Source organism: Coregonus lavaretus (assembly GCF_964263955.1).
Source record: "Coregonus lavaretus genome assembly, chromosome: 9".
NCBI classification, from domain to species: Eukaryota; Metazoa; Chordata; class Actinopteri; order Salmoniformes; family Salmonidae; genus Coregonus; species Coregonus lavaretus.
The window spans coordinates 38,914,783-39,030,627 of NC_139996.1; the positions used below are offsets into that span (position 1 = coordinate 38,914,783).

At 42.9% G+C, this 115,845-nt stretch overlaps 3 protein-coding genes and 1 long non-coding RNA gene across 16 annotated transcripts; 3 read left to right on the forward strand and 1 right to left on the reverse strand.

Moving 5' to 3' along the window:
• Window positions 1-22,272: 22,272 nt before the first annotated feature.
• On the reverse strand, window positions 22,273-23,671 carry LOC311134523. Its single transcript, XR_014613701.1, has 2 exons — window positions 23,531-23,671; window positions 22,273-23,280 (listed from the first exon to the last, which is right to left on the reverse strand). It is a non-coding gene; the product is annotated as an uncharacterized lncRNA (long non-coding RNA).
• A 2,695-nt stretch (window positions 23,672-26,366) lies between these two features.
• Window positions 26,367-33,836, forward strand: cUnh11orf24 (chromosome Un C11orf24 homolog). Of its 4 annotated transcripts, none has more exons than XM_084169160.1 (4): window positions 26,367-27,383; window positions 28,671-28,906; window positions 30,992-31,117; window positions 31,314-33,830. In XM_084169160.1, the coding sequence occupies exons 2-4, from the start codon at window positions 28,768-28,770 to the stop codon at window positions 32,306-32,308; spliced, it is 1,260 nt and encodes a 419-aa protein (XP_084025286.1). In that variant the 5' UTR covers window positions 26,367-27,383; window positions 28,671-28,767; the 3' UTR covers window positions 32,309-33,830. The 4 variants fall into 4 exon arrangements, with proteins under 4 accessions (XP_084025286.1, XP_084025285.1, XP_084025287.1 ...); XM_084169159.1 differs by having other exon boundaries at window positions 26,369-26,567; XM_084169161.1 differs by having other exon boundaries at window positions 26,369-26,540.
• A 2,176-nt stretch (window positions 33,837-36,012) lies between these two features.
• On the forward strand, window positions 36,013-88,145 carry LOC311135273 (low-density lipoprotein receptor-related protein 5-like). 2 transcript variants are annotated; one of them, XM_084169224.1, is made up of 24 exons: window positions 36,013-36,255; window positions 42,524-42,724; window positions 42,968-43,184; window positions 48,157-48,354; window positions 52,351-52,547; window positions 53,513-53,644; window positions 56,165-56,561; window positions 56,775-56,946; window positions 76,929-77,145; window positions 77,372-77,661; window positions 77,872-78,098; window positions 78,732-78,916; window positions 79,440-79,763; window positions 80,477-80,673; window positions 80,982-81,196; window positions 82,784-82,974; window positions 83,799-84,008; window positions 84,128-84,253; window positions 84,377-84,613; window positions 84,806-84,916; window positions 85,347-85,592; window positions 85,698-85,840; window positions 86,051-86,145; window positions 86,257-88,145. In XM_084169224.1, exons 1-24 carry the CDS (start codon window positions 36,171-36,173, stop codon window positions 86,516-86,518), a joined length of 4,875 nt encoding a protein of 1,624 aa, XP_084025350.1. In that variant the 5' UTR covers window positions 36,013-36,170; the 3' UTR covers window positions 86,519-88,145. The 2 variants fall into 2 exon arrangements, with proteins under 2 accessions (XP_084025350.1, XP_084025351.1); XM_084169225.1 differs by having other exon boundaries at window positions 85,347-85,586.
• Window positions 88,146-92,438: 4,293 nt separating this feature from the next.
• On the forward strand, window positions 92,439-112,986 carry LOC311134697 (serine/threonine-protein phosphatase 6 regulatory subunit 3-like). Of its 9 annotated transcripts, none has more exons than XM_084168456.1 (25): window positions 92,439-92,672; window positions 95,625-95,748; window positions 95,838-96,071; window positions 96,303-96,489; window positions 96,608-96,745; window positions 96,838-96,903; window positions 96,992-97,104; window positions 97,233-97,346; window positions 97,429-97,558; window positions 102,006-102,158; window positions 102,414-102,566; window positions 102,655-102,719; window positions 102,922-103,037; window positions 103,176-103,261; window positions 103,434-103,520; window positions 103,817-103,914; window positions 106,684-106,738; window positions 109,047-109,177; window positions 109,323-109,444; window positions 109,584-109,809; window positions 109,985-110,082; window positions 110,170-110,326; window positions 111,736-111,858; window positions 111,992-112,075; window positions 112,193-112,986. In XM_084168456.1, the coding sequence occupies exons 3-25, from the start codon at window positions 95,845-95,847 to the stop codon at window positions 112,242-112,244; spliced, it is 2,781 nt and encodes a 926-aa protein (XP_084024582.1). In that variant the 5' UTR covers window positions 92,439-92,672; window positions 95,625-95,748; window positions 95,838-95,844; the 3' UTR covers window positions 112,245-112,986. The 9 variants fall into 9 exon arrangements, with proteins under 9 accessions (XP_084024582.1, XP_084024580.1, XP_084024581.1 ...); XM_084168454.1 differs by having other exon boundaries at window positions 92,464-92,672; window positions 109,569-109,809; XM_084168455.1 differs by having other exon boundaries at window positions 92,464-92,672; window positions 109,569-109,809; window positions 110,176-110,326.
• Window positions 112,987-115,845: the final 2,859 nt, after the last annotated feature.

Sequence of the window (115,845 nt, forward strand, 5' to 3'; positions counted from 1 at the left end):
ATTTAGCAGACGCTCTTATCCAGAGCGACCTACAGGAGCAATTAGGGTTAAGTGCCTTGCTCAAGGGCACATTGACAGATTTTTCACCTAGTAGGCTTGGGGATTAGAACAAGCGACCTTTCGGTTACTGGCACAACGCTCTTAACCACTAAGCTACCTGCCGCCCGCTATATATATATATATATATAGTACCAGTCAAAAGTCATTCAAGGGTTTTTCTTTATTTTTACTATTTTCTACATTGTAGAATAATAGTGAAGACATCAACACGGTGAAATAACAGATATGGAATCATGTAGTTAACAAAATATACTTTATATTTGAGATTCTTCAAATAGCCACCCTTTGCCCTGATGACAGCTTTGCACACTCTTGGCATTCTCTCAACCAGCTTCACCTGGAATGCTTTTCCAACAGTCTTGAAGGAGTACCCACATATGCTGAGCACTTTCCTTCACTCTGCCGTCCGACTCATCCCAAACCATCTCAATTGGGTTGAGGTCGGGGGATTGTGGAGGCCAGGTCATCTGATGCAGCACTCCATCCCTCTCCTTCTTGGTAAAATAGCCCTTACACAGCCTGAAAAACAAATGATAGTCCCACTAAGCCCAAACTAGATGGGATGGTGTATGGCTGCAGAATGCTGTGGTAGCCATGCTGGTTAAGGGTGGGTACTTTGAATAATTATTTGTTTAACACTTTTTTGGTTACTACATGATTCCATATGTGTTATTTCATAGTTTTGATGTCTTCACTATTATACTACAATGTAGAAAATAGTAAAAATAAAGAAAAACCCTGGAATGAGTAGGTGTGTCCAAACCTTTAATTGGTACTGTATATTCAATTAAATAACACTCTTCCAACTAACCCTACACTTATTAAAAACCCACTACCCCATTCCACTACTTTGACCCTATCTGCTCCTGCACCATGCCATCGGACTGGGAGGACGGGACACCACCACTCAACACACCCTGTAACTCTTCTGAAGTTAAATCTTGTATACCCAAATACTTCTCTGCAGCTGCCACCACAACATCTATTTTCTGTGATTTACGTTTTCTGCGGTCCAGTTGATAGCCATTGCTATGAATGCTAAGAAGCCAACCTTACTGAAGCATATATCACATGTTGGCCTTTCCCTCTGTGCTGGCACAGATCTACTACTCACTGGATCCCTCACCCTTAACCCATCCTCCTCTACTTTCTTCACCATCTCAGCACATGACACCTTCTGCACTACTCTGACTCTAGCCACCTTATCCTGCCTCTCTTGCACCGGACACTTCCGATCCCCAGCAACATGGGCACCCCTACAGTTGACGAACACAACTTTATAGGCCCCGTGTAGCTCAGTTGGTAGAGCAAGGCACTTGCAACGCCAGGGTTGTGGGTTCATTTCCCACGGGGGGCCAGTATGAAAAAAAAATGTATGCACTCACTAACTGTAAGTCGCTCTGGATAAGAGTGTCTGCTAAAAATGACCAAAAAATATATATATATATCCACCGTAACTACACAGTCCTCTATCCCCTCCTGCACACTTCCCACATCTTGGAATCTTCCTCTTACAAACTGCTGCGACATGACCATAAACGTTGCACCTGAAACAACGCAGTGGATTCGGCACAAAAGCTCTAACAGGATAACTGATATATCCTAACATGACTTTGTCGGGTAAAGACTCTGACTCAAAACTCAATAGGACTGACAGTGACTCCTCTATTTCACCACGCTCACCACCGGATCTGCATCGGACCAAACGGCGGGCATCACAAACACCAGGAATCTTCAACTTCAATTGCTCCACCTCCACACTTAACTCTACCCCAGAAAGCACTCCTTTCAAAGGCGCCCTGTTACTAAGAGCAAAGCAAGAAACAGATCTTGACCCAAGTTGCGTGACACGGAGCGCCTGCTCCCTCTGGTCAGAAGAAACACAAACAAATATCACAAGTCCACTACAGGTTACCTTCCGTGATTCAACTGCACCCAACTCCTTTCCCACCGACCCTGAAACCACAAATGGATCCGCCAAAAAGCAAGGATCTACTTTCTCCAAAAATGTCACTCCTACAGGACCAGATTCTTCTTCATCATGTCCATTGATGCCATGCTCAGGTTCCGAGCTCTTCACCACACCTTCTTCCTCACTTAACTCGCCCTCATTCGCTTCCATTTCACATCCAGAACTCTGTCTGGCGCTCGGTTCACTCTGTTTGCACTTGACACCATTCTTCTCCGACACCCCATCTCCATTTTTATCGCCATCTTCCTCAAATTCAAATCCAACCTCTGCTTTCCTGATTCTCTTCGAACTCTTCTTCCTCTTTTTCCACCTCCATTCCTACTCAGTAATCCACATTTCTGTGTCCCTGTCCCATTATTCCTCTTCTCCCGACTTTGCTTGTGGCCCGGTGGCATCCCGAGGTAATTCCATCTCATAATCGTCTTGCTCACCTTGGAAACTTATCTTCTCCGGGCGCCAACATTTTGAGAGCATGAGCCTTCTGTCCACTTGCAACTTTCAACAACAAATGCCCTACTACAAATCATGAATCCATCCACACTAACTTTGTTCTCGACCCTATTCTTTGTGCATTGTCACATGAAATCAGTGTCAACACAAGGGGGCATGTTCGAGGTTGTCGTTATTTCAAGCGTGTTTGCGCATATGGGAAGACATGCCTTAATTTCTTGACATGATATCACGGCTCAGGCTAAGACCCTGCTCCCTCTGGTCAGAAGAAACACAAACAAATATCACAAGTCCACTACAGGTTACCTTCCGTGATTCAACTGCACCCAACTCCTTTCCCACCGACCCTGAAACCACAAATGGATCCGCCAAAAAGCAAGGATCTACTTTCTCCAAAAATGTCACTCCTACTGGACCAGATTCTTCTTCATCATGTCCATTGATGCCATGCTCAGGTTCCGAGCTCTTCACCACACCTTCTTCCTCACTTAACTCGCCCTCATTCGCTTCCATTTCACATCCAGAACTCTGTCTGGCGCTCGGTTCACTCTGTTTGCACTTGACACCATTCTTCTCCGACACCCCATCTCCATTTTTATCGCCATCTTCCTCAAATTCAAATCCAACCTCTGCTTTCCTGATTCTCTTCGAACTCTTCTTCCTCTTTTTCCCCCTCCATTCCTACTCAGTAATCCACATTTCTGTGTCCCTGTCCCATTATTCCTCTTCTCCCGACTTTGCTTGTGGCCCGGTGGCATCCCGAGGTAATTCCATCTCATAATCGTCTTGCTCACCTCGGAAACTTATCTTCTCCGGGCGCCAACATTTTGAGAGCATGAGCCTTCTGTCCACTTGCAACTTTCAACAACAAATGCCCTACTACAAATCATGAATCCATCCACACTAACTTTGTTCTCGACCCTATTCTTTGTGCATTGTCACATGAAATCAGTGTCAACACAAGGGGGCATGTTCGAGGTTGTCGTTATTTCAAGCGTGTTTGCGCATATGGGAAGACATGCCTTAATTTCTTGACATGATATCACGGCTCAGGCTAAGACCCAGATGCAAACACAGGAGGCGGATAGTACGAGTCTCAGAGTGTATTACAGTACAAGGGGCAGGCAATCGGGAGGTCAAGGCAGGCAAAGAGTCGTAATCCAAATCAGAGTCAGGCAGGTACGGGACGGCAGGCAGGATCGGGGTCAGGACAGGCAGAAAGGTCAGAACTGGGAAGACTAGAAAAAGCAAAAACTAGAGCACAGGAACTCGCTGGTAGGACTTGATGGAACAAGACGAACTGGCAACAGACAAACAGAAAACGCAGGTATAAATACACATGAGGTAATGGGAGACACCTGATGGGGGTTGGAGACAATCACAAGACAGGTGAAACAGATCAGGGTGTGACTAGGACGTAGCATACCATACGAAATGGATGACGTAGTACACAATTTGATGATGTAGTTCACAAAAAATGGGGAACACTTTTGGCTCATGAGCACCACTTTCAAAACTACTAGTTGAAATTATACAAAAGTTTGAGAGTGCATCTTCAAGTAATCTTTTTTGGGGTATGTGTACTTTACTTTCCTATTTATATTTATTACAACTTTTACTTTAACTCCACTACATTTCTAAAGAAAATAATGTACTTTTTACTCCATACATTTTCCCTGACACCCAAAAGTACTCATTACATTTCGAATGCGTAGCAGGAAAAGAAAATGGTCTAATTCACACACTTATCAAGAGAACATCCCTGGTCATCCCTACTGCCTCTGATCTGGTGTTTGTAAATTATGTCTGAGTGTTGGAGTGTGCCCCTGGCTATCCATAAATTAGAAAAACAAGAAAATTGTGCCGTCTGGTTTGGTTGAATGTGAAATTATTTATACTTTTACTTTAGATACTTAAGTATATTTAAAACCAAATACTTTTAGACTTTTACTGGGTGACTTTCACTTTTACTTCAGTCATTTTCTATTAAGGTATCTTTACTTTTACTCAAGTATGACAATTGGGTAATTTTTACACCACTGGCTATTGGTACACTATAATTACAAGTACCTCTCAAGATACACTTAATTTAACTAGCCAAATGCTTTGTAACACCTAGTAATTACATTGTACTTATGCAGATATTACATGTACTCTGGTGTACTAGTGTATTTATTCTCCCACTTGGATCGCACTTCCGAAGCTTGAAAATGAGGGCCAGGTTGTCAGGATGGGTAATGTACTGTATAAGTACACATTAGTTACAAGTAAGTACCCCTGAAGATACACTTCATTTTAACTAGCTACATTGTACTTAGGCAAACATTACATGTACTATGCTTTGAAATAGTGTCTTATTCCACATCTGGGATGACACTCGTATTAGATCTGTTTTCGTAAGCTCATCCAAGTTAACCCATATGGTACGCTTTATTTTGGGGGCAAGTGCTAACAACATTGCCTGGAGATATTTTTTGAACAGAGCACATTCATGGGTAAATCATTAGAGGCTACTTAGCATAGGCTATAATCTATCAGATACCAGGCAGATTCACAAGGGATCCCAACCTTTGTCACAGTTGTTAATGAATCGGATGCAGCTGAGAAGAAGCGAAACACCAAGTTGGTGAATTTAGTGGAAACCTGCCCATTTGTAACAAGCATGGTAACAAGCATTCGTTGTTACACTTCTGTAATACAGACCGGAATTACTACCAGGTACATCTTGGTATTACATTGTAACTATGAGTTGTCACGGTTAACTACAATTCTTGTTACTGTGTAAGTACACATGTAATAAATACCACTTAAATGGAAGTGTTACCATGTAGGTAAATCTGTGGCTGATCTCTGTCATAGCCACAGACCTTGCGCAAAGCAGGAAATTCAGGTTGCTCTCATCTAAGAGGTTGTGAGTTCAAATCCCAGGTGTGGTTTTGTCCCAAGTGTGCTAACCAATGTTGAGGTCAATTTAAGGTCCAGTTAATTTAGAAAGTAAACCTATTCCTAATTGTTTTTGGAACACTTCACATGTGACATTTCACATGTGAACGTGTGTTTTTGAAACACTTCACACGTGATCACGTTTTCAAATGTGCAATAAATGTGTTATCGTTGTTCAGCTAAAATATGATCACATGTGAAGTGTTCCAAAAACACATGGTTTCACATGATTTCACATGTGCAAATCATGTTGAAATGTCACATGAAAATGTGGTTCTTCCGTAAGGGGTGTGAACACAGCCAAGAATGTGGGAGTGTGGTACATTGGCTGACGCTTTCAAAAGGTATATTGTTTTATGAGAATTCTTTCCAGTGTGACTCTGCACATTTAATCTAACCACTCTCTCGACCTTTGATATCTTCAAAGATATCATATCTTTCTGTCACAGGAAGACCACGAAGATCATCAAGGACTTCAGCCACCCTAGCCACGGCCTCTTCACCCCGTTACCATCTAGAAGGTGGAGACTGTACAAGTGCATCAAAGCTGGAACCAAGAGACTGATAAACAACTTCTATCTCCAGGCCATCAGACTGTTAGACAGTCACCACTAGCCGGCCTCTGCTCAGTACCCTGCCCTGAAACTTAGTCAAAGGTACTAGCCGGCTATCACCCGGTACTCTACCCTGCACCTTAGAGACTGCTGCCCTATAGAGTCATTGAACACTGGTCATTTTAATAATGTTTACATATTGTTTTACCCACTTTATACAGTATGTATATACTGTATTCTAGTCAAGACTCATCCTATGTAACTACTGCTGTACACACCTTTTCTGTTCATATACTGTCCATACTGTCTATACACACCATTATTTGTATACATATTTATATAAAATATATGTACAGTGCCTTCAGAAAGTATTCACACCCCTTGACTTTTTCCGCATTTTGTTGTGTTACAGCCTGAATTTAAAATTTGATTAAATTTAGATTTTGTGTCACTGGCCTACACACAATATCCCATAATGTCAAAGTGGAATTATGTTTTTACACATTTTTACAAATTAATTAAAAATGAAAAGCTGTAATGTCTCGCGTTAATAAGTATTCAACCTCTTTGTTATGGCAGTCCTAAATAAGTTCAGGACTAAAAATTTGCTTAACAAGTAACATAAGTTGCATGGACTCACTCTGTGTGCGATAATAGTGTTTACATGATTTTTGAATGACTACCTCATCTCTGTACCCCACACATACAATTATCTGTAAGGTCCCTCAGTCGAGCAGTGAATTTCAAACACAGATTCAACCACAAAGACCAGGGAGGTTTTCCCATGCCTCACAAAGAATGGCACCTCTAGGTAGATGTGTAACAAAAAAGCAGACAATGAATATTCCTTTGAGCATGGTGAAGTTATTAATTATACTTTGTATGGTGTAACAATACACAGATACAGGCGTCCTTCCTAACTCAGTTGCCAGAGAGGAAGGAAACGTTCAGGGATTTCATCATGAGGCCAATGGTGACTTAAACAGTTACAGAGTTTAATGGCTGTGATAGGAGAAAACTGAGGATGGATCAACAACATTGTAGTTACTCCACAATACTAACCTAAATGACATAGTGAAAAGAAGGAAGCCTTTACAGAATAAAAATATTCCAAAACATGCATCCTGTTTGCAATAAGGCACTAAAGTAAAACTGCAAAAAAAATGTGGCAATTAAATAAACATTATGTCCTGATTAAAAAGTGTTATGTTTGCGGAAAGATTCAACACAACACATCACTGAGTACCACTCTTCATATTTTCAAGCATGGTAGTGGCTACATCATGTTATGGGTATGCTTGTCATCGGCACGGATTATTGAGCTTTTTAGGATACAAATAAATGGAATAGAGCTAAGCACAAGCAAAATCCTAGAGGAAAACCTGGTTCAGTCTGCTTTCCAACAGACACTGGGAGACAAATTCACCTTTTAGCAGGACAATATCTTAAAACACAAGGCCAAATATACATTGGAGTTGCTTACCAAGACGACATTGAATGTTCCTGAAGTGCCTAGTTACTGTGTTGACTTAAATCGACTTGAAAATCTATGGCAAGACTTGAAAATGGCTGTCTAGCAATAATCAACAACCAACTTGACAGAGCTTGAAGAATTTTATAAATAATCATGGGCAAATATTGTACAATCCAGGTGTGCAGAGCTCTTAGAGACTTACCCAGAAAGACTCACAGCTGTAATTGCTGGCAAAGGTGATTCTAACATGTATTGACTCAGGGGTGTGAATACTTATGTAAATTATATATTTCTGTATTTAATTTTCAATAAATTAGCAAAAGTTTCTAAAAACATGTTTTCACTTTGTCATTATTTGTCAGTATTGTGTGTAGATGAGTGAGAGATAACACATTTTTTAAATACATTTTGAATGCAGGCTGTAACACAAAAAAATGTGCAATAAGTCAAGGGGTATGAATACTTTCTGAAGGCACTGTATATACACTGCTCAAAAAAATTAAGGGAACACTAAAATAACACATCCTAGATCTGAATGAATGAAATAATCTTATTAAATACTTTTATCTTTACATAGTTGAATGTGCTGACAACAAAATCACACAAAAAGTATCAATGGAATCAAATTGATCAACCCATGGAGGTCTGGATTTGGAGTCACCCTCAAAATTAAAGTGGAAAACCACACTACAGGCTGATCCAACTTTGATGTAATGTCCTTAAAACAAGTCAAAATGAGGCTCAATAGTGTGTGTGGCCTCCACGTGCCTGTATGACCTCCGTACAACGCCTGGGCATGCTCCTGATGAGGTGGCGGATGGTCTCCTGAGGGATCTCCTCCCAGACCTGGACTAAAGCATCCGCCAACTCCTGGACAGTCTGTGGTGCAACGTGGCGTTGGTGGATAGAGCGAGACATGATGTCCCAGATGTGCTCAATTGGATTCAGGTCTGGGGAACGGGCGGGCCAGTCCATACCATCAATGCCTTCCTCTTGCAGGAACTGCTGACACACTCCAGCCACATGAGGTCTAGCATTGTCTTGCATTAGGAGGAACCCAGGGCCAACCGCACCAGCATATGGTCTCACAAGGGGTCTGAGGATCTCATCTCGGTACCTAATGGCAGTCAGGCTACCTCTGGCGAGCACATGGAGGGCTGTGCGGCCCCCCAAAGAAATGCCACCCACACCATGACTGACCCACTGCCAAACCGATCATGCTGGAGGATGTTGCAGGCAGAGGAACGTTCTCCACGGCGTCTCCAGACTCTGTCACGTCTGTCACATGTGCTCAGTGGGAACCTGCTTTCATCTGTGAAGAGCACAGGGCGCCAGTGGCGAATTTGCCAATCTTGGTGTTCTCTGGCAAATGCCAAAGGTCCTGCACGGGGTTGGGCTGTAAGCACAACCCCCACCTATGGACGTCGGGCCCTCATACCACCCTCATGGAGTCTGTTTCTGACCGTTTGAGCAGACACATGCACATTTGTGGCCTGCTGGAGGTAATTTTGCAGGGCTCTGGCAGTGCTCCTCCTGCTCCTCCTTGCACAAAGGCGGAGGTAGCAGTCCTGCTGCTGGGTTGTTGCCCTCCTACGGCCTCCTCCAAATCTCCTGATGTACTGGCCTGTCTCCTGGTAGCGCCTCCATGCTCTGGACACTACGCTGACAGACACAGCAAACCTTCTTGCCACAGCTCGCATTGATGTGCCATCCTGGATGAGCTGCACTACCTGAGCCACTTGTGTGGGTTGTAGACTCCGTCTCATGCTACCACTAGAGTGAAAGCACCGCCAGCATTCAAAAGTGACCAAAACATCAGCCAGGAAGCATAGGAACTGAGAAGTGGTCTGTGGTCACCACCTGCAAAACCAGTCCTTTTTTGGGGGTGTCTTGCTAATTGCCTATAATTTCCACCTGTTGTCTATTCCATTTGCACAACAGCATGTGAAATGTATTGTCAATCAGTGTTGCTTCCTAAGTGGACAGTTTGATTTCACAGAAGTGTGATTGACTTGGAGTTACATTGTGTTGTTTAAGTGTTCCCTTTATTTTTTTGAGCAGTGTACGTATATTTACAGTGGGGGAAAAAAGTATTTAGTCAGCCACCAATTGTGCAAGTTCTCCCACTTAAAAAGATGAGAGAGGCCTGTAATTTTCATCATAGGTACACGTCAACTATGACAGACAAATTGAGGAAAAAAAATCCAGAAAGTCACATTGTAGGATTTTTTATGAATTTATTTGCAAATTATGGTGGAAAATAAGTATTTGGTCACCTACAAACAAGCAAGATTTCTGGCTCTCACAGACCTGTAACTTCTTCTTTAAGAGGCTCCTCTGTCCTCCACTCGTTACCTGTATTAATGGCACCTGTTTGAACTTGTTATCAGTATAAAAGACACCTGTCCACAACCTCAAACAGTCACACTCCAAACTCCACTATGGCCAAGACCAAAGAGCTGTCAAAGGACACCAGAAACAAAATTGTAGACCTGCACCAGGCTGGGAAGACTGAATCTGCAATAGGTAAGCAGCTTGGTTTGTAGAAATAAACTGTGGAAGCAATTATTAGGAAATGGAAGACATACAAGACCACTGATAATCTCCCTCGATCTGGGGCTCCACGCAAGATCTCACCCCGTGGGGTCAAAATGATCACAAGAACGGTGAGCAAAAATCCCAGAACCACACGGGGGGACCTAGTGAATGACCTGCAGAGAGCTGGGACCAAAGTAACAAAGCCTACCATCAGTAACACACTACGCCGCCAGGGACTCAAATCCTGCAGTGCCAGACGTGTCCCCCTGCTTAAGCCAGTACATGTCCAGGCCCGTCTGAAGTTTGCTGGAGTGCATTTGGATGAGCCAGAAGAGGATTGGGAGAATGTCATATGGTCAGATGAAACCAAAATATAACTTTTTGTAAAAACTCAACTCGTCGTGTTTGGAGGACAAAGAATGCTGAGTTGCATCCAAAGAACACCATACCTACTGTGAAGCATGGGGTGGAAACATCATGCTTTGGGGCTGTTTTTCTGCAAAGGGACCAGGACGACTGATCCGTGTAAAGGAAAGAATGAATGGGCCATGTATCGTGAGATTTTGAGTGAAAACCTCCTTCCATCAGCAAGGGCATTGAAGATGAAACGTGGCTGGGTCTTTCAGCATGACAATGATCCCAAACACACCGCCCGGGCAACGAAGGAGTGGCTTCGTAAGAAACATTTCAAGGTCCTGGAGTGGCCTAGCCAGTCTCCAGATCTCAACCCCATAGAAAATCTTTGGAGGGAGTTGAAAGTCTGTGTTGCCCAGCGACAGCCCCAAAACATCACTGCTCTAGAGGAGATCTGCATGGAGGAAAGGGCCAAAATACCAGCAACAGTGTGTGAAAACCTTGTGAAGACTTACAGAAAACGTTTGACCTGTGTCATTGCCAACAAAGGGTATATAACAAAGTATTGAGAAACTTTTGTTATTGACCAAAAACTTATTTTCCACCATAATTTGCAAATAAATTCATTAAAAATCCTACAATGTGATTTTCTGGATTTCTTTTTCTCATTTTGTCTGTCATAGTTGACGTGTACCTATGATGAAAATTACAGGCCTCTCTCATCTTTTTAAGTGGGAGAACTTGCACAATTGGTGGCTGACTAAATACTTTTTTTCCCCACTGTATATTCCGGACTCTGACAATGCTCGTTCTGAAATTTCTGGGGGGGATTATGTGTGTATAGTTTTTTTATTGCTAGGTATTACTGCACTGTTAGAGCTAGAAACACAAGCATTTCTCCGCACCTGCGATAACAACTGCAAATCTGTGTACACGACCAATACATTTGGATTTGATACGATTTAAAAGATGGGAAGATATGTACAGTATCAGTGCTACATGAGATTAGGTGTTTACCTTACAAAATAATCCTTGGTGACCCGTTAACATATTTTCTTTTGGGAGGGGATTTGACCTGGTAATAAGGTATGGGCTTTCAGATTATGGAAACTGTTTCTGAAGTTACGTAAATGCCTATAATTCTGTGTAACCTTAGTCCAAATGAGGTCAAAGCTGGATAAAACATGAAAACTCTATCAGCCGTTTCCAGCTACAATAGCCATTTACAACATTAACAATGTCTACACTGTATTTCTGATCAATTTGATGTTATTTTAATGGACAAAAAAATTGCTTTTCTTTTGAAAACAAGGACATTTCTAAGTGACCCCAAACTTTTGAACGGTAGTGTATGTCAAAAGTATGTTCCATTCCCAGTAACAACTTTTCTGTCTCCATCTTTCATGGGCTGCTTTGTTCACATTTTGCATATCAAATCAATGTTAATATAAGATGAGATCAACTTAATTGTAAGCAAGGAGAAGCTTGGCAATTTGATATTGATGTCACCAGAGGATTTCAGAGGAAGGCCCAAAGAATTGTCTCTACTACCGCACAGCAAGTGGTACCAGTGCACCAAGTCTGGAACCAACAGGACCCTGAACAGCTTTTACCCCCAAGCCATGACTGCTAAACAAGACCGCTAAATAGCTAATCAAATGGCTACCCGGACTACCTGCATGGACCCTTTTTTTAACAAACTCTCTTGCACTGACTATGCACACACACTCACACATACTTACACTGACACACCAACACACACACACATACACGCACTACATACGCCCACACAAACATAACATGTGCACACATGCATACTGACGCCACACACACACTCACACACGTTCACACTCACCACATACGCTGCTGCTACAGCTCCACATACTGTATGCTGCTGCTGCAGCTCAGTTTATTATCTATCCCGTTGCTGAGTCACATTACCCCTACCTATATGTACATAGCTACCTCAATTACCTCGTACCCCAGCACATGGACTCAGTACTGGTACTCCCAATATAGCCATGTTATTTTACTCCTTATTGTTACTCCTTATTCACTGTGTATTTATTCCTCGTGTCATTATTTCGATTTTTTAACATATTTTTTATCTTTATATCTGCATTGTTGGAAAAGGACCCATAAGTAAGCATTTCACTGTTAGTCTACACCTGTTGTTTAAGAAGCATGTGACAAATAATATTTAATTTGATTTGATGATTTGACCAATGTTGCTATTGCACAGGAATTCTGAAAGCTTCATGTTCTTCACTGCAGTTACTGTTAAGGATGGGGCATCTGACCATCCCTTGAGAAACAGAAAACACTCTATAAAGTTAATTGGCAAAATTTTGGCAAAAGGGACATTTGCTTACGCACATCACCAGAAAACAATTAAGACAAAGGAAAGAGTAATTGTCATGATCATTTAACAAGAGGTTACTGTAAGGCATCGTGACCTTTGACGCACTAAAGGTTTTATGGCTTTCTGGAACATACATTTGTTGTCCAGTAATATGATACTGACTGTAAAATGCAGCAGCATCAAATGTCACGGGCCCACCTGGTCTTATCATCACATTGCTCTAGCAGTGCATGTACCAGACAGGCTAAAGAGGTGTGTCAAGGTCCACCTCTGTTCTTCACGATTTCAGCAATGAAAAGGCCTAGAGACACAACAGCACATATCTTAATAACCTGTTTTATTATCTCAACCTTGAGTTCAAATACAGGCAGCTATGTCACTCTTTCAGAAGTGTAAAAACAGTATTATCAGTGTACTTTATACTAATTGACTTCATCTAATTGGTATTCTGTTAACCCTCCTTATTATCTCTGGTTACTGTAAATTGTATAGTGATCACTGCACAGTAGATATGTACACTCAACTCCTGATAAACACAATGTCTTGGGACTGTACTGAATGTAAGCACTAAATTAGAGCATGCAGATATCCAAAGTAATTACAAAGAATGTACTAGAATTGACAGGACATACAGTGCCTTCAGAAAATATTCATACCCCTTGACTTATTCCACATGTTGTAGTGTTACAGACTGAATTCAAAATTGATATTTTTCTCACCCATCTACACACAATACCCCATAATGACAAAGTTAAAACATGTTTTTAGAAATGTTTGCAAATGTATTGAAAATTAAATACAGAAATATCTCATTTATGTAAGTATTCACACCCCTGCGTCAATACTTTGTAGAAACACCTTTCGCAGCGATTACAGCTGTGAGTCTATCTGGGTAAGTCTCTAAGAGCTTTCCAAACCTGGATTGTGCAACATTTGCCCACTATTCTTTTCAAAATTCTTCAAGCTCTGTCAAATTGGTTGTTGATCATTGCTAGACAACTATTTTCAGGTCTTGCCATAGATTGTCAAGTAGATTTAAGTCAATACTGTAAGTCGGCCAATCAGGAACATTCATTATCTTCTTGGTAAGCAACTCCAGTGTATATTTGGCCTTGTGTTTTAGGTTATTGTCCTGCTGAAAGGTGAATTCCTCTCCCAGTGACTGAACCTGTCATGGATCCCCCCAGTACTGCTGCCATTCCTTTCACCAGCTCTGGAGGTCTATGTCACCGGCCTTCTAGGCTTCACTTACCTGGTTCGTTACCATCAACCCCGGACTGTCTTGTCTCATTACGCACACCTGGTTCCCATTCCCCCTGATCACGATTTAGCTAAAATAAAATGTTTAGTTTACTCGATGGCTCTGATTGATTGATAATTGACAACACATTATTGGGTTCTGTGCAGAAAGCGTCAAGCCCCACCAGGTGGTGCAAAAGCCTCAGGAATTTGTCATGTCCAGCAGACTGAAATGTTACTCCTCTGGCTCTCTGTTTGATTGGAAAAGTGCAAATGAAATATATTGGAGAATTCTTTACACAAATACTAAATATTTATTCTGTAAAGGCTTCCTTCTTTTCACTGTCAATTAGGTTAGTATTATGGAATAACTACAATGTTGTTGATCCATCCTCAGTTTTATTCTATAACAGCCATTAAACTCTGTAACTGTTTTAAAGTCACCATTGGCCTCATGGTGAAATTCCTGAGCGGTTTCCTTCCTCTCCGGCAACTGAGATCTTTGTAGTGACTGGGTGTATTGATACACCATCCAAAGAGTGAGTCCATGTAACTTATTATGTGACTTGTTAAGCAAATGTTTACTCCTGAACTTATTTAGGCTTGCCATAAAGGGCTTGAATACTTATTGACTAAAAACATTTCAGCTTTTAATTTTGTATTAATTTGTAAACATTTCTAAAAACATAATTCCACTTTGACATTATGGGGTAATGTGTGTAGGCCAGTGAAAACAAATCTAAATTCAATCAATTTTAAGTTCAGGCTGTAACACAACAAAATGTGGAAAAAGGGGTGTGAATACTTTCTGAAGGCACTGTAGGTTATAGTCTTCATTGAGTTAATCATCATTTGAAGATTACCTTTCTACATTAACTAACTTTATCAATTTTCAAAGTCTTTATCAGCAGTCTCCGTAAAACCTGATGAGATAAGCAGGGACGTAAAGACAACTCCCCTTAAAAGTTCATCTCCTGGCACCTTGATAATGATTGTTGTTTTTAGTATTTTTTGAAAACTGTAGCTAACCTTTTTTTAAATCACACTTAGAAATGTTCCAGTATGCCAAAAACTTTCTTTATGAAACATTGGTTACACTTTATTATGTTTAATATGATAATAGACTACACCTGTGTAATATCACACTATAATGAAATATAAGTTCTCGAATAATAGGGCCTAGCTTTAGTATTTGTGTAAAGAATTCTCCAATGCATTTCATTTGGTGGTCCTCTGTAGCTCAGCTGGTAGAGCACGGCGCTTGTAACGCCAAGATAGTGGGTTCGATCCCCGGGACCACCCATACACAAAAATGTATGCACGCATGACTGTAAGTTGCTTTGGATAAAAGCGTCTGCAAAATGGCTTATTATTATTTGCACTTTTCCAAACAAACAGAGAGCCAGAGGAGTAACATTTCAGTCTGCTGGACATTACAAATTCCTGAGGCTTTTGCACCACCTGGTGGGGCTTGACGCCTTCTGCACAGAACCCAGTAATGTGTAATCAATAATCTGTCAATCAATCAGAGCCATCGAGTAAACTAAACATTTTATTTTAGCTAAATCGTGATCAGGGGGAATGGGAACCAGGTGTGCGTTCGTGACTGAGCTAAATCGTGACTGATACTAATGGTACTAAAATAAACATGTGAGTATTTTGATGCAAACAGACTAGGCTGGGTGAAGTCATTTCACTTCACAGTTTGTTTTCTGGTTTGGAAGCTCTCCCGGCAGAGCAAGGCACGAAATGCACGAAAACGCAATCAAGGAAAGTATTTACCCGACTGTGATTATTTTTTTATTTATGTGGATATTTTGCTCAGAGTTACATCCAGCATCCAGCTCAGCTCAGTTTACATCCACTATCCAGCATCCAGCTCAGAGTTACATCCAGCATCCAGCTTAGAGTTACATTCAGCATCCAGCTCAGAGTTACATCCAGCATCCAAGTTGAGTTTATATTTCTTTGATTCAACTTTTCAAAATGTACGAATATATACCGCAGTTAAATTATACATACAAAATGCAAAGTGTGTCCTAGCTAGCTAGTGTGTACTGGCTAGCTAGTGTACATGTAGTATTACCTGACCATCACTCCAGCTAGCTAGCCTTTGACAGGAGGTTAGTAATAAGGGACACCAACAAGTAACTTTAGTAAGTTAGCAAGCTAACTAGCTAGCTTCCTTCCTTCAATGCTTGGTGGCTTTACTGACAGACAAGACAGGGAGCTTATATTAAAAGCCACCAAGCATTGAGCTTAAGGCTATGAAAGAGGTGTGTGCGCATGTGCGTGTGTCTATCTGTCTGTCTGTGTGTACACTGTCCAAGTATCGATCAAGACTGTCCAGACCTAGCTAACACGGCTTGACATACCAAGTTTTGACCATCACTCTCTCTCTGCCTTCAGGTGAGTATGAAGTAATTTTCTGTAAGCAAGATGGCGTCGACAGACATGGTAGCTCTGCTTCTAGCTCCTAAGCAACTTTGCAGTATTTTGTTATTTTGTATGTTATTTCTTACATTATTAGCCCAGAAGGTTTTTTTGTGTTATTACATACAGCCGGAAATAACTTTGGGATGTCAGAGCAATGGTAACTCACCAACATTACGACCAGGAATACGACTTTCCCGAATTGGATCCTTTGTTCGTACCCCCCACGGCAATTGAACTTATCCCAGAGGCTGCTCCAAGACGCCGCCGTTGGAGAAGAGGTATTCGGAGTGGACATCTAGTCCGACTCAGGAGGCGTGCACACCATCCACCGCTTCCGAGTATATTACTCGCTAATGTTCAGTCTATGGACAATAAAGTAGATGAGCTCAGGGTGAGGATCTCCTTCCAGAAAGACATCAGGGACTGTAACATACTCTGTTTCACGGAATCATGGCTCTCTCCGGATATACTGTCCCCGTCCATACAGCCATCTGGGTTCTCAGTACATCGCGCAGACAGGAATAAAGAACTCTCCGGGAAGAAGAAAGACAGTGGTGTATGTTTCATGATTAACTACTCATGGTGTGATTGTGATAACGTACAGAAACTCAAGTCCTTTTGTTCACCCAACCTACAATACCTCACAATCAAATGCAGACTTTATTACGTCCCAAGATAATTCTCTTCGGTTATAGTCGCAACCGTGTATATTCCCCCTCAAGCCGATACCACAACAGCCTCAAGGAACTACACTGGACTTTGTGCAAACTGGAAACCACATATCCTGAGGCCGCAATTATTGTAGCTGGGGATTTTAACAAAGCAAATTTGAGGAAAACGCTACGGAAGTTCTATCAACACATTGACTGTAGTACTCACGCTGCTAAAACGCTCGACCACTGTTACTCCCCCTTCCGGGATGCCTACAAGGCCCTCCCCGCCCTCCCTTCGGCAAATCAGATCACGACTCCATTTTGCTCCTCCCTTCCTATAGGCAGAAACTCAAACAGGATGTACCTGTACTAAGATCTATTCAACACTGGTCTGACCAATCGAAATCCATTCTTCAAGATTGTTTTGATCACGTGGACTAGGATGTGTTCCGGGTACCCTCTGAGAATAACATTGACGTATACACGGACACAGTGACTGAGTTCATCAGGAAGTGTATAGGGACTGTTGTTCCCACTATGACTATAAAAACCTACCCAAACCAGAAACCGTGGATAGATGGCAGCATTCGCGCAAAATTGAAAGCGTAAACCACTGCATTTAACCATGGCAAGGTGACTGGGAATATGGTTGAATACAAACAGTGTAGTTATTCCCTCCATAAGGCAATCAAACAGGCAAAACATCAGTACAGAGACAAAGTGGAGTCGCAATTCAACGGCTCTACACGAGATGTATGTGGCAGGGTCTACAGATAATCACGGATTACAAAGGGAAAACCAGCCACGTCGCGGACACCGACGTCTTGCTCCCGGACAAGCTAAACACCTTCTTCACCCGCTTTGAGGATAACACAGTGCCACCGACAATCCCGCTCCCAAGGACTGTGGGCTCTCGTTCTCCGTGGCCGACATGAGTAAGACATTTAAGCGTGTTACGGCATCCCTAGCCGCGTCCTCAGAGCATGCGCAGACCAGCTGGCTGGAGTGTTTACGGACATATTCAATCTCTCCCTCTCCCCACTTGCTTCAAGATGTCCACCATTGTTCCTGTACCCAAGAAAGCAAAGGTAACCGAACTAAATGACTATCACCCCGTAGCACTCACTCCTGTCATCATGAAGTGCTTTGAGAGGCTAGTTAAGGATCATATCACCTCTACCTTACCTGACACCCTAGACCCACTTCAATTTGCATACTGCCCCAATAGATCCACAGACGATGCAAATGCCATCACACTGCACGCTGCCCTATCTCATCTGGACAAGAGGAATACCTATGTAAGAATGCTGTTCATTGACTATAGCTCAGCCTTCAACACCATAGTACCCTCCAAGCTCATCATTAAGCTCAGGGCCCTGGGTCTGAACCCCGCCCTGTGCAACTGGGTCCTGGACTTCCTGACGGGCCTCCCCAGGTGGTAAAGGTAGGAAACAACACCTCCACTTCGCTGATCCTCAACACAGGGGCCCCACAAGGGTGTGTGCTCAGCCCCCTCCTGTACTCCCTGTTCACTCATGACTGCGTGGCCACGCACGCCTCCAACTCAATCATCAAGTTTGCAGACAACACAACAGTAGTAGGCCTGATTACCAACAATGACGAGACAGCCTACAGGGAGGAGGTGAGGGCCCTGGCGGAGTGGTGCCAGGAAAATAACCTCTCCCTCAACGTCAACAAAACAAAGGAGCTGATCGTGGACTTCAGGAAACAGCAGAGGGAACACGCCCATATCCACATCGACGGGACCGCAGTAGAGAAGGTGAAAAGCTTCAAGTTCCTCTGCGTACACATTAACTGACAATCTGAAATGGTCCACCCACACAGACAGTGTGGTGAAGAAGGCGCAACAGCGCCTCTTCAACCTCATGAGGCTGAAGAAATGTGGCTTGGCCCCTAAGAACCTCACAAACCTTTACAGATGCACAATTGAGAGCATCCTGTCGGGCTGTATCACCGCCTGGTACGGCAACTGCACCACCCGCAACCGCAGGGCACTCCAGAGGGTGGTGCGGTCTGTCCAACGCATCACTGGGGGAACACTGCCTGCCCTTCAGGACACCTACAGCACCCGAAATCACAGGATGGCCAAAAAGATCATCAAGGACATCAACTACCCGAGCCACGGCCTATTCACCCCACTACCATCCAGAAGGCGAGGTCAGTACAGGTGCGTCAAAGCTGGGACCGAGAGACTGAAAAACATCTTCTATCTCAAGGCCATCAGACTATTAAATAGCCATCACTAGCCGGCTACCACCCGGTTACTCAACACTGCACCTTAAGAGGCTGCTGCCCTATAACATAGACATGGAATCACTGGTCACTTTAATAATGTTTACATACTGCTTTACTCATTTCATATGTATATACTGTATTCTGTTCTACTGTATTTTAGTCAATGCCACTCCGACATTGTTCATCCTAATATTTATATATTTCTTAATTCCATTCTTTAACTTTTAGATTTGTGTGTATTGTTGTGAATTGTTAGATACTACGGCACTGTTGGAGCTAGGAACACAAGAATTTTGCTACACCCGCAATAACATCTGCTAAATAAGTGTATGTGACCAATAAAATGTGATTGGATTTATAGCTGGTCCTTCCCTCCACCTAAGAATGTCAGAGATGAAATGAGAACGGCATTTGAGCAGATCAACATGAACTTCATGTAGTTACATCAGCCAATACAGTAAGTTTAAATTAGCATTTTTATGGGTATATGGGTATACTTCACAAATGTCACTTTGCATAGCTTTGCATAGCTAACTTAGCTATTGCTTACACATCCAATACAGCAATATCCAATTAAGCTACAGTCGGTGCTGGTGTGTGTGTGCTTATATACAGTTAAAATGATACTTTTTATTGGTATGGGTATACGTCACCAACATCATTTCCTGCTCACTGAAAGGTGGATGTAGGCTATACTCTTCAGTTGTGAACATGACTATTTATACGACAATTGGCCTACTTTTCTGAATGTATACATACCCCCTGTCTGGGGGGCTGATGAGCAATGATACGGAGCCAGTCTGATATTAGTTGATTACTGATCCCCCCAACCCTGCCACTCTCTCTCGCTCTTTCTCTCTCTATCTATTTCTATCTCTCTCTCACACACACACCCCCACAGGACCATTCACACAGTTCAATCATAACCGACACATTCCTCTCTGTGTGGCTCATGTTTTTCACCAATAGATCCATATTTTCTAGTGTTGTATATGGTAGTATAGTTTATTTTATATTTCAGAGATTATCTTTATAAAACATTTCAATGCAGCAGCAAACTCTTTGACAGAGGGGTTGAATCTGTGCCCACCTTTCCCCCTAAGAGTAGTCATGTAGTTGCCTGAAAGTTCAGTCACGTAATTACCTGTTTCCATTTGGATGTGACACTCCTGACCATAGCAACCATTGCCTGATTGGCAACACCTCACTAATAACTGAGAACAGATTCTAGAAAGAAGACCTACACTTTATCCTATTCAACTTTTTCAGTTTCCGCCCTCTTGAACCTCCTGATTGGTCTTTTGAAGCTATGCTCTAATTCTACACATAGTGTATGTCTTTTTCTTTTTTGTATAATTTTTCCGATTGAGCATGCTTAAGGTGCTCTTCCAGGTTGTGATCAAAGGCTCTTTTTTTTCATGGCTTTTATAGGTTCATGGTTTCTAAATGTTCAATATTTTTCACCTTTCTGGGCCTTTCTTCAATAAATGTTTGTTAAATATACAACCTTTTGAGTCTTGTCTATTTTCTGAAGATTCAGTAAAGTACATACACATATATATTTTCACTAAACACAGCATTCCAATTTTCACCGCTTAGGTACTTCATATTTTATGGTATTCTGACCTAATCTGATCATGGGGGAAAGAACATACATAGTTCCCTATATACAATGTTTCTCTTCTGAGAATTCAAGTTTTTGACAGACATCTACCATAATTTAGAGGTTAAAACTACTTAATGGTGTTCTTCAACTGGATCAATTGCTTTGCAATGACCCAGTGTTACAAATGATGTCTTCTATTGATTTTGCGGCATACTCTGGGATACCCTTGGATGTAATATAGCTAGACAATTGATTGAACATTGGTCAAATAATGTTGGATAGCCATGCTGCCTCATGCTAGTTGTGTTGGTTCTTGTGTTAAACCGATCTATATTTTGTTTGACTACTGGTAGCATGTTTTATCGATCTGTGATCTGTGATCACCAGTTGTCATTGCTCCTTGTTCTATCTGTGCCGGTACACTACAATTCAGCCATATTTGAGACTTGACCCAGGATTAATGATAGTAACTTCAACCCGGGGGAGGCACTTTGAGGCTGGTGAGCTGGTCTGGGTCTACAGCCTCCTGAGAAAGAAAGGGTGCTGTCCCAAGCTGGACAGTCACTGTGTGGGTCCCTGCAGGGTCTTGGAAAGGATGGGGGAGGTGGCGTACCGGATCCAGCTGCCTCCCAGTGGGAGAAAGGTGGCACTGCATCGGAACAGGTTAGCCCCATACAGAGAGGCAGCTTCTCCTCCACAAATCCCAGAGACCCCCACAACCTCTCCCTCTGGCAATGACATTCCCCACACAACCACAACCAGGCCCCGCAGACTGGGGGAGAATCTCAATTACATACTCCTTGCGTCCTCTCTCCTCGCCTCCTTCTCAAAAGCCATTGGATGAGAAAGCCAGTGGTTCCTCCCCTCTGAACTTCTCCTTTAAAGGGTTTTGGGAAATAGGCGAAGAGAGAGGAGAGAGGACGCGAGGAGTATGCAATTGAGATTCTCCCAGGGCTCCAGAAGGCCCACTCACCCAGTCTCCCCTGTGTCAGTGCATAATTCCTCAGACCCACGGACTGTCCCCCCTGTGTCACTGAATGGTTCCCTGGAACCACGGACTGTATCCCCTGTTCCCTCATCCTTTTCCCCCATGTCCCTGTCTTCATCCCCTATGCCCCAGATGGACAGCCCCCTACCACGGACTGAGCCCCCTGTGGCATGGGGTGACACTCTGCCCCGTCACGGCCACACAGACAAAGTGGGCTGGGCACCACATGTCTGTTTTATTGCCATGCTTGCATTGTTCTGCCTCTTTCACATCCAAACAGAGAGTTGGATACCTGTTGTTTGAATACAGATTTATTTGGCATAGGCTATGGCCAAATAGTAGCCTATGTGAGTTCTGATTAATAAACCATTCAATTCGAGATCTCAATCCTCTGTTGTGGGCATTATTTTATTTATGATCTATTGAGGTCATTGCACCATGTTAGATGTAATAATATTGGATACCTTTATACAGTACATACAGTACCAACACATAATTAGACATAATAATACAGCCTGTATTATTTTTTGACAATTCATCCAAAGTGCTTTACCTTAAAAATTGTAAACAGGCCCAAAAACAGGCAAAGCTGGTTGAAGTGGATGGTGACTGCACTTGGCCAGTAGTGACTAGATGTGTAAAGACAAAGCAATATCATGAAATCTGATTTTGTCTTAGCTTTTAATTTAAAATATTCAACTTTATTTGATTTTAGATCACAGGTAAAATGCAGCAATTACATTACTCGTCAAGAGAAGGAAAGGAGGTAGGGAGAGAGGGAGTTTCTTTAACCAAACCCACCTAGACCCATCCATCCTCTCTCTCTCCCACACCTACATCCCTCCATACAAGTGCCATCTATCAACTTTCAGTCAAAAACACACTTGAAGCAGATTTAAACATTGAATTAAACCGATTTAATCAAAGAGCACTTGAACAAGAGTGAGCCGTTTAGGATGAGGGGGATAAAGAAGTTGATCCTGTCTAAATTGGCAGCATGGGATTGGTGCCAACAGCACAACAATTTCCCCAAATGTATCCTGGAGAGAAAGAGAGTGAAAGCATGGGGCAGTTGAGGGATCATTCAAATTCTGTGAGAGGGACACAGTATTTCAACACACAGGCAACAAGTAAATAGCCTGATGTGGACAACCATTCACAGGCAAACAATTTTAAAGTGTCTACGGGTAATCTACAGGGATTACCACACCACATGTAAGAGATGGAGAGACACCTTGAGAGCATCATGCCTGACAGGAAGTGTAAAGAAGGGTCTTTCCTTGAAGGACGGGGAAGGAGAGGAGGGTCTCAGCTGAGGTCCGAGCATTCTGATATCTTCTGTCCAGTTGTCCCTCAAACAGGCCTGCAGGTGCCATCAACCAGCCTACATACCATCTGAGTGAGTAGAGAGAGAGAGAGAGAGAGAGAGAGAGAGAGAGAGAGAGAGAGAGAGAGAGAGAGAGAGAGAGAGAGAGAGAGAGAGAGAGAGAGAGAGAGAGAGAGAGAGAGAGAGAGAGAGAGAGAGAGAGAGAAAAAATGATAATCACTGTTGAGCGTTCAATTTAAAATAGTGTATAACTGTTCTAGAGTCATATTGTCTCAGCACAGTTGGGTACAGCAGGTTTAGAGAGATATGCAGACTTACAGTCATGGGGCCAGGATTATTGTTTCTCATCAGGGTGTTGTAGGAGGCGGCAGCGCAGGACCTTGAGAACATAATGTCCACACTGAATATGGGCTGAGTGACTGAACTGTGTGAATGGTTCTGCGTGTGTGTGAGTGAGTGAGAGAGAGAGAGAGAGATTGGGGGGGGGGGGGGGGGTTGTAATCAACTAATATCAGACTGGCTCCCTATCATTGATCATCAGCCCCCAGAGAGGGGGTATGTATACATTCAGAGAAGTAGGTCAATTGTCACAGCAATAATAGTGTTCACAACTGAAGAGTATAGCCTGTCTGCCTTTCAGTGAGCAGGAAAGGATGTCAGTGAAGTATACCCATACCAATAAAAGGGCTCATTTTATCTTACTGTACTGGATGATCATCATATGATGCTGCACATTTTTTTCGTATTACACATTCTCGAGTGTAGAATTGCTTTTCTACAATGGGTTACCAATTAAACAAAAAATGTTATTTTGATAAATATACTGAAGAAAAATATAAACGCCACATGCAACAATTTCATTGATTTTAATGAGTTACAGTTCACATGAGCAAATCTGTCAATTTAAATAAATGCATTAGTCCGTAGTTTATGCCTGCCTGCCTGCTCATACCATAACCCCACCGCAATCATGGTGCACTCTGTTCATAACGTTGACATCAGCAAACTGCTCGCCCACACAACGAAGTGATTGTGTTACCTGTTTAGTTGGCTAGCTATCTCTTCTGAACAGTGGCCTGGCGAGAGAACAAATGTTCTATGCCAGGCGAAATCGCACATCATTAGCTCATTGTTATGGATGTTGTATCCCCCAAAAATGCACTAGCTAGCAATCAAGGGATAAGAACATTGCCAGCCATCATGGCAACAGAACATTTAGAACGAACGACTGGGTCGCGTCCATAGATTTAGAACAAAAAGAGTTAACAACTGGGTCGCGTCTCTGGCAACCAAAGGGATAGAACGAATGACCAGCCAGCTTGGGTAGTGTAGTGTCTGAAGGTCTATTGATTTTGCTGATGTTTGCAAATGGTGTAATAGATGAACTTTACTCTGCTTTGCTGAAGCATTTGGAAAATCATTGCTACATAGGTTTCTTGGAATAGAGGACATTTGGAGATATGTGAAAGCCGGGGATTGGTTTATTAAAATCACGCCATATTATGTTACATAGGATTTAAATACCAGGTTCTGAACAAAGGGAGGGAGAGAGACAACATATTGGATCAACAGATTGGCCGTTTCTCTCCAGATATAACTGCAGATATCTGTAAATTAATACTGTGAACTTTGATACAATAAATCTTTATAATCAAAGAACAGTGTAAGCGGACTTCTTATCATCACAGCATAATTAGCAACGTTGACTTGGACACCACAGTAGCAACCCTAGATTTGTGTCAGGATTGTATCTCATGGAAGGATGAAATAGTATGAATAAATTCATAAAATTACGTTTTTAATGAAAATATGGAAATCATTATTTGAATATGTTGTAATCCGTTGTATAAAAGTGATAATGCCCTCGAAGCCGGTTTGCCTGCCCTCGACTTCCTCTTGGCCCTTAAAACACCCGTGCCAATATCCTCCAAAAACTGGCTTCACGGGCATTATCACCTAACTATTTCATCCCTCAACGAAAATATAGGCCTAGTCCCGACACATCTATGATTGCTAGCTTTTTGTTCTATATCTATGGACGCGACCCTGTCTTTCGTTCTAAATGTTCCATTACCATGCTGGCTGGCAACTCAATTATCCCTTGCTTGCTAGCCAACTACGGCTAACACAGTCAGGTCAAACAGTGCAGCTAGAATAACAGCAAAGTACCTGCATTTGTGTTTGTTTAAGCTGTTTTGGATACATCCATAACCATGAGCTAATAATGCGCGATTTCGCCTGGCATAGTACATGTGCTCTCTCATCAGGACACTGTTCAGAGGAGCTAGCCAACCACACAGCTAACGCAATCACTTCAAACTGAAGCTGGCAAGACAGCAAACTAGCTGCATTTCATGACATTTGACCTGTTTTTCTATTGACGTTCTTTGTATATATCCATAAAAATTATGCTGATTCGTGATTTCGACTGGCTGATAAAAGATGTCAGTCTCTTCCTGATGCTAATTCTCAATAGGACAGTCGAGATCGAATTTCAATATTAAACAATGTTGCAAATGTCGAGAGAGACATCAACGTTTGTACAAACCCCTGTTGTTGCAAACTAAATGTTAGGCTAGAAGCAAGAGGAAATAATGACTAGATGCTTTTTACAGTGGAGATCAAGTTCATGAATTGACTGATGGGACAGTGGATGTGCAGGGATTTCTCTGATGGAACAGAAAACTAGATGACCATTTTTTAATCATAGGCTTACCATGCTAAACTGTTTTTTTTATTAGTATGGCTTAGAACGCTTCTCAACCAATCACAATGCTTGTTTTGACCATCCCGTTGTAGAACATGTATTTGCATATTTCGTTAGGGAACGCCTACTCTGTGAAGTGCGCTTGTGCAATAACTCAATTCATCCTTGCACTCCTTCTAAACAACACAATTGTAGGAAACTTTGGCAAAGGGTATAGTCTACAAAACTTAGTCCACTCTGTTCGTAGTATATTTTAGTTTTGGGAACAGAAAACTGTATTGAAATCAAATATTTCATCGATGAGAGCATTTGCAGAATGTCGGTCAAAAGCCATCTCGTTCCATCTTCTCCCACTGCCGGCCACTGGGCTTCCTCTCACCACCATATTTGGTAGTGAGTGGAAACGCCAAGCGGATGCTTTATATTTGTACATCCGGTGAAATATCTGTCTCATTGTTCTCATCTATGACGTTAATGGCTAGCGAAATATGATGTGTTGGGAAGAAGGATGTGTTTCTGATATTGTTTGATTGCGTGACATGACATAGCTTTTTAGCCCATAGACTGTCAACTACTAAGGGCGTAAGCTAGCTAGCTACAAGAACAGAAGTTGACTAAAAGGTGTGCATTTAGCCTCCTCCTGCCTGGGTGAGTGAGTTGGTCTGGTGTTCAGCTAACGTTACGTAGCTAGCTAGTAGATGGCCGCTAGTTATTACGTTAACTAGCTACCAAATAGTGGGGGGTAGTGACTAGACTACCTGCGGTGGATTTGATGGTAGCTAGCGAAGTGAAAAACTATCCTGATTTGCAAACTGTTGCCGGTCTAGAAAAACTGGCTAGTTGGCCTGTTAGCTAGCTGTCCAGGTGGCTGATTGTGTAGCTAGCTATTTAACAAGTAAGCTAGTGTGATGAACCAGAATTGCAACACAACACAGTGGATCTGTCTCTTCATTTCAGTAACGTAGCTACAGCCAAAGGGTGAAGTTAATTGTAGCAAGAACAACGTTGTTAGCTAGCTGACTAGCTAATAACTAACTCCAAAGCTGTTGGCTTCTAGCTAAGTTAGCAGCTAGCCAAATGACTGAGGGGATGTGGTCTGAAGTGAAGACGGATGTTTGTTGAGTGTTCAGGAAACAAATGTAGCTAGCTAACTTAGCGAGGTTTGATAATGGAACATCAGGTGGTTAAACCATATTGCCAATGCTCAATGGTAATAAATACAAAAGCCAGAAGTCCCTGGTGTTTTCCATACACGTGTAACTAGTTAACTACTCTGTAAACTGTCCATTTGAGCAATTAAAGTTGGGTGGAGACTAGAGTAGAGTGAAGTCCATTGTTGATTACCACGTTGGCACGCATGCAGTGAACTGTGGCAATTTGTTCAGCTAAGTGGTGTTTACATTTAGGGCAGAGCCAACAAGAGGTCTGAAAAAGTGTAACCATTATATCGCGAGAACAGCAATGGTGAGGGGATTTTGTTTCTTGTAGAATGTATACATGTTCCTTTTCTGGGTGTTTTGGACAATTGGCTGATATTTGGGTTGGCTTCTTACTACTGTATAAAATGATACATAATAGTCTACTGTCATCTTGCGCTATAAACAGTGAGTGTCCCCGGGGATTGAACAATATTCTGGAATGATAAAACTACTGTCAGGGCCGCGGAGTTGTTGAACATCTGAATTTTATACAACGGGTGGGTTTAATCCTGAATGCTGATTGGTTAAAACCGCATTCCACAAATTACCACGGGCTAAATCTATGAAGTTAAAATGTCTCTTTACTCTGTTCCATCTGACTGCGCAATCCAGTGTCTCATCAGCCCAGCGGGGCACTTTATTAACTTGATCTCCACTATAAAAAGCATCAACACATTATCTCACATTTCATTTAGACTAACATTTAGTTTTCAACAGCAGAGATTTGTATAAACCTTGTCTTGCTGTAATGAACGAGACAGGTATGGAGCGTTTCTCATCAGCTGGCATCATTTTTATGGATATATACAAAGAAATGTCAATTGAGAAAAGGTAAAACGGAACGAAGTGCGGGTAGTTTGCATTCTTTCCAGCTTCAGTTTGAAGTGATTGTGTTAGCTGTGTTGTTGGCTAGCGCCTCTGAACAACAGTGCCCTGCGAGTGAGCACATTGTCTATGCAAGGCGAAATCGCGTCTCATTAGCGCATTGTTATGGATGCATCCCCATATACGTGTAGGATAGCCTATTTATCAGCATTAACTAAGCTGCCCAGTACACTAGCGAAATCTGTGTCCTGCTACAAGCATCTCTCCATCTGTCTGTTCTTCGTTAACTAGGCTAGATCTAAAAATCATTACATATATCCTCAGATGTTACATGAAACTTGAACTATATCATCAATTTGTAACAAGCGGTAGAATTATTAAACAGTTTTATCGTTTTGTAGTTTTACAGTAAATGCTGCTCATGAGTCGAACTTGCTCTCTAAACTGCACCTCACACGGACATTAGCTACCCTGAGCCAGAATCTAACCTTGTATTGTATTTTGCTCTGCAAATGTGAAACTTCACAATTCATGAGTTTAATGGTAATGTGTGTCTTGAATAAAATTGAGAAGGAAGTGATCCATCAACTATGGCTCTATGGAAGATAAAACTACAACATTAAAATGCAAGCACATCAGAAAAGTAAAGTATATGACATTCTATGTGCTGATGACGACTGCAAATGTCTTCAATAAGACCTTTTTCCATTTCTGTGTCCTCCTGTAGATGTTAGAGCTGTGATGGTGGTGTGTCCCCTGCCTTCATTGTGACTCGTGTCCACTACCTTCCTCTCCCTGCCCAGTGTGTGTGCCACCATTTCACCATGACCCTGCATCCTCTCCTCTTCCTGTCCCCCATCCTTGGGCTCCTGGTGCTGCCTTGTCTGTCATCCCATGTGGCCAGCCAGTTCAGCATTGTGGCCAGCCGGACAATGACTGAGCAAACCCAGTGCTCTGAAGCATGTAAGTTTGAATCAGAGAATCAACAAATCAGGTGTGTTGCCACACGTGAAAAGTGAAAACACACATAAATACTATATTTTTGCTCCGACTCTATTATTTGACTGAAAACGTATCAAATATGTTCTGGTTGTGGAATGTACACCAGTTCACTAAAGCTCACCAATGTTTGATACATTGTTGTCTTACTTCTTCTCATATAAATGTTAGTCACTTATAACCTGAAGAAGCTCTTATAGAAAAAGATCAGCTGCATGCATGCTACCTACATACTTCTCAAAGACTACCTCTTGGATAAAGCAGGAACACTGCTGATATGGGAGTAGCCATAATGTTACCCCCCCCCCCCCCCCCCCAAATCACATCTCTCTACTGAAGGACATATCATTTCAAAGCAACCATGTGTTTCAGATTTAAGATGAAAGGGATTCTTAGGCCTTGCTGTGTTGTGTATGAGCCTGGCGCTGCTTTGGAGAGCCTTGCCCCTTGAGTCTTCAGGCTGCATTTACACAGGCAGCCAAATTCTGATATTTTTTCCACAACTTTTTCTTTTGCCCAATCACATCGCGTCTTTTCAAATCAGATCTTTTTCAGATCTGATTGTTGAAAATACCAATTAGTGGGGGAAAATATCAGAATTGGGCTGCCTGTGTAAACGCAGCCTTTGTCATGACATTTTATTTTGTAAATTAAATCTTACAATACTTATTGCCCCACCACCTGAGTCTGGTCGGATTTATGCAGCAAATACATAGCTACATATAACCCAAAGGCAGTTGTTATCTCCATGGGAGGAGTTAGTTGTAAATGGCCCAGCCTTCTTCCAGTTCCACCACATGATCCACCCTAAACAAGCGACAGGGTTTCCTAGAGGCAATGTGGGTTGAAAGTAGTGGGGTATGAAAACAAGGTTGGTATTACCATCTGGAAGCATGTAATGTGTGGTATGACAGAGGGCTATAAATACATAATCATTTAGCATTCCAGCTTAGAGACCTCTGTGTTTGGGACACGTCGTGCCCCTAGCATAGGGTGACCCCCTAGTAACTTAAGAGGAAGGGGCGTGAGGGGCAGTCTGCAACTTTGATTTTCATATCCCCTCACTCTGCTTTCCCCAACTCACAACCCTCCACACTCTTTTCCCGTACCATTTGGAACAGCTGGGTAATCATTTAAAACACAAAGCATCTGGCCTTCCAGTTAGTTTACTATCACTGACCAGGAATGGCTCTCTAGGCCAGACTTTGTTTTTCTCTCTCTTCTTGCTCGATCATTATTTCACCTGAAGTTTTTAACCGCAAAGGAGTTTTGATGCCTCCGTGCCTAGCAGCAGCTTTAAAATAAGGCAGGAGAGGAGACAGACTTGAGGTCGCACAACTCGCTCTGCCTCCTCTCACATTGACTCCCCGGTGGGGCCAGCTCCTCTCTTCGGTGCAGGCCCAGGGCTGCTTCTGCTCTGCTGCTTTTCCCCGCCTGTTATCCTCATCAGTAGGTCTGCTCTGCAGTGGGAAGAGAGCCATCAGGCGTGCACGGCTGGATGTTGAGGCTGAGGTGTGCTGGAGCTATCTCCTCAGTCACACACGAGTTTGGAAGGGATCAAAGGAGGCGTAAACAGGCCTGTTTTTCTCCCATCTGTTTCTGTAATGGATCCCAGATCTCCTGAAAAACACGGACTGTGGTTGCTGAGACTGTCAGGGTGAAATTAAATAGGAGTAGTACTGAAAAATAGAGTAAAAACAACCGTAGTCCCCGGGGTGAACATTTTAAAAGGAATTCCCAGGGCTGATTGTGGCAAATTTTTGGAAGACATGTTTGGATAACTCCAGAAAAGTATTGTTAGTTGTTGACCAGCTATATTTATGTTGCCTGCATAACAAATGCTCTTGGTAGGTGCCATTCTTCGGTCTGAATTTATATATGTCTGAACATTTTACTGAATTAATTTGAGACATACAGAATGTGACCGTGCCAGGAATCTTGCTCACAATTAAGTGTAGAGGGGTACAATTTCTGGCTTAATATTGTATATGATTTTGACTGCATGCAAGATTTCCTTATCATTACATTTTTGTTGTGTTTATTCCACAGGCTCACTCAATACAGCATGTGATCATGCTTTCTTTTGGAAAGAAAAGTCCACCTGCTTTTTCTTGACGTGTCCAAATGGCACCAACTGCAACAGTATCTCCGTCGCTGACCTGATCAGGAAACAAGGTGTGAACACAATGCTGCAATATATAAACATTGTGGAATGTTTATTAGCCTCTTTTTACCATCAATATTAATATTATTAGTTGATAAATCTAGTTACTGAATCTTTTGGTTTCCAAGGGTTGTAAATGAACAATCTATTTTGTGATTGTAATGCCTTTACATTTGTCACAGTATTTTAAATACCTTTTCCCCCCAGATACAGACATCCGTGTTTTTAAGAGAGAAACTGGAACAGCCACTCAGTCTTCAGATTCCAGTTCCAGAACTCCATCAGAACTTAAGAACCCGACTGCTCATAAATTGAGCAATAACAGTGATGATGGTCAGGCGCCGACTGTTGGAGACTCTGCTGTTGTCTCAGCTGCATCTACCATGACTGAGGTACCCATGCCAGCTCCCAAGGATGACGCCGCAACTACAGTATCTGACACAAAGGGCCAAAGCCCAGTGACAACCACAGCCACTTCAGTAAAGCTGGAATCTACTACTGTTAGGACTCCCAAAGCCCAGACCACTTCACCAGCCATCCCACAGATAACGACAACAATGGAATCAGAAACAACAACCACTACAACTACTACCACCACAACAGCAATGCCATCTACTACCAACACCACCACAACACAACCAACTACCACCACCACAACAATCCCATCAACTACTACTACTACCACCACAACAGCAACGCCATCTACTACCAACACCACCACAACACAACCAACTACCACCACCACAACAATCCCATCAACTACTACCACCACCACCACAATAAAAACAACAGCATTACCGTCAACTACCACTCCAAAAACAACAACAACAACCACCACCACCGCAGACACGTCTACAGATGAGGAGAAGAAGCCATCACCAACCATTCTGGAGGCACCCAGCACTCGAGCTACCTCCAGAAACTCTATGGTTCCTTCAACCGCCACTGCTGAGGTCGGCACAAAAAGGCTAGACGGAGGCACCAACACCAACAGAGCCATTATAGACGTTGTTGCCGGCGAGATTCTGACTCGCCAGTTGGTGGACACAAGTGCTCTATTGGCTGTCCTGTTGTTTGGCCTCCTCTTCTTCCTAGTTACGGTTGTCCTCTTCCTCACACAGGCATATAAGAGCTACAGGAGGAAAGACTACACCCAGGTGGACTATCTCATCAATGGAATGTATTCTGATTCAGGGGTTTAAAAGTGACAGTTGAGTGTTTACATTTCAACATGGTTCAGTTATTTCTATTTTTCTATTTTCTTTATTGGAACAGGGTTAATAACATGCGTGAGTTAACAGATTGTCAATGTTGCACTAGCCTTTGCCATAGTATTGTATTACATTTCTGTCTTAAAGGTACACTAGCATACAGAGATTTTTTCAACTATGTATAAGTTGCCCCAGGCCTGCTGTGGTTTTATTCAGGCCTTAAGATCTTACGATGGGTCAAGAAATACACCTCTTGGTCATCAGGCCATGGGCCAAAGTATCACCACAGTGGTTTGTTAGTCCTATAAAACTATGTCTTCCATTTCTATGCAGATGACGCTTCCACCTCCAACCAATAGGATTAAGGCCATAGACTGTTAAGTCGTCCGTTTTTTAAATAGTGAATATAATTCGGAGTTCTGTGGAAAAGGGGCTGAAAAGGTTTATTCATGTAGCTTTGTTTAAACTCTTATTTAATTTACTGTACATTTTTCAGGTGTATGTATACATTGCTTTGGGTTGGTTTGTTTGTAATTTTTCATGCCTTTTCCCTCTGTTCATGACTTGCTTGTTTCCTTTGTTTACCATTCCTGTCCTTGGATTAAGATTGAATGCCAAAATGATCACTGTACCACTGAAGCACATTAACGTTAAAGCCAAGGGAATTGCCTAGCCATTATGAACTCCATTCCACGACGAAGAAGAAGGACCATGACCAAAAGAGACTTTCCAATGCGGAGGAACTTCTGTCAAGGGTGGAAACGGGTCTGAAGGCCTGTTATGTGCCAATTTAAATCTTACTAACGTGCAATTAGATATGTTATTTGCAGTAAAGAAAACAATTAAGAATTAAATTGATTGTTCTTTCATCCCCACAAATATTCAGTAATGTCAGTAAGGATTAATCATAACTCCTGTAAGACTTTTAAGATGTTTGCATGACTGTGTATATGCTGTGTTTCAGGGAGAGATTCGATGTTGTTTATTAGAAGGGCATATCAATGTCTGGGTGTAATTAAGGTGGTGCATGTAAACATCCCACAGCCATAGCCCAGTAATAGCTGCCTGGGAATATGATGCACATGTAATGTGTCTGTTTGTTGGGAAAGTTTGAAGGTCTGGGAATTAATTGGCAGAGAATAAAAAAAATGAGAGTGGGGAGGTGGTCCGACACCTTTACAATGCACACGCCAGGGCAGCATTTATTTCGAGGGAAAACAAAAGGAAAAACAACCTTTTTAGAGTAACATTTAGGAGAAAACCTTTTTAGAGTAACATTTAGGAGAAAACAACCTTTGGAATCTCAAGGCAGTTTTGATGTTATGTTTGTCTTTTGCTTCTCTGCTTGCTTATCTCTCTTCATTCCAGTGCTTTCTAAAAGTCCTTGTTCAGACAACCATTACTGTGGACTTTATCCCCGTTCCCCACAAAGTTTTCCAGTGAAAGTCCTGGTCCACACAGGCTCTAGTTTCTCAATCATATTTGGCAATAAAATGTTTGCCTCTTGCAACATCACTGCAAAAGAACATTGCTTTTAGTAGAAAAATAACTATCAATTGGTTACTACAGTATCTGCCATACCCCAATATATTGCTGCCAATATTCATATATTTGGTTTACTTCAGTGTTTGAGATTGTTCTATTTACTCTGGTTGTGGGTGTTTGTTCTCAGTATTGAGCTGTAACTGTCAAATCAGAGAGAGCAGGAAATCAGAGCCTCCAGTACGTGCGTCTGCAATATCTGCAATATGAATACCTGGTGAGAAGCTGGTAGCTAGGGGTTTAGTCATAAGCTCGCTGACATGATGCCTGTATAAGCCTTTTGTTTTGAGAGGACCTGTCCCACATGGACTTCATTACTGTGTGAGGGGTATTTGTTGCACTGAGGCGTGGGTATATTACTGCAAAACCCAATATTTATAAGCAACAAAGACCAATGGAAAGGCAGATTTTTTGATTTGTGGATAGGGCCCAGTGGATCAAAGGGAATGCCACAGGCTATATGGTGCAGGTGACTGTAAAGGCAGGTTTCATTACGGCATATTTTTCTGGGCTGGGAATGGTTTCCTGCCTCACTCACACGCACTGAGAGGGACATATGCTTCTACTTTCCCCCTTTCGAGTTCAGGCCAGTTGGAGAACCTTAGCATTCAACCCGAGGAGTGCTTTTTCTGCCAGGTCTATGGCCTAATCCTGTTTGCAGTGCCTGGAGTCTTGTGAAAGAGCGAAGAGCAAATTATTTCTCATAAAAGTACTTTTCTGTTATTGCATTTTATATATAATATAGAGAACATGGGTAGAAGTAACCTAGTAGTTACCAAGTGAGTGTGCCATTGTTCAAAATGCCTTTTTTACATTCTGTGGCCTCAGACACATTATGGGCTAAGTGCAGTGTCAGCTAAGCAAATCAAAGCCCAACACTTATTTGGAGACTGATACAGATAGATATAGATAACATAGGTTTATCTAATAGTAAAGGGTTATTCATGCCAATTATCCTCTGTGCGTGTGCAGTATAGCCAACTGGCCATTTGCTATAAGGAAGTGTATACCGTTCTATAGCCTACATTTCTTGAGGAGCGGATGTTATAGAAAAATCATCCTACACTGGACCAAGAAGGACTCACTTTGTCACTTTGATGTTTTGACATCCTCTGTAGCCTACACAATATATTTTACAGGTCAAAATTATTCTCACTGTCACATAAAAATTTACCACGTTATCTTTGATACTAAGCCTAAAAACGCCAATAATTTCAATATTGACTACTTTATATAAAGTCAATATTACATTTACATTTTAGTCATTTAGCAGACGCTCTTATCCAGAGCGACTTACAGTTAGTGAGTGCATACATTTTCATATTTGATGGACACTATATTAATGTAGCTTGTTACAGAAGTATATTTATTGGAGCCGTCAGATGATTTTATTTGCCCCCAAGTTTTTCCTTTTCGTTGTTTTACATTAAAGACTGTAAAATCACCAGGAAATCAGCTCAAAGTGGTTTTAATGTAGGAAATCTGTATCCAATGATTCCCATGCATACATGCAGAAGCATTATGTGATCATATCCCGATATAATCAAGAATTGAAATGATTATGTTTTTGTACTATGGATCTGTTTGGACTTCTTGCGGTCAATTTGCAGTGTACACATGTTCTGGACCGGTTCCAGACCCGCCGATCAAGAAAAAATCGTCCCCTGGCTGAATGTAATTGGGCACCCCTTGTGTAAAGCACAGATCATCCAATACATTGACCAGATATTCCAGTGTCCGCTGTAACAAGGAAAATAAATGTCTTCAGAAATGGATGGCAGTCGGGAGGCAAGATCAGGTGGGACCATTCTAGCCAATGAGAGGGCAGAAACGAGCGTGAACAACAGGCACAACTCCGTTATAAAGTGTTTTTTCTCAAAGTTGCCGGGATGTCAAGTGTCCTACTTATATCAGTACACTCGTAATAACCTACGTATTACGAAACTTCTATTGGATCAAATAAGCCACACGTAGCAAATAAGCCATTACATTTTTTGTAGACCAAATTCGACATTCATTGACCTCCATACTAAAACTCCTCGCTTGGTGAGCGGAAAATATGCCACCTGCTAGAGAAGATAGATTTTGGTCCCAGTTATCCCTCTCGCCTCGCCCCTTCCTCTCTGTATAAAGTAACCTTATGTCTAGTGACGTCATCTAATTTCCGTTGCCATTCTCGTCTGTGCCTCTACAATCAGCGCAGGCAGGCTGGAGTAGCGTTCCAACAAAAGTATAAAAAGTATCGACCAAGGCTCCCGCTCGGATTTTAACTTTATTTTGCACAAATAACCCGAAGAATGGAGTCGGGGTTATGGAATTAAAGCCACGAGCACTAGCGATGGACCTTCTTCTTGTGGAATTACTGTTTTATAGTAGCTTGCTCTCTCTAGTTCATGGTAAGTAGCATTTTTTTTGTTCGGACTCTGCTCGGAGGTGGCAAAGTTCTTAAACACTGGGAAGCAATGTGGCTATAGCTACGTGATACATGTATCTCGCTAGAGGTCGGTAGTTATGGTAGCCATAATTAAGTTATCCGTTTATGTTTTAGAGTTGAATAGACTCTAGCATGTCTTTTCGGGTATTTTCTTTTAAATATTATACGTTTGAGTCTTTTCTTTCTAAGTTGGATACTGACTGTGGCAAGACAATCGCAGGAGTTCACTCAAGCCGAAACTCTCGCGAATTTGTGATGCGTTCACAATGTATCAGAAATAGTGAAACGTTCAAAACACAAAATATGAAATGAGACACTTTATTTTGCGCAACTTTACTTAATTATTGCGGGGAACCGCAAAAGTTCATTTTAGAGTCTATACTCCGAGGCCTCAATGTACTGGGATTGATCGCCGGTGTCGGGTGTCATTTGGGAGCCCTTGATTTTCTGCTTGTAAGTTTGTGAGAAAGTGAAGGACAAGTTGTTTCTCTGATTCTTTCTTTCAACTACTTTTTGAAGTAGCAAAACATAAATACCCAATGAGATAGCTGAGACAGTTTGTCTAAATGTGCCCCAAAATTCCTTAAAAATATGTCCATGCCTATTCATTGGTTAAAGATGGATCATTACTATCACACCACTAACAAAATGCATAAACATTTTACTTTCCTGGTATTTACAAAAAATATGTATCACAAAAAACATATCTAATGCAAGTCTACAAGTGGGACTAGGTCTATATAGTTTATTTTGTGTGTGTGCATTATTAGACAGCTGTTTCCAATAGGTTGACTGGCTGAATGGACTATATATAGATTACATTATTAGTTCATCTTTTATCGAATATAGGCTACCTAGGCTTGCTATACCTAGAAATAAATCAATACAATCTTTCTGAATGCAGTTTAACATGATTGCACACAATTAGAATTTGAAAGAGTGAATCTTTTTAGGTTTTATGGCCATTATTCTTTTAAATTGAAAATGGCAGATTATTGGCCACTTAAATTGTTTGTTGATCATTTTTCCCAGCCTTGATTTGGACAAATTATCATATACAGTGCCTTCAGAATGTATTCACACCACTTGACTTTTTCCACATTTTGTTGTTTTACAGCCTGAATGTAACATTTATTATCTACATACGATACCCCACAATGTCAAAGTGGAATTTTGTTTTTTGAAATAATTAAAAGCTGAAATATCTTTAATGTAAGTATTCAACCCCTTTTCTTATGGCAAGCCTAAATGCATTCTGAAGTAAAAATGTGCTTAACAAGTCACATAAGGTGCATGGACTCACTCTGTGCAATAATGGTGTTTAACATGATTTTTTAATGACTACCTCATCTCTGTACCCCACACATACAATTATCTGTAAGGTCCCTCAGTCGAGCAGTGCATTTCAAACACAGATTCAACCACAAAGACCAGGGAGGGTTTCCAATGCCTCGCAAAGAAGGGCACCTATTGGTAGATGGGTAAAACATACAAAAAAAAAAAGCAGACACTGAATATCTGTTTGAGCATGGTGAAGTTATTAATTACGCTTTGGATGGTGTATCAATACACCAAGTCACTACAAAGATATAGGTGTCCTCCCAACTCAGTTCCTGGAGAGGAAGGAAGCTGCTCAGTGACTTCACGATGTGGCCAATGGTGACTTTAAAACATTTAGAGTTAAATGGCTGTGATAGGAGAACTGAGGATGGAATCAACAACATTGTAGTTTCTCCACAATACTAACCTAAATGACGGTGTGAAAAGAAGGAAGTCTGTACAGAATAAAAAATATTCCAAAACATACATCCTGTTTGCAATAAGGCACTAAAGTAATACTGCAAAAAATGTGGCCCAAAAAATATTTTTTTTGTCCTGCAAAGCATTATGTTTGGGGCAAATCAACACATCATTGAGTACCGCTCTTCATATATTGAAGCATGGTGGTGGCTGCATCATGTTATGGATATGCTCGTCATCGGCAAAGACTAGGGAGTTTATTTTTATAAAAAGAGACGGAAAATAGCAAAATCCTAGAGGGAAAATCTGGTTGTCTGCTTTCCAACAAATGAATGTTCCTGAGTGGCCTAGTTACAGTTTTGACTTAAATCGACTTGAAAATCTATGGCAAGACTTACATCTCTGTCTAGCAATGATCAACAACCAATATTAACAGAGCTTGAAGAGTTGGAAAGGAATAATGGGCAAATATTGTACAATCCTTAGACTCACCCTAAAAGACTCACAGCTGTAATTGCTGGCAAATGTGATTCTAACATGTATTGACTCGGGGTTGAATACTTATCTAATCAAGAAATATTGGTATTTTATTTAATCTTAAAAAATAAAAATTATTCTACTTTGACATTAGAGTATTTTGAATTGCAAAAAAAAAAGACAATTAAATCCATTTTAATCCCAATTTGTAACAACAAAATGTGGAAAAAGTCAAGAGGTGTGAATACTTTCTGAAGCCACTGTAGCCCTATATTGCCCTCTGAATATTATCAATCACTGTTCATTCAAAAATAAGCTCATATTATATATTTTATGTATGATTGCAGTTGTTTCAATTACACTCGCCTCCTAGGTAAGATTCAGCCCTTCGATCACTTCAGTGTTTAATACGTTTGACCATGTTCAATAACTGTGTTGCTAAATCAATCCCTTCAGATCTATTTTTCCAATAGATCTGGGTTTTGGCTAATTGTTAGACTGTGAAAATAAAGCCTTGCAGTGTATGGGAAAATTTGCACGACTTGAGGTGTGAATGTTATTCAATTCCATGGAGGAAGAATGTAGCCTATAGATTTAATCTTTTTCACACAAAATCACTTTTGAAATATGAGTAGGTTATTTGTTTCATTTCAGCCGGGGATGTAGAGAGGAAGTTTAGCTGAAGTCTGTACACTGTAACAGGCTGTCTAGATTCCCCATGGGTCTCCCACACCCTTTTCCCTAACACCTACTCTTCCTCACACCCCCAGACACCACACACTGCACAGCACTCTGATAAGGCTTTGGAACCAGGGTGCTGTTGTTCTTCCTCCCAACCAGAACAAGACAAGAAGAGGGAGGGAATCATTTCTGAAGCTGGGCACAATGCTGGAGCAATGGAGGCTTTCTGCCTTCCTGCCTTTCAGGACACTTCTGAAGCTTGTAGAGTAGACACCCCCTTCCCTTCACCCCCTATCTCTCCTCCCAGTGGAGGGCCAGTTAATCCTGGTGACAAGCTCAGACTCCTCAGCTGTTCCTTTGTGCTCCCTCTTCCACAAACGCCAAGTCCACTGGATCCAGGTGCTCCTAACTCACCCCCTTTTCAAATGACTGGAAAAGCTGGTATGAGGCAACATTGATAAGTCATTTGTTTGCCTGTAGCTCAGTTGGTAGAGCATGGCGCTTGCAACGCCAGGGTTGTGGGTTCGATTCCCACGGGGGGCCAGTATGAAAAATGTATGCACTCACTAACTGTAAGTCGCTCTGGATAAGAGCGTCTGCTAAATGACTAAAATGTAAATGTAATTTGAACTGGCAGAGAAAAATGTCAGGACAGCTTTTGACTTAGTTAGGCTTACTCAGAAATAGGCTTAGGTTTTTGGGACCCTGTGCAAAAGTAAAACAAAGCAGACTTTGGTATGCGTCTTATCCCAAGCTGTGTGCCCTTGAGCAGAATTTAGTTTCTTATTTAGGTAGTAGCTTATTTGATAGGCTGAACTGCTGTACCTTCCTCTCTATTTGATAGGCTGTACTGCTGTACCGTCCTCTCTATTTGATAGGCTGTACTGCTGTACCGTCCTCTCTATTTGATAGGCTGTACCTTCCTCTCTATTTGATAGGCTGTACCGTCCTCTCTATTTGATAGGCTGTACCGTCCTCTCTATTTGATAGGCTGTACCTTCCTCTCTATTTGATCCATTTTCTTTTTTTAAAATCTTTAAGTGCAAAATTCATGTGAGGCATAGTGCATTTATATCATAACTAAGGAAATGCCTGAAGTTTCTGAACCCTATATTTTTATATACCCAGTCTTAATTTCTCTCTTCATGGTGGGCCCATCTTTGGAGAGTGCATTTCTCCAGAGTGCCAGAGCTTTCATTGTGCTTTTTCAAAGGAAGTTTCCAGGTTCCTCCTGCTGTTTTATGCAGATGGAAAGTTTTCTTCATTGAGTGTTGCTGAGAAAGAAAATGAAATGCTGTCGAGAGGGGAACGAAAACATGAGCTTTGAAGATGGACCTGAACAGGGACTATCACTATAGTGTTTTTGTGTAGGGTTATCTATTTTGATATAAACTAGCTTTCTAGTGTATAGAGTTGATGACTGCCTCACTAGCTAGATGTTTTGCAGGGTTGAGTTTAGCTACATCCTTATAGCTACAGCACCAAATGAAAATGTGGCCCATAGGCTGTTCGTTTCCATGTCTGTATTAGCTGGCTTGATAATCCTACTGTTGGCGCCACTTGAACATGATGATGGGCAAATAAGGAACCACATTCTTCTAAGTGAATGATCGTGCCCAGGGGCCAGTCATGGATGTTTAGGAAAGAGCTGGCATTGTTTGTTTGGTAGTGAGACTGGCTCCTGGCCCTGCCTCTTGGGATTGTGCATTTGGGGCAGAGACCGAGAGGGACTGCTTTGCAGCATGTGGAGTGGACAGGCCTCTGCTCTGATCTCATAAAAAGTGCAGCTGTTGAGGAGAGATTGAGCTTTGTAATCCCCACTGTTATGTATCCACTGGGGGCTGAGGTGTCAAGAATCCTCCCTGATGGCTTTCGGTGGTCTCTGTCTGGGCCTCCACATTCTGCTGTCTTTTTAGGAATGCCTTTGGATTACCAGTGCGGCATATTTGTTTTCAACACTCCGATGTCCAATACACACCACCACTTACTTCCAAACTACATCCTTGAGATCTCATAATAAGTATGTTGTTTACTTGTTGTATGCCAAACGTTGACTAGACCTAGTATCTAGAGACAGCATTTCTGTGATTGTGGCATTTCTATAGCCTATTTCTCTGTACCTTTAGGCAGTGAGACTGTGTTCATTGTGTTCTTATGTTCCTCTGCAAGTCACAGCTCTCCTCTTTCAGTTTTGACCTATGAACCTTGTGATTTAGGGAAGAAAAGAAAGGGGGAGACACACATGGCCTTATGGTAGAATTAGGCTGTGACTTTAAATCTAAAGCTTCTTCTCCCTCTTTAGTTCTCCACTAGGACCTGTATGATAGCAATCTTCTGTGTCTTTCTCAATGTCTAACATGTGCACCACACTACAAAGACATGTATGTGTTTGTGAAATCCAGATTTCATCCACAAAAGCATGGTCTAAAAAAGGTTACGTTGGACATATAGGCCTAGATATGGGGGAGGGTAGAAACTAAAGTATGAGGTCTCCTATTCCATTTAAATGTGTAGCTCATCTCGGTTCATTGGCCTCGCAGCCCTTTTGTAGTCAAGAATGAGGAGTGGTGTTCTGAGGACGTGTAGACGGGCAGTAAATTGTGGTTAGTCTGGATTTTTATCCTGTTCAGGGGGAGGAAGTTCTCCTTAGCAGCAGCATGTAGACTGGCTGACTGGCTGGCTCCACCATGTTACAGTCTGATGTTCCTGCCAGCTTCACAACAACTCCAACATGGTCTATGATTAGAAGGTTAGGCCTACAAGTTTGGACTGAAGGTGAAACGAGTGATTATACCCCAGAGAAAGTTAGATAACATGTTTTGACAACTTTTTATGTAAAACATTGCTAACAGAAGCATCATGCCCATAGTGGGCACAGGGGCAGCCCCCCCCCCCCCCCCTTTGGAGGAACTGTCTCAGTGAAGTACTGTGGTGGAAACCAACGATGGCTCTTGTCTGTGCTTAGTAAACTTACATGCTACTAAACCACAGTGTGGCACCCAACCCACAGCCCTCTCTCCTCTCCGCAAGCATTGTGTCAGTGCTGTCTGTCTGTCTGTGATGACATCAGTCTGTGTGTATGCGTCCAATGCCCCCATCCCAATCAACAGTCACTGAGTCACCACTTGCTTACTGGGTGGCACATTATGCAATCCAGCTTTTGCTATTGGCTTTCACTCTCATTGTGGAATATCTAACTTGATTCTAAATGTAGCTAACATGAAAAGGTCATGGGCTTCTCTTCTTAGTCACATTTCAACCTAAATGAGAATAGGGTCTATGGCTGTGAACCTTTTTTTTCTTTCTAATGTATTTATTTTCATTTTCCTCAGGATCCCCCTTGCTGCTGTTTGCCAACCGGCGGGATGTAAGGCTGGTGGATGTGGAGGTGGTGGGGAGGCCAGAGTCTGCGGTGGTGGTCAGCGATCTGGAGGATGCTGCTGCCGTGGACTTCCTCTACTCTGAAGGACTCATCTTCTGGACCGACGTCAGCGAGGAGGCCATCAAGCAAACCTACTACAATCAGTCCAACTGTAAGCTTTACAGCGCCACATCCCAGTTAGGGCTGTTATTATGTTGTATTTACTTCCATTTGTAAGTGTGTTAAATAAGTGTTAAGTAAATAAAAACAATTTATTCTGCAAAGCATAAACTGGAAAAAAATTCCAACCTAAGCTAAATCTAGGAAATCACACAAGAATGTCACTATTAACGGAGGGATATTGATAAGTGTAGACCTAAGTGTTCCCACTCAAATGTTGGTGTTTTGTTTCCAGCTCTGAAAGAGGCCTTGGGGACAGGACAGACTGTCGTCGTGTCGGGCCTCGACTCCCCTGACGGACTGGCTTGTGATTGGTTGGGCCGTAAACTATACTGGACCGATTCGGAGACCAACCGCATTGAAGTAGCCAACCTGGATGGCACCTCTCGGAAAGTGCTGTTCTGGTTAGACCTGGACCAGCCCCGGGCCATCGCCCTGAACCCAGCCCACCGGTGAGTCTCTGTCCCTGGCCTGGCCTGGCCTCTCTCTCTTTCTCTCCCCTGACTGGGACATGGTTCAGGGTGTGTTCCTGGGTCATGTATCCGCGCTAACCTCTCCTTCCATCCATGTGTATTTCTGGTTCATACATGCATCCGTTGGTTGAAGAGAGGGTGGAAAACCTGCTGTTCAGCTGGGTCTGTTTCCTGTTGTGTTGCGTAGATCCTCTGGAGTTGACCCTTTTTCTCTCATAGGGCACGGTTTCTAATTCTATGTCAGGGACTAAGGTTGTGTATCCGTTGTTAGCATTGTTGCGTCAGTGTAATTCCCCCTCAGTCAGTGGAAAGTAGTGCAGGAATACCTTTTAGTTGATGGATTTAGTGTAATTGAGTGCTATTTTTGAATGTGTATGGTTCTTTTAAAACATTTGGACTTCGAACCTGGCTTTTTTAACTCATTAACATACGGATATAAAAACTAAAACTGGTTAAGGTGTCAAGAGTTTAACTTTCTGTACAAAGTCGGGACTTTCTCTGAAAGACGTTTGTTAATCTTGAAGAAAAACACAGTACACTAGCCCTTTTTAGGTTCTTGCAGTCTTCCGTTTTGAGATCTCTCCTTTTGAGTACAGCTCCTGCCTCCTTTAGTAGTCGTATTTTGGGTGGAGTAGTGGGGCCCGGGAGAGAGGGAAGGCGTTCAGGCCTTGGTAGGCCACAGTCCAGGATCCAGTTATAGCCTAGTTCAGCTAGTGCTGGTGGATGGTGTGTTTTTGAAGCTAACATATTTTGATTTGCACAATGTTTAGACTTACTGTGCTGAGCTGGTGGCAGGGCGGAAGGCCGTCCTCAACCACCTCCGGCATATGATCATAATTTAGAGGTGCCATTCATATCCCATGTTGATACTAATTTCATTATGTTGATTATTAGTTTTGAAGCAACTCTAGATTCAACTTTTTTATTTCACAAATACTATCAATTATGTGTATACCTAATAACCATTATTTATGCATAATAGGCTACCTCTTGAATGTCTCAAATGCAAGTTGACATGAGCGTTGCCTTTCCCTTCTGTCCTTGCCTTGCCCTCATGAGGCTGTTAAGAGTTTAATTCCTAGACAGCACAGCCATTGTTCTTCATGCTCTTTGTTCAAGGAGTAACTGAATTCTAATGGAGGCATAGGAGCAGGGAATCTCTTAATTGTGAAAAATGTGCCAGCTGAGGTTGGTGCCATTGGCAAACTAATATGTTAGGTCTCTCGGGGGGAGGGGGGGAAGGGGTGGTTGGTGTTCATGCTTGGTCTCCCTGCTGGCATTAGGTTTAAGAGTTTCCGTTGGTGGGTGACATGCTTGCTGTCGTACCACATGCTAAATGAATGAGTAATCGGGCTTCTCCAAACTCCCATTTCCTGACACCTTAATTGTATTTTCTACCCGGCTGGACAAAGGAATGCAAAACTGTTTTATGGCTGTAAACCGTGTCAGTTGGTGCACAGTGTTGCATTCTAATCAGCTACTGGGTCCCTGACACGGTGGTGATCCATTCTGGCACAAATCTACATGTCAGACTTTTCCCCTCAAAAGACTCGGAATTGAAAAAATATCTTTGCTTTTATTGGCTCTTGTCGGAACATGTGATGTCTGAGAGTTAGCTACTCTTACACTATATCCATTTTTGGATGTGTTTAGAATGCAATTGAAACCCACAAGGTACTCCGCTCTCTCACAGGGCCCAGAGTTAAGGAATTCACATCATTCTGACTAATGCACTTCAGGGGGGCTCTGGGAACATGGAGCTATCCCTAATGTTACAGAAATGTGTTGAAATACACTAAGTATACCTCGCACACGTACTACCATACCTCGTTCAAAGACACTTAAATATTCTGTCTGAATGGCACACATACGCAATCCATGTCTCAAGGCTTAAAAATCATTCTTTAACCTGTCTCCTCCCCTTCATCTACACTGATTTTTAAGTGGATTTAACAAGTGACATCAATAAGGGATCATAGCTTTCACCTGGATTCACCTGGTCAGTCTGTCATGGAAAGAGCAGGTGTTCTTAATGTTTTGTATACTCTATCTGCTTTCTAGCTGACCTTGTACAACACTGGAACAACACTGATGTTAGTGACCCAAAACTGATCTGAGTGTGTTGCTAGCACTTTATTGAAACTGGTGTGTCCTCTTTTTGTTATGAGTAGCAGTAAGACACTCTACCATAGCCAACACTTTCTCTAGCCAGTTTGTTAAATGGAAAAACAGTGTAAACCATAGACCAGGACAACCGGGAAACCAGGATGCAGCTCATACATTGTTCACAAATTCTGCATGTTTGTGGCAGGTTCTTTTCCAACAGCTTTTCAGTTCTAAGGCAATTTCGATTCTGTCTATTTAAACATGCACTACATGTCCTTCAAATTAGTGGATTCGGCTATTTCAGTCAAACCCGTTGCTGACAGTTGTATAAAATTGAGCACACCGACATCTTCATAGGCAGTAGAATGGCCTTACTGAAGAACTCAGTGACTTTCAACATGGCACTGTCATAGGATGCCACCTTTCCAACAAGTCAGTTTGTTAAATTTCTGCCCTGCTAGAGCTGCCCCGGTCAACTGTTAGTGCTGTTATTGTGAAGTGGAAACGTCTAGGAACAATGGCTCAGCCGTGAAGTGGTAGGCCACACAAGCTCACAGAAAGGGACTTCCGAGTGCTGAAGCGTGTAGAAATCATCTGTCCTCTGTTGTAACACTCACTATCGAGTTCCAAACTGCCTCTGGAAGCAACGTCAGCACAAGAACTGTCGTCGGGAGCTTCATGAAATTGGTTTCCATGGCCGAGCAGCCGCACACAAGCCTAAAATCACCATGCGCAATGCCAAGCGTTGGCTGGAGTGGTGTAAAGCTCGCCGCCATTGGACTCTGGAGCAGTGGAAACGCGTTCTCTGGAGTGATGAATCACGCTTCACCATCTGGCAGTCCGACGGACAAATCTGGTTTTGGCGGATGTCAGGAGAATACTAACTGCCCGAATGCATAGTGCCAACTGTAAAGTTTGGTGGAGGAGGAATAATGGTCTGGGTCTGTTTTTCATGATTCGGGCTAGGCCCCTTAGTTCCAGTGAAGGGAAATCTTAACACTACAGCATACAGTAACATTCTAGACAATTCTGTGCTTCCAACTTTGTGGCAAGTTTGGGGAAAGCCCTTTCCTGTTTTAGCATGACAATGCCCCTGTGCACAAAGTGAGGTCCATACAGAAATGGTTTGTTGAGAACTGTGTAAGAACTTGACTGGCCTGCACAGAGCCCTGACCTCAACCCCATCCAACACCTTTGGGATGAATTGGAACACTGACTGCGATCCAGGCCTAATCGCCCAACATCAGTGCCCGACCTCACTAATGCTCTTGTGGCAGAATGGAAGCAAGTCCCCGCGGCAATGTTTCAACATCTAGTGGAAAGTCTTCCCAGAAGAGTGGAGGCTGTTATAAGGGGGGACCAACTTCATATTAATTCCCATGATTTTGGATTGAGCTGTTCGACGAGCAGGTGTCCGCATACTTTTGGCAAGTGTACCTAGGGCCCACACCTAGATCGTTTCTATTGGTTGGTGGGCTTCCCTGCCCATCCACCGCCTTAGCAGTCTGTAAATAGAAATGTAGCCTCCATTCAATGCAGTGCACATTGAAGCCACTGCAGGTATTCTGGGCACAACATGCAGACTACGACTTGGAGATCTGCCAGGTGTAATCAGAAGACGTGGGCACGTGAGAATGCATGTGTGCGTGTTGGGGATGAAAATGTTTCAATGAAATTGGGATCCTTAACATTAAGAAAAAAATCCCTAACCAAATTTATTTTTCACAAAATTAAAATCACAGTGCAGTGATCATAAAACAACCACTAACAGGTCCCGTTCGTCATAAAGGGAAAACAATTTTTTTACATGCCTAACGCGATAATGCTGTAACGTTAGTAGGAGGAAAGAAATGCACTTATTTTGCTACTTTAGAGCGGGCGGCTCTACAATGACGAGGGGAGCAGAGATGGCAACCAAGTCGACTTGAACTGCTAGACTTATTGCTAGTTCTCATTGCATAGTACCTGTCTTGACTGCATCAAACCGAGAGAAGCTAGCTAATGTTAGCTAGGCTAATTGAGACTACAAAACTTGAACTGTGCGCTTTCTCCCTGTCCGAATCCTACAGTAAATAACTCCATTCAGATGAAGTAGTAGCCTACCTGTTGGCTCTTGGGGTTGTAGCCTGTCCTTCACATTGAACTTGCAGTTCTGTCATTTCAATCTTCCATTGATTGCCTAGATATCTCCTAATAACTTGCCACACGGAGGCTGTAGCTCTATGACTGTAGCCTAGTGCCGGTTTGATGACTTGGACAACGAGCTACATGCACCACTCTCTTGTGAAAAGCAAGAGCACCAGCAGCATAAATGATACTGTGGAAAGCGCGGTGTAGATGTGTCCTCAAGCACCCCCAACAGTACACATCTTTATTGTAACCCTGGACAAGCACACCTGATTCAACTGGTCAACTAATCATCAAGCCCTCAATGAGTTAAATGAGGTGTTTGTCCAGGGCTACAACAAACCTGTACTGTTGGGGGTGCTCGAGGACCAGGGTTGGGAAACACTGATGGAGACAATCTGTATTGTGAATTCATGTGGAATTTAATGAATGGAAAACTGCGAAAATAATGGCCTTTTAAACTGTAAGACTTTTTTTCCATTTATCACATCCCTAATGCGTGTGTGTGTGGTTTACATTTTAAGTAGAAAATGTTTCAAGCCTTCTGAGAGTGGGTCTTATCAGCGGTGCATTACAAAGTGTTTTGCTAGGTCTTTAGTCGTGTTCATGCTGCCTGCTTTGTTTTTTACTCCTGGTGAAAATGGAAACCTTCCATTTGGTAGGACCATCGGGTGTGTTCGGGTGCTGTTTACTTATTGACACTACTTTTCCTCCTCAGCTATATGTACTGGACAGACTGGGGGGAGGAGCCTCGCATCGAGAGGGCGGGGATGGATGGCAGCAACAGGAAGATCATCGTGGAGGTGGACATCTATTGGCCGAACGGCCTCACCATTGACCTGGACGAACAGAAATTGTACTGGGCCGACGCTAAGCTGAGCTTCATCCACAGAGCTAACCTGGATGGCTCCTCACGGTCAGTCTGTTCTCATTATTAGTTTTTACACTCTTTGTGCGAAAGCAGCCAGGGATCTGACTGAACCGTAGCACTGGACTCAACTTAATTTCAGAGGATGAGATGGCTGAAACCTCCAATCCAAACACATTTGACTCTGGAGGCCCCAATCCAAACATTGGCTTTGCACATAGGCCCAGTTGTGACCCCTCCCTCTATGCGGTTCTCTGAACTGGAGATGACCTCTCTGCCATACTGTTGAAACCCAATCTGACTTGGCATTATAGTCGTGATTGGGGCCCTCAGGACAAGGGTTGACTTTCCTTTTGTGTAACTGGGATGTAATGGCTGTGTTCATAAAGAGTTAGGGCTGGGCGGTATACCGTATTTTACTATATACCGGTATTGATGCACAGACCGGTTTGGGTTTTTACTTTACATTCTATAACCGTTTCAATGTTTGGTTTAAATGTGATGCGCAACTCCAGCGCGTGTAGTATCAGTTTTTATAGTTTGCTATTTGAGTCTTCTTTATCCCTCTCCTCCTGCTGCATGCCGCTTCCCACACCAAACCCTGCCCCCTGTCACTCAAGGAGAGAGCAACTACTCGACCAGTCGTAGCACTTTCTTGCCATTAACTCTGCACTGCAGTCTACATGGTCAGATGCAACAAGATGTTGGTGACATGCTTTTTTCAACAAGCTTTCTATAATTACACTATTAGTGTATCTTATTGTCTGCAAACTACTGTCTGCTGGTTAGTCTTAGCAAGTTGTGGCTAAAATAAATCTTGTTAGCCGCTAATGCTAATATAGCTACTTAGCTGGATAGCTAGCATGCTAATTTACATTTACGTCATTTAGCATACGCTCTTATCCAGAGCGACTTACAAATTGGATGTACTAAGAGTCAGAGCAAACGTAGCTATTTAATACAGCACGGTACCAGTGCTGGTGTAGGCCTAGATAAGCATGTTTGTGCAACTGTATCTTCTAAATCAAAGAGGAATAGGCAAAGCATGATTATGTTAGCTAGCTACATGAGGTAAGAAAACATGTAATGTAACATCTAATTAGGGTCACCTGGAAACACTGACCAACACTTTGGTACCCTGTCAATAATTCCTCCCTGGCTTATTCTTTCATCGTCATGTCAAACAAAAATATATTCAAGGTGCTGCCCGCTATATTCCAACTATAGAATTTGCATAATCATTAGTGCTGAGCGATTAGTGCTTTTTGAGGTCGGTTCGATTATTTAAAAAATAATGGTTTGGATTTTTTTTCTTTATTGAAACATAAAATGCGTTGTGAAATAATGGCATTCAAATTATTTGGAGCTTTTTAATGGAAATTCCAATGCCAAAAATTGTGAACATTCAATTGCCAAAACATTGAAAATATTCCATTGTCTCTGTCAGGTCCACATTGGGTAGACATCAATAAAAAAATTGCAAATTACTATGAAATAATCAAATATTTCCGTTGTGGATATTACTTTTGTTTTTATTTGATAACTTTATTTTTAATTCCTTGACGTCATCATCTCATCTCTGCTCAGGCAGTAGCAGTCAAATAGCCAGACAACGTTCTCTGAGCTCCCCATACTGAACTGTCTTTAGTCATCCTATTTAGCTAGGCTAGTCTGCCCTAAGCATGCTGCAGAGCTGTCTATCATTTTACTAGTTCTTCAAAGTAGATAAGGCATACTTTCACGGACTGTCTCTCTCCCTCTTGTTGTGTACATTCCTCTCATGCGGTCTATGCAGTCCTGTGTGTATCTAACATAGCAGGTGTAAAAGTGTGTCCATCTGGGTCTGAGACGGAAACCAACGGGCACAATAGATTGTCATTGTACTTAATTACCACGTTCTTACGCTTAACTGGGTTGAATATTTGCTTAATGAAAACTACAACTCTGTTCAGCCCAGCGTCCCACACAGTCCTTGACATGATTTATCTCGTGAATGATTTGATTTCTTTCTAGAGAAACGGTGCGTTGGGCTCACCAAAAAACCAAACTAAATGGAATTCATGTAATTGAACCGACTTCGGTCAATTAGTTGTTTAATAACAAAAAATAACAAATGTCGGTTAATCGCTCAGCGCTAATAATCATTCTATTTCCAAGATTCCAACATTTCACTAATGAACTAAGCGTAGCTTGTTTTTGCCCATATCATGCAGCCCTGCGTGGCACAGTGTGGAAATTATAACAAAAGTGCAGGAAATGCAGAAATTGATAAATGCAGAAAATTAATTTGTTTGAAGTTGAATTGAACAGTATAAAACATTAGAATGGCGAAAGCCCATTTGAAATCATGTATAATGTATGCGTTGCCACCCTAGGGTCAGCATATTTTGAACTTTTATTATTAAAAAAACTCAATACCGTCAAGGTATGTTTACTTTCTCTCGTTCAGACTATGGACTGCTTTCTTCAGGGTGTAGAGTGAGAGGCTGTTTTCTCAAGATCAAGGCAGTTGCATTACCCTCATAATTTGTTTATAACTCCCTCAGGACAAGATATCCCAGTGTTGTGTGTCAGTTTGAAATTAAGTTGTGATTTATAAACCATGGTGGAACTCTGCAGTTGGCAAGAAGCAATCTAATTGCATGCCACCAGTAATGGTACTCGGAATTATCGTACGCAATCTTACAGAGAAATGTAAACTTCACCCAGAAGTAGTTTCTGTTAGCGTTTACCTCTTCTCTGTGTTAAAGCGAGACGTTTTGCCTTTCATGTGCAACACATTCTTGACACGTCTGATTAATGGAGCGTTTTGTAGTATGTTTTCAATGGCTTCAGATATGCACACGTCCAACTTCCAAGTACGTCAAATGCGAAATAGCTGGGAAATCTGGTGTAATTATTATTTTTCCTCTACCAACCCCTCGTTCTTAACACGCTATTAAAGTTTTGGAGAAAACATGCTGTCGCCCTCCTCCCCCTACCCCTCTGAAAATGGATCCCTTACCAACCAACCCTCCACAGCCTGGTGATTGAGGGCCTCAACAGAATTCTGCTTTCTGTATCAGGATTGTTAACACTTGTGCAACGGCATGCCACGCTTTGATCCTGTATTTATTTATGTCCTCACAGGGCTGACTGGCTGTTGGCCTGACTGTGTGTCGTCTGGTGGCGCGAAGGGGAGCACTGCAGTACTGAATGGGGCTGTGCTGCGCTCGGTGCTCTGTGCTTCTCTGCTCTGACTTCTGCACTGAATCAGGACAGCTGTACCATTAGTACAGGGCCAGGGCAACCGTTCCCCTGTTAAATAGTGTACCAGATGCTGCATTAAAGTCTGATGACAGGCTGATTTGTTTAATTTTCCCCTGGAAAGGGCTTGGAGCGGCTCCTGAACTGTGGTTCCATGACGTCGCTACGTGTTCCAACAAATCCTCCTTTAGGGTCTGACTGAAATCCCCAACCAGGGGTCTCTAGCTTGTTGTTGTTGACTACTTTCCACTGCCACTTGTTTTATTTTTGGTATGAATTTATTGCTACTGTCAGACAGTCTGGGTTTTTGCTAGGGCCGGGACAATACCAGTATCGCAATACTCGTTAGTATCGTGACAAGGAAACAAAACACAAAGCAGATTTAACTTCTGCCCTAATATTGGAAACATACATTATGTTGTCATCCAGTTACATGTATTTATTTTCCAAGCTATAGCACACAATATTTTATGTACAGCAGTTTTCAGCATAGTGTTCATTTTTGCCATGGAAAAAATATTGCGATACTAGTATCGTCACAGCCCTAGTTTTTGCCATTTACTGCTGTGTTTGGTGTCATGACATTCACACTTGTAGAATGGCTGAGAAGCACAACTTGACCAATTTCTTTCATAAATACAATCGGTTTTGAAGTGAATCTATTAGTGTCAACATCTCAACTGATCCTCATCTTCATTGCTTTCCAATTTTACTCTCACAAATTTAGTGTCGAAGCATGGATTGGTATTGATTCTTAGAAAGGTTTGCTGATCTGTCAATAATTTTTTGAATTCACAGGGAGACTGTGGTGGAGGGCACCCTCACCCACCCGTTTGCCCTCACCCTGTCAGAGGAGACTCTGTACTGGACAGACTGGCAGACCCGCTCCATCCACGCCTGCAACAAACACACCGGAGACAAGAGGAGGGAGATCCTCAGTGGAATCTACTCCCCCATGGACATCCAAGTGCTGGGTCCAGATAGACAGCCAGACAGTAAGTAGTGCCACTTCAGTCTGCAAGTGTAACAGCCTGCAACGTGTTACTTGAATATCCCAACCGTACTCATAATGAATGTTCCTAAGCACAACATAACAGATTGTCTTTGTTTTGGGAGGGTATTTTTAGACTGATCTGCAGAGCTGTCAGTGTCCATACACAGGAATAAATTATTTTTCAAGTGTCTGGCAATCCTCGCTGGATAAATGTCTGTGCTGCGCAGACACAGGGAGACGTTCTCAGTGTGTGTGTTGGGAGGTAGTGAAAAACGGATTACTTTGGCAGTGGGTGATAAAGAACGCCACCATTATGGTGGGTTGCGTCTCCCAAGGAGGGCAGGGGATATAGAGAAAGATGGGAGGGTTAGATAAGAAACACTTTAGAGAGGACAACATGGACATTAGGAGGTAGGCCATTAGATGATAAACATTCACCAATAAATCCCCTAACCTGTATATCAAGCCGCCATAAATTCAATCCAAAAATGTGTTGGCTTAGACTTTGTGAGAGGAGGTTGAGTAGTTTGGCCTTTGACTGTGGCCTGGTTGTAATCCTCCTTTAGTGCTGTGAGAAAGGGGATGGGAGGGTTGGTGTTTGCTGGTTCGCTGTGCCAGCTGCTGGGCTTTGTAGCTCTGATGTGCCCTGCTGAGATTGGCAGAGCGTGACCCAGTAGACAGGGAAAATCACGCCACAGGACATCAAACCTTGTGGCACAGCTATTGTCCTAGCAGAGATTTTATTGTGGAGCAAAAATATCACTGTTGGTTTTGTTTGAAAATGTTTTTATTTTAGTTTTTTGAAAGTCATCAAGTTTTTCATCAATTGTTATGTTGTCAGAATGGTTCTCTCGAAGACACCAATGCATGTGAATAGAAGACGCTCGCAGTGTGGTTTTCAGTTTTAGTCAGTGAAACTGAAAGGTCCCTATCTCAGTGTTCTCTCTACTGACATTGCTTCCTCAGTCCAAACTCCCTGCAGTGTGGGCAACGGAGGCTGCTCCCACCTGTGCCTGCTGTCCCCCATGCAGCCTTTCTACAGCTGTGCCTGCCCCACTGGAGTCAAGCTCAAGGAGGATGGGAAGACCTGCCGCCCAGGTAAGAGACTAGCTGCTGTGGCCTGAGGGCATCTAGACCTATACCCTCAGTTGGTATGGGGTTCTCAGTAGAGAGAGCCCCCTTTAAAAGATTACACAACGGCTGTGTCTCAAATGGCACCCTATTCCCGGTACAGTGCACTGCTTTTGGGCTCTGGTCAAAAGTAGTGCACTTTATATAGAATAGGGTGCCATTTGAGACTCAGCCCACACAATGCCCCCTCAGTGATAACTCCCTCTCCTAATGCTACTGTGCATGTGTCGTGGTTTCACATTAGACATTCCTATCTGGTGTATGGGACATTATTGACATTCCTGAGGTTATTTTATTTGTGGACTGTCTTGAGTTAGGCCTATTCAACTGCAAGAGCTGCCCTTAATCACACAAACCAAAAAACTCCATATCAAAAGTAATATTGTCCCAATTTCTTGAAACCGATTAGGAAATATGCCAAACTCTACTTTTAATTTCATAACGACGTGCACAGTAATTAAGCATCAAATTAAATTTGATTTTCATCTTTTTTCTTTTTTATACAATCATTCAATTAAGATGTTTTTATTGGGTGTATTGGCATCCTGTTCCTCGACAAAACATCAGAATGCCTAACCAGAGAGCCATTAAGAGCCTAATCTCTGACAGATGGCTGCTACACACTGCAAACTCTTCAATGCACAATTTACCCTGCCGTTTGCTCTTAATTTCTATTGCCCCCACATACAGACAGATACATTTAGCCTAGAAGCCTACCGCTCCACCCCCTCCTCTCCCCACGTTCCCTACTTTCCAGAGTTGACCAAAGGCCACAGATGTGATTGACTGAGATTCAGGAAGGTTGGACCTCCCCTGTTATGCTTTGTTTTGCTGCTGCGGTCATTTCCCTTGCCACTCCAATCTCCTCGCCTTACTTCTGGGCAGAGAGAGCAATTACATAGGAAGCCAAGCCTAATCAGGTCACTGCTCCGTTTGTGTGTTTAGTGGACACAGCCCGGGCCCATCCTGCAAAATGAAACCTGTTTGTTTGACTTGCCCCAGGGTGTTTACATTCCCTCTCTTCTGGTCCCTCTCTGGAGGGCCTGATATATCTCTCTCAGCCTGCCCGTGACTAAGGAGAGACCCACCCCACCCACAAACCTCATAAAGGTGACATACTTGTCTAGAGGGGAAGAAAACAACTGTTGTGGGGGATTTCTTGGGATCAACCCTTGTTTGAGGAGTGACAGCCCTTTTGATTGTTTAGTAGCTGGAGGCTGTTTTTACTTGGGATACCTCCTTGTTGGAATGAACCAGTTCAACGTCAAGCCAAGGTCAGTGCTGATTCTGAAATCCGGGTTCAGTCCTGGCTGTCCTGGTTCTCATCCCTCTCTCTGGTGGACAGAAAACACTTGTCTCTGTGCACCAGTCTTGTTAATGACAGGCAGCCCATTCTTTGTCCCAAAAAGACTCCTCTCCCAGGCTAGGGATGGAGCAGAGCCTCTATTTGAAATTGAGGCGGTGTATTCCCAGGCCAGGAAACAATGAGTTGTATTCTTCTAGCCCTCATTCCAGAGGAGTAAGTAAAAGTTTTTTTTTGTTGGGGGGGCGGGGGCGGGCGGTTAGTTATCCAGGCCTGATAGAACATGGATGTATTCAGAGTGACTACAAGATTAAGCCAACCTCCAGCAGTGTTGACAACTAAACCGAATGTAAAACAATACCCCATTGTATCAGCTCCGATTAGGGGGAAAGCAGCAGGACGGGGGGGCGGGGGGTGCCTGTGTGAAGATTAAAAAGAGCAAGTGTCCACGCTCCTCATTTGTTTAGCTTGGGTGGCTAGATTGAGGGCTTTTGTTGTAGTTTTTGGGGAAGTCTTGTCACTTTGTCAAATGTGAAGCAGACCGAGGAGCGAATTTAAATCAAAGACGTGCCGTTGTTCTCTCCTTGATGGAAAACGAAGGGCTGTTTTTTCACTGTCATTACTGATTGGTGTCACCCTTGATGGATGCCTTCTTCTGATTGGGTGTCGGTAGTCTGCAGCTGGTCTTGGGGGCACTGGAGCGTAAATGGCTAAAACGTGAGATTAGGCGAGGAAAAAGTTGGACCTAATTGCCTCCAGAGTGTGGCTCTAGTGAGCAAATGCAGCTGCTATTTAAACCAGGCTCAGTGGCAGCTAGGAGTTCCCTCAGGAAAACATTTATACACAACTGTTTTTGTTAGGCTGAACATGAAAATATTTAAAAGGGATAATTTAGTATTTTGGATTTGTTTCAAAATCTAGTCTAAAGCCTTTTTGTTTGGGTAAAAAGTGATCAAATTACCTATTTTCATCAACTAAAAACCGAGTAAACAAATAGAATACAATAATTAAGTTACAACTATAAATTGTCCTCTGAAGGTTCATCTTTACTAAAACATATACATTTATGCTTGTCAGGTATGGCTATGTAGGACCTCTCAGATAAGTCCCCAATAAGATGTTATTTCCCATGCCAGTTGAGTGCCATACGCTCTTCCCACTCATGTCCACTTCTCTACCCCCAGGTGCGGAGCAGGTTCTGCTGCTGGCCCGGAGGACTGACCTGAGGAGGATCTCTCTGGACCTCCCAGACTTCACCGACATCGTCCTTCAGGTAGATGACATCCGCCATGCCATTGCCATCGACTACGACCCCGTGGATGGATACGTGTACTGGACGGATGACGATGTCAAAGCCATCCGCCGCTCCCGCATCGACGGCACCGAGGCCCAGACCCTGGTCACCACGGAGATCAACCACCCAGATGGCATCGCGGTGGACTGGGTGGCCCGGAACCTGTACTGGACGGATACTGGCACTGACCGTATTGAGGTTACCAGGTTGAACGGAACCTCCCGGCGTATTCTGATCTCAGAGAACTTGGATGAACCAAGGGCCATTGTGCTGGACCCTGTCAATGGGTACGTGCTTCTGTTTATAGACGATGTAGGTATTTTTTCTTACTTGATCACAGCAATCAAGTTAACTAATTTCAACAACAACAAAAAACGTATTATGCGTTCCTCCGTCATTCCTTATGTACTCTACAAAACACCTGTGGAATGATTTAACTTCCAGTTACACTTTAAATGATTTCAGTTTAGTTTTAATTTTGTTCTTGTCTCTCTCCAAAGTTACATGTACTGGACAGACTGGGGGGAGAAGCCCAAGATAGAGCGAGCTAACCTGGATGGAACTGAGCGTCTCGTGCTGCTCAATACCTCGCTGGGTTGGCCCAATGGTTTAGCCATCGACTATGAAGCAGGAAAACTGTACTGGGGCGATGCCAAGATGGACAGAATTGAGGTAAGTCTCTAAAAAGGAAGGTGCTTCTTATGCACCAAATAGTTGTGTATGGAGCAACTATAATATTTCCGTCATAGTTTGCTGCTGTTGATTGTGGAAGCAGTTGAGTTGAGATCTCCCTTGGACTTGTTCTCTCATTCGTTCCCCTCATTTGAGGTTGTCTGGTGTGTTTGTGTTGCCTGTGGATGTTGAGAAGTGCTTCAGGAGCACATTCTTGGATGAGGAGAGGCCGCCCAGGCCTGAGATCTAGCTGACATAGGGCTGGCACAATTACCTTATAACCGTGTTACAGACGGTTATGGATGAAGACCGTCATGGAAGTAAAATAACCGCCATAACCGTTTAAAAAAGAATAATTAAAATGTATATATGTCATTGTGATGAAATAATTTCCATGGTAATGTAGAATGATCATTCAAATTGTTAACTGATGAGGCTCATGGAATGTATTTTTTTGTAATGTCAGTTGAGTGCAATCAGCAAATCACAGCACATATTTTAGCACATACAGTATTTTACTTCCTGCTTTGCTCCTATGGGTACACTTGCAATGTCCACCCATTATGCCATCGTTGACTTGAATGGGGATGCCCGTCCTATTAAATATATTTATATGGCAGCACATGCAGTCAGCAGCGGAGGAGAAAATGTGCGCAAAAAATAATTACAGTGACCGCGGTCATTTGGCTGGCCAATTAGCATCATCCAAAATTCCATGACCGTCACAGCCCGTGTGAGCTACAGAGGAATGTCAGAGCGAGAGCTGTTATGTAATACCTGGACAAGCATCACTACATTTCCTGTCAGACACACTGCAGTTATATCATTGTTTGGATTCAAACCGCTAGGACTTTATACTGTACTTATTTCCTGCATGCCTCTGTCCAAAGCCTACTTTTTTGAAACACTTATATTGCCCAGTATCTTTACCCAGTATATTGCCCAATATCCCAATCTTTATATTGCCCAATATTTGTGTTCTTTAAGGGGGGGCATTTACATGTGAAAGACTGAAATATTTGAAGAGGATAGAAACTGGGCTAGGCCGATCCTTTGTTAGAGCGTGTGGGTGATCATATCTTTAGAGATAGAGCTGTGAGTGTGTCTTCAAGGTCTCTGACTGTATTTTATGATTTATCGTCTACCTGCATGCACAGGTCCCAGGGTGTTTAATACCACGGTGGCCATATTTCTCCAGTCACATGCTCCATATAATATGTAAACACAGGAAGAGCCGGAGCCACCTCCCAGATGAGCTTTAACACCGCTTGGTGGGAATTAGTTTGTTTTCCTTTTCCTTCTCACTCTTTCTCTTCTCTTTCCCTGTGACTGTGTGTGTGTCCTGTTGGTTGAATATTCCCCTGCTCATAACTATGCCTTTACCAGTGGTTAGTGAACTCACTTGGGTTTCTGTTAATGTAGGAGCAGTTTGTCTGAGTGGCCCCTATCCACTGGGTTTTCCCAGCTCACCTCTGTCGCCTGGCACCCTGCAGGGGCATTGGTCGGTCTCGGAAAATGTTAACTACCCCTAGAGGGAAGGTAGGGGGAAGATGTTCCGTTTACAGATGCACTCCAAAACTCTTGGTTGAACTGTACATCATTTTTACCTGCCTAGCTAGAATGCTCTGAAGCTGGTGTGTTTGTGTCCAAAGTGTTGATTTTCATTAAGGGGGTCAGTCATGCAGGCTGGGATGAATGAGCAGGGATTAGGGAGCTCCCACTGAGATATTGAGCTCAATGAGAGGCCACAGACTTGTCAACATGTAATGTCCCTGTCTCCCCTTTCCCCTCGCCTCAAACCAGGCATCTGTCCCTCGCTGGGGCTGGTTTTGGCTAGCACCAGGCTCCAGCGAGCCTTGGCTTTTGTCCAGGGGCACGGTGAAGAAATGTTCTCTCCTGTCTGATGCCGTTCTCAACTCAGAGCCGTGGGGCAAAGCTTTCCTGAAAGAGTGACGACGACGTCTCTAGAGCCCCACAGGAAAGGATTCAGGGTAGACGGAGAAGTAGAAAGAGCTCTATGTCAGATGACGATGTCAGAAACCTTTAATCCATCTGTGTGTGCAGGTCCTGACAGTGAAGAATGACTAATTCTGGGAATCATATGGTTTGGTTTATTTCAAGATGAATACTTATTAGTGATAACTGGATAATTTAGGTGAAAAATGGCTATTAGCATCATACAATAGTGTTGCCAGAAATCTTACATTCCATAACTTTGTGACTGGTGAATAGAGTTGTTTATTTGGTCTGGACCCTGCAGTCCAGAGTCCCCTGCCTGACTCTGTCTGTGTAGAGCAGATGGAGGAGAAACAGAAACCGAACAGGGGTAGTGAGGCGATTCAGAGAGGAGGGGGTTGGGCAGCCTGACCAATGTGCTGACTGACAAGGGAAGCCCCTAGCCCGTGTGCTCTGCCGTGACCCTTGCCCTGGACCTTACAATGGCAGCATAGAATGGTGGCGGGCCGGCCCTTGTAGAGTCCTCCTCAGCAGCCCCCTCCCCTGCACCAGATGCACACTTTGGTGGCAGCCCTGCTTCCAGAGGCTCCCAGCAGCTGACAAGTGTGTTCTGTTCTGCTCTTTTCACAAGGATTCTTCAGCTTCACCTAATGGAGGCCCGGGCCATTCTTCCACAGACCCACTTAGCTGCTGAAGGGGCAGAACTGCTTGAAGTGCTAATGGAGAGAAATCCAGGCGCTGCTCAGACATCAGTAATTTCTCATTAAAGTTTTGAGTTCCCCCTTGTTTTTTTGTAATGGCTGTTGGAGATTCCAAGGATATCTTTTCCTTTTAAAGAATGGTGCATTTAGTTGTTACTGCTTACCTTTTTTTTCCCTTTTAGATGACAACAACATTAGGTCTTGAATATCAAAGTTTTGAAAAGTGCCTTCTGGCATTTGGAATGCAGCAGTTCACTGCCTGAATGGTTATAAATAGAAGTCTGGAGGCTTTTTAGCCCTCCTCCCAGCCTCTTTTTTTTTTTTTTTTTTTTGTCCCCCTTTTCTCTTTTTCTGTGCTGGTGACTGGGCCTGTCTGAATATATTTTTTTTCCTATTGCAACGTGAATTGCCTTTTGGGTCCGAAGACATTTTTCATTGTTCAGTGTGAGCGGGAATAGCTCTTCACTCCACTAAATGTTTGTCATCTTCACACATTGCATCATTGCATATAGCTTTCATGCACTGGCATGTGTGGTATGTGCGCTGTTATTTGAATATCTGAATGGACATTATTATTCGAATACTTGTGAGTATTCATTTTTTGCAAGAAAAAGTATAGCCTAATATAAGCCTATTTTCACACTGGAAATGCTTTTTCTAAATTAAAATATCCATACAAGGATATACCATGACATTTCAAATTATTAATTAATAAAACTACAAACTTTTCAATGTAGATTTTATGACGTGCACGGTGCGGCCAATAAAAAGACCAGTATCTAACCGGTAGCCTTCACGTGTGTAGCTTGTTTATGGTGGCCAATCAATGTGGAGTGAGTTGACTAATCCAATGCACGAGTGAATAACATTTTCGGAATTAAACGTTTGCGAAATAAGGAGTCGGCTACAACGAGCAACCAACCGGTAGGCTGTTTTATCTGAATGGGGTTGGGAAGAAACCGCAGCTAGCTTTTATGGGATGATACATAACATTGTGGCTACTACAAGTTAGCTAGTCTTGGCTGTAGCCGCTGCTTGCTACACACTCCGCCCCTTATAACCTCGGCGGCTGCAGCAATAGAGTGCCAGCCTCCCCATCGCACAGCAGTGCTCTGGTTAAAAACGCTCACGCATTTAGAATATCTGACCAAAAAATTAATACTATTCGAATAGTGAAATTATTTCAAACTCCCATCCCTAGTGTGGCTCTCAGCCACATCTGATAATATAAATTGGGTCAGAGAATGTGTTTCTGGGGATGTTTTATTACTATTATACCACTTTTTTAAAAAGCGTTATGGCTTGAAAGTCCCCCTTGCCATCTCCAGAGGTCGCACCTTTTCACACGGTATGCTGCAAGAGGCACGTTTCATTCACAATGGAAAAATATTTAGACTGCATTTTCTGTTGCTTGTTGTTGTTGAGTAAATAGAGTAAGTCCAACACTTTCAATTAAGTAAATGAGTAATTTGTTTTCCTTTGTCCATATCAATGTTCTGAAGTGAAGTTGCAATACTATTAAATTAGATTAATATTATTAGAGTATTTATTGTAAGACAAAATAGTAGGGATGAAGTTTCCTTAATATCTTTATGTTTGACAGAGCTTTTCATTACTGATGAGCTACCAAGTAGGCCTTTTGCTGAGATAGTGGAGTTTGAAATGGTGAACTGAGTCCACTGCCTCCTTTTCTTTGAAATGTGCTGTTGAAAGCTCGGTTTTGAATACAGTCCAAGAACATCCTCTTTCATCTTGGGACCCGCACGTCTGAAAGCAGGCTAAATTATTGGCACTCGGATTGGAAGGTTTTTCCTTAAACAGTAAGGGAATTGTGGTCTTTTATTTCAGTCTCTCGCCATGTGTTTTCGCCTCTTTTGAGGAATCTGACTCCCCCTGCAACCTCGCCACCCCCACCCCCCGGTGAAAGCCTCTGATGTTGCCGCACCCCCTCGTTCACCCTATAACTGGTGAGATCCTGAGGATAACTCATTTGACTGATGTGCTAGTCCTCTATACAGAAACTCATGCTTTGTTGTACAATTATGCAGATTCTCCTTCCGTGGAGCATTTAGTCACCCTTCATTGCCGTGTGTGTGCAGTGTGGTTCAAAATGGTACATTTGTGAGGTAGAGGAAAGTAAATGGTATGGTGATCGAATTTCCTCCAGAAGAATATGAGAGGAATGAAAAATATGAGCTTCTCAGGGAACTGGGTGTTGGTTCTCAGAACTGAACCTCAAAGACCTCCTGTGATCTCAGCAGCTGTACCCAATACCCATCTCTGTGTTGGTGAGAAAAGAGTAGAGGCAACTTTGAACCCATGTGTGAAAATAACATTTTTTATTTTAGGGCTTACTACTGAGCCATGAATCTCATTAAAATAAGAAAATAAATGTGGAATTGCCTGTTTTTATGTCAAATCATTATGTGAAGTAGTCTTATTTCTATTAAAAGTGGAGAAAGTGCGCAAACAACAATGAGCAGCCTACTTAAGCGCATCTGATTACTTGACTTTTTTTCGGTACTTTACAGCCAAGGTAGTGGCAACCAGGGCTGTTTCGCCACCACAATGAAAAGCTTTGCTCTGAAAGAAAGTCTTTATTTAGACCTGAGATCTGAGTCTGACCAGCTGAAGGCCCTGGTGCTGATGGATGCTGGCTGAAACCTCTCGTCTGAAAGGGATCAATAATGTTTTCTTTAAAGTTCCCCCGAAGCGTCGCTCAGATGGCCTCGCCACATTGTTGCCATCTTGAGCCGTGAAACTTGATTTGCAGAGGATTTTCCAACAAGGGGCCTCGCTCTAAAACATTGGCCATGCTAATGACAGCTTTAGTCTCAGTATAAGTGGCCCGTCCAAGCCTCTTCACATGGAGGACGGTGGGGGGGACAGCAGCAGAGTAAGCCATAGAGCACTCAGCCACTCAACACAGACACAACCACGCACACACAGCCCTGTGGCCGATCAGTCTTAACAGCTGAGTTGAATCACACAGACTCCCTCTCTTAATCCCTGTCCAACCACCCTCACAGTCAGTAAGATCAAACCACCTCAAGTCACAACTCAAATTCTAGGAAAGAAGTTCAGAAACTCCTCAAATTCCCATTCCGCTATGGATTCCTCTGCCATCATTGCCAATTCTGTGTTTTCATTCAGTCACAATTTCATGGAATGAAGTCTGCTGAATGATCCGCTCTTCCTACAGGCTATCCACATGTTTACTGTGGAACTCCCTGGTTTTATAAAGGGGGATGATGACACAAGCATATCATTTTCTGAGATGTCTAGTAAGTCTTTGTACAAGCTTGTTGTTGTGCTAGCCTTGTTGGCTTGTTTTGTTTCCACTGCTACGTTTTATATCTCACGTAGCCAATTAGTTACTTGCCTGGTAACAACAGTTTGTTGCTGTTGTTGCCTTATACAGTGAGGTCTTAAACTTTGATGTGCCAAGCTCTGAGGAAGGATACACATTTGAGGGGAATAAAAGACACCTGGCTTTCGTAATGTTTTCCACCTCCATCGGCCAGCACTCTGCTGTCCAACTTTTCACTCACGACTTCGCCGGTAAACGCTCATCTTATTGATGTCTCGTGGCGGTGCACCTTTGGGCAAGGCTGTATTAGAAAACACATCTAGGTGTCTGAAAGACTGATTAGTGGCAGTGGTGGAAAATACCCAATTTTGTCATACTTGAGTAAAAGTAAAGATACCTTTTTTTTTATAGAAAATTACTCACGTAAAAGTGAAAGTCACCCAGTAAAATACTACTTGAGTAAAAGTCTAAAAGTATTTGGTTTTAAATATACTTAAGTATCAAAAGTAAATGTAATTTCTAAATATACTTAAGTATCAAAAGTAGAAGTGTAAATCATTTCACATTCATTATATTAAGCAAACCAGACGGAACGATTTTCTTAAATGTATGGATAGCCAGGGGCACACTCCAACACTCAGACATAATTTACAAACGGAGTCTGCAAGAGGAGAGGCAGTAGGGATGACCAGGGATGTTCTCTTGATGTGTGTGAATTGGACCGTTTTCCTGTCCTGCGACGCATTCAAAATGTAACGAGTACTTTTGGTTGTCAGGGAAAATGTATGGAGTAAAAAGTACATTATTTTCTTTAGGAATGTAGTGAAGTAAAAGTTGTCATATATATAAAAAGTAAAATACAGATACTACTTAAGTAGTACTTTAAAGTATTTTTACTTAAGTACTTTCCACCACTGATTAGTGGCAAGTGTTGCTTTTTGGTGCCTTCATCAATGTTAAAGGTGTGTTAAAGATGTCTGCCCAGGCTGATGGTAAACAGCTGGATTAGACCTATTCAACTCCAGGTTCTCCAATACATTAAAAGTTAATCAGAAACGTTTTGCCAGGAAGATAACTATTAGCCTAAGTGTTGTTTAGGTGTGTTGCAATTTTCCAGGAGACTTCGCCGGTAAACACTCATCATTTTGATGGCTCGTGGCGGTGCACCTTTTGGAAATAACAAAGGAAAGGTAAAGATGGATTGGAGAGGAGTGTCTTGAATCAACAAGAACGTCTGTTTTTTCTTTTTGACGTTACAGCCCTGCTAGAGGGGAGGATGAGATCGGCTTCTTCAAAGGTTAACAATAACCTGTACAGAGAGCTGTCTGGCTAGATTGCCTGGTCTGGTAATATTCAGCCAGAAAAGCAGCCTTAGTCCCAGCTCCAGCTCAGCGCTGCACGACAATGTCTCATTTCCTGAGGGATGTGCACTGCTGTCCCACATATGTCAGCAGGCAGGGGGCCTGCGAGCTCCTCTGCTCCTGTTCTGGCCATGTTTGTGGCTTATTAACATCATTGTGATGTGGCTATCCCTCTTTCCATAGCAGTGTTGCGGTGAGGAGTTGCCAGCAGCTGTCGACTTGTCTGTTCACAATGCATCCCATATGTATCCCAAAGACCACATTATGTTGGAATTTACAGGCAAATAGGCCTGCGTGGCGTTCAAAGACGTCGCTGAGACAGCCAGCCTGTTTAGACCGTCATTTCTAAACCCAGTTGAGAAGAAAGGAAGCACCTGTTATAGTTCCTAGCTACATTTACAGTGCCTTCAGAATGTATTCATACCCCTTGACTTATTCCACATTTTCTTACAGCCTTAATTCAAAATGGATTAAAAATATTTTTTCTCACCCATCTACACACAATGCCCCATAATGACAAAGTGAAAACATGTTTTTATAAATTTTAGCAAATGTATTGAATGAAATATTGCATTTATGTAAGTATTCACATCCCTGAGTCAATACATGTTAGAATAAACGTAGGCAGCGATTACAGCTGTGAGTCTTTCTGGGTGAGTCTCTAAGAGCTTTGCATACCTGGATTGCACACTATTTGCCACTTTTTTTTTTTTTATTTTAATGTATTTTCAAAATTCTTCAAGCTCTGTCAAATAGGTTGTTGATCATTGCTAGAGAACAATTTTCAAGTCTTGCCATAGATTTTCAAGCAGATTTAAGTCAAAACTGTAACTCGGCCACTCGGGAACATTCACTGTCTTCTTGGTAAGCAACTCCAGTGTAGATTTGGCCTTCTGTTTTAGGTTATTGTCCTGCTGAAAGGTGAATTAATCTCCCAATGTCTGGTGGAAAACAGACAAAACCAGGTTTTCCCTCTAGGATTTTGCCTGTGCTTAACTAATTCCATTTATTTTTCATGCTAAAAAAACTCCCCAGTCCTTACTGATTACAAGCATACCCATACCATGATGCAGCCACCACTGTGCTTGAAAATATGGAGAGTGGTACTCCAATACTTTGTATTCAGGACAAAAAGGGAATTGCTTTGCTAAATTTTTTGCAGTATTACGTTAGTGCCTCGTTGCAAACAGGATGCATGTTTTGGAATGTTTTTATTCTGTACAGGCTTCCTTTTCACTCTGTCAATTAGGTTAGTATTGTGGAGTACCTACAATGTTGTTGATCCATCCTCAGTTTTCTATCACAGCAATTAAACTCTATAACTATTTTAAAGTCACCATTGGCCTCATGGTGAAATCCCTGAGTGGTTTCCTTCCTCTCCAGCAACTGAGTTAGGAAGGACGCCTGTATCTTTGTGGTGATTGGGTGTATTGATACACCATCCAAAGTGTAATTAATAACTTCACCATGCTCAAAGGGATATTCAATGTCTGCTTTTTCTTTTTTTTTTACCAATCTACCAATGGGTTCCCTTTGTGAGCTATTGGATAACCTCCGTGGTCTTTGTGGTTGAATCTGTGTTTGAAATTCACTGCTCGACTGGGGGGACCTTACAATTATCTGTATGTGTGGGGTACAGAGATGAGGTAGTCATTCCAAAATCATGTTAAACACTATTGCACAGAGCAAGTCCATGCAACTTATTATAGGACTCGTTAAGCACATTTTTATTCCTAAACTTATTTAGTCTTGCCATAACAAAGGGTTGAAATACTTTTGACTCAAGAAATTTCAGCTTTTCATTTTTTTATTAATTTGTAACCATTTCTAAAATCCTAATTCCACTTTGACATGATGATGGTGTGTGTAGGCCAGTGACATCAAAAAAAATATATTTAATCAATTTAAAATTCAGGCAGTAACACAACAAATGTGGAAAAAGTCTAGGTGTGAATACTTTCTAAAGGCACTGTACATTTTAGGTTCCATTATCCTTGAATATGGTGCTTGGAAGGTAGATTATATATTTTTTTTAAATCATCACTTTTGCCTCCGTTATGTGTGTGCAGGTGGGCTCAATGATTGACTGACGTCGTAGATAAAGGCAATGTTTTTGTATACAGTTTACGGTACTCTTTGCTGTAACAATTGTGAATGAACAGCCTAAATGTGCCCCAAAGCTCTTGTTACCCAAGTCGTGCGTTTACTCATGCCTCCTGGATCAGCAGGATTGTCTTTGCGTGTGAAAGCCGTTCCGCCATGTAAATGTAATTTATGTTTTGGCTTAACTGGACGTACTGTTGGCAGGCCTGGTTGGAGAATACTTCAATGTTTATAGACTGGTGTGTGAGATTTATTGTGAGTGATCCTCTCCAGACACCAGCTCCCCATATTTCCTGGGCAGGAGCAGGGATCAGGAGAAGATGGAGTTCCATGGATCAAGAGTTACTATGTTCAGCTGAAGCTAGACCCTCTCTGGTTCTGTTGCTCTGTCTGGGTGTGTGTGTGTGTGTTGGAGTTTGCCCATATGGAAGAGGAATTTTTATATGGCTAAAATGAAAATATGGACTTTGTGCAATGCACTGTAAAATCACAATGTATAAACTTGAACCTGTGGTGGTAATGAGTCTCCTTCAGATAGGAAATAACTCCATCTACAATTGAAGGTACGCCTTTATAACCAAATGATTGCTAGAAAATGACCATTTTATAAAATACAATAAGCCACAATTTAAACTTCTCCTGTTACTGTACTATGTGAGGAAAAGCTGTTTGCCCAGGCTCTGAGGGTGTGTTAACAGCTGGTGCGCGATCACTAATGTTACCGAAGTCTCAAGTTTTTGCTCGCCTGAGTTAGAATACCTCATGATAAGCTGCTGACCATACTATTTACCAAGAGTTTTCATCTATATTTGTAGTAGCTGTCTATTTCCCACCACAAACCGATGCTGGCACTAAGATCACACTCAACAAGCTGTATAGGGCTAGAAGCAAACAAGAAAATCCACATCCAGAGACGGCGCTCGTAGTGGCCTGTGATTCTAATGCAGGGAAACAGAAATCAGTTTTACCTCTGTTTTTACCAGCGTGTCACCTGTACAACAAAACTCTAGATCACCATTACGCCACACACAGAAACACATTCAAGGCTCGCCCTCCCTTTGGCAAATCTGACCTGTCAACAACACATCCGCCACACTGACCCTCAACACAGGGATGCGTGCTTAGTCCCCTCCTGTAGTCTTTGTTCACCCACGAGTGCGTGACCGCGCACGACTCCAACACCATCATTAAAGTTTGCTGATGACACAAGTGGTAGGCCTGATCACCAACGATGATACCGCCTATAAAGAGGTCTGTGACCTGACAGTGTGGTGCCAGGACAAACAACCTCAACGTCAGCGAGACAAATGAGCTGATCATGGACTACAGGAAACGGAGGGCCGAGCGCGCCCCGATCCACATCGACAGGGCTGTAGTGGAGCGTGTCTCCCGAGTGGCACAGTGGTCTAAGGCACTGCATCACAGTGCTAGCTGTGCCACTAGAGATCCTGGTTCGACTCCAGGCTCTGTCGTAGCCGGCCGTGACCGGGAGACCCATGGGGCGGCGCACAAATTGGCCCAGCGTCATCCAGGGTAGGGGAGGGAATGGCCGGCAGGGATGTAGCTCAGTTGGTAGAGCATGGCGTTTGCAACGCCAGGGTTGTGGGTTTGATTCCCACGAGGGGCCAGTATGAAAAAATAAAAATGTATGCACTCACTAACTGTAAGTCGCTCTGGATAAGAGCGTCTGCTAAATGACTAAAATGTAAATGTAATGTGTGTCGAGAGCTTAACGTTCCTCGGTGTCCACATCACTAAGAACTTAACATGGTCCACACACCAACACAGTAGTGAAGAAGGTATGATCATGCCTCTTCTCCCTCAGGAGGCTGAAAAGATTTGGCATGGGCCCTCAGATCCTCAAACAGTTCCGCTTGGTATGGCAACTGCTTGAATTCCGACTGCAAGGCGCCTGAGTGGCGCAGTGGTCTAAGGCACTGCTGCGCAGTGCTAACTGTGCCACTAGAGATCCTGGTTCGAATCCAGGCTCTGTCGCAGCCGGCCGCGACCGGGAGACTCATGGGCGGCGCACAATTGGCCCAGCGTCGTCCAGGGTAGGGGAGGGAATGGCCGGCAGGGATGTAGGGATGTAGCTCAGTTGATAGAGCATGGCGTTTGCAACGCCAGGGTTGTGGGTTCGATTCCCACGGGGGGCCAGTATAAAAAAAAAAAAAAAATGTATTCACTAACTGTAAGTCGCTCTGGATAAGAGCGTCTGCTAAATGACAAAAATGTAAATGTAAAATGATCACTGGGGCTGAGCTCCCTGCCATCCAGGACCTCTATACCAGGCGGTGTCAGAGGAAACCCCTAAAAATTGTCAAAGAATCTAGCCACCCAAGTTACCAACTGTTCTCTGCTACCGTACGGCAAGCAGAATGGATGCACCAAGTCTGGAACCAACAGGTCCCTGAACAGCTTCTTCCCCCAAGCCATAAGACTGCTAAATAGTTCATAGTGTTGAGTGATTTCATATGAAAATGTATGCACTCACTAACTAAGTCGCGTCTGCTCTTTTTATAGGTCTGTTTTCAGTTTGATTTTTCTTTTTTTTACATTACATGCACTCTGCATTGTGGGTTGAATGCTGTAACGACACAAAACAATGTAATAAAAGTCCCATGATGGTAGTGACTGCCCATGACTGCTTATCCCTTTATTAACCATCAGTTATTAACATTACCTTACTTTAATAAAATATTTCAGTTGTGTATGTTTGACTTATTTCATTCCAAGTCATCTCATTTCTATAGAGTTGCTGTCTGACAATCATTGTTTTAGTAGTTCAAAGTACATAATGCATACTTTCATGACTGCTGAATACCAATACCTCGTAAAGCAACTGCTCTCTGTATCCCTTCTTGATCGCGCATTCTTCGTAGTAGCAGGCGTAAAAGAAACAAAGAGCAGCCAAGTAGCTGTGCAATGGATTATGGTAATTGTTGTTAATTATCACGTTTTCTGCATCACTTCATTCTTACGTTAACATGTAGAACATTGGCCTGTTGGAAACTACAACCCCCTACTACATTGCACAGTTTGGGCATTTGTCTCTAGAGAAAATGCAGTGCAATGTGCGCATTGAGCTCACAGAAAAAACTAAATGGAATTAAAATAATTGAACCGAAGTCGGTCAATTAGTTTAAAAACCAAAATATAACCAGCATTTCAGTTAATCACTCAGCACTAATAGTTGTTATTTTCTCCTAGGGGTAGATCAGCTTAATATTGCAGGTAGATTGTAACTTCCATCAATGTAATTGTCTGCATCACTTCCAATCCCCCATGTTTGTTTGTTTGTTTGTTTGTTTGTTTGTTTGTTTATTTATTTATATACATACATATATACATATATACATATACATACATATCCTTAAAAAATATATATAGCACTAAAAGTTAACAAAATACCTACCCTGACTATCTGCATTGACCCTCTTTGCACTAATTTTTTGACTCCTCACTTACGCTCCTGCTGCTACTGTTTATCTATCCTGTTGCCTAGTCACTTTACCTCTACCTACAGTGAGGGGGAAAAGTATTTGATCCCCTGCTGATTTTGTACGTTTGCCCACTGACAAAGACATGATCAGTCTATAATTTTAATGGTAGGTTTATTTGAACAGTGAGAGACAGAATAACAACAAAAAAATCCAGAAAAATGCATGTAAAGATGTTTATAAATAAAGGGAGGTAGCTCAGTTGGTAGAGCATGGCGTTTGCAACGCCAGGGTTGTGGGTTCGATTCCCACGGGGGGGCCAGTATGAAAATAAAAAAGAATAATGTATGCACTAACTGTAAGTCGCTCTGGATAAGAGCGTCTGCTAAATGACGTAAATGTAAATAAATTGATTTGCATTTTAATGAGGGAAATAAGTATTTGACCCCTCTGCAAAACATGACTTAGTACTTGGTGGCAAAACCCTTGTTGGCAATCACAGAGGTCAGACGTTTCTTGTAGTTGGCCACCAGGTTTGCACACATCTCAGGAGGGATTTTGTCCCACTCCTCTTTGCAGATCTTCTCCAAGTTATTAAGGTTTCGAGGCTGACGTTTGGCAACTCGAACCTTCAGCTCCCTCCACAGATTTTCTATGGGATTAAGGTCTGGAGACTGGCTAGGCCACTCCAGGACCTTAATGTGCTTCTTCTTGAGCCACTCCTTTGTTGTTTTGGGTCATTGTCATGCTGGAATACCCATCCACGACCCATTTTCAATGCCCTGGCTGAGGGAAGGAGGTTCTCACCCAAGATTTGACGGTACATGGCCCCGTCCATCGTCCCTTTGATGCGGTGAAGTTGTCCTGTCCCCTTAGCAGAAAAACACCCCCAAAGCATAATGTTTCCACCTCCATGTTTGACGGTGGGGATGGTGTTCTTGGGGTCATAGGCAGCATTCCTCCTCCTCCAAACACGGCGAGTTGAGTTGATGCCAAAGAGCTCCATTTTGGTCTCATCTGACCACAACACTTTCACCCAGTTCTCCTCTGAATCATTCAGATGTTCATTGGCAAACTTCAGACGGGCATGTATATGTGCTTTCTTGAGCAGGGGGACCTTGCGGGCGCTGCAGGATTTCAGTCCTTCACGGCGTAGTGTGTTACCAATTGTTTTCTTGGTGACTATGGTCCCAGCTGCCTTGAGATCATTGACAAGATCCTCCCGTGTAGTTCTGGGCTGATTCCTCACCGTTCTCATGATCATTGCAACTCCACGAGGTGAGATCTTGCATGGAGCCCCAGGCCGAGGGAGATTGACAGTTCTTTTGTGTTTGTTCCATTTGCCAATAATCGCATCAACTGTTGTCACCTTCTCACCAAGCTGCTTGGCGATGATCTTGTAGCCCATTCCAGCCTTGTGTAGGTCTACAATCTTGTCCCTGACATCCTTGGAGAGCTCTTTGGTCTTGGCCATGGTGGAGAGTTTGGAATCTGATTGATTGATTGATTGCTTCTGTGGAAAGGTGTCTTTTATACTGGTAACAAGGTGAGATTAGGAGCACTCCCTTTAAGAGTGTGCTCCTAATCTCAGCTCGTTACCTGTATAAAAGACACCTGGGAGCCAGAAATCCTTCTGATTGAGAGGGGGTCAAATACTTCTTTCCCTCATTTAAAATGCAAATCAATTTCTAACATTTTTGACATGCGTTTTTCTGGATTTTTTTGTTATTCTGTCTCTCACTGTTCAAATAAACCTACCATTTAAAATTATAGACTGAATTTATTTGTCAGTGGGCAAACGTACAAAATCAGCAGGGGATCAAATACTTTTTTCCCTCAATTACCTCTTACTCCTCCACATTGACTCGATACTGGTACCCCGTGTGTATAGCCAAGTTGTTACTCATTGTGTATTTATTCCTTGTGTTATTATTTTCTCTCTGCGTTGTTGGGAAGGGCCAATAAGTAAGCATTTCACTGTTAGTCTACACCGGTTCTTTACAAATCATGTGACAAATAACATTTGATTTGTGTTCTGCATCCATTACTCATGTTGCGTTCCAGAGGAAGTCTCCAATTATGATACTAGACATTTGAATTGCAGAAGAATGTTGATGTTTTAATTTTTCTATTGAGATATTTTGTGAAAAGGACACATACAGACATCCACCATTTTTGTTTTTAAGATTGATCTGTGAAGACTAACATCAACATGTATAAGCAAGGAAGTAAAACATGTTCAGATTTAAATATTTTAGGAGAATTTGATCATATGACCAATAGTTGTCTTTAAACCAAACATTGTTTAAAGCTTCAAACAGAAGCACAACTTCGTATATTGGGTGACATAGTTTGAATGTTATTTGAGAAATATAGCATTTCTCCTCCTTTCCTGCTTATTTCCTGTGGAATTGGTCGACCCTCAGGAGGGAGAGCGAGAGAAGGTAAAGAGAGAGGGAGGCTTGAAAAGGAACTGAAGGGGGTTGGGGAAGTGCATGGAACATTGAGATGGTGTGTGTGTGTGGGGGGAATGGGGGATTGGAGGGGGAAAGAAAAGCAGTATGAACATTCTGTTTGAATGAAGGCAGCGCTGTTCTTGGCCTTTACGTAGAGAACAGCAGATAAAAATATAATATCATTTGTTGCTGAGTCGGGCCCTCAGAAGATCTGGCCAAACCTCAAGCGAAACCCTATATTTCAAAGCCTATGGTGAATAGGGAGGTTGTTTCGTGTGAAGCGGCCTGAGGGGGGCTGTATTCGGGAGTGGGGTAATTGGTCAAATCTGGCAGGTAAAAGGGGTGGGGGGGGGGGCTCATGTGGAGATTTCATTTGTGTAATTATTCTAGACTTCTCCATGTAATGCAGTCCACCAGGTTTGTATGTGCATCTTGATGGTGATCCCAAAGTTGAGCCAATGATATGATGGGCAGGTATAAACACTGCAACAAACCCAGGAAAACACATTCCAGGTCGCACTACTACAAATATATCTTGCTTCTGCAGGACACTGACTTTATAGCCTTTTTTAGAATAAACTAGTGCTTAACACTTTAAAAGGCCATTGGATTTATGATTCATAATTCAGAGACTAAGTGGTAAGAAATAAATGTGTCACTCCTGATTTGTAAATGTAATATGATGTGGGAGTGAAATGGCCTGTCCTCTGTGTTGGTCAGGCAGCTTTAGGCTAGCTAGTAAAGACTGGTCTTTGGAGGCCATGCGGCCCTCCGTCACACTGCCCCGGCCCACAGATTACATTTGTATGGCATCTCAGTGACACTAATGCGCAAAGAGGATATTTACAATCTGCTGGCATTGAAGCCCGCCAAGCATGAACTTTTTCTCTGAATTGCTGATGAGATTTGTGTTTTGTTTGTTTTCCTCTGTCAAGAAAGGGGTTTTATATATCAATTCTGCAAGGGATGGAAAAGAGTCCTGCTGATAGAAGGGCCATCAAAATGCAGGTTTTTTGTGTTTTCTCAGTTGGTCCTAAATCCAGTGGAATGGACATTTCTATATCTAGCCTACTTTACGCCTAATAAGATCCAGATCCAACTTATTTTTTTAAACAAACCATACTTGTTGTATTGCTAACTTTCTTTTACCTGCAATTATTTTGGTTTAGAAAAAAAGGTTGTGTGTTTGGGGTTTTGAGTCCATTTTGTGTTTGCAAGATTTTTCCTTTTTGGTAGAAGGGGAGGTCAATTCCTTCAACACTTTCTTCTCCCTATGGCATATGTTTGAATGACCTCAGAGGCCTGCTTAGGTTTGTTCTGGGCTAATTTACCTAGGCAGCTGGCACGTTTTTAATAGCACAGAGGGTCCAGTGTGCACTGGCAGCCATGCGTTTACCCGGGCCTGCTGTCTAGGGCCTCCCCTCCCCCACTCCTTCCCCTCTTCCTTCCTTTCTCCCCTCCACTCCCAGGCCAGCCCCAGAAAGAGTTAACCTGGAGAAAGTGTGGCCGCGCCGCTGGAATCCAGGGCCAAAAATTGGCAAGCTGCGTACTTAATCCTTTGATGCGCTGCAAGGCGAGCGGTGTATGTGGAATTGTCAGGATGGGGAGGATCATGACTCTAGAGCAGTAATCATACCTGGATTAGACTGTGAGAAAGGTAGAGGGGAGGAATTACCCCGAGTTGGAGAGATTTTCTCCATTGCTGGTGAAAGTGCTGGGATTTTGGTGGTATACGCGGGTGAGCGCCTGAACAATGTCCTGTAGTCCACTGAAAGCGAAAAGGCAAGGGGAAACAGATGTTTGAAAGGTATGCCATCCAATAAAATGTCTAATTACACCAGTGGAAAGAATTCATGCCTGACTCCTAGGAAACGATGCGAGGACAAAGATCAACCCCATCCTGTGTTCAACCACACTCCCAATATTCTGTACAGATTGGGTTATAACAATAATGTCAAAAGTCTGCTTCCAAAGCATAACTGGTCATCCATATTTTAATTAGGACACAGATAACGCACTAATAAGGCCTAACTACAGAATAACAAATATTTACATTCCAAAGACCGGAAAAACATTTTTAACTATCCGTCTCCTTCAAACAGGGAATCATAACATTCATGGAACATGGAATACCACACAAGTTGTGTGAAGCTTCCAGGAAAGTTCAGTTGAGGTATCATATCTCTGCTAGCTGGGGCTGCAATAGAAACCTGTTGTTTGTGGAGCCCCATAGAGATGGCCCACCCTCTCCCCCTCAGTGTTACTGCACTTCAATACACAGTTCAACTTCAAAGACAAGTTGGACTGAGGTGTGAAAGAACAAACCTTTCTGAACAGCTTACTAGTTCCCCTTTAAGACTTTCCACTCTGAGTTTTATTGGTTGGCTTGAGTTGTGCTTATCCCTTTTTAAAGGGGCAATCTGCAGTTGCTACATCCATTTTTGGACTTATAAATTAATAGTTACCCATTCTTGAAGAATATAACGTATTAATTCCTCATGATCTTAGTTCAACTGTCGTACCCCATCAGAACTTAAAATATGAGCTTATTTTACTCCAATGTTTGTAAACACTATAGATGTAAACCAACACTGTATAGCCTCAACATGGTTAAAACCATTCTTTGCATCCATAGCTCTGTCTGTGAATTTGAGTGGTTACATTTATCCAGCCCCATCTCTCATCTTTTTACTGAAACAGGGGCGGGGAAAACACAGAGTCTTTCTCCTAACTGCCACACGGGTATAAATGTCCAAATGAAGAATGCTGTGTGTAAAGTGAACCTAATCCACCCCTTTAGTCTCTCTGTCAGCCATGTGGTCAGAGCAGTTTAGTGAACCGGATTATCCTCCATCTCACCTTTTCTTCCTCAAAAGCGACACCATTTCTCTGTGGTGTCAAATTCTGCCAGTCCCTCTCATATTGTGCTGCCTGCAATGTGCCCGTTTTTTCTTTATATTAGGAGAGAGGGAGGAAGTCAGTGAGTCGCTCCACCAGCTGTAGGAAGCGAGGGACTGAATTACAGAAATGAATCAAGTGGACACCCCTCCAGGGCAGGCAGCCCCTGGCAGCAGCCTCAGCCCCAGCCCAATCTCCATCTGCACGCTCCCTGCTCTGCTCCACACAGGAAGGGCTCGAGATGGGAACGACATCGTACAGGAAGTCTTTGTTTGAAGAGCTCCGTCTCGGCAAAACAATACTCCAAATTTATATGGCCGTCACTTGCAGACCCGTCTGAATGTGTAGATAGTATTTAGACATCAGCCGGTAACTGCTGAAAGGACCTAAGTTTGTCTTCACTCGAGCAATCCAAAGTCCTCTGTAAGACCACCAGATCTTATAAGTACAACTTGCCATTATGTTAAATTGCTGCTGTGAACAGGACATGAAGGTGTACTGGTGCCTTTGTGCTCAATTCCTATAGGGTTTTGTAAAGTACTTGTGGACGACATCTTGTTTTCATCCAGAGCAGACCATTTTTTTAATACTCTGTGTCTGAACCACTTCAATTTGTCTCCCACCAAAATAAAGACCTAGGGTCGGTTGGTTTGTTGGTTGTATGGACTGAATTACACCCACGTGACCCTACTGATACCTCCATGCAAGCTGAAATAGAAGAGGAGAAACACACAGTGCTGATCTTCATAGCGTTCAGTTTCTCCTGGAGCAGAATATGCTCACCAAGTCACGTAGGAGTGGCCGCCATAAGATGCCACACTGCAGAATTTTCAGTCAGACGGACATATATGGAGCTGACACCAGTTTGCTAAAATAAAAAATGGCTCCATTTTCAGAGGCACAGTTTTGTATAATGGTAATGCCGGGTAGTCTAGGATTTATGTTGAATGTAATTGCAGTCTTTTCTGAAATAAGCACAGTTCACTTCCCAGGAAGGAACCCACTCCGTTTCAGCTCTCTCGTACTGCACCTTAGAAGACAGAGGCATGCTTTGGCACCACTCCCTATATCAGTTTACTTCAGTTTCCTCTCTCTGTAATGCAACCCTTGTGACTGGAATCGTATACTGTCACATTTATTCATTTAAACGTGATACAAATAAGGATTATTTGTGCTGTCTCCCACATATGTTTTTCCTAGATGGCGATATTCACAGTCATGCTCCATGGTTAATGGTAATCTATGAAAATCAATAGTTTATCTGTTTGCAGTTATGTATTGAGTTTTCTTGGTTTGAAATGTCTCCATGATTTGACTTTAAAACACACAGCAAGAAAGTCTTGAAATTAGTAAGCGCTTGGTGAACTCTCAACCAATATTATGTGAGGGTCACTGACAGTGCAATGTATCCAGCTGTGTCGGTAACCTGCTCACACCTGTTTTTTATTTTATTTACCCAAGGTTATCAAGTACTAGATTGCATAACTCATATTGATGCCTACAGCATCTATGGTGTGAGTGGATGCTTGTCTAACAGAATAAGAGCCTGAGGATGGATCAAAAACTCTGTTGCTCATACTTGGCAGACTTAGGATGCCTATTAGTTGCCAGTTCCTACCGTTTTGCCCTTGAGCAAAGCACCCTACTGCGCCAGGTGCGCTGAAATAACAAACAGTTTATTTTCATGCATGGCATAGGCTACTGCTTGGGTTGCCCATTTTGAATATGAAACCCTCCTCCTACTTGCCCTCCCTCAGGTGATTGACGTGGACGGCTCCAACAGGGTGACCCTGCTGGAGGACAAGCTGCCCCACATCTTTGGCTTCACGCTGCTGGGCGACTACATCTACTGGACGGACTGGCAGAGACGGAGCATCGAGAGGGTCCACAAGACCGACGCCATCCGAGAGATCATCATTGACCAGCTGCCTGACCTTATGGGCCTCAAGGCCACCAGAGTCACAGAGACCTCCGGTAGGAGACGGATAGAATGTTCATGTTTGATATGAGGATGTACACAGCTGTTTAGTATGGAAGTAGTTCTCTAGTAGTATACAAAAATTACGAATACTCAAGTAAATGTTTTTTCTAATAAGATGTATTCTCGTGGATGGATATCCACAACTGGCAGCACTTAGAGACCAGAACTCTCTGTCTGCTGCAGATAAATTGACCGCGTCTGTCTCTCTTTCTCTCAAAGGCACGAACGGCTGTGCGGAGGACAACGGCGGCTGCAGCCACCTGTGTTTCCACCGGCCCCAGGGTCTGCGCTGCGCCTGTCCCATGGGCCTGGAGCTGCTCAGTGACATGAGGACGTGCGTGGTGCCCGAGGCTTTCCTGCTCTTCACCAACCGGGCTGATATCCGCTCCATCTCTCTCGGCACAAACTCCAACGACGTGGCCATCCCCCTCACCGGGGTCAAGGAGGCCTCCGCCCTCGACTTTGATGTCTCTGAGAACAGGATCTACTGGACTGATGTCAGCACCAAGGTGAGGATGACTCCTTTTCTCTGTCATTCTAGTCATTGTTCATTTGAGGGTTTCCATGTCTAATTTTGGGTGTTTGTTTTCTGTCGTTTGGGTTGAATTAGCCATCGGGTGTTTGTTTGTTTAGGCTCCAGGCTTTTTTGATTCATATTGAGCTCTGTGCCTGACTGTTGTACAAGTGTCTGACCCTACTCCCCTGTTCTCCCTCCCCAGACCATCAGCAGGGCTTTCATGAATGGCAGCTCTGTGGAGCATGTGATAGAGTTTGGCCTGGACTACCCAGAGGGCATGGCAGTGGACTGGATGGGCAGGAACGTGTACTGGGCAGACACCGGGACCAACCGCATCGAGGTGGCCCGGCTGGATGGACAGTACCGGCAGGTCCTGGTGTGTAAGGACCTGGATAACCCTCGCTCCCTGGCCCTCGACCCCGCCAATGGGTAAGACTGACTGAGATTCGTCCCATCTGCATGACGCAACTCATAGACATGTCTGACTGACATCAGCCTGGTCGCCGATCTGTTTGTGTTGTCTTGTCAACTTCGATTGTGTGACCGTGACCATAGGAGTTGTAAAGACCGTACAAACAGCTCTGAAACCAGGCTAGACTGATGTCTCTTCACCAGTACCGATAGAGTTGTCTGGCTGGGTGAATCCCCGCACATGATCTTTTCCCTGTGAGTTTCTCAGGCAGTGAGTGTAATGAGAGGTTGCGTCAGTGGCACAGCACTGTGGCTTGTCCTCCGTGTGAGGAGTTGTTAGTCGACACGCTTGTGCCAACATGCCACGGCTTCTACATGTCACTCTGCAGTATTAAGTCATATCCTGGAGCTGTCAAAAGTCATGCCTGTGGCTTCTGGTGCATTTTTACCACGTAGCTTCAACCATCGGCATTGTTTCCTACAGCACTGTGTTGCGTTATTCCACAGTGATTGTCCCCATACTTGGGGCCATGGCCATTTTACCAATTTACTAGTTCATATTGAATTAGTTTAAGAATGCAGCCATGGTCTTGGCTGGCATCAAGTGTTTGGGGGATATAAAAATGCAGCTCTTTGTCTGTCTCTCCTCAGCTACATGTACTGGACTGAGTGGGGCGGCAAGCCCAGGATCGCCAGGGCCCACATGGACGGCAGCAACATAGTAACCCTAGTGGACAAAGTGGGCAGAGCCAACGGCCTCACCATCGACTACATTGACCAGAGACTGTACTGGACCGACCTGGACACCTGCATGATAGAGTCAACCAACATGCAAGGTAAACACATACAGTTGTCAATCTCTTTTCCAACCACTGTAATGTTAATGACAACAGCACATGATGGGGTGGCAGATAGTCTAGTGGTTAAGAGCGTTGGGCCAGTAACTGAAAGGCCGCTGGTTCGAATCCCCGACCCAACAAGGTGAAAAATATGCTGATGTGCTCTTGAGCAAGGCACTTAACCCTAATTGCTCCTTTAAGTTGCTCTGGATAAGAGTGTCTGCTAAAATGAGTAAAATATAAATGATGAGCATATTACCTTATCCATAATTATTCTGTGGTTGACCGTAATATCAATCTTCATTAGCCCAGAATGAGTGGCTATGAAAAAAGGAGCGTATCAATCTCTTTTTCAACCCCCTCTGCTGTTTATAATTAATGATACATAATAAGTATATTATCAGTATACACTATCATATTACTGTACAATATTACTATCATATTTGGTTTAAAAGCATACATACCCTCACCAATACATCGTCATTAGTCCACATTGATAATCATATCATATTTCGCCCAGGTCTGCGGAGGGAGATAGTGGCTGACGACCTCCTCCACCCGTTTGGTCTGACCCAGTACCGGGACTACATCTACTGGACAGACTGGAAACTGCGCAGCATCGAGCGGGCAGACAAGCGCAGCGGCCTCAACCGCACCATGGTCCAGGGACACCTGGAGTACGTCATGGACATCCTGGTCTTCCATTCCTCCCGCCAGGACGGTGCCAACGACTGCTCCCAGAACAACGGCAACTGTGCCCACCTGTGCCTGGCGTCGCCCGCCGGCGCACAGTGCCGCTGTGCCTCCCACTACACCCTGGATTCCAACGGCAGGAACTGCAGCTGTAAGTTGAGAAATGGGGAGCGTGCGGGCACTTGGCTGGGGGTTGTTTGGTTTAATAAACAAAATGTAGTTTTGTTCAGTGTTGTATTAATTATAGTATTGAACAGTCATAGTTTGTGCGAGGGTGTGATTATTTTGGGTTAAAACTCCAGGCCACTCTTGAACGTCTAAAACTAGATCGAAATTATGTAGAAATGAGAATGGACCTATACGTTTTCAAATGACTGCCCTTTCTCTGGCCTGCAAATTTGATGAACAAATCAGTCCCCCCAAAAAAATCAGTGTGGCCTCGCTGAACTTTTAAATCCCGATATTACCCTCGATCCCTCCCCCCGCTCTAGATGGATGTATTGTCTAAATCAAACGCAGGTCTGTCTACAGCCCTCGGCCATGCAAAACCCCAAACACATGTCGGTCTGAATCATGCCATGAGGAAACCTCAAGACTTTCACTGAGGCCTGATGTGGACACAAGTGTTAGAAAGGTTGCTGTGCTGTGATTGAGCATTCCTCTGCACTTGGCAGCGGATGAAGGCTCTGTCTTTCTACATGAGTCTGCTTTTCTTTCTTACTGTTGCATACTTCCCTGGCCTCAGGGGATCACTGATTACTGCATTCTAGTAAGCTGATTACAGCCATGGAGAGGTTGGTAGGAGAAAAGGGAGAGAGATTAGTGTTTGGATTGCGCCTGCTGACCTCCCCCCTCTTTCTCTAGCCCCCTCTAGCTTCCTCCTCTTCAGCCAGAAGGCCTCCATCAACCGCATGGTCCTGGGGGAGCAGAGCCCCGACATCATCCTGCCCATCCACGTCCTCCGCAACGTCCGGGCCATCAGCTACGACCCCCTGGACCACCTGGTCTACTGGGTGGACGGACGGCAGAACATCAGGAGGGCCCGCGACGACGGCACACAGGTGAGAGATCATAAACAGCACCACAGGCCAGAATGGTTACCTGCATGTACCAATAGCACAATTAAGATAATGTCATGTGATTTCCAACAGACAATGCTCATCACCTTCCCGTTTACATATAGAGCAGGCTACTGTATCAAGGTGATGACAGGGAGTTATAGCACTTTAATTTGACTGACATAAGTACAGCCATCAGCCACAAATGAATTTGTATGAACACTGGAAATAACTTTGACAGTGTGAAACCTTTCACTGTTGTAGGCCCCTTTTCTCTGACGTGTATCTGTTTCTCCTTTATCCTGTTCCAGTCGTCAGTGGTGGTGTCCACCACTCCCACCCACCAGCAGCAGCCTGACAAGCAGCCCCACGACCTGAGCCTGGACCCCTACAGCCGTACTGTCTACTGGACTTGTGAGGCCACCAACACTATCAACCTCCAGCGCCTGGACGGAGACGCCGTGGGTGTGGTGCTGAGGGACGAACACGACAAACCCAGAGCCATCGTAGTCAATGCAGAGAAAGGGTGAGGAGGGGGTGGGTGGAGTCATGGCGGAGGAGTGCAGGGGAGGGTATCATGGTGGAGACTGGCTAAAACAAAATGCTGGTTCTTCATACTGTCACACTGGTTTATTTATTTTGTGAAGATGGAGGCAGACTGACTCAATAACTGCATTTAGGGATGGCAACATTTCTATTTCAAATCTACCCCATAAGTGGTGGACTTGGGAATGGAAAACAGAGGGAACTCACTCGAAAGCTTTTGAAAATATACAGGACTTCCAAAATATACAATCAGGGACAGGGTGTGGCACGCCTCCAAGCAGTAGAGTAATTAGTGGGTGATCAGGTGTTTTAGTGATGTGGTGTTGACAATTTGACTTGGAGGCTCTGTGGAGCTCTGTTTATTTTCCTTCGATAGGGCAGGGAAGGAACCACAGCCCTAAGTAAGTACGAGGCTGAGATATCAGGCCATATGTGCAGCAGATGGCTGTATATACTGTGCTCTGCTGCCTGCGCTTCTCTACTCTCCTCACCTCTAGCCTAGTGGAGCAGTAGAGTATGGTCAGGGCCATGGTCAGGCCCTGGCAAGTTGCGCTGTAATTGTGATGCCCATTGTTCATGCGGCTGCCCTCCATGTTAGCTTCTATTTTGGTCTCTTTGTGGCTTGGCCTGGATGTGGCAGAGGGGACTTACTCCATAGGAGTAACCCAAAGTCAAAGAAGTAAACAAATCGACATGGCGTGTTTATTATTTCAATGAGCGTGGCCAGAAAGGAAACATTTTTAACTTATGGCAACCAGCTTGACAATTTTGAGAATTTGACATGGTCTTGTAGTTGTATGTTTTTTGAAAGTTGCATTTGATTCCCTGTCTCTCTTTGGGCCTGGAAAACAGTAGATAAACATTGAAGATATTTGGCTCAGTAAAGGTTACAGGCAGGTTGAGCATCTGTCAGGATAAATTTTTCTCCCACGTTCCCTTGAGAAGGGACAGCTTCCAGATTTACTCAAAGCATTCTGTTATTACATTAATACTTCAACTTCTAATGCTCGCAGACTGCCATAAACAGTTGTTCCCTTGACGAGGCAGAACCAAACTTAAGAAGCAGAACCAAATTACAAACAGATGAGAGTTTGAGCAATAGCATTTATTTCTCCAAGTCTTCTCAGTCCAAACAAGTGTTAGGGAGTTTCTTATCAGAGCTGATAGAACCTGGCATGAGACATAACAAACAAGGGAAGGCCCACACAGCCAGACAATAGCTTCTACTCCTCCAGGCTTTCAGAGCGAGAGCGAGAGAGGGGCCAACTGAACAGCCCTGCGCTCTAGTCTACACCCAGCACAGTACAGGGTGAAGGAGAGCCCTGCCCTGCCCACCCATCAAAACGCATACCACAATATTATACTATCTAGCATCATCTCTGGCTGATTTAAATTGTTTTGTAGTGTGATAATGTACACTATCAAGGTTAACTTGTATCTAAAATACTGTACACAGTTGGGGATTTAGGGTTTGGCTAGAAACGGATCAAATGTCTGGCAGTATGCTTTTGTTTTGGTCATTTTAGCTTTCTAACCTCAGACCGGCTCCGTCTCACCTCTCCTGTAGGTACATGTATTTCACCACCATGCAGGATCGCTCTGCTAAGATCGAGGGAGCGTCTCTGGATGGAACGGAGCGGGAGTCTCTGTTCACCACGGGTCTGATCCGGCCTGTAGCCCTGGCCCTGGACAACAAGCTGGGAAAACTGTTCTGGGTGGACGCTGACCTGAAACGCATCGAGAGCAGTGACCTCACTGGTGAGTCCCAGGGCTAAAGAAGTGTGGACAGCCATTCTAGATCCAGAGCAACAGCACTCATAAACACTGTTGATCATCTAAAAAGATGTTGTTCCTTTTGTTTTCATCTGCTTTGACAGTATATATTTACAGCTCTCATTCTCAATAGTCACTGAAGTACACAGCAGTACTACAGAAAATGACACGGAATGTTCCTCCAGTCCAAACACAGTTTGTGGTCTAAAAGGGGGAGCTGAGTTTGATCATAGGAAAATAGTAGGTAATCAAAACGGATGTGGGCCTTTTTTAATGTAATCCTTGGTCCCTCCTAGTCCCTCCCTCACACGAGCAGAGACATCAAGGTTGTCTGGTTAAGCTCTATCATTGTCAGACAGCTGCTAGCCATGTCCTGGTGCAGAGAAAGGTTGGATGTCTGCCTGGTGGCTGATGAGCTCACCTTTATCTGACTCTGCACATACATGTTTAGCTTCACTCCCCCTGCCTGGCCTCTGAAGTCTGGAATGGATAGGAACGAGCACCCAGACTGATTTATCCAGGCCATTTATGCACCATCGAAGACTGTCGAGTTATACAAGAGTGTATCTTTACTTTGGCAGACCATGTTTGGTCAGAGATATTGAATATTATTCAAACTTGTTTTTGTGATGGCGTCTAAAGTTGTTACCTATATTTGGTATGATAAAGGTTAGAGCTTCTGAAGGAAGACCTAAGGGTCTGAAAGTAAATACGTTTGGGAGAATACACGTTCTTTGATGTTTAGGATAGGGTGTCTATAGTGTATACGACCCTGGTTCTGATGAGGTCATTCCTCTTCCTCCTCCCAGGAGCCAATCGGATCGTCCTCCAGGACTCAAACATCCTGCAGCCCATGGGTCTGACGGTGCTGGGGGAGCACCTGTACTGGATCGACAGACAGCAGCAGATGATCGAGCGGGTGGACAAGCTGACGGGGGAGAAGAGGACCCGCATCCAGGGTCGCATCTCCTACCTCACCAGCATCCACGCTGTGGAAGACATGGACCCTACAGAGTTTGGTAAGGCAACAGGACCCTTTGTTTAGTCACTTCCGTTGCATATGTAGTTCTGTATGTAGTACAGCAGAGTCTTCAATGGCCAAAGCTAACCGCCCACGTCTTCTTCCTCTCCTCCAAAGCTTCCCATCCCTGTTCCCGTGACAACGGAGGCTGCTCACACATCTGCATCGCCAAAGGAGACGGGACGCCTCGCTGCTCCTGTCCCATGCACCTGGTCCTGCTGCCCAACCTGCTCGTCTGTGGAGGTACAGCACAGCTGCTGCTTTAACAAATCCAATAAGGCTTTGAGTGAACCATATTACGTGCATTATTCCTCCACCAGGCTTTTGCTGTGAATCTAAACTTCCTCTGCTCCTCTACCACCTCAGAGCCTCCCACCTGTTCCACAGAGCAGTTCACTTGTGCCACGGGTGACATTGACTGCATCCCAATGGCGTGGCGCTGTGATGGCTTCGCTGAGTGTGACGATAACAGTGACGAGGAGAAGTGTCCCGTGTGCTCGGCCTTGCAGTTCCAGTGTGACAAGGGCCAGTGTGTGGATGCTCAGCTACGCTGCAACGGAGAGCCAGACTGCACAGACAACTCCGACGAACAGGACTGTGACAGTACGCTCACTTAACTCATACACTTTGTGCACTACATTTCGACACTGTTCCAGTTCAGTAAACATGGACTAATGTCGTTGGGATTTATACTGGGAGATTGTTCTATCACCAGCATCAGCGACCTTGTTGTGTGGATTGTGGCGCTAAACCAAGTCTTGTAACGAGGACTTTGCTCTGCTCTCCTCCCCTCAGCTATCTGCCTGGCCAACCAGTTCCGCTGTAACAACAACCAATGCATCCTGAAGAAACAGCAGTGTGACTCCTACAGCGACTGTGCTGACAACTCTGACGAGCTCTTCTGCGGTGCGTTTATCTCAAATCAAATCAAATTTTATTGGCCACATGCGCCGAATACAACAGGTGCAGACATTACAGTGAAATGCTTACTTACAGCCCTTAACCAACAGTGCATTTATAAATAAATAAATAAAACAACAACAAAAAAAAAGTGTTGAGAAAAAAAGAGCAGAAGTAAAATAAAATAACAGTAGGGAGGCTATATATACAGGGGGGTACCGGTGCAGAGTCAATGTGCGGGGGCACCGGCTAGTTGAGGTAGTTGAAGTAATATGTACATGTGGGTAGAGTTAAAGTGACTTATCTTCACTTACTGTCACTGTTTAGAAAGTCTTGGGAGTTCAGAATTTACACATACCTGTGTTTTGTGTCATTTTGCTCAGACTTGACAGCAGTCCGTTAAATGTATAGTAATGTCTTTGCCTGTCTGTTGTAGAATTCCTCACCCCCTCGTCAAACGACATTCACTCATCTCACACCAGCACCATCGGCCCAGTCATTGGCATCATCCTGTCAGTGTTCGTGATGGGAGGGATGTACTTTTTGTGCCAGCGGGTGGTGTGCCGCCGGTACAAAGGTCCCAACGGAGCCTTCCCCCACGAGTACATCAGTGGCACCCCCCACGTACCCCTCAACTTCATCGCCCCCAGCAGCTCACAGAATGGAACCTTCACAGGTAAAGGTCAGCTATTACACAACACTGAAAACTGCGATCGGATAGTTTTTACGTGCTGAAACAGGTAGTTGTTCTATCTGACTGTATTTGACGGTGTTTTGTGTTTCTTAGGTATCTCGTGTGGGAAGTCTATGATGAGTTCAGTCAGTCTAATGGGGAGCAGCAGTAGTGGGACTCCGCTCTACGACAGGAACCATGTGACAGGGGCCTCCTCCAGCAGCTCATCCAGCGCCAAGGGAGCCTTCTATCCACAGGTATGTACCCAACTTCTCTGCCCTCTTTTACCTACACGTAGGAACCCAACTCCTCTGTCCTCTCCGAGTTGGCTCTCATACATAATTCCCAAAATGAAGAAAAGTACATTTTCTCCTATTTCGAACTTTACTGGACAGTGTATTATTTTATTTTTTTATGGTTTGTAATTGAATGGGTAAAGATTTGTATTTTATTCTCTGTGTTTGCAGATGCTCAACCCGCCACCCTCTCCAGCCACTGATCGCTCCCTGTATAACGCAGACATCTACTCCTCCAACAGTCCCTCCACCACCAGGTCTTACAGGTAAGAGATGAGGCACACTTTATCAGTTTCTCTCTTTGCATTATGCTACAGTCAGCTTGATGTAAATCAAATAAAACCATGTCTTCTCTCCTCCATGCTTGCTCCTGAAAGGCCTTATCTAATGCGAGGCGTGGCGCCCCCCACCACCCCCTGCAGCACTGACGTCTGTGACAGCGACTACACCACAAGTCGCTGGAAGAGCAACAAGTACTACATGGACCTTAACTCAGACTCTGACCCCTACCCTCCTCCCCCCACCCCCCGTAGCCAGTACCTATCAGCAGAGGAGAGCTGCCCCCCTTCTCCATCCACAGAGCGCAGTTACTTCCACCTCTGTCCCCCGCCCCCCTCACCCTGCACTGACTCTTCATGACACCCAGGGAAATAGCCATGTCTGTAAATAATTTTAAATATGAACAAATTAGATAATTCTATTTTATTCATTTCCACTGATTGCCATGGGTTAAAGTGGGGATGGGATGGAATAGGGCCAGATCAAGTGTGAAATTGTTGTACAGTGTGAATTGTATCACTTGTCTTTATTTTTCATGTTTCCCACCCTCGTTTCGGATGGAGTATACTCCTAATTAGAGAATACTTTCAATTTGACTCCATTCTATTGGCCTTTGACAATTTTTTGTTTTTTCAGCAAAATACTTTACAACTTCCTTCAAACAGAAACCTATTTACGGTGAAATATTTAACATGCTTACACCAATATTGGTTTGAGGAAGTACTCTATTCAAAAATATTAAACTGGTAATGTGGCCAGCCACATTACATAAAAATACCAAAAGAATTTCTAACAAAAAATATTGTAAATATTTGTAATTAAGTAAATAATAGTTTCATAACAGCCATGATATGTTCTTATTACTGATTTCATTTGTGATTTGAAATTGTCCCAAGCATATGTTTATTTTACAATATACCAAAAGTGTGTTTGCTGCTACTGTACATATATACTTTACTGAGTTATGAAAACACTTAAAGAAAGCACCCAACAAAACAATTACAATTTGCATATTAAGAATGACAATAGATCATCAAGCTATTTTACTGTTTTAATTATTCGTCTAGCAACATTGCAATTGTTTTTTTGTGTAGAACAGTATACACATGTTCATTTGTGAAATTGTGTTAATTGTTTTGAAGGAGTCTATATGAAATAACTCAAAAGAGCGGCTTCATCATTGATGCAGTTGTCAACCAGAAATGACAAGGTTAGACCCAACCTTTTAACTCTATCGTGAATCTCTTCACTTAATCATGAAATGTGCATATCAATGTGCTCTGTTTAAAAAAAAAAATAAGATACCAATACTGTTGGTATTTCAGCTTTTGTCAATGAGTTTTTAGTAAAAAAGCTGTTCCATCCTCTTCTCTAAACAATGTTACTATCACATTATACCTTTAAATTGAACTATAGATTGAATATCATACACCTGTAAAACCATGGCTCCATTACATTGTCTTGCTTTAAAGGTCTACGTGTGCGTTCAGCAAGCTGTCAATGTTGCCAAATTGAGCACTTAAAAATGAACTATCCAACCAGTTATGAAATGTGAATGTAAAATGACTGTGGAACGCGTAGAGGGAAATGTATATTGAATTCATACCTCTCTTAAAGCTTCTTTCTGAGCTTTTTCTCAGTCATTTGGATATTTGTGTATAGACAATTAACCATGGTGCTGACATAAGAAGTGAAATTAAATAATGTTCAATATTAATGCTATGATAAAAAGTGGCAGCTTCTGGCTTCTACCAGAGGTTGTACAGGTTCCTCAGACCTCCACAACACAACCCGGTGCCCTGCCAATTTCAAGCCATGTTGCTGGATAGGGGAACCTTCAGCTTTACTTCATTGTGCCAGTATATAGATGCTCCCCGAACAAACTCTGTCTTGTGTTTTGTGTTTAAATGCCTTGTGTAATTTACACTTGTGACAATTTTTGTATCAAAAGCAATTTATATAATAAAGGTTATATTTTAAGGAATAATTGTGTGCCTAATCTTTTAAATGAGTGATTTATTTATGTTTATATAGTCACATGAAATGTGATATTAATTTCCATTGCATGGAAAAGTTTGTTGATGATCCAAATGGGGTTCACATTACTGTTGAGATGCTACTGCACTGACGATTCAGCACAGCCAGAAGAGGTCTGGACACCCCTCAGAGCCTGGTTCCTCTCTAGGTTTCGTCCTAGTCCTGCCTTTTCTAGGGTTTTTTTCCTAGGCGCTGTGCTTCTGCATTGCTTGCTCTTTGGGGTTTTAGGCTGGGTATCTGTATAGCTCTTTTGTAATAACTGATGTAAAAAGGGCTTTATAAAATACATTTGATGAATGAATCATAGCTAACTGCTGCCACCATTTGGAGAAAAGTTGGACCATCCTTTTTATATGTAAATAAATGCTTAATTTGTCTCTTTCACTTTTCACAAGTGAACATCCATGTCCAAAAATCATCAATCTACCCTATTAAAGACTAGATATGGCCACAATATTTTGAGTGCTGCGAGCTGAAAGAAGAATATGCAGCAGGTGTACTCTATTGGCAGTCCTAGAAACACATCCCTGGTGTAATTGCTGCTGCATACAACATTCTTCTTCATAACACATCAGTCTGCAGTTCGAATAAGAAGATACAGTAGGTCAATATGTGTTCCATTGCTGAGCCAGTGTGGTATGTCACCCTCATAAACACAATAACAACCTGTGTAAGCTATTCTGTGACCCCTATTAACAAGAATTATAGACTGTTAGCATGGACATGGAAAACTCCTTAACTTTACAACTCTCCTCCCTTGGGTATGTAAAACAGAAGGAAACTACATATGAGGAAACAAATTGCTATTTGATGTTCCTATTTTGCTGTACATTGCTGAAATAATCGTTTGAGTAGGTTAGTTGAGGAGAAGAAACAACTATGTAAGACTTTAGCATTTGATGGCTGGCTTTCGAGGTTACTAACAGTGAATGGAGGGACACCTTAAGAGACTGCTGCTAGTCTCCAGGTGAAGTTACTCTCAAGTGCAGGCCTGTAATGACAGGTCTAAACTGGAAAACCCCTCACATGTTGTTTGTTTTGCTCATTTGGATGTCTTCCATCTCTGCTTGATGATGACAAAGTTATACTTTTACTTTCCATAATCCCTGACGTTACCAGTGATAACCAAATCACTGTTTTGGGGATTAATAGCAATAGTTTCGGGGAGTAACAGCAATAGTTTTGTGGAATAATAGCAAAAGACGGGTGGACTTTTTTGTTCCAATCCCTATTGACTTAAACATGACCACACCTATAAGTAGTCTTCACTCTGCACTCTTTTCATGTCTCCCTCTGCATTTGTAACATATGATGATACTGAGGGCCTGCAATACATCACCAGATTAAATTGAAGGTAATTTCCATTTTCAGACCCTATGGTTACAGGTTGTAATGACACAATAAGAGAAAAACAATTCAGAGAACCAAAAAAAAAATGGAATATCATGACACACACACTTTACATCGATAATAACCATGGGGAAAATATCAAATCAAATGTATGTATAAAGCCCTTTTTACATCAGCAGATGTAAAACCCAGCCTAAAACCCCAAACAGCAAGCAATGCAGATGTAGAACCATGGTGGCTAGGAAAAACTCCCTAGAAAGGCAGGAACCTAGGAAGAAACCTACATTTACATTTACATTTTAGTCATTTAGCAGACGCTCTTATCCAGAGCGACTTACAGTTAGTGAATACATATTTTTTATACTGGCCCCCCGTGGGAATCGAACCCAAACCCTGGCGTTGCAAACGCCATGCTCTATCAACTGAGCTACATCCCTGCCGGCCATTCCCTCCCCTACCCTGGACAACGCTGGGGCAATTGTGCGCCGCCCATGAGTCTCCCGGTCGCGGCCGGCTGCGACAGAGCCTGGATTTGAACCAGGATCTCTAGTGGCACAGTTAGCACTGCGATGCAGTGCCTTAGACCACTGCGCCACTCAGGAGCCCAGAGGGGAACCAGGCTCTGAGGGGTGGCCAGTCCTCTTCTGGCCGTGACGGGTGGAGATTATAAGAGTACATAGCCATTAAGGCCAGATTGTTCTTCAAGATGTTCAAACATTCATGACCAACATGGTCAAATAATAATCACAGTGGTTGTAGAGGGTGCAACAGGTTAGCATCTCAGGAGTAAATGTCAGTTAGCTTTTCATAGCCGAGCATTCAGAGGTCAAGACATCAGGTGCGGTAGAGAGCGAGAGAGAGAGGGAGAGGGAGGGAGGGAGGGAGAGGGAAAGAGAGGGTCGAAAACAGCAGGTCTGGGACAAGGTAGCACATCTGGTGAACAGGTCAGGGTTCCATAGCCACAGGTAAAACCACATAAACTGGATCAGCAGCACGACCAGGTGGACTGGGGATGGGGACAGCCAGGAGTCATCAGGCCAGGTAGTCTTGAGGCATGGTCCTAGGGCTCAGGTCCGGGAGGGGAGAGAGAGAGAGATGGGAGAATTAGAGGGAGCATACTTAAGTTCACACAGGACACCAGATAAGACAGGAGAATTTCACCAGATAGGACAGACTGACCCTAGCCCCCCGGCACATAGACTATTGCAGCATAGTTACTGGAAGCTGACAGGAGGGGTCAGGGCACACTGTGGCCCTGTCTGATGATACCCCTGGACATGGCCAACCATGTGGGATATAACCCCACCCACTTTGCCAAAGCACAGCCCCCACACCACTAGAGGGATATCAACAGACTACCAACTTATTACCCTGAGACAAGGCTGAGTATAGCCCACGAAGATCTCTTCCAACGCACGAGCTCGAGGGGGCGCAAGACGGGACAGGAAGATCACGTCAGCAACCCACTCATGTTGAGTATAGCGAAAAAAGCCTGGTATGACGTGACGCACCCATCCTAGGGACGGCATGGAGGAGCACTAGTAAGCCAGTCACTCAGCCCCCGTAATAGGGTCAGAGGCAGAGAATCCCAGTGGAGAGAGGGTAGCTGGCCAGGCAGGACAGTAAGGGTGTAACAGTCAAAAATATTTGTGCAATAATATGGTTTAACACTGGCAGATTATATTTGCTTTATGCTAGGAGATGACTTTTGATCAGTTGCATGGGCTGTAAATCCTTGAGATGCAAAGATGAGCAACTCCTGGCACTGGGTAGCCTATAATGCATCAATATCATCACACTGAGAAATTACATTTACATTTTAGTGAAATGAGAAATGATATACTGTAGTTAAATGTAATGTTGGAATACTCCTTTCAGGTTATCAGGTGTCATTTTCTGTTATCAACTCATAACAATGAGTGGTAATCATATAACACTAGAGTGAATCACAGACTATGCCCACAGGAGACACTTATGTCACGTGTAAGACATCCTGCATCCCCCGTGTGTGTATGTGTGTGTGCGTGTGTGCGTGCGTGCGTCTCAATCAAAGCAATAAGAGCTTGTTTGACGAATGGGCGTACACATGCTGCCCTAATGCATGCTTGCCTAAATTCATAAATGTATAGAAAAGTATGTTTTCAGGGCATGCATTAGATACCAATCCTCTGAAATGCGCAGACTGACTGCAAAAAAGACTACCTGGAACGCGACGATATTTTTTCCACTGCCGCAGTGATGGAAAGGAGGAGGGATTTTAGACCCATGGCAACTGACCGCGAATGCCAGAGAACGTTGTTTTTCACGCGTTCCACCCTGCTCTATCTGCGGAAATGGGGAGTTTCTCGACCGACAACGTTTTTTACGGCAAGGGAGTGGACGCGGTTTAATGACGGTCAGTGCTATTCGGAATACATGGGACGTCCCTACCCTAAACCCTAAACATTTTACTTCTCAACTTCAATGGGGTAGGGACGTCCCAAGGATCCATAGCACTGACCATTTAATGACTTGTACAGTACCAAATCACAAGACTGAACTCGCTAAAAGTCTGATTGGCGTGATTCATAGCCAATAGAGCTCAACCGATCTGTTTGATTGACAGGTACTTTAGTTGCGGTAAAGATTCGGTTGTCACTACAGCCACAGTCACAATTGGGTATATCGTAAAAACTAATTAAAACAAAAATTTGCTTTTTGGTCTTAATTTAAGGTCAGGGTTAGGCATAAGGTCAGTAGTGTGGTCAAGGCTATGCTTAAGATTAGGTTTAAAATCAGATTTTAAGAAGATAAATTGTAGAAATGGGCGGGGTTTAGCCATAATTATGACTTTGTGGCTGTGGTAACTAGTGACGACCAAAAGATATAGGTAACTAACCCTTCTATCTGGTGTGGGCCTGCCTGGTTGTGGTGGGGGAAGGGGTCGTTGAAGTTGATGGAACCGCCATCTTGAAAAGTGCCATCTGACAGTCTAGCAACATTTTCTCGCCTGTCAGAATCAGTTGTAAACACTTTTTTTTTTTTTTTTTGCTCTTAGGATTTGTCGTTTTTTTGTTATTGTTGACACTTTAGGCTAATGGCTCAATAAGCTACATGCCGGGGACTCACCATTTACCGTTGTTTATTGGTACGTACTTGCTAGCTAGTCCATGCAGTTCAGGAGACAAGAACAGTACTTGACCAGTTACTGAGCTAGCTAGCTAACCGGAGCAACACTAAGTGACTAACTACCCATTTATCGTTAGCTACCGGTAACTTAGCTACCCCGATGTATTTCTTAGTACGAATCGTCTTTACTTGTTATATTGTACTCGATAGATAGCTACGGTACGTTAGTCTTATTGTGTGTGAAAAGCCACTGGGGTCGATTGAAATGCACAATGTTGATTGCTAGCTAACGCTAGTTAGCCGTATTTCAGACCAGTGTTCGACACGGTTCGGTTTGGCCTGTCTTTGCGTTGGTTAACTAGGCCATTCCGGAAAATGCTAACTAACGTTAGCTGCTAGCTTGCGTCCACCGTTTGGATATTGATGTTAACTTTACAGATGTTGGATTTTGTATTTTTTTTGCCAGCTAGCTAGCTGACGTTAATTATCTAGAGCGTCAAATTGTTTAAGTTATTGATGGGAACTGGCAAGCTAACAAAATATTCGGCTAGTTGGCTACCTAGTAAGCGTTAGCTTTTCGGATAAAGATTATGTGGTAACGTTAAAGTAGCTGGTTAATGTTAGTAGTTTGGGGAAACCACGTCAGCTGTAACTACGTTACTTAGATAACTATCTGGTAAACGAACGTTACGTTAGTTGTCCGCAGCGAATTCACCTAGCTACCTATCAAGCAGCTGTCTATTGTGTTAGTTAGCTAGCTAGCTAGGTACTGTTAGCTTAGTCGTTTTGGCATAGTTTCAGGATTCTCCGGGTCAGGCTAAGTGTTGAATTTAGCTAGATAGTTAGTTCTGTTTCTGACCCTTATAGCTACATAACTTACTTGGCTAGCTAGTTAGTCCCAGCCTGTCCTGAGACATGGCTATTGGTTACTTAGCTAACGTTAGCTAGCTAACGCACAAAAGTGTCTAGCTAATACAGTAAGAACAACACTGAACAGCAAGGGCTAAACGGCAATGTAACCCTTTGCTCCCAGGGCAGTGCATTACATTGGACAAACAATAGTGTACTAAAAGAAGGTAGGCATATACAAAAACACATCAGGTTATATGACACGTTCTGGTTTAGTTTACATGAAACATAATGTTACCTTGGGCAAACCCTGGGTTTCAGTTTTACACTGATGTCACTGGAATAGTCATGTGTATATTTGAGTAACCAACCATACATTAATGTTTTGTATGGTTGTGATTTAGTTGACAGATTGTTTTTGGTTTCACCCACTGGGGCTTGACTATCCAGCGTTTGTGTCCTGTCTTTGTCAACTGAGACAGATGGGGCTATTCCTTAAATCATGGAATTAAGTGTTCATAAGCTTTCACAGTAGCTGGGAGAGCAAACAGTTAAGCACCAGGCCATAACCATACAACAGATGTAAACCAGCAGCTGACAGTGCTTATTTTCTGTTTGTATCACAGGACTTTGTTCAGGCCTATGTTGCGCTCTTGGGTGGTGATAAAATACTGTTTTTCCTGTCATTATTTGGTTGCCCGTGGTAGACAGAATTAATGCCAGACAACCAATGTTGTCCATGACATTCATTTTGACATCTTCACATTCTTTTAGTATTTTATAGAGCAATGATTGAGTTGCACACTTTCATCAAAGCATGTGCCTGGACAGGTGCCAATGTCAATGGTCCCTCAGCACAGCCCCGATGCTCAGTCTATTAATACGCTTTCTTTTCTCAGCCATTCACTGATCTGAGGTACTGGTTTAGCATAAGCCAAGATGACTTCACTGTGACCTTTAACCCTATTTCTGCCAGGCTTCCCCACAAGATGGGAATTCCCAGCAAATACTTTGTTGTGACACTTTATTTTCTATTTACCTGAGGGCCAGGTGTACACAGTGGGAAAATCTGTTTATCTTTTGAGGCATATGACTAGTGTGTGCATTGAACATGTTTCACTGCTTTGTTCCTATGGTGAGTGAGTTGTTGACACTGTTATATATTTAAGCAATAAGGCCAGAGTGGGTGTGGTATATGGCCACTATACCATGGCTAAGGGCTGTTTTTACGCACGACGCAACGCGGAGTGCCTGCATACAGCCGTTGTATGTTGGCCATATACCACAAACCACCGAGGTGCCTTATTGCTATTATAAACGGGTTACCAGCGTAATTACAGCAGTAAAAATAATTATTTTGTCATTCCCGAGTGGCGCAGCGGTCTAAGGCACTGCATCTCAGTGCTTGAGGCGTCACTACAGACCCCCTGGTTCGATTCCAGGCTGTATCACAATTGGCCGTGATTGGGAGTCCCATATGGCGGCACACAATTGGCCCAGCGTCGTCCGGGATTGGCCAGTGTAGGCCGTCATTGTAAATAAGAATTTGTTCTTAACTGACTTGCCTAGTTAAATAAAGGTTAAATAAAAAAAATACCTGTGGTATACGGTCTGATATATCACGGCTGTCAGCCAATCAGCATTCAGGACTCGAACCACCCAGTTTATGATGCCTCTTAAGATGTGACAAGGTGATTTGACTAAGCACAGTGTTCTGAACTTGCAACAATGTTGCCAGTATGTTGTGTGAGGAGAGGTTAGCCCAGTAATGCTTGTCTTAATGCTTTGAAGTTTAAACAAAGTGTAGACTGCTTCTGTTTTGGGGAGAGTTGTTGGCATGGCGATAAGGAAGTGCATCTTTTCCTATAATGGAAAAGCTATGGTTTACCGGCTCTTTGCCAGAGATTTAAAGTTTGTCTCATGACCTAGACTAAATATTGGTTTTCACCTGTTTAACACACTTCTTATTTTAGAAGGTAATGTAACACAAAATAATTAACATAGCTTAAATTACTACTTGTTTCAGTAGCATGTAACCTTAACGTAAGAAATCTTACTGTTAGTAAGAAAATGTGCCATTACAATGAGTAATATGATAATGTTTTTATTTTCTTTGTTTCAGGTGTGCGTTGATCTGTTGAGGCCGAGGTGGTCGTTCTGCTGCCTGTGGAGCCTGTAATGGGCCAGAACTCCCGACGAGCACAATCATTATTTTATTTTTAACATCTGGGCTCTACCCCAGTCAGGTATGTTTGTGAAGTTGTCTATTTGACCACCTCATCTCAACCCACATTGTGCTTTGCCATTGTCTTATGACTATTTTCCTTCCTTACAGAAGCATCATGTTTTGGAAGTTTGATTTACACACAACATCCCACATCGACACCCTCCTGGAGAAGGAAGATGTGACTCTGACAGAGGTGATGGACGAGGAGGATGTCCTGCAGGAGTGCAAGGCCCAGAACCACAAGCTGGTGGACTTCCTGGTACGGCCTCAGTGCATGGAGGACCTGGTAACTTACATCACGCAGGAGCCAAGTGATGATGTGGAGGAGAAGATCAAGTACAAGTAAGTGGGATTCATACACTAGGCCAGGATATACTTACGAATATATGCCAGTTTTGAGAGCGATTTCTTGTTTTCTTTCAGCTTCCCTTGCGTTTACCTCAAGGGAATTCCCCTACAATCACAAGGGTGCAAACATGACTTGCTAGACAGTCAATTATATAGGACCTTTGATGTGATCTTTTGTGTAGTAGAGGTACTGTATTAATCTATCACTAAATGTTGTGCTTTCAGGTACCCCAACATATCCTGTGAACTCCTTACCTCGGATGTTGGGCAGATCAATGACAGACTGGGAGAAGATGAAAGTTTACTGATGAAACTTTATGGCTTCTTGCAAAACGAATCTCCACTCAACCCTTTACTGGCCAGTTTTTTCAGCAAGGTCCTGAGCATCCTCATCGGCAGGAAACCAGAACAGGTGAGATCAATACAGAACGCTAGTATAAACCACACTGGTTTTAAAAAGTTTGACCTGCTCTGGGAGAAAAGATTGTCCTGTGACACATCCTTAAACAAACTTCCACTATCTTTTGCAGATTGTGGAGTTTCTGCGGAAGAGGGAAGACTTTGTGGACTTAATGATTAAACACATAGGGACCTCTGCCATCATGGACTTGTTGCTCAGAATGCTGACCTGCATTGAACCACAGCAGCTCAGACAAGATGTCTTAAATGTAAGTGTTATTTGGTTTTCTTCATGTTTTGATGTTTCGGTCAATTTTTTTAGTGTTCAATCATCAACCTCTAACTTCTTCTCTTCCTACAGTGGCTGAACGAGGAGAAGGTGATCCAGAGGCTTGTTGATATGGTCCAGCCTTCTCAGGATGAGGATGTAAGTCACATTTCATCAGCAGTTTGTTTGGAGTCCTGTTGCTCTTTTGCAGTGTCTTCACCAGTCTGCCTCTCTGTTCATCATCCAGAGGCACTCCAACGCATCCCAGTCGCTGTGCGAAATCATCCGCCTCAGCAGAGATCAGATGTTCCAAGTGCAGGGCTGCTCAGAGCCTGACCCCTTACTGGCCACACTGGAAAAGTGAGTCTCTACAACCTGTTTTTTATTTTTTCAACAAGGAATACTCATTATTACTGTCATGATATTCACTGTATTTTATTGTCGTGGCAAAATCACTACTGATTTACATGTCCCTCCCTTTCTCTCAGACAAGAGACTGTGGAGCAGTTGCTGTCCAACATATTTGACAAAGAGAAAAATGACTCTGCAATAGTCAGTGTAATTCAGATTCTCCTGACACTCTTTGAGACACGAAGACCAGCGTAAGTTAACAATATCCCATTTTAAAGTTTGATTTGTTTTGTGTTGTGAGACTTGTCTGATGTACTGTTCTGTCATGTGCAGGTTCGAAGGCCATTTGGAAATCTGTCCTCCTGGTATGAGCCACCCATCCTTCTCAGTCAATCAGAGCATTCTCGAGGCTGTCAGACCCAGGCTCAAAGACTTCCATCAACTGCTGCTGGAACCCCCAAAGGTAATACCATACTTTGCATACACTATATATACATAAGTATGTGGACACCCCTTCAAATTAGTGGATTTGGCTATTTTAGCCACACCCGTTGCTGACAGGTGTATAAAATTGAGCACACAGCCACGCAATCTCCATAGACAAACATTGGCAGTAGAATTGCCTTACTGAAGAGCTCAGTGACTTTCAACGTGGCACCGTCATACGATGCCACCTTTCCAACAAGTCAGTTCATCAAATTTCTTCCCTGCTAGAGCTGCCCCAGTCAACTGTAAGTGCTGTTATTGTGAAGTGGAAACGTCTAGAAGCAACAACGGCTCAGTCGCGAAGTGGTAGGCCACACAAGCTCACAGAATGGGACTGGCGAGTGCTGAAGCGCGTAGTGTGTAAAAATCGTCTGTCCTTGGTTGCAACACTCACTACCGACTTCCAAACTGCCTCTGGAAGCAACGTCAGCACAAGAACTGTTCGTCTTGGAGCTTAATTAAATGGGTTTCCATGGCCGAGCATCCGCACACAAAAATAAGATCACCATGCGCAATTCCAAGCGTCGGCTGGAGTGGTATAAAGCTTGCCACCATTGGACTCTGGAGCAGTGGAAACGCGTTCTCTGGAGTGATGAATCACGCTTCACCATCTGGCAGTCTGACGGACAAATCTAGTTTTGGCGGATGCCAGGAGAACGCTACCTGCCCCAATGCATAGTGCCAACTGTAAAGTTTGGTGGAGGAGGAATAATGGTCTGGGGCTGTTTTTCATGGTTCAGGCTAGGCCCCTTATTTCCAGTAAAAGGAAATCTTAACTTTACAGCATATAAATACGTTGTAGACGATTCTGTGCTTCCAGCTTTGTGGCAACAGTTTGGGGAAGGCCCTTTCCTGTTTCAGCATGACAATGCCCCTGTGCACAAAGCGAGGTTCATACAGATATGGTTTGTCGAGATTGGTGTAGAAGAACTTGACAGGACTGCACAGAGCCCTGACCTCAACTTCATTGAACACCTTTGGGATGAATTGGAATGCCGACTGCGAGCCAGGCCTAATCGCCCAACATAAGTGCCCGACCTCACTAATGCTCTTGTGGCTGAATAGAAGCAAGTCCCTGCAGCAATGTTCCAACATGTAATGGAAAGCCTTCCCAGAAGAGTTGAGGCTGTTATAGCAGCAAAGGGGAGACCAACTCCATATTTTGCCCATGATTTTGGAATGAGATGTTTGACGAGAAGATGTCCACATACTTTTGGTCATGTAGTGTACCTACAGTGAGGGGAAAAAAGTATTTGATCCCCTGCTAATTTTGTACGTTTGCCAACTGACAAAGAAATGATCAGTCTATAATTTGAATGGTAGGTTTATTTGAATAGTGAGAGACAGAATAACAAAAAAATCCAGAAAAACGCATGTCAAAAATGTTATACATTGATTTGCATTTTAATGAGGGAAATAAGTATTTGACCCCTCTGCAAAACATGACTTAGTACTTCGTGGCAAAACCCTTGTTGGCAATCACAAAAGTCAGACGTTTCTTGTAGTTGGCCACCAGGTTTGCACACATCTCAGGAGGGATTTTGTCCCACTCCTCTTTGCAGATCTTCTCCAAGTCATTAAGGTTTCGAACCTTCAGCTCCCTCCACAGATTTTCTATGGGATTAAGGTCTGGAGACTGGCTAGGCCACTCCAGGACCTTAATGGGCTTCTTCTTGAGCCACTCCTTTGTTGCCTAGGCCGTGTGTTTTGGGTCATTGTCATGCTGGAATACCCAACCACGACCCATTTTCAATGCCCTGGCTGAGGGAAGGAGGTTCTCACCCAAGATTTGACAGTACATGGCCCCGTCCATCGTCCCTTTGATACGGTGAAGTTGTCCTGTCCCCTTAGCAGAAAAACACCCCCAAAGCATAATGTTTCCACCTCCATGTTTGACGGTGGGGATGGTGTTCTTGTGGTCATAGGCAGCATTCCTCCTCCTCCAAACACGGCGAGTTGAGTTGATACCAAAGAGCTCCATTTTGGTCTCATCTGACCACAACACTTTCACCCAGATCTCCTCTGAATCATTCAGATGTTCATTGGCAAACTTCAGACGGGCATGTACAGTGCTATGAAAAAGTATTTGTCCCCTTTCTAATTTTCTCTACTTTTACATATTTGTGATACTGAATTATCAGGTCTTCAACCAAAACCTAATATTAGATAAAGGGAACATAAGTGAACAAATAACACAACAATTACATATTTATTTCATAAACAAAGTTATGCAACACCCAATTCCCCTGTGTGGAAAAAGTAATTGCCCCCTTACACTCTAACTGGTTGTGCCACCTTTAGCTGCAATGACTCCAACCAAATGCTTTGTGTAGTTGTTGATCAGTCTCTCACGTCGCTGTGGAGGAATTTTGGGCCACTCTTCCATGCAGAACTGCTTTAACTCAGTGACGTGTGGGTTTTCAAGCATGAACTGCTCGTTTCAAGTCCTGCCACAACATCTCAATTGGGATTAGGTCTGGACTTTACCTGGGCCATTCCAAAACTTCAAATTTGTTGCTTTTTAGCAATTTTCAAGTAGACTTCATTTTGTTTTTGGGATCATTGTCTTGCTGCATGACCCAGCTGCGCTTCAGCTTCAAAAGTATAACTTTTTGGACGACATGGTTCCAGTAATGCCTGGCGAAAACCAACCACTGCATTCCACAGTAAGAACATCATACCAAAGGTCAAGCATGGTGGTGATGGTTTGGGGATGCTTTGCTGCCTCAGGACCTGGACGACTTGCCTTAATAGAAGGAACCATGAATTCTGCTCTGTATCAGAGAATTCTACAGGAGAATGTCAGACCATCCGTCTGTGAGCTGAAGCGCAGCTGGGTCATGCAGCAAGACAATGATCCAAAAAACACAATCAAGTCTACTTGAAAATTGCTAAAAAGCAACAAATTGGAAGTTTTGGAATGGCCCAGGCAAAGTCCAGACCTAATCCCAATTGAGATGTTGTGGCAGGACTTGAAACGAGCAGTTCATGCTTGAAAACCCACACGTCACTGAGTTAAAGCAGTTCTGCATGGAAGAGTGGCCCAAAATTCCTCCACAGCGACGTGAGAGACTGATCAACAACTACACGAAGCATTTGGTTGGAGTCATTGCAGCTAAAGGTGGCACAACCAGTTATTGAGTGTAAGGGGGCAATTACTTTTTCACACAGGGGAATTGGGTGTTGCGTAACTTTGTTTATGAAATAAATATGTAATTGTGTTATTTGTTCACTTATGTTCCCTTTATCTAATATTAGGTTTTGGTTGAAGATCTGATAACATTCAGTATCACATATGCAAAAGTAGAGAATTAGAAAGGGGGCAAATACTTTTTCATAGCACTGTGTGCTTTCTTGAGCAGGGGGACCTTGCGGGTGCTGCAGGATTTCAGTCCTTCACGGCGTAGTGTGTTACCAATTGTTTTCTTGGTGACTATGGTCACAGCTGCCTTGAGATCATTGACAAGATCCTCACGTGTAGTTCTGGGCTGATTCCTCACCGTTCTCATGATCATTGCAACTCCACGAGGTGAGATCTTGCATGGAGCCCCAGGCCGAGAGAGATTGACAGTTCTTTTGTGTTTCTTCCATTTGTGAATAATCGCACCAACTGTTGTCACCTTCTCACCAAGCTGCTTGGCGATGGTCTTGTAGCCCATTCCAGCCTTGTGTAGGTCTACAATCTTGTCCCTGACATCCTTGGAGAGCTCTTTGGTCTTGGCCATGGTGGAGAGTTTGGAATCTGATTGATTGCTTCTGTGGACAGGTGTCTTTTATACAGGTAACAAGCTGAGATTAGGAGCACTCCCTTTAAGAGTGTGCTCCTAATCTCAGCTCGTTACCTGTATAAAAGACACCTGGGAGCCAGAAATCTTTGATTGAGAGGGGGTCATACTTATTTCCCTCATTCAAATGCAAATCAATTTATAACATTTTTGACATGCGTCTTTCTGGATTTTTTTGTTGTTATTCTGTGTCTCACTGTTCAAATAAACCTACCATTAAAATTATAGACTGATCATGTCTTTGTCAGTGGGCAAACGTACAAAATCAGCAGGGGATCAAATACTTTTTCCCTCACTGTATCGTCTTACACACACTAAACAGTGCAGACATTTCAGGCCATTTTAGTAAGCTAAGTAGAGGTTTTTCTCCGTTATGAACTTGAAAGAAATATGACTAACCACTATTTTCAATAAACTATTACTACTCTCTTTCAATGTTTTTGTTATCCTGCCATCTCAATCTCGGTTCAACTTTGAGTCATATTTATCGTCAGAGTGGGTGGTCTTTCCTCTAATTTACTTTACAAGTGCAGTCCACTCTACAAGTTCACTCCAATGGTGGTTGTATTTGCGTTACCAAGTTCAATGAATGTAGTCTGTGAGAGTCTGATTTTGTTCCTTTCATCACCATATTTGCAGAAGAATATCATGAAAACCACATGGGGAGTGCTAGACCCCCCAGTGGGCAACACCCGGCTGAATGTGGTCCGTCTAGTGGCTAGCCTTCTGCAGACCAACACTCATATCATCAACATGGAGCTGACTAACCTCAACACTCTAGGAGTCATACTCGTAAGTTGCCTGTCTTCTTGTGTGGTTTTTTTACACTTGGTTTTTAGTACTAGTTGTTCCTGCCAAAACCCGCACCTGGATTTAGACTGCTATGCACAAGGGTTTCTGTCTTTTATGACACTAGTTCCCTTACTACCCCCTTCTCATAACCAAGGTCAACAGGGATGATGCAAACTTCAACAACATGGTTTGGGACATTTTCATATTAAATAAATGTATTTATATTTTATATATTTTTCTCCATTTTATTCTCAGGACATGTACTTCAAATATATATGGAATAACTTCCTGCATTTACAAGTAGAAATATGCACTGCGATGATCCTAGCAATGCCCCCAGCCCAAAGTGAAAACCCCGAAATCAACAGTGACCAGGAGCCTGTCAGAGAAAGCCACCTCATCAAACATGTGAGGCTTTATCAGCCTTTTCTTTACATCTATTATGGTATTCATGTCGGACAAGTCAATTCATTATTTTTTGTGCTCGGTGTTTTAGCTGTTTCAGAAGTGCCAGTTTATACAGAGAATTCTTGATGCATGGAGCTCCAACGAGAAAGTGCAGTAAGTACTGTTATTATTAATGATGGATATGTTTCTCATTCCGTTATGCATTTAGACCATAATGCTGTTGTTACCAGACCAATGGACTTTGCAGATTTGTGTTTAAATCTCTTGTGAGCTCTTTGGTTTTTACCCTTGCGAAGGCTCACAAATGTCACCACAATGTGCCAGTAGGCTTCAATAAGTGTGTATCCTCTTGCAGAGCTGAGGGTGGACGTAGACAAGGCTACATGGGCCACTTGACCAGAATAGCCAACTCAATAGTGCACAACAGTGACAAGGGCCCCAATGGTGCACAGATACAGCAGCTCATCTCAGGTGAGTGCACTTTGAGACCTATAAGGAATGAGGTTGTTGGAGCGAAACCCCCCCCCCCCCAAAAAAAAAAACAGTCCTTACTATATCCTGAAATGAGGTGGAATAGACTAATCTTGTTATTTCTCTGCTTTATTTCAGAGCTCACAGAGGATGACAAAGAGAGATGGGAGGCCTTCACTTCTGGTCAGCTAGCTGAAACAAACAAGAGAAACACTGTAGACCTAGTAAGTCTGATACAGACACCTCCGTTACTTAATGCCAAAATGGATGTTTGCAAAGTACACAGTATTTACACTGACATGTACTGAAAGGTGAAGTGCCAGTAGTGCCAAAGCTGTCTGAAGGATGTCTCGTGGTTGTCCTCTTAGTAATAAGGTTGTTTGCACTGTGCCCTAGGTGAACACACACCATATTCACTCATCCAGTGACGATGAGGTAGACTTCAAAGACAGCGGATTCACCCACGGTTCCTCTTTACAACAAGTAAGTCTGTAACTGGATGAGACTATATAAATACTGCTAAATCTGCATGTTGATGCTTTTTATAATTGTTAACATTATTATACTGGACTAATAATGTCTAGTAATAGTAGTACTGATATGTGTATTTTATAAACTAATATTAAACATGTATCTTCCAAATGTAAGTATGCATGTGCTCTTAATCTGAAAACTATTAACGTATAGCTACAGTATTAGTCAATTGTTTTGAATTGAAGTACTTGAAGTTTTTTGTAGTGCCAAGACTATATCATTATCATTGGTCCTGGGTTTGCCAGGCCTTTTCTGATTATCAGATGCAACAAATGACGTCCAATTTTATTGAGCAGTTTGGCTTCAATGACGAAGAGTTTGCTGATCAGGATGATGTCGTGGAGTGAGTACTGATCCTGCATGTTTTCTTCATAACCTGCTATTATACTGGTTGGGGGATTTCAATAAGGGTTTCGGGTGACTACTGGTATTCTATTAATACATTCTCTGCTTACTTAACAAAGGACTGGGAATCAGTTTCTTTCTCTGTACAAAGGTTTAGGTTACATACATGTTTGCAATTAACATTTACATATGAAAATAAAATGCCACTGTTTGGATAATGATATCGCTAGTGTGGGGGAAAGTAATTGGTAGGTAAATTGGATGCCAGTCTGAATTCGGAAACCCATGAATGTCAAATTTTCTTATGATTACATTTAACTAGCTGTTATTATACAGGTCCAGATAGTAACTTTGTAATTGTTAATTGCAAAACAGGTATTTTTTTCTGGATCAAAATGGGCTTACGTGGTGTGGGTGTGGACATGAGCGTGGCCGCCGACCAACATTTTTTAGAGGCCCTCCTGTTGGGCACAATGACAAAATTGAGCTGTTTTAAAGCATGGCTTATGAGTCAAATATCCCTTTTATACTAAGGCGTTTTTCCGCCCACTTTATCATACAGCCAACCTTTACCGCTTTTTCTTTATCTGAAAGGTATTGCAGGTATCAAAGCCTACATTTTTATTTCCGCCAAACGACCTACTAATCATTTCGGTAAAGTTCTGCTTACGGCATAGTATGAAACGTAGCGGTAATGTTGAGGCGGCTTTGGCACGCACTACGCTCTTAAACTCTTGATGGTTGCTAGACGGCCAGTTCTAAACTTCGCAAGACATGTCACTTCGCTCATCTCTTCGCATAGCCCACCACTAAGCATGCACTTTTCTTAACCACAACTGGATGGATCCATAAATAAGTACTGTGGGAATAAATATCACTAAATTATGAAAATATTGGAATAAAGTATGCTAATGAAATTGAAGGCATGTAATAAATGGTTGCTTACTGAAACTTCCCAAAGTCATCCAATCCTTGTAATACATTTGAATCAATAGCCTGCCCGCGTGTGGTCAACTAGATTGTAATGTCAGTACCGTTTTGATTGGGACGGTGCCATCGCGCTGCTTTGACACAAGTGTTTGGACTAGTCTTGATAAATCAATAAATGTCAGATTTTGTTGCTTTACCTGAATCTCCGCTTGGATATTGGTTTGGCTACAATTAGGCTGGGGAAATGTTAGTGGAGGTGAGTGCTGCTCATGATTGTCTTGTGTAGTTTTGCCTTGTTATGTAGTTTAACAAGTGGATTATTTAGCTCTTTACTCAGTCGTTTAGTAGCCTAGGCCTACTCCCAACCAAAAGCCTGTGACTTCACTGACTTGTCTGATAATCAATCAATGTGATTTTGTTTCACTGAATCTCCGTCTCTATAGGCTATTTGGTTCATTCTCTGGCTGGGCAAATATAGCTCATCTATTCGTTTGCTCATCTATCACTGATCAGAAGCAATAATGTAGCCTAAATCAAGTGTATGCTTATTATTTTGCTCAATTGCATATAGATCAACTCCAAAAGCCCACAGAGGTTGTGAAAATGAACGAAACTCGCATGCTTTTGAAAATATAATTGATAGTATTTTCTATCGGTATCATGAAGGTAAGACCCTATGCCTGCTCCATAACAAAGCGGATTGAGGGTAGGAAAGATGACACGTGGATAAAAAATGCACTGGCTTGGGCTCTTTAAAAAAATCTTTTTTTTTTTTTCTCGACAGTGGTACCACATGTTCCTGTGACACAAGTTGTGTAGGGAAAAATATGTATTTTATTCTATTATCCCATTATATTCTTACTATAAAATCTGTGTTGACTCATCGGGTAGGTGTTTTGTCTGTTTTAATGAACAAAATAACAAACTATTGATTTGATTTGGATGGTTTAGCCTAATTAAACTAAAATGCTATTCTTTTGAAAATACATTTTGTTTATGTTTCTTAGGACTTGCCTAAATGAATTAATAATGGATTTCTTTTTGATGGTGTATATTCTCAATGGATTTATTAAAATCGACCCACATCTGCACACCACTATTACCACTTGTCCCCAGCATGCACACAGGAGGTATAAAAGGTGTATGCAGGCAAGAATGTGGTTAAAAATGTGCCTGTTTTGTAAGGGGGTCATATAAACATTGGCAATTTTTTTTACAGGCTAAACAATGTAACTCATGTGAAAGCAGTAGAACATTATAACAAAATCACAAATCATAATTTTGTGCTTTTTTGATTCTCCCTGTCTGTCTAGCTTTTATTTTGGTGATTGTTAGTTTTCAAAGATCTTATTTAAAAATTATATAGGTCCATTATCTTTCCTACATACTTCATCTGTTTTTAGTCGTTTGTTTACACTGAAAACGTTTTTCCATCCCCACATATTTTTTTTTTACTGTTTGGACATAGGCCGCCCGAGGAAAAACACTTAGGCGACACACCCAAGACTTTTCTATGCAGAACAAACCCTGCAAAATTCAGTTTAGTTTGGAGTAAGTAGCGCACTTCAACCCTCCTCTGTGCCACTGCTCTCTGCGTCTTCTTGTTATTTGGTAATCTGCTGGGGTTTGGGCTCCTGTGGAGAATGACCAGCTGGGAATGGCTGGCTGGAGTTTCTGCATAAAGCTGCTTTAATGTGAATTACATTGCCATCATTATCCTTCTACCTGTTACTGGGCCTCTGTAGGTAGGCGTCCTGAAGCCATTGTGTTTAGTCATTGTGTGAAGTCATTGTCTAATTAATATAACTAAACTAAACTCTTTTCTTTAACATTTCAGTATTCCCTTTGATAGAATATCAGACATCAATTTTTCCTTGAATACAAATGAAAGTGTAAGTATTTTAATATAATTTCATGTAATGCATTTCAAAGGTAGTGAAAGGATGTTCAAATGAATGCCATATTGTCTTCCATTTTTTACCGGAGATATGTTCAATTCTAGTGGGAATGAGTAAGAGAATTTTCCTCAAACTGCTACATCATCTCCCAAAACTTTGAAGTTGACCATTTTTATAATGCTGTACAGTGTTTACCCTAGGATTTATTTAAGCCGCAGAGACACAACTTTGCTGTTTTAAAGCTAATTTCCTGGAAGTCTACACATTTTGCCATGGCTTATGCCTTGTTCTTATGCTATCTAAGTGATTCAAACATTATAACAGTCAATGGGGGCCACATGACATTTTGGGAATTTCAGATTCTCCCTGACTAGTTTTTATTTAGGTAATTGTTAGTTCTCAAAGATGATCCTATTTAAAAATAAATAAATATCTTTTCAACATACTTTATATCTGGTGTTAGTCAGTTTAAGTTTACACTGAAAGTGTTTTACCATCCTGAAAATTATTCCCCTTAATGCATATAGGGGAGGTACTGGTACATACAGTGGGGGAAAAAAGTATTTAGTCAGCCACCAATTGTGCAAGTTCTCCCACTTAAAAAGATGAGAGGCCTGTAATTTTCATCATAGGTACATGTCAACTATGACAGACAAATTGAGATTTTTTTCTCTCCACAAAATCACATTGTAGGATTTTTTTATGAATTTATTTGCAAATTATGGTGGAAAATAAGTATTTGGTCACCTACAAACAAGCAAGATTTCTGGCTCTCACAGACCTGTAACTTCTTCTTTAAGAGGCTTCTCTGACCTCCACTCGTTACCTGTATTAATGGCACCTGTTTGAACTTGTTATCAGTATAAAAGACACCTGTCCACAACCTCAAACAGTCACACTCCAAACTCCACTATGGCCAAGACCAAAGAGCTGTCAAAGGACACCAGAAACAAAATTGTAGACCTGCACCAGGCTGGAAAGACTGAATCTACAATAGGTAAGCAGCTTGGTTTGAAGAAATCAACTGTGGGAGCAATTATTAGGAAATGGAAGACATACAAGACCACTGATAATCTCCCTCGATCTGGGGCTCCACGTAAGATCTCACCCCGTGGGGTCAAAATGATCACAAGAACGGTGAGCAAAAATCCCAGAACCACACGGGGTGAATGACCTGCAGAGAGCTGGGACCAAAGTAACAAAGCCTACCATCAGTAACACACTACGCCGCCAGGGACTCAAATCCTGCAGTGCCAGACGTGTCCCCCTGCTTAAGCCAGTACATGTCCAGGCCCGTCTGAAGTTTGCTAGAGTGCATTTGGATGATCCAGAAGAGGATTGGGAGAATGTCAGATGAAACCAAAATAGAACTTTTAGGTAAAAACTCAACTCGTCGTGTTTGGAGGACAAAGAATGCTGAGTTGCATCCAAAGAACACCATACCTACTGTGAAGCATGGGGGTGGAAACATCATGCTTTGGGGCTGTTTTTCTGCAAAGGGACCAGGACGACTGATCCGTGTAAAGGAAAGAATGAATGGGGCCATGTATCATGAGATTTTGAGTGAAAACCTCCTTCCATCAGCAAGGGCATTGAAGATGAAACGTGGCTGGGTCTTTCAGCATGACAATGATCCCAAACACACCGCCCGGGCAACGAAGGAGTGGCTTCGTAAGAAGCATTTCAAGGTCCTGGAGTGGCCTAGGCAGTCTCCAGATCTCAACCCCATAGAAAATCTTTGGAGGGAGTTGAAAGTCCGTGTTGCCCAGCGACAGCCCCAAAACATCACTGCTCTAGAGGAGATCTGCATGGAGGAATGGGCCAAAATACCAGCAACAGTGTGTGAAAACCTTGTGAAGACATACAGAAAACGTTTGACCTGTGTCATTGCCAACAAAGGGTATATAACAAAGTATTGAGAAACTTTTGTTATTGACCAAATACTTATTTTCCACCATAATTTGCAAATAAATTCATTAAAAATCCTACAATGTGATTTTCTGGAATTCTTTTTCTCATTTTGTCTGTCATAGTTGACGTGTACCTATGATGAAAATTACAGGCCTCTCTCATCTTTTTAAGTGGGAGAACTTGCACAATTGGTGGCTGACTAAATACTTTTTTTCCCCACTGTATTAGCTAATGCTGCACTCCGGACGTCTGAAGTTCTGTTACCTATGAAAATGATGCAGGCACTTATTTTCTTCCCTTTTCCATTTACAGTAATGAGGAAGTGGAGGCATCACAGCATATCTTTTTGTGTATCTTGTTATGTAAACCCTGGCTTGGTGTTGTCTTTCAGGCAAATATAGCTCTGTTTGAGGCCTGCTGTAAGGAGAAGATCCAGCAGTTTGAAGATGCAGGCTCTGATGAGGAGGACATCTGGGATGAGAAAGATGTCACTTTTGCACCAGAAGCTCAGAGACGTCCTCGGTACGGCAGCACCTCTTGGTGGATATGTAAATTAAATGTCTTAAATAACTAACATCTTATATTCCGAGGCTGACTCAAAGCACCAATTTGGGTTTGGGGGATTGATACGTTTTATTGACTTCTGTCCATTCTGTGCCTCCATTAGGAGCTCTGGCAGTACAGATAGTGAGGAGAGCACAGACTCTGAGGAGGAGGATGTTAAACGTGATCCCTTTGAGCCCAACAACGCCAGCTCTGATGACAGAATGGAGGTAGACACGGGTGAAGGTGAGCGATTTGTTCCGGGTTGACACACTGGGGTTGGGTTGACAGTTTGTTGGGTCGGTCGGTCTGGTATGATCTTTTCAAGATGATGCCTTGCTTTTTTGTGACGGCTGCCCTGTTGTTTCAGGGCCTCTGTGGACAGCTAACTTTGACGACACACCCATGGACACTGGGAGTTCTACGGCGATGGGAGAATCTGCCCCAGTCTCCCCCTCCACCACCGCTGCCCCAGTCTCCCCCTCCACCACCGCTGCCCCAGCCTCCTACTCTGCGGTTATACCAGAGTCTGCTGGCTGGAGCTCCCCCAATGCCTCCCCTGACAAAGCCACGAGCTGGGCAGACTTCTCTAGCAACTTCTCACCAGTTAGGTAAGGGTTCATCATTCACCACCCTCACAGCCCCAAGGCCTTAGGTGGCCCGTAGTATGAATAAGGATGGGGGTAACTGGTGTTCTGTTCATTCCCCTGCCTTTCCATGTCTTATATTTGAGTTTGGCTATTTTAAGAGGACAAATTCAAGAGCTTTTCTGACTTCATCTTCCAGCCCCAAAGATCATTGGAGGAGCAATTCCCCAGTAGCAATGGAGACCTGTATAGAGACAGGGGACCCCTTGGGTGTCAACGCACCAATGCAGCCTGAAGGTGAGGTTTGCCACTGAGCCATGCATTAATAAGTGTTTTATTACTCACTCTGTGGTCACTGTGTTATGATGCTATCCCTGTGTGAAGTCCCAGATTCTGACCAGTGGCCAGGGGATGAGGCAGAGAAGGCTGGAAGCTCGGACGCAGAAGAGACGGTCACCACTGAGACGGTCACCAACGGCTCCATGAAGGAAACAGTTAGCCTTACTGTAGATGCCAAAACTGAAACTGCCGTTTTCAAGAGGTAAGGCTTCTGATGACTCACCATATCCCTTTCCTCCTGTCTCCAATCCTTCCCTTACAACACAGCCATTCACCTCACAGAGCATGTGGAATTGACCTCTGTGTCTTGCCACGTTTTCCCCCTCCTGCACTGAGTGAGTTAAAGCCATGCAAGGCAGGGACACCAGTAGACTTGTATAAATATCTATATACCATTTATGTATCACCAAACCTGCCGAACCTACATTGCTGTCTGTTTGTGTTGTTTGAGAAACTGTCCTTAACTTTAACTGCAACACTTACAACATGAGCTTCCTCTTTCTCTCTGGCGTGCGTGTGGCTTCAGAGTGTTGAAATCTTATCGGTATGTACAGCCACTCGGGGGGGCAGACATCTGCCGTGTCTTGTTTTCATGTCAGCCAGAGTTTCTTTTTTAAAATGATTAATTATTTTGCCATCTCCATTTGCATGTCTATATCTCAGATGTAGTGATTTGGTCTTCACTCGTCGTCAGTGACGTCGTGAAATGGCCGTCGGCCCTCAGGATTAGCCACTCCCAGGCTTTCTGAATTGGCCTTGTTCTCCTTTCTGTTGATGTTCAGTTTTAGTTGTGGGTGTGGATTGGCGAAGGCAGTCTTCAATATGTATCCGCCACCTCCTTGTGCTGGTGTCTCATTGGCTTTGGATCACAGCTCATGGCATTGTGAGGTGGCTGGAATAAACTGGAGAGAGATGAGTCTTAGCCTAGCAGTAGTCCTGTTGTCATGCAAAACTCAGCTCTACTAGCAAAGATCTTTTTGTTTTTAAGCTTGGATCTCAAGTCAAACCTTCAAAATGCCATCTAGGTAGTTGTAAATGCAGTTAACTTTGCCAGGTCATTGTAAATAAGAATGTGTTCTAAATTGACTTGCCTGCTTAAATTAAAGGTTAAATAAACCGTACATAACCGCATCCTCAAAGAAAATAAGACCCTTAAAAATACTTAAATATCCTGGTGTGCGTTAGTTTTGCCTAGTAATTATGATGAGGTAGTCGTGGTGGTTTAATTACAAAAAGCAAGACTGATGGCTGACAGTTTGATCCATTTCCGTGAGTTTCAAAACTGGCATTATCACCTCATGTTCTGCTCTTCAAAACAAGCTTACTCTTAAAAAGAGGCAACTGCTGTAAGTGGATGGTCAGGAAATCTAAATAGACTTCTGCTGCTTTTGTCCATTTGCTGTCCATTTTGTTCCTTGCATCCATTTTTAACCTCCATACACATTGACACATTCGTTTGCCCCAATGCTTTAATGTGGTCTGTCTGTCCCATTCTGCATGCGTCAGTCTTTTCCGTTCTGTGTCTAAACAGTGGGGGATTTCTGTCTACTAGAGTCATTCCGTATGTTTGGAAATGGCAAGAGCTCTGTAAATGTTCCCTTTTCTCTACAGTGAGGACATGAAGTTCTCTACCTCAGAAGATGCATCTGCAAAGTACGTCGTGGGGGAGAATGGAACACCAGAGAAGGGAGTCCCTGCATCAGTCCAGCCTGCCAGCAACGGTCCCAAACCAAGGTCTGGCTGTTGTGAAATCATACCTTCACTGGAACTGTCTAGTGCTAGTAAGCTATTTTCAGACATGCTGTTGTACCTGTTCTGATTGTCCACCAGCAGCTCATGAGTTCCTCTTATTTCTTCCCTTCCACAGTGCGAAACATTCAGATGAGAAATCAAAAGTCCCCAGTGATGCTGTTAATGGTCCCCTAGAAGGAACCGCAATGGACGAAGCCAAGTAAGTGTCAGCCAGAATGAGGTTGTGCTGTGAGGTTCCAGTCTGGCATGTCTTATCACTTGTGAAGTGTGTGTCGTCCAGTATGTTACAGTGTCCTCTCTGTCTGCCCACCTACAGAACAGAGCAGAGTGTGGCCTCACCAGCGGCAGCTGTGAATGGCCCAGGGTGATGTGTGGTTCCTGCCAGCCTGTTCTTGCCACGCACTGCTCTCTGCCTGGCCACCAGTAGAGGGCAGTGCAAGTCCAGTGTCAGAGCTGCTGCACTAACTTCACCAGATCAGGACCAGCAATATTCATATTAGGCTATTACAAACAGTTGTACAGAAAGGTGGAACTGAATGAAGAGAGAGAAACTCTAATGGATATAGTTTTTTTTTGTTTGTTTTTTTGCATTCGTTTATATACTGTTGTTATGAGGTGATCCGTCTGATATTTTGCCACTCAAAGTTAAATAGTAATGTTGCTAGAGTTAAAATGATTGTATGAATAAAATATTTTATAAAAAGAAAATGTATACAGAAACGGAAGATTAATAATGGAAATATACCAATTGGAACACTTGGTGACCAAAACAAAATATGCTGTTTTTGGTAGTTATTTCCTTCTGCACAAAATCTGATAATTTTATTTCCAGCTAACAGCTACCATGCAATGTTAATCGGCAACCCATGTTGGTCTGTTTATCAGTACATTTGTTGGTAGGAATCAAAATCATTTTTAAATATTCAAAATGTTTATTTTGCCACAGCTATTATTTGTAAATGTTTCTTGTATCCTTTCAACATGAGCAAGATTTGAAAACCTTTGGTATAGTTTTTAACTTAATTTATTATTAAGGTAGATAATGTTCTGTTACTTAGTGCCATACACATGTTCTCTCCCCCTTGACAACATTAAACTGTACAAACCCAAGGTGAACAACTGTAGAAAATGGTTTCCAGTTGCACGTAGCTAGTGAGTGTTAACACTGTCTGAAGGCTTGTGGTAAATGGGTTCCATTTTACAACTGTTACGGTATCACTCAAGTCAAACATTCTATCTGCAAAATGATGCAGGTGTAATGAATATTCTTGGTATTGCTTCAATCATGCATCTACCATTGATTTATTTGTATAGTTTTATTTATACATGCATACAGTACCAGTCAAAAGTTTGGACACGTACTCATTCCAGGGTTTTTCTTTATTTTTAGACAATCTATGAAATAACACATGGAATCATGTAGTAACCAAAAAAGTGTTAAACAAATCAAAATATGAGATTCTTCAAAGTAGCCTCCCTTTGCCTTGACAGCTTTGCACACTCTTGGCATTCTCTCAACCAGCTTCACCTAGAATGTTTTTTGAACAGTCTTGAAGGAGTTCCCACATATGCTGAGCACTTGTTGGCTGCTTTTCCTTCACTCTGCAATCTAACTCTTCCCAAACCATCTCAATTGGGTTGAGGTCGGGGGGGGGGTTGTGGAGGCCAGTTCATCTGATGCAGCACTCCATCACTCTCCTTCTTGGTCAAATAGCCCTTACATAGCCTGGAGGTGTGTTGGGTTATTGTCCTGTTGAAAAACAAATGATAGTCCCACTAAGCCCAAACCAGATGGGATGCCGTATCGCTGCAGAATGCTGTGGTAGCCATGCTGGGTAAGTGTGCCTTGAATTCTAAATAAATCACAGACCGTGTCACCAGCAAAGCACCATCACACCACTTCCATGCTTCATGGTGGGAACCACACATGCGGAGATGATCCGTTCACCTACTCTGCGTCTCACAAAGACACAGCGTTTGGAACCCAAAATCTCGTTTGGACTCATCAGACCAAAGAACAGATTTCCACCGACCAAATATCCATTGCTTGTGTTTCTTGGCCCAAGCAAGCCTCTTCTTATTGATGTCCTTTAGTAGTGGTTTCTTTGCAGCAATTCGACCATGAAGGCCTGATTCACGCAGTCTCCTCTGAACAGTTGATGTTGATGTCTGTTACTTGAACTCTGTGAAGCATTTATTTGGGCTGCAATCTGAGGTGCAGTTAATTGCTGATTTCTAAGGCTTGTAACACTAATGAACTCATCCTCTGCAGCAGAGGTAACTCTGGGTCTTCCTTTCCTGTGGCGGTCCTCATGAGAGCCAGTTTCATCATAGCGCTTGATGGTTTTTGCGACTGCACTTAAAGACACTTTCAAAGTTCTTGAAATGTTCCGGTTTGACTGACCTTCATGTCTTAAAGTAATGATGGACTGTCGTTTCTCTTTGCTTATTTGAGCTGTTCTTGCCATAATATGGACTTAGCCCTATTTGGTAAAAGACCATCTTCTGTATACCACCGATACCTTGTCACAACACAAATGATTGGCTCAAACCAATTAAGAAGGAAAGAAATTCCACAACTTAACTTTTAACAAGGCACACCTGTTAATTGAAATGCATTCCAGGTGACTACCTCATGAAGCTGGTTGAGAGAATGCCAAGAGTGTGCAAAGCTGTCAAGTCAAAGGGTGGCTATTTGAAGAATCTCAAACATAAAATATATTTTGATTTGTTTAACACTTTTTTGGTTACTACATGATTCCATATGTGTTATTTCATAGTTTTGCTGTCTTCAATTATTCTACAATGTAGAAAATAGTAAAAATAAGGAAAAACCCATGAATGAGTAGGTGTGTCCAAACTTTTGACTGGTACTGTATGTATGTATGTATGTATGTATGTATGTATGTATGTATGCACACACATACATACATATACACACACAGTGCAGTTGGAAATTATTCAGACCTCTTGACTTCTTCCACATTGTTACGTTACAGCCTTATTCAAAAATGGATTTTTTGTTTTTTCCCCCCTCAATCTACACACAATACCCCATAATGACACAGCAAAAATAGGTTGACATTTTTGCAAATGTATTAATACAAAACTAAAATATCACATTTACATAAGTATTCAGACCCTTTCCTCAGTACTTTGTTGAAGCACCTTTGGCAGCAATTACAGCCTCAAGTCTTATTGGGTATGACGCTACAAGCTTGGCACACCTGTATTTGGGGAGTTTCTCCCATTCTTCTCTGCAGATCCTCTCAAGCTCTGACAGATTGGATGGGGAGCGTCGCTGCACAGTTATTTTCAGGTCTCTCCAGAGATGTTCGATCGGGTTCAAGTCCAGGCTCTGGCTGGGCCACTCAAGGACATTCAGAGACTTGTCCCGAAGCCACTCCTGCATTGTCTTGGCTGTATGCTTAGGGTCGTTGTCCTGTTGGAAGGTGAACCTTCGCCCCAGTATGAGGTCCTGAGCGCTCTGGAGCTGGTTTTCATCTAGGATCTCTCTGTACTTTGCCCATATCATCTTTCCCTTGATACTGAGTAGTCTCACAGTCCCTGCCGCTGAAAAACATCCCCACAGCATGATGCTGCCACCACCATGCTTCACCGTAGGGTTCCTCGAGACGTGACGCTTGGCATTCAGGCCAAAGAGTTCAATGTTTGTTTCATCAGACCAGAGAATCTTGTTTCTCATGGTCTGAGAGTCTTTAAGTGCCTTTTGGCAAACTCCAAGTGGGCTTTAATGTGCCTTTTACTGAGGAGTGGCTAACGTCTGGCCACTCTACAATAAAGGCCTGATTTGGTGGAGGGCTGCAGAGATGGTTGTCCTTCTGGAAGGTTCTCCCATCTCCACAGAGGATCTCTGGAGCTCTGTCAGAGTGACCATTGGGTTCTTGGTCACCTCCCTGACCTGAATTCAGTGTCTGAATACTTTCCAAATGCACTGTATATGGTATC

Coding starts and splice junctions, on each gene's coding strand:
- cUnh11orf24 (XM_084169160.1), top strand. CDS start 28,768: ATGACCCTGCATCCTCTCCTCTTCCTGTCCCCCATCCTTGGGCTCCTG. Junction 28,907..30,991: donor AACCCAGTGCTCTGAAGCAT/GTAAGTTTGAAT, acceptor TTTATTCCACAG/GCTCACTCAATACAGCATGT. Junction 31,118..31,313: donor TGACCTGATCAGGAAACAAG/GTGTGAACACAA, acceptor TTTTCCCCCCAG/ATACAGACATCCGTGTTTTT.
- LOC311135273 (XM_084169224.1), top strand. CDS start 36,171: ATGGAATTAAAGCCACGAGCACTAGCGATGGACCTTCTTCTTGTGGAA. Junction 79,764..80,476: donor CAACGGCAGGAACTGCAGCT/GTAAGTTGAGAA, acceptor CTCTTTCTCTAG/CCCCCTCTAGCTTCCTCCTC. Junction 82,975..83,798: donor CGAGAGCAGTGACCTCACTG/GTGAGTCCCAGG, acceptor TCCTCCTCCCAG/GAGCCAATCGGATCGTCCTC.
- LOC311134697 (XM_084168454.1), top strand. CDS start 95,845: ATGTTTTGGAAGTTTGATTTACACACAACATCCCACATCGACACCCTC. Junction 97,105..97,232: donor TTACTGGCCACACTGGAAAA/GTGAGTCTCTAC, acceptor CCTTTCTCTCAG/ACAAGAGACTGTGGAGCAGT. Junction 102,720..102,921: donor AGCTCCAACGAGAAAGTGCA/GTAAGTACTGTT, acceptor ATCCTCTTGCAG/AGCTGAGGGTGGACGTAGAC.